The sequence below is a fragment of the Phyllobates terribilis genome, unplaced genomic scaffold, assembly GCF_046119375.1.
Source record: "Phyllobates terribilis strain yellow unplaced genomic scaffold, ASM4611937v1 Scaffold_306__1_contigs__length_2273795, whole genome shotgun sequence".
NCBI lineage: Eukaryota > Metazoa > Chordata > Amphibia > Anura > Dendrobatidae > Phyllobates > Phyllobates terribilis.
In genome coordinates, this window is record NW_027363066.1 from 6,089 (window position 1) to 150,267 (window position 144,179).

Below are 144,179 nucleotides of genomic sequence, written 5' to 3' on the forward strand. Positions count from 1 at the left end.
GAAGGGGAACCCTGTAGTGCAGGAGCAGGGAGGAAGCAGTTCCTGGGTGCATTGAGAAGGGAGTATAAAAGGTGGGCACCATCTTAGTTCAGTGCAGAGAAGTCTGAGCAGAAGTGGCAGGGAGCAGGGGCTCTGCATGAGCTCTGCTCCGGAGGCGGGCCTAGTAACAGAGGCCCAGGCCTGGAAGAGGGAGAAGGAAGGAAGAGGTGCGGAGAAGGCTCCAGGAACGAGGAACGAAGGGATCCCAGGGGTGCGGACGGGCGAGTCGCCACCGCACGCCCGAATCCACCTGCGTGGAAGGGTCAGGCCAAAGGGGGAGACCGGTCCCCGAAACTAGTGGAGGCAGGAAACGACCCTCAGCTAGAAACAGGAGGCTGTGACATTTTATGTGGCGCAGCCCCTCGCTACACCCGCTAGGAAGGCACCACATAGGGTCAGGGAAACTGGCGCCAAGTTTACCAAGAGGAGGCCCGAGGCAGCCGGACAGAAGGGTTGGTAAGAAAGGCCAGACAAAGGACACACAAAGGGGGTCCTGTGAAGCGCTCCAAAGTTATCTGGGAGTTGTCTGAGCCCCTCACCTGGTGAGCACAGTACGACGTGGGCAGCCGTTACCTGCAGACGTGGTCTGGATAATAAGAACTGTGAGTAAAGGCCCTGGACTGCATCACTGACTCCGTGTCGTTACTGCTGCTGCCCTGCACCATCACCCCCATCCTCCGCATACACTGCCCTGAGGCTATACTCCTCCCGTGGGGAGTTATGCTACGCTCTGCTGCACCCACAACACCAGCCTCAGCGGTCTGCCCTGGAGCGGCGGTTCACTCTGACCGCAATCCACGGGTGGCGTAGTCGGACATTTAAACATCAAAACCACATAAATAGTTCCGCCACTGGTTTGACCGCCCTGAGCCACGGAACCGGGTCGCCGCCACGGAGACTACAACCACCAGCATCCACCAAAAAGGGTCCGGCTCCGGGTGTCCCAAGGCCCAGGGGGCGCATCAGAACATTTTCATCACCTTTCACAATCACCAATGGGACAAGGCAGGGATGTTCTCTGTCCCCTCTCTTATACATCCTAGTGACAGAGCACCTGCTCTCATCAATTCGCCATAACCCCAATATTAGGTGGATTTAGGTGGGAGGCACCGAGTACAAGTGCTCTCTATTTGCTGATGATGTCCTAGTATATATCACTCAATCACATATATCCATCCATGCTGTTATGGCTGAAATAGATCACTTTGTTTGGTCAAATTTTAAAATCAATGCAGCGAAGTCTGAGGCCCTCGATGTCTCCCTCCCCAAATCCATATAGGATTCCATCCAGTCCAACTTTCACTTTGCCTGGCCCTCACAGGGTATCAAATACTTAGGAATTCCTATTCATAGAGACCTCTCCCATCTATGTTATCTTAATTTTGGGCCCTTTATTGAACAACTCCATACAGACCACGGTTGGCAAGTTAGATCTGTAAGATTCACTACGTGAACCACTGGTGTTTTGTGGAAAAGCACACGTACACTGTGTTCCAAATTGTAGCGCCGGCGTCCCTGCCCTCTGCCAGGCAGGGACGCTGTTCCCCTCACCTCCCTGCTCCGTGCCCGGCGTCCTCCTCCCGCTCTGCTGGCAGCGCGCGCTCCTTCCCGGCCACTGTGCTTAGGGCGCGCGCGCTCTCCCTCCCTCTTAAAGGGGCCGCGCGCGCCGTCCTAAGGAGTCCCCGGCCAATGGCCGGAGGACTTCACCATATATAAGGCACCTCCTCCAAAATGGAGGTGCCCGAGCAATGTTGTTGCACTGTTCTACTCTGCTTCAGCCCTCAGGTCCCGTTGCCAGTTACCTGCCAGTTACCTGCCAGATTCCTGCCTGATTATCTGCTACCTGCCTGCTAGTCTGAGGTCCGACGGTCTGCCTTACTACTCCTGTCAGTCTGTCTAAGGACCAGCCCGCCCGCTCACCTGGGAGCGCACATCAGCCACCTGCCTGCTTGCCTGAGGTCCGACGGTCTGCCTTCCAACTCCTGTCAGTCTGTCTATGGACCAGCTTGCCCGCTCACCTGGGAGCACACACCAGCTACCTGCCTGCTAGTCTACCTGGAGGCTCCGCCGTCACGTGCTGTGACCACCTGCCTGTCCAGTGACTCTTGCTCGCTCACCTGGGAGCGCTCATCTGCTGCCTGTCTGCTAGCCTACCTGGAGGCTCTGCCGTCACGTGCTGTGACCACCCGCCTGTCCAGAGACTTCTGCCCGCTCACCTGGGAGCGCTCATCTGCCGCCTGTCTGTTGGTCTTCCTGGAGGCTCCGCCGTCACATGCTGTGACCACCCGTTCATCCAGAGACTCTCGCCTGCTCACCTGGGAGCTCACGTCTATCATCAGCCGCCACAGGTCGTACCAACCCTTTACCTAGAGACTGCCCCGGTCACTTGCCGTGACCATCTGCCCGTTCATCCAGAGACTGCCCCGGTCACTTGCCGTGACCATCTGCCCGTTCATCCAGAGACTGCCCCGGTCACTTGCCGTGACCATCTGCCCGTTTATCCAGAGACTGCCCCGGTCACTTGCCGTGACCATCTGCCCGTTCATTCAGAGACTGCCCCGGTCACTTGCCGTGACCATCAGCCCGTTCATCCAGAGACTGCCCCGGTCACTTGCCTTGACCTCCAGCCCGTTCACTCAGAGACTGTCCCGGTCACCTGCTGTGACCTCCTGCCCGTCTTCCCTGGTCGCCACCCGCTCCCTTACAAGGACTGCCCCCTTGTATAGTAGCTCAGAGGTTCCGCCTCCCAGACCCGTTACACAAATTATTATGCAAAAAGTGTTTAGGAATGATAAGGGAAGAATTTGTTTGTTTGTCAGTTAAACTCATTGATGGTGATGTGTGTCAGGGCTCTTTATATCACTGTAAGCAATTGCAGACACCTGTGCTAATTAGTTTGGCAGGTGTGTCCAATGAAAGGCAAGACTACTTAAGAAGGCTGTCTCACATTATTAAGCAGCCTACATTTTCTGCCAAAATGGGAAAGAAAAAGGATGTGTCGGCTGCTGAGAAGCAACAAATTGTGGAGTGTTTAGGTCAAGGCATGACTACAATCAACATTGTGCGATGATCAGGATGAAGTGTCTTGGCAATCAAGAAGTATGTAGCTGATTCACAGTACACACGTGTGCGTGCTGATAAGGGCAAATTGAGCACTCTTTCCTACAGGCAATTACGTCAGGTTGAAAGATCAGCGGCAAAAAAGCCTTGTCATAGCAGCAGACAAGTTTTTGAAGCTGCTGGTGCCTCCAACGTCCCCCGAACAACAAGATGCAGGGTCCTTCAGAGGTTTGCAGCTGTGCATACGCCATCCTGTCGACCTCCTCTATCCACTTCACACAAGCAGAAACGGCTCCAGTGGGCCAAACATTACATGAAGACTGATTTCAAAACTGTTTTGTTCACGGATGAGTGCCGTGCAGCGCTCGATGGTCCAGATGGATGGAGTGGAGGATGGCTGGTTGATGGACACCCCACGCAAACACGGCTACAGCGCCAACAAGGAGGAGGTGGAGTAATGTTTTGGGCTGGAATCATGGGGAGAGAGATTGTCGGCCCCTTTAGGATCCCTGAAGGCGCTAAAGATGAACTCCATAATGTATGTGGATTTTCTCAAACAGCACTTCCTGCCATGGTTCAAGAAGAAGAACCGTGTATTTCACAGCAAGATCATTTTTTTGCATGATAATGCACCATCTCATGCTGCACATAAAACATCTGCATCTCTGGCTGATATGGGCATAAAAGGGAACAAACTTATGGTGTGACCCCCATGCTCCCCTGACCTCTACCCCATTCAGAACCTTTGGAGCATCATTAAAAGGAGTGTCTATGATGGCGGGAGGCAGTTCACATCTAAGCAACAGCTCTGGGAGGGTATTTTGTCCTCATGCAAAACAATTGAAGCAGAAACCATCCAAAATCTGACAAATTCAATGGACGAGAGAGTTCAGAAGCTCCTTTCGAACAAGGGGTCCTATGTGAAAATGTAACATCACCTAGAATAAAGTTTTGAGTTGAAAACTGTTTGATTTCAGTTTCTAATAACCTGCTAATGCTTATAATTTCAAAAATGACCATTTTTTTGGTCTTTATTAAAATGAAAAGGTTGATCGAAAAGTTTGGGGGATCTAAGAGTGTGGCAACCCAGTAGTCATGATTACTTCGAATTCTGACAATATGAGGATCATGCTGCAGGTAGTGCAGCAAGAAGGCACTTATGTGTCTTGCGCATCTCGGAGCCCCAAAATTATTTTCCGGGCTAGATGCAGCTAAAAATTATTATTAATTTTAAATCTGGTTAAGCTTTAGTATAGATGGCCTAATAGGATCAGTGCTGCACACTGCTACAAAGCCCAAATTATTTTCCAGTCAAGATACAGATAAACATGATTAGTAATTTTAAATCTGGTGGAGCTTATTATAGATGGCCTAATAGAATCAGTGCTGCACACTGCTACAAAGCCCAAATTATTTTCCAGCCAAGATACAGATAAACATGATTAGTAATTTGAAAGCTTAAAACGGTTGGTAGGGTGATTTTAACCAATCATCAAGCTTTTACTCTCCCCAGGATGACACAGGGGTAGAAAAGTCGTTTCGGATCCATGATTTGTTCATCTTTATGAACGTGAGTCTGTCTACATTATCAGTGGAGAGCCGCGTGCGCTTATCTGTCAGCACACCACCAGCAGCGCTGAACACACGTTCAGACAGAACGCTGGCTGCCGGGCATGACAAGATCTCCAAGGCGTAAGTGGCTAGCTCCGGCCATTTATCCAGATTGGAAGCCCAAAAAGAGCAAGGGTCCAGTGACACAGTCATGGCTTCAATGTTTACTTGGAGATACTCCTGTACCATCGTCTCTAGGCGTTGACTATGTGTCAGACTTCTTGTCTCCTGTGGCCTTGCAAAGGATGGGCTAAAAAAGTGGTGAAATGATTCCGCAAAATTGATGTTACCAGCAGATACTGTGGTTCTGTTACGGTTTGAGTGCTGAACACTTGACGGTCCCACGGTTGGCAAGTTGGAACTGTGAGATTCACTACGTGCACCACTGGTATTTTGTGGAAAAGCACATGTAAGATTCTGCAACAGTCTCTGCTGATACTCCTGCATGCGTGCATCCCTTTCTATGGCAGGAATAATTTCTGCAAATTTACTTTTGTACCGGGGATCTAACAGTGTGGCAACCCAGTAGTCAGGATTATTTCTAATTCTCACAATTCGAGGGTCATGTTGCAGGTAGTGCAGCAAGAAGGCACTCATGTGTGTTGCGCATCCAGGAGCACCAAGTCCCTGTTGTGTTGGTGGCGAGGTAACAATCATGCTTCCTTCCTCTGTCCTCTCCCCCCAACCTCGCACAACAGAAATGTGATCAAGGTCTCCCTCATCTGATGAGTCTTCCATCAGTTCGTCCTCCACTTCTTCCTGGGCTCCTGCACCTTCCTCACTAGTTTGGCTGCTACCATGCGCCCTGGTAAAACCATCTCCCCCACCCTCACATGCCTGCCGCCTTGGTGCTGCCGACCGTCTGGACCTTGCAGATGTTAGGCCTTCCGCATACAACTCCTCCTCCTCTACTTCCTCCACCTCCTCTTGTGCCACCACCTGACTCCGAATTCTGTTTAACATGTGCTCCAGCATGTAAATCACCGGAATAGTCATGCTGATAATGGCATCGTCAGCACTAAACATCTTCGTCGCCATTTCAAAACTGTGCAGAAGGGTGCATAGGTCCCTGATCTGAGACCACTCCTCCAGCGTGATTTGCCCCACCTCTGGATCTCGTTGGCCCAGGCTATACGTCAGAACGTATTGCACCAGGGCTTGTCAGTGCTGCCACAGTCGCTGCAACATGTGCAGAGTTGAATTCCACCGGGTAGGCACATCGCATTTTAGCCGGTGAAGTGGCAGGCCCAACGACTTCTGTAGAGATGTAAGTCGCTGCGCTGCAGGATGCGAACGGCGGAAGTGAGCACACAGCGACCGTGCCCTCTGCAGAAGGCCATCTAGTCTGGGATAGTGGGCTAAAAATTGCTGGACAACCAGGTTCAACACGTGAGCCATACAAGGCACGTGTGTGACATTGCCCCGGCGAAGGGCCGCACCCAGGTTTGCAGCATTGTCGCACACGGCCTTCCCTGGTTTCAGGTCCAGTGGAGACAACCATTCATGAAATTGGTTCTCCAGAGCTGACCACAACTCCTCAGCTGTGTGACTCACATTTCCCAGACATTTCAATGTAAAAACCGCCTGATGACATTGAGCCCTACTGCCAGCATAGTAAGGAGGTGTGCAGGATCCCTTCTGCACAGTTAGAAAGCTTGTGGCATGACCAGACAGGCTTTGAGTGCAGGTGGAAGACCGAGAGGAGGTTGAGGAGGCAGAAGCAGTGGAGGAACTTTGACATAAAGAGGATTGACGCACAACTCGTGGGGACGGCAAGACTTGGACAGCAGCCCCTTGTCCTGCTGTCACCATAGTTACCCAGTGCCCAGTCAGCGACATGTAACGCCCCTGTCCATGCCTACTCGTCCAAGTGTCTGTGGTGAAATGCACCCTGTCACACACAGAGTTTCTCAAAGAAGCGGTGATGTTGTGTGCGACATGCTGGTGGAGCGCAGGCACACCTTTCTTTGAGAAGTAGTGCCGACTGGGCATCTGGTACTGGGGCACTGCGACGGACATAAGGTCTCGAAAATCCTCTGTGTCCACCAGGCGGAAAGGCAGCATTTCTGTAGCCAAGAGCTTGCAGATGGTGAAATTCAACCTCTTAGCTTTCTCATGGCTAGGAGGAAATGGTCTTTTACTTGTCCACATCTGAGGGACCGAGGGCTGGCTATTGTGCTTAGACGGGGTTGATAAGGGTGTCCCCGGCAAACTGCCGGTCTGTGAGGAAGATGCAGGCGGACATGTTAGGTTGCCTTGATCCAAAGGTGGTGCTATCGATGTCGGACAGCGCTCAACACCAGCTGGTGTTACCACCTCCAAAGAAAATGATGACCTGCCAATCACGCTGGCTGTTGCGGGTAAAGAGGTGGCAGGTCTGCGCCCCAAAACAGGTGTGACTGCTGTCCCCCCAGTCACAGAGGATGAAGAGGCCGCGGATGCACAAGATATGGCAGACGGTGGTTGGCCCGGCCGGCTAGGCCGCATTGTAGCACACTGAGCTTCCCACTGCAACTTATGCTTCATGTCCATGTGCTGGTTCATGCATGAAGTACTCAAACTATGTATTTTTTGGCCTCTACTTAGCTTTTGCTGACAAATGTTACAGATAACACGAGTTGGGTCATCTTTATCGATCTGAAAAATGCCCAGGCTATGCAAGGCTTAGCACCCATGCGACCTGAAGAGCCACCACGACTTGTGGTGAGAGGCAGAGTTGTGTTTGAGGATGCAGTTGTTGACGTGCTTCCAGTACTACGTCTCTGTCCAGGAAGGCGCAACCTGACCTCGTCGTCACTAGCATCTTCCTCCACCTCCTCTGCTGACCTCATCTCTTGGCTGACTGTGGGTTGACAGTAAGTGGGATCTCCAACCCCATCATCATCACCCTGTGCGTTATCACACCCGTCGTCCTCAGAGCCAACCTGTTCCTGCCCTGACAAAAAACTAAAGTTGTCGCTCCAATCAGGTATTTGAGTCTTATCATCGTCTTCCTCATTGTCTCCACCAACAGGAGTTACAGTTTGGAAATGAGGGTCTACATTATGGTCAGAACCTTCTGCGTCTGGTCCTGGATCCGACTCATAAAGATTCTGGGCATCAGTGCAGATCATTTCCTCGTCTGGATTCACAGAAGCGCTGGAGTCGACCTCTGATTCCCAGGCTATAGTATGAGTAAACAGCTCTGCAGACTCAACCATCTGTTCTACCTCATACTCAGACGGGCAGCTGGAGATTTGGGAGCTGTGAGGAAGCAAGTGCGATTGGGGTGACACCTTTGAGGACTGGAGTATTTGTGATGTTGAAGTTGATGTGGAGGAGAGCCCACTTAAAGGAGCACTTGATATCCATTGAAGCACCTGCTGTTTTTGTGCCTCATCTGGAATTTGTAGCGATTGGCGTGGCCGTAAGAAAAGGATCTTATCACATTGTCCGCTAAAAGAAGTAGACATTTTAGTTTGGCTGGAGGATGGTCTTAATTCTGCAAATGTTACTGTTGCTTTAACACCTACCCCACGGACACAACCTTTTTTCCCCTTCCCAACACGCCTATTCCCCTTTCCACCAGCAGCAGGCCTTTTTCCACTCATTTTGGTGGTTAACTAATTCACAACTCTGGAGTTGTTTGCACAAAAAAACAATGGATGGGAACCGAGCAGAGCTGAGTGGCCAAACTGTGGTATTAGGCCAAAACTATTGGCTGGGTTAGATGCAGAAAAAAATTATATTCAATTTGCAACCTGATGGAGGTCAGTATAGATGGACTAATAGAACAAGTCCCACACACAGCTAGAAGCCCAAATATTTTTTCAGAGGTAGATGCAGAAAAAATTTTTATTCAGTTTGCAACCTGATGGAGGTCTGTATAGATGGATTAATAGAACAAGTCCCACACACAGCTACAAGCCCAATATTTTTTCAGAGGTAGATGCAGAAAAAAAATATATTCAGTTTGCAAGCTGATGGTGGTCAGTATAGATGGACTAATAGAGAAAGTCCCACACACTGCTAGAAGGCCAAATATTTTTTCAGAGCTAGATGCAGACAAAAAATTATTTTGAATTTGCAACCTGATGGAGGTCAGTATAGGTGGACTAATAGAACAAGTCCCACACACTGCTAGAAGGCCAAATATTTTGTCAGAGCTAGATGCAGAAAAAAATTATATTCAGTTTGCAACCTGATGGAGGTCTGTATAGATGGATTAATAGAACAAGTCCCACACACAGCTAGAAGCCCAAATATTTTTTCAGAGGTAGATGCAGATAAAAATTATTTTTAATTTGCAACCTGATGGAGGTCAGTATAGATGGACTAATAGAGAAAGTCCCACACACTGCTAGAAGGCCAAATATTTTTTCAGAGCTAGATGCAGATAAAAATTATTTTTAATTTGCAACCTGATGGAGGTCAGTATAGATGGACTAATAGAGAAAGTCCCACACACTGCTAGAAGGCCAAATATTTTTTCAGAGCTAGATGCAGATAAAAATTATATTCAATTTGCAACCTGATGGAGGTCATTATAGATGGACTAAAAGAACAAGTCCCACACACAGCTAGAAGCCCAAATATTTTTTCAGAGGTACTGTAGATGCAGATAAAAATTATTTTTAATTTGCAACCTGATGGAGGTCAGTATAGATGGACTAATACAACAAGTCCCACACACAGCTAGAAGCCCAATATTTTTTCAGAGGTAGATGCAGAAAAAAATATATTCAGTTTGCAACCTGATGGAGGTCAGTATAGATGGAGTAATAGAACAAGTCCCACACACAGCTAGAAGCCAAAATATTTTTTCAGAGGTAGATGCAGATAAAAATTATTTTTAATTTGCAACCTGATGGAGGTCAGTATAGATGGACTAATAGAGAATGTCCCACACACTGCTAGAAGGCCAAATATTTTTTCAGAGCTAGATGCAGATAAAAATTATATTCAATTTGCAACCTGATGGAGGTCAGTATAGATGGACTAATAGAGAAAGTCCCACACACTGCTAGAAGGCCAAATATTTTTTCAGAGCTAGATGCAGATAAAAATTATATTCAATTTGCAACCTGATGGAGGTCAGTATAGATGGACTAATAGAACAAGTCCCACACACAGCTAGAAGCCCAAATATTTTTTCAGAGGTAATGTAGATGCAGATAAAAATTATTTTTAATTTGCAACCTGATGGAGGTCACTAAGATGGACTAATAGAGAAAGTCCCACACACTGCTAGAAGGCCAAATATTTTTTCAGAGCTAGATGCAGAAAAAAATTATATTCAGTTTGCAACCTGATGGAGGTCAGTATAGATGGACTAATAGAGAAAGTCCCACACACTGCTAGAAGGCCACATATTTTTTCAGAGGTAGATGCAGAAAAAAATATATTTAGTTTGCAACCTGATGGAGGTCTGTATAGATGGATTAATAGAACAAGTCCCACACACAGCTAGAAGCCCAATATTTTTTCAGAGGTAGATGCAGAAAAAAATATATTCAGTTTGCAACCTGATGGAGGTCAGTATAGATGGACTAATACAACAAGTCCCACACACAGCTAGAAGCCCAATATTTTTTCAGAGGTAGATGCAGAAAAAAATATATTCACTTTGCAACCTGATGGAGGTCTGTATAGATGGATTAATAGAACAAGTCCCACACACAGCTAGAAGCCCAATATTTTTTCAGAGGTAGATGCAGAAAAAAATATATTCAGTTTGCAACCTGATGGAGGTCAGTATAGATGGACTAATACAACAAGTCCCACACACAGCTAGAAGCCCAATATTTTTTCAGAGGTAGATGCAGAAAAAAATATATTCAGTTTGCAACCTGATGGAGGTCTGTATAGATGGATTAATAGAACAAGTCCCACACACAGCTAGAAGTGCAATATTTTTTCAGAGGTAGATGCAGAAAAAAATATATTCAGTTTGTAACCTGATGGAGGTCAGTATAGATGGACTAATACAACAAGTCCCACACACAGCTAGAAACCCAATATTTTTTCAAAGGTAGATGCAGAAAAAAATATATTCAGTTTGCAACCTGATGGAGGTCTGTATAGATGGATTAATAGAACAAGTCCCACACACAGCTAGAAGCGCAATATTTTTTCAGAGGTAGATGCAGAAAAAAATATATTCAGTTTGCAACCTGATGGAGGTCAGTATAGATGGACTAATACAACAAGTCCCACACACAGCTAGAAGCCCAATATTTTTTCAGAGCTAGATGCAGAAAAAAATTATATTCAATTTGCAACCTGATGGAGGTCAGTATAGATGGACTAATAGAATGATGCTATGCCCAAAAGATTTTACTTCACTAGGTGCAGTAAAAAAATTGGTATTCTATACACAGGTGGTATATCTTGCAACACAGATAGGCTACTCCACTGACTAACACACTCTGCAATAGGCCAAAAAGGATTAGCTTTGCTAGATTCAGCCAAATGCTGTGAAAAAAACTTTCACAGCACTGGCACAGACCTGCCTGGCAAAAACTGATAGGAACTGATGTAACCTAGTCCTGAAAAGGACTCCAATTACAATTAGTCTTTACTCCCACAATCTATCTATTTAAGAGCACAGACCTGCCTGATAAAAGTCGTAGGAAATGCTGTAACCTAGTCCTTAAAAGGACTGCAATCACAACTATTCCCTACTCCCAAGCTATCTGTAGATTTGTGCGAAAATTGGCTTGAAATTAACAAGGTATAGCGCACACAGCAACAGCGGTGCCGTCTAACATGCAGCTGCAGCAGTGAGAAAATGGTGGCGATGGGGAAAATGGCTTGGTCTTATAGGGCAAGGACATGTGACATACACTGCCAATGACACATGCCCTTGCTTGTGTGAAAAAAAGCACTTCGCTCCGTGTGTGCTCTGCTGATAGGCTGACAGATTGCACCTCCCCACTGCAAATGCGGGAAAGAGAAAAAAAAATGGAGATCTTCATTGTTCCTGCAGAGATCCATCCCCTGCCCCTCCCCCCACCCCGCTGTACACTCAAACTGCGTATTAACATTAATTTTCATCATTACTGAGAAAAAATCCAGTTATGATTTTGGTGCACGAACAGTTATCAAACATAACCTCGAACAGCCGAATTTTTTTCAAATTGTTCGTGTTCGCCGAATGGCTCGAACACCGCCCAAAACAGCTCGAATTTGAGATTGGTGAACAGTTCGAGTAGAACAACGCTCATCTCTAGTCGTCATCTTGGTGAGGACACGGAAGTCTTGCCCGTCTGGCACGCATGGCTGACTTTATGTTACGCTGCCTTAACCGTGATCCTCGTGTTGTCAAAATGTTGGGTGACAGTCATTACTGGTTGGTGACACTTTTAGACCCCCGCTACAAGGAGAACTTTCACCCTCTTATTCCTGAGGTGGAGAGGTCTACAAAAATGGGGCAGTACCAGAAGGCCCTTGCTGCAGAACTGTTAAAAAAATTCTCATCTGAACACGCTAGCGGCAGAGGTCACAGTTCGTACAAGGGAGAGAGAGGCAACTCCAATCCAGCAGAGGCAGGGGAACACTGTCAACATTCTGGGACAGTTTTCTGAGACCCGCCCAGCTTACAGGCCCTGAGGTGCGGGGTACTCTCACAAGGAGTGGAAAGTTTCAAAAGATGGTGAGGGAGTACCTTGCCGACCGTACCAGCATCCTCAGTGATTCCTCTGTGCCTTTTAATTATTGGGTATCGAAGCTGGACACTTGGAATGAACTCGCTCTGAACGCCTTGGAGATCCTGGCCTGCCCTGCCGCTAGCGTGTTATCGGAGCATGTTTTTAGTGCCGCTGGAGGAATTATAACTGATAAGCGCACTCGCCTGTCAACTGACAATGCTGACAAGCTGACTCTTATCTAAATGAACAAGGGTTGGATTGGGCCAGACTTCTCATCACCACCAAATGACAGCAAAGTAACATAAAGTCAAATCCACTGTGTTTTTTCGGGAGGTGTATTCACATGCACCACTTCACACCCACACATGGGTATACTCTTCCTCATTTCGGCTGTTTTATGGTCTTCTCCTTATCCTCAGCCTCCACCACCACTGAACCACCAGGGTGACCGTGGTCTGTGTTGCCATTATTGAAAGTTCCTCCATCCTAATTTTTGGCAGCTTTTGCTTGGAAGGCATCAGCAAATACTATGGGAGACCCACTCCCCAATAATGGGAATAATGTTTTTAAGATGCTGTACTGCATGGCTCTTGTAAGGGGCATTGCAAGTTCCTCCATCCTAATTTTTGGCAGCTTCTGCTTGGAAAGCATGAGGAAAGACTATGGGAGACACACTCCCCAATAATGGGAATAATGTTTTTAAGATGCTGTACTGTATGGCTCTTGTAAGGGGCATTAAAACCGTCTTGTTAAGCTACTGTGACCTCCACCACTTTTCCAAGGGGCATTAAAACCGTCTTGTTAAGCTACTGCGACCTGCACGTCTCTTCTGAGGGGCATTAAAACCGTCTTGTTAAGCTACTGCAACCTCCACGACTTTTTCAAGGGGCATTAAAACCGTCTTCTTAAGCTACTGCAACCTCCACCTCTCTTCCGAGGGGCATTAAAAGCGTCTTGTTAAACCACTCTGAACTCCACAGCTCTTCCAAGGGGCATTGAAATGTTGTTTTTAATTAACTTTAACCTCCACGACTCTTCGAATGGGCATTGCATTTCCTCCTAATTTTTGGCAGCTTTTGCTTGGAAGGCACAAGCAAATACTATGGGAGACCCACTCCCCAATAATGGGAATAATGATTATATTATGCTGTACTGCATGGCTCTTGTAAGGGGCATTGAAAGTTCCTCCATCCTAATTTTTGGCAGATTTTGCCTGGAAGGCATAAGCAAAGACTGTGGGAGACCCACTCCCCAATAATGGGAATAATGTTTGTAATATGCTGTACTGCATGGCTCTTGTAAGGGTCATTGCAAGTTCCTCCGTCCTAATTTTTGGCAGATTTTGCTTGGAAGGCATAAGCACAGACTATGGGAGACCCACTCCCCAATAATGGGAATAAAGTTTGTAATATGCTGTACTGCATGGCTCTTGTAAGGGGCATTACAAGTTCCTCCGTCCTAATTTTTGGCAGATTTTGCTTGGAAGGCATAAGCAAATACTATGGGAGACCCACTCTCCAATAATGGGAATAATGTTTGCAATATGCTGTACTGCATGGCTCTTGTAAGGGGCATTGCAAGTTCCTCCGTCCTAATTTTTGGCAGCTATTGCTTGGAAGGCATAAGCAAAGACTATGGGAGACCCACTCCCCAATAATGGAAATAATGTTTGTAATATGCTGTACTGCGTGGCTCTTGTAAGGGGCATTGCATGTTCCTCCGTCCTAATTTTTGGCAGGTTTTGCTTGGGAGGCATAAGCAAAGACTATGGGAGACCCACTCCCCAATAATGGGAATAAAGTTTGTAATCTGCTGTACTGCATGGCTCTTGTAAGGGGCATTGCAAGTTCCTCCATCCTAATTTTTGGCAGATTTTGCTTGGAAGGCATAAGCAAAGACTATGGGAGACCCACTCCCCAATAATGGGAATAATTTTTGTAATATGCTGTACTGCATGACTCTTGTAAGGGGCATTGCATGTTCCTCCGTCCTAATTTTTGGCAGATTTTGCTTGGAAGGCATAAGCAAAGACTATGGGAGACCCACTCCCCAATAATGGGAATAATGTTTTTAAGATGCTGTACTGTATGGCTCTTGTAAGTTGCATTAAAACCATCTTGTTTAGCTACTGCGACCTCCACCACTTTTCCAAGGGGCATTCAAACCATCTTGTTAAGCTACTGTGACCTCCACGTCTCTTCAAAGCGGCATTAAAAGAGTCTTTTTAAACCACTCTGAACTCCACAGCTCTTTCAAGGGGCATTGAAATGTTGTTTTTAATTACCTCTAACCTCCATGACTCTTCCAACGGGCATTGCATTTCCTCCTAATTTAGTCAGCTTTTGCTTTCCAATGCAAAGGCGAAAACTAAGGGAGACCCACTCCCCAATAATGGGTAGAAGGTTTTTGGTACACTGTAATCCATGTCTGTTTCAAGGGGCATTGCAGTTCCTCATAATTTTTGGAAAGCCTTCCATTCACTGCTTAGGCCAACAGTGTACAGGAGACCCAGTTGCTATAAATGGAAAAAACAGTTTAGTTAAGGCCCTCTGACCTCCATGTCACTTCCAAGGGGCATTGGAGAGCCTAGAAATTTTTTGCTAGGCATTGCACTCACTGTATGCCCTATAACTGCCCTTGAGAAAGCAGCCTGGGATGGCGCGAAACGCGCATTGGGCCTTCACCTTTTTCACCCCCCCACTTAGGCTGTGCTTCCTTGCCAGGTAATTATCCCATTGGATTAATACTTTTTCAGCATTTAGTTTTGGGCACAGAGTTTCCCATGATACAACACTGGTTCTTCCCCCACCCCTGTCTATTTAACAGTTAGTGGGATTATACAGTATAGGTTGATCCTGTGTTCCTGACTCCAGTTCTCCTATTTAAATCTAATATTTACAATTTTTATTATTATTATGGGCAAATGTGCAATTATGCTAATCCATGGGTTTATTATGATCATACTATTACAAGTGTATCTGACCTGGAAGCACTTTACCATCTGGTTACCTCATTGTCTAAGTCTTTATCTATCTTTTTATATTAATAAATAAATATTTTCTTGCAATATATACTGAGCCGTTCTCCTCTTTGCCCATGCCCTATAACTGTGTAGCCGAACTGCTCCTTTTTTTACAGAATCATATCCTACAAGACGTGTGGTTGACTGGCCTGATATTGATGTGAATGGTCCCTGTTCCTCCTGCTCTTTCTCCTTTGCCACCACCTCTTCCATCATTTATCACCTGAAGCTTTGTTTTAACGGGAGTCATAGAACTGGGATAGTAGCAGGAAAACATCCAGCAATCCTAGGAGAAGGTAGGATATGCGCCAAAACGCTGACCACCTAAGGCTTAGCCGCTACTACATACATGTGCTTGCATTCCAAGAAAACAAAGCAGATGCTAACTTCTATTATCATCATCATGCTCCTCACCTTGGCACTCTCAACTCCCCTGATGGAGAAGCCAGGGCCCACTGGAGGAGTCTGGTTCTCTGGTGGGCTCGTCCAATGCTGCCCTAAAGCAGGCCAGGCAAAGAAAAGTGTGTGGGAAGGTGACAGGAGAAATAGGGGCGGCTGGGGACCGTTTATAGACACCCGGCCGGCCCCTGGTGGCTGGGGACCGAGCATGGACACCCGGCCGCCGGGCGGCTGGGGACTGAGTATGGATACCAGGCCACCAAAGCAGCCATGAGGTAGTGGCCAGCTTCGGCCTCCTCCAAACTGAAAGGCCCCATTTCAAGTGCAAGCAAGCAGTATGGCATTGCAGCCTGGGGGTGGGTGGGTGGCAGGCTGCACATTTACGCTTACATTAAAAGAAAACAAAGCAGATGCTAACTTCTATCATCATCATCATGCTCCTCACCTTGGCACTCCCAACTCCCCTGATGGAGAAGACAGGGCCCACCGGAGGAGTCTGGTTCTCTGGTGGGCTCGTCAAATGCTGCCCTAAAGCAGGCCAGGTTAAGAAAAGTGTGGAGGAAGGTGACAGGAGAAATAGGGGCGGCTGGGGACCAAGTATGGACACCCGGCCACCCCCTGGCGGCAGGGGACGGAGCGTGGACACCTGGACGCCCCCTGGCGGCTGGGGACCGAGCGTGGACACCCGGCCGCCGGGAACTGAGTATGGATACCTTGCTGCCGAAGCAGCCATGAGGTAGTGGCCAGCTTCAGCCTCCACCAAATTAAAAGGCCCCATTTCAAGTTACAGCTGACAGTATGGTATTGCAGCCTGCGGGTGGGTGGGTGGTTGGCTGCATATTTGCGCTTGCATTGCAAGGAATGGGGGAGGTACAATTGAACACTGCCCTGGGTCAAGGACTTGCACAGGGATAGTTGCAAGTCTGCATCTTCTGGGAGTCAGAGATGCTTCCAGGGGTCTTCCCCATGCTGTTCCCATGTCTCCAACATTTTTTCTGATCCACACATAAAAAAAGCACTTGGTTGCAGCAAAAAGGGCAGTTTAAATGTGGTTCAGTGAAATGTCGCATGTGTTCATACACACTGTGCAGTTCTGTTTGTCATGATTCTGATCATTCAAATGAATATAAAATCAAACAGTATATTAATTGTGATTCACAGAACGTGGTATACAAAATGAATTGTACTATATGCGATACATTTTATATAGGTTGTACTACACGTAAATTAAAAACTAGGTTTAATGAACATTATAATGACATACTTAATTCAAATAACACCAGTAGAAATGTCTCTGCTATCGCAAAGCATTTTATTATTGAGCACAATCGTGACATGTCTTCTTTGCAAGTTTTAGGTATTGAAAAACTTTTTCCGCATGCAAGAGGTGGAGATATAAAGCGAAAACTATTGACAAAAGAAGCGTATTGGATATTTAATCTGGATTCAAGAAGCCCAAAGGGTTTAATCTGAAGAGAGAAACCATGTATCGCATTGACTGTTTTCATGCACCTGCTGCTTAATGTGGTAATTATGTCATGTGATTTGTTCCAACTGTTTTCATTGGCACATTTTTAGTATTTTAGAAAATCCTTTTCATTGTGTAGCTATGCAGTGATAAAGGACACAAGTGAGCGTTCGAAACGCGTCTTGCTCCCCTACCCTGTCTATGCAACCTTTGTAATTATTTGCAAGTTTTTAATGTACAAAAATTAAAGAAAGAATTATTTTACCAGACGCTGGAACAACTATTGCATTTTTTTTTTACTTGACAGATGTCCAGAAGACAGTCATTGGCACACTCCACAAGGTCCCAGAGTTCCCATTTTCATCTGGAAATCAAGGTCCCAGAGTCTGGAGGAAGAGTGGAGGCCACAATCCAAGCTGCTTGACGTCTAGTGTGAAGCTTCCACAATCAGTGATGGTTTGGGGAGCCATGTCATCTGCTGGTGTAGGTCCACTGTGTTTTATCAAGACCAAAGTCAGCGCAGCCGTCTACCAGGAAATTTTAGAGCACTTCATGCTTCCCTCTGCCGACAAGCTTTTTGGAGATGGAAATTTCATTCTCCAGCAGGACTTGGCACCTGTCCACACTGACAAAAGTACCAGTACCTGGTTTAAAAACAACAGTATCACTGAGCTTGATTGGCCAGCAAACTCGCCTGACCTTACCCTCATAGAAAATCTATGGGGTATTGTCAAGAGGAAGATGAGAGACACCAGACCGACAGTGCAGACGAGCTGAAGGCTGCTATCAAAGCAACCTGGGCTTCCATAACACCTCAGCAGTGCCACAGGCCGATCGCCTCCATGCCACACCACATTGATGCAGTAATTGATTCCAAAGGAGCCCCGACCAAGTATTGAGTGCATTTACTGAACATACATTTCAGTAGGCCAACATTTCAGATTTTAACCCCTTTCTGACGTATGTGGTAATAGTTTTTCCTTGTGCCATGGGCCTATTGGGCCAAGGACGTACTTGTAGCGCCCCGAGGGTTCGGACGCTACAGGGGTATTGCACCTCAACCAGAGGTGTGATATTCCACTCCCAGGTAAGAATGGAGTGTGGACCAGGGCTTAGTTAGCTGCATACACCACACACACCCCATTTCCGGGGGACAGCTCTACAGTGCTCCCATTTATATATATATGCAGGCACATCTGACTATGTCCCTGGCTGGAGTGGGGAGGGGGGAGGAAAACCCAGTGGTGTAGGAGCAGATAGGGGTTGGGTTCTGAGCATAGGTAGGAGCTCATTGGGTGCTGGTCACCTGAGCTCACACACAGAAGAGGAGGTATAAAAGGTGGGCACCATCTTAGTTCTGAGAGTAGTACAGTGGAGAGGTGACAGGGAGCAGAGGCTCTGTAGGAGCTCTGCTCAGAAGGCAGGCCTAGAGAAGAGGCCAGTGCCAGAGTGGAGGAGCGATGAAGGAACAGGAAAGAAGGAGAAGAGACAGAGAAGTAGAAAGGCTCCGAAACAAGAAAGCAGAAGGGACCCTAAGAACCCACGAGATAACGGGTGAAGGGTCAGGCAGAATAAGGGTACCGGATTCCCAAGTTGGTGGAGGTAAATTATCCCTCAGCCAAAGACCGGAGGTCGTGATCATTTATTGGTGCGACCCCCCGCCAAACCTGCTAGGAAGGCACCATATAGGATAGCGGGAAAAGGGGCCCACGTTTGCCCGCATAGATCCGCGGCAGCTGGACAGAAGTTTGGTCACTGGTGGGGCATGAGCCAGAGAAAGGACAGAAGGGAGTCCTAAGCCATACTCCTGAAATGCCTGAGGGTTGACCGACCCCCTCACCTGGTGGACGCAGCACGGCTTGGGCAGTCATTACCGGCGGAAGTGACTTGGATATCAACTGTGAGTAAAAGACCCTGGACTGCAACACGTTGTCTCTGTGTTTCTTACCGCGCCAGCACTAATGGCACTGGGACGCCCTGCACCACAACTCCCACCATCTACGCTCACTGCCCTGAGGCTACACTCCTCCCGTGGGGAGTTATACTATTCTCTGCTGCACCCACAACACCAGCCTCAGCGGTCTGCCCTGCAGCGGCGGTTCACTCTGACCGCAATCCACGGGTGGCGTAGTCGGGCATTCATAACTATACTAATAGACTGCCACAGCATTTGGTCTGACCACCCTGAGCCACGGGACCGGGTTGCCACTACTACCCCCATCAGCACCATAGACTAGAAGGCCTGGTTCTGAGTACCCCACGGCCCAGGGGGCGAGTCATACTATTACTTCATACTGTGATCGCGCCCACACACAAGCGGTGCCGGGGCGATTGGCACCGGGTGTCAGCTGATTGTCACAGCTGACACCCAGTGCTATGTGCAAGGAGTGGTTCCACACCGCTACCTAAACATTAAGCCCCGAAATGCTGAGATCGAAATCAATCACAGCATTCCGGTGGCAAGGGGAGGTAAGCCAATACTGAGCCAGGTGCTGGTGGTTGTCATGGTGACTTGGATGTCGTCATGACAACATCCGAGTCACCAGACACGTCACTGACAGTGTGGGAGAATTCTCTCACGCTCACCGCATGCGCAGGAGAATTCTCCCACGCTGTCACTGACGTGCATGAGGTGAGCTGAGTTCATTGGACATGAACTCGGCTCATCTGGATGCCGTCACAGCGAGACACTGAGGAGCGCAAGTGGAAAAAAATAACAAACTGTAAAACTATTTTTAAAAAAATGAAAAAAATAATCCACAAAAATAAAAATATACTGTACCCATAAATAAACATTCTTATGAAAAAAATAAATAAATAAAAGTACACATATGTGGTATCACTGCGTCCGTAACGACCTGACCTATAAAACTATCCCGCTAGTTAACCCCTTTAGCGAACACAGTAAAAAAAATACACAAAGCAAAAAATGTTGCTTTATCATCATACCGCCAAACAAAAAATGTAATAAAACGCGATCAAAAAGATGAAAGCAAATAAAAATGGTACCGCTGAAAATAACATCTTGTCCCGCAAAAAACAAGCCGCCATACAGCTCCATCAGCCGAAAAATAAAAAAGTTATAGAGACAGAATTGTTTTTTTCTATAAAATTGCTTTTATTGTGTAAAAGCGCCAAAACATAAAAAAAATATAAATGTAGGATCGCTGTAAACATACTGACCCAAAGAATAAAGCTACCTTATCAATTTTACCACACGCGGAACGGCATAAAAAAAAACACAAAAAAAAACAATTCCGGAATTGTTGTTTTTTATTTATTCTGCCTTCCAAAAATTGGAATAGAAAGCGATAAGAAAATGTCACGTGCCCGAAACTGGTATCACTAAAAACGTCAACTGGTCCCTCAAAAAACAAGCCATCACATGACTCTGTCGGCCAAAATATGGAAAAATTATATCTCTCAAAATATGGCGTCTTTTAGTATGTGACAGCTGTCAATCATAAAAAAACTATATGAATATGGTATCGCTGTAATCGCACTGAAGAATAAAGTTGTCTAATCAATTATACCGCACGAGGAACGGTGTAAAATAAAAACTTTAGGGTTGTGATAGGGTTAGGGTTAGGGTTGAGCTAGGGTTAGGGTTGGGCTGGGATTAGGGTGGGGCTAGGGTTAGGGTTGCGCTATGGTTAGATTTGGGCTAGGGATAAGGTTATGGTTGGGTTATGGTTAGGGTTTGGCTAGGGTTAGGGTTAGGCTAGGGTTAGGGTTGGGCTACGGTTATGGTGGGCTACTGTTAGGGTTGGTCTAGGGTTATGGTTGGAGTAGGGTTAGGTTGGGTTTGTGCTAGGGTTGGAGTTGTATTAGAGTTAAAGTTAGGGTTGTGTTGGGGTTGGGATTTTTTTCAAAAGTAAAAAAAAAACAACAACGATATGGCGACTAGTGTTGAGTGTAAGTGCTCGCTACTTGAGTTTGCATCGGGTATAAACTAATTATCGCGTGTGCTCGAGTCTCCGCCCCATATGTTTTGCAGCTGTTAGACAGCCAAAAAAGCCTTGCGGGTATTGCCTGCCATGCACGACGTTGTTCAAGACTCCGCGGCCGCATGTTTCACGGCTGTTAGGCAGCTGCGACACATGCAGGGATTGCCTATTTGTTATGCAATCCCTGCATGTGTCGCAACTGTCTAGTGGCCGTGACTCATGCAGCGGCGGCTCGAACACAGTTGTTCAGCATGCAGAATATACTCGGGCAGCACTCGAGCGTGCTCAGTGAAAGGGTTAACTGAGCACGCTCACTCAACACTACTCTGCTCTCTTTCCCAGGTCACACAAAATTCTCTGCCAATACCTACTGTGATTACAAGTGCCTGGAGGAGGACAAGAGCTGTAAGTCATTACATACACCACTTTGCAGTATTCGCTGATGCAGAATGGTGAATGTAATGTCATACTGCTATGCTTTACTCCCCTTGCACTCGTAATCACAGGTTGTGATGACGGTGAGATCCATGTGACCTGGTTAGACTCATCAATTTTACCAGATCTAATACAGAAAGCTTGGTCTAACCTTCTCTGTGACATCTTATCTTTTCCCTGTACAACGCTGCTTGCTTATGACTGGGCAGCATGATACAGGGGAAAAAGAGAAACGCCCTCAGAGAAGAATCTATGATACTCCCGTTTCTTAGTTGTAACGTTAATTAGTATATAAACTTTACAAGCTAACAGCTGTGCAAAGGAGATGAGGAATAAAGAAATATGTTTTATTCCGATTTTCAGCCACTTTATCATGATATAGCCAGTTCATCATCTAAAAAATGGTGAAACATCTTCTGTAAATCAAAACTTGGGCTTTCATTTGTTGGAAAAAAAGAAAGTTACACTTGGCAACAAGATTGGTATTGTTAGCTTTCATAAATAAGTTGTAAAAATGAAATTTTTATAACAATTGTTTCACAAGTCTAATTAAAAATCACCGTTTAGTTTTTCTTGCCAAATCAATATTTTTTAACTTTCTGCTTTTTATATGTTTTTGACAACAATAAAAAGAGTGCATGGAATAACATGCTTTTCAAGTGCAGCCTCAACAGTAATGCCCACAAGAAGCAAAGAAACTGGAATGCAATCAATCAGTAATGTTTTGTTTTTTAATTAGATAATTTTGTATCAAAAACAAAAGGGCAGTTAAGTATTCTTAACATACTTGTATGTAGTTGGAATTACAGAATATTCATTAGTGAAATTACTTTAAAGAATTACAATGAATATCTTATAAGTTACAACATTTTTTACTTATTCTTTTTTTTATTATAACCTCACATCCAGCCTCACAACACACCAGAGAGAGAAATAACCATGATGAACCCTTTTACACATAAAATAAATAATATTTATTTTTAGATACATATAATCCTGCTAAAGTGAATGGGTCACAGAGAATCAGGCTATAAACATCCATAGCTCAGGATAAGGGATGAGCGGACCTGTTGAAATTTGGATCTTGGTACCCGACCCAAACTGTATTCCAAACTTCGGTTCGGGTACCAGAACTGTACCCAAACTTGAACCAGGACCCGAACCCCAATGAAAAACAATGGAGACCCGAACTTTGGGTCTGAGTAAGAAAAAAAACTCTCTCTACAGCGGACTTCCCCCGTGACTCCGAACATTGCAACAGACTTCTAGAGAAAGTCCATGTTCGGCGTTTAGCATTGGACTAACTGTCCGGTATAAATGCCGAACTTTTAAGTTCAGGTACACTCATCTCTACTCAAGATTACTTGATTTAATTTTAGTACACAGAATCTAGAGCAATCAAATAAAGCTAAAAAGGACAAGTAACTGAAGCATTCTGTCTCTCAACAAGACTCCGGTGGGTAATCCTAGAACATCCAACAATGGTTGCCGAATGCTTTCAAATTTCTTAATTGCATTTCTCTTTCTATAGACTCCTATTTACAACCACATATTGTCCATTTTATTCCCCAATTGTTGGTGGTTGGACATCTAACCAATGTTTTTGTGCCTGATATAAAATATGTGATATACCTATAGCAATCGGAGATTCCAAGTCAACCCAATCCCTTAGATACCCCCCGATACACATATCCTGAGATGCGCCTAAAATCGGATTCCAAATATGCTTTTGTTTTAGGGACAGAGCATCTTTCCAAAATGGGCCTGAGTGTATTCCCAGAACATATTCATCAATTGTGCATTCTCCACTCCACACCTCATTCTTCACTCATTCTCATTCTGCACTTGAGTGAACCCCAATTTTATGGAGGAAGCTGGGTGTTCTATAAACCCTATGAATAAAAAAGATCTGTGAAAGCCTCTGTAATTTACATGGGGACAACCTGGGAATGAGCTCCAACAACTCCATCTACGGTTCTTCAGAAATTGGACCAATATCTGCTTCCCACTTAGATTTAAATCGGTATTCCTATCTCCAAGATCCTCTCCCAATATATAGTAGGTATAATAATAATATTAGCAAATACCTCCAATTAGAAATGTAGTATAGTTCTTCTGATTTGCTATGTCACCTACCCCATGGCAGGGAATTGCAGCAGCTTAGATATCCATGGTTATGGCTTATCATAAAGTGACAATTAGTAAGTTTTTTAGTTTTTGTAACCATGGTGTCACGGGTGTGTCAGAAGTGACAGACAGTCACCCTGCAGTTGGTTGCAGGATATCTCTACGTTTGCCTTTACAGACATTTTCTTAGACGCTGTCTCTAGGACCCAGCGGCTACCTTCCTCTGGCTATTTAACACCCTGCCTGGGTGTATAAATACCGGCTATGTATTCATTACTACTTGTGAAGGCTTAGCATGAGCAGTACTTCATGCTCTCTGGAGCTTGAGAACGGGTGCGCATTTGTCTGGAGTTCGTCTAAACCTAAGCAATTTCCCCCAGTTTGTCTACCTATGTTGTCTATAGTGTTTAATTGAGATCAACTAGTGCTCATTTCCTCCCTTCCCTAGCCTTAGCCATATGCCAGGGAAAGACAGGACAATGCACATGTGCAGCGACTGGTGAAGAGCCAATACAAGGGAAGACAGGGTGATGCTAGATCAACCTAAGAGGTCTCCACTTCCCCCCTTTCGCTAGAGTTTGGGCTTCCTTTCCCTCTTCCCTTTGTGATGCACTATTGTAGCACCCTGGGGGTTCAGTTGCTATATAGGTATTGCATCTCTCCCAGACGTGCGATGTCTCACTTTCAGGTAAGGATGGAGTGTGGACCAGGACCCCGACACCTGCATGCATTACACCACATGTCCGGGGGGCAGGGCGACCGATATGCTCCAAGTAGAGCACGACAGTCCCTGTCCCTGGCTGGAGTGGGGGGAGGGAATACCTAGTAAAAGGGGAACCCGGTAGTGCAGGAGTAGGGAGGAAGCAGTTCCTGGGTGCACCTAGAGGGAGGTATAAAAGGTGGGCACCATCTTAGTTCAAAGAGAAGTCGGTTCAGTCAGAGGGAAGATGTGACAGAGCAGGTCTCTGTTGAGCTCTGCTCCAGACGCGGGTCTAGCCTGTGAGGCCCAGTCAGCACTGAAGAGAGAGAGAGAGAGTTGGGGAGAAGAATGAAGAAGAGCGGAGGAGGTTCCAGGAACACAAAGGAGAGAAGGGACCCCAGGGGTGTGGACCGGCTGATAGCCACCATACGCCCGCATCTACCTGAGCAGTGGGGTCAGGCCAAGGGGGAGACGGGTCACCGAAACTAGCGGAGGCGGGGAACTACCCTCAACTTGAAACCGGAGGCTGTGACATTTTATATGGTGCAACCCCTCTCTACACCCGCTAGGAAGGCACCACATAGGGTCAGGGAAACTGGCGCCGAAGTTTACCCAGAGAAGGCCTGAGGCAGCCGGACAGAAGCGTGGTCACTGGTGGGGTATGACAGGCCAGAGGAAGGACACGAGAAGGGGGTACTGCGAAGCGCTCCAAAATTATCTGAGAGTTGGCCGAGCCCCCTCACCTGGTGAACATGGTGCGACGCGGGAAGTTACAGCTGGCCGGAGTAACGTGGAGTAACGAACTGTGAGTAAAGATCCTGGACTGCATTACAGAGACTCTGAGTTATTATTCCCGCGCACCATCACCCCCATCATTCACCTACACTGCCCTGGGGCTACACTCTTCCCGTGGGGAGTTATACCATCCCTGTTATGTTCTGCTACCAGAGCAAAGGAAAGAGAGGAGATCTGTCCCTACGATAGAACTTAGCTGAATCCCTACGATGTAACAGGGAACCTGATCATAGAATCATAGAATCATAGAATGGTAGAGTTGGAAGGGACCTCCTGGGTCATCTGGTCCAACCCCCTGCTCAAAGCAGGATTCACTAGATCATCTCAGACAGATGTCTGTCCAGCCTCTGTTTGAAGACGTCCATTGAAGGGGAACTCACCACCTCTCGTGGCAGCCTGTTCCACTCATTAATCACCCTAACTGTCAAAGAGTTTTTTCTAATATCTAATCTGTGTCTCCTCCCATTTAGTTTCATCCCATTGCTTCTAGTCTTTCCTTGTGCAAATGAGAATAAATATGATCCTTCTACAATGTGACAGCCCTTGACATATTTGTAGACAGCTATTAAGTCTCCTCTCAGTCTTCTTTTTTGCAAGCTAAACATTCCCAAATCCTGCAACCGTTCCTCATAGGACATGGTTTGCAGACCAGTCACCATTCTGGTCGCTCTTCTCTGAACTTGCTCCAGTTTGTCTATGTCTTTTTTAAAATGTGGTGCCCAAAACTGTACACAGTATTCCAGATGAGGTCTGACCAAAGAGGAGTAAAGACCGATAATGACTTCACGTGATCTAGACTGTATGCTTCTGTTAATACATCCCAGAATTGTATTTGCCTTTTTTGCTGCTGCATCACACTGTTGACTCATGTTCAGTCTATGATCTATTAGTATACCTAAGTCTTTTTCACATGTACTGTTGCTTAGCTCTATTCCTCCCATTCTGTATATGCTTTTTTCATTTTTATTGCCCAGATGTAGTACTTTGCATTTTTCCCTGTTAAAAACCATTCTGTTGGTTGCTGCCCACTGCTCCAGTTTATTTAGGTCTTTTTGAATCCTCTCTCTCTCTTCTCTAGTATTAGCTATCCCTCCTAGCTTTGTGTCATCAGCAAATTTAATCAGTTTACCCTCAATTCCTTCATCTAAATCATTGATAAAGATGTTGAACAATACAGGTCCCAGGACGGAGCCCTGTGGTACCCCACTTGAGACATTCATCCAGCTGGATGTGAAGCCATTTACAACCACCCTTTGAGTCCGATCACTAAGCCAGTTATGAATCCACCTAACAGTTGCCTGGTCCATTGCATACTTGGTCATTTTTTCAATAAGGATGGTGTGAGATACTTTGTCAAATGCTTTGCTGAAGTCAAGATATACTATATCTACAGCATTTCCCTGATCCACCCAGTCAGTGATTCTGTCATAGAAGGAAATTAAGTTAGTCTGACATGACTTGTTAGTTACAAACCCATGCTGACTCTGGTTAATCACTTCATTCTTATCCATGTACTTACATACATGTTGTTTAATAATTTGTTCAAAGATCTTTCCTAGTATAGAAGTCAGACTCACCGGCCTATAGTTCCCTGGGTCCACCTTCTTCCCCTTTTTGAAGATAGGAACAACATTTGCTCTTCTCCAGTCTTCTGGGACTTCTCCTGTTCTCCAAGAATTTTCAAAGATTATGGAGAGTGGTTCTAAAATTTCTTCTACGATCTCCTTCAGTACTCTGGGGTGTAATTCATCTGGACCTGGAGACTTGAACTCATTTATGTTAGCTAAATATTCCCTCACAATCTTTCTGTTTACAGATAACTTGGATTCCTCTATTCCTTTAAAAGGACAGTGAAGATCAGTTGATGTTACATTTTCTTTCTGAGAGAAAACAGATGCAAAATAGGAATTAAAAAGTTCGGCCTTCTCAACATCCTCTCTTACCATTTCTCCATTTTCATCCTGTAAAAATCCTATAGCATCTTTGACTTTTCTTTTACTTTTGACATACCCCCAAAATCCTTTTCTATTGCTTTTGACATCTCTTGCAAGCCTTAATTCATTGTCAGCTTTAGCTAACCTGATACGTGCCCTGCAGGATCTGCAGACTGCATTATAATCTTTTTTAGATATGCCTCCCTCTTTCCATTTAATAAACATTTCTTTCTTTCTTTTTAGCATGTGTTTAAGTTCTGTGTTCATCCATCCTGGTTTCCTTAAATGCTTCCCATTCTTTCTACTTTTCGGGATTGTTAACGATTGTGCTTTGAGAATCTCATTTTTAAAAATTTCCCATCCTTCCTGGACATTTTTGTCCTTAAGGACATCCAGCCATTGGATCCCTCCTATTCTCTTTCTGAGTCTCTTAAAATCTGCCTTTCTAAAATCTAACCTTGAAGTTTGAGTCTTCACATGTCTTCCTCCTCTAGTTATCCAAAATTCTATAATAGCATGGTCACTGCCTCCTAGGGTCCCAGCCACTTTTACCTCCTCAACCATTTCCTCCCTGTTTATAAGGATTAGATCCAAAGTAGCAGATCCCCTTGTTTTCTCCCCTACCTTTTGGAAGATAAAGTTGTCAGCAAGAGAGGATAAGAATTTGCTTGACCTGTTAGTTTTACTTGAGAGAGATTCCCAACAAATGTCTGGATAGTTGAAATCTCCCATGACCACTACGTCATATTTTTTGGAGAACTTGGTCATTTGATACATAAAGAGTTCATCCATATCTTCAGCTTGCCCAGGTGGCCTGTAGTAAATGCCTACAATGGTGTCCTTTCCGTTGTTCTCTCCTTGTATTCTTACCCAAACAGTTTCCACAGAACTCCCAGTCTCTGAAGCTTCAATCTCTGTGCAGATATACGCTTTTCTAACATACAATGCAACACCTCCTCCTCGTTTATCAAGTCTGTTTCTTGCAAATAAGTTGTATCCTTTTAGCCTTTTATTCCAATCATGTGTATCGTCCCACCAAGTTTCAGTGATTCCAATGACATCATATTCCTTTTCCTGCATTAGTAGTTCCAATTCTCCTTGTTTGTTGCCCATGCTTTGTGCATTTGTATAAAAACATTTTAGTTTGTGATTGGTTTCTCTTCCTCCCATATTTTTATTATTTAAATTGTTTTGTCTTTGTTCTTCCTTTCCACTTCCAGTAGCAGAGATCTCAATAGTATTTGTCAGCTGTATGGCTTTTTCAGGCCTTTTGCTTCCCTTCCCACATTGTTCTAGTTTAAAGCTCTTCTGATGAGTGTAGCAAGGCGACTTCCAAATACATGTTTTCCAGTCTTCGTAAGGTGCACCCCATCTCTAGCAAGTAGTCCATCGTATAGGTAATTCATTCCGTGATCCAGAAATCCAAATCCTTGTTGACGGCACCATCGACGTAGCCAGTTGTTCACCTGTAGAATCTTATTCCACCTCATTGTTCCATGGCCATCCACTGGGAGGATGGATGAGAAGACCACCTGCGCTCCCAATTCTTTCACTTTCTTGCCTAAGTCTTCAAAGTCACTGCAGATGGTTTCCAGGTCCTTTCTTGCGGTGTCATTTGTTCCCACATGTATTAGCAGGAATGGGTAGTGATCTATAGGTCTGAAGAGTCTTGATATCCTGTCAGACACATCTTTAATTTTTGCTCCTGGAAGACAGCACATTTCTCTTGAGGTTATGTCTGGTCTGCAGATAGCGGCCTCTGTTCCTCTTAACAGGGAATCCCCCATGACCACCACTCTCCGTTTTTTCTTCACAACATTCTTCTTTCTCCATCCAGGAGGATTCTGAGGGCTTACAAGGTTATTCATTGCTGGCAAAGTCTTATTTTGCTGTATTTCTTCCTGGTTCTCCTGCGTGAGAGCCTGGTACTGGTTCCTGAGCAGTATGGGTGCTGACTGCCTCTCGATCCTCCTGCTTCTGTGGGTCACAGGCTTCCATTCCTCTGTTTCGTCAGGTGCAGTTCGAATTTCTTCTCTTTCTGAATCATGAAGAGATAATTCTGCTCTGTCTAAGAACTCTTCACCTTCCTTAATGATTTTCAAGGTAGTTAACCTCTCTTCTAGATTTCGCAACTTTTCCTCCAACAGGGACACAAGCTTGCATTTCTGGCATGTGAAGTTTGGCTTTTCCACTGACAAGTCTGTGAACATGTAGCAGGATATGCAGCTCACCAAATGGCTCCTGGACTCTTCCATGTTCTTATTGTTAATGTTCTGAAAACAGTGAAAAAAGCTTAAAAAAAAGCTTCAAAATGCGCGCGCCGGAAGGCGCGCGGTTTACCGATGTCCTCTTTTCAGCTCCAACAGCCAAAATCCAGTGTTCTTTGAGCTCGCGGAGACTCTTCACTTACCCCAAAATGCAGTGGGAATATGCAAATGATGTCCTCAGGACTCCTCCCCTGGTTTACCGATGTCCTCTTTTCAGCTCCAACAGCCAAAATCCAGTGTTCTTTCAGCTCGCGGAGACTCTTCACTTACCCCAAAATGCAGTGGGAATATGCAAATGATGTCCTCAGGACTCCTCCCCTGGTTTACCGATGTCCTCTTTTCAGCTCCAACAGCCAAAATCCAGTGTTCTTTGAGCTCGCGGAAACTCTTCACTTACCCCAAAATGCAGTGGGAATATGCAAATGATCTCCTCAGGACTCCTCCCCTGGTTTACCGATGTCCTTTTTTCAGCTCCAACAGCCAAAATCCAGTGTTCTTTCAGCTCGCGGAGACTCTTCACTTACCCCAAAATGCAGTGGGAATATGCAAATGATCTCCTCAGGACTCCTCCCCTGGTTTACCGATGTCCTCTTTTCAGCTCCAACAGCCAAAATCCAGTGTTCTTTGAGCTCGCGGAGACTCTTCACTTACCCCAAAATGCAGTGGGAATATGCAAATGATCTCCTCAGGACTCCTCCCCTGGTTTACCGATGTCCTCTTTTCAGCTCCAACAGCCAAAATCCAGTGTTCTTTGAGCTCGCGGAGACTCTTCACTTACCCCAAAATGCAGTGGGAATATGCAAATGATCTCCTCAGGACTCCTCCCCTGGTTTATCGATGTCCTCTTTTCAGCTCCAACAGCCAAAATCCAGTGTTCTTTCAGCTCGCGGAGACTCTTCACTTACCCCAAAATGCAGTGGGAATATGCAAATGATCTCCTCAGGACTCCTCCCCTGGTTTACCGATGTCCTCTTTTCAGCTCCAACAGCCAAAATCCAGTGTTCTTTCAGCTCGCGGAGACTCTTCACTTACCCCAAAATGCAGTGGGAATATGCAAATGATCTCCTCAGGACTCCTCCCCTGGTTTACCGATGTCCTCTTTTCAGCTCCAACAGCCAAAATCCAGTGTTCTTTGAGCTCGCGGAGACTCTTCACTTACCCCAAAATGCAGTGGGAATATGCAAATGATCTCCTCAGGACTCCTCCCCTGGTTTGATCCTGCGATCAGACCTGCTAAAGTCCTAAGCTAGTCTGTACGGAGACCTATAGATGTGGGGAAGGAATCCCTAAAAGTACTAAGGACTGGGAGGAAAATGGGACCCCTCCTAACAGAAATAGTAGCAGACAGACGAACAAACAAAATATATAGAACATAGAGGTCCGAAGACCAAGCAAACTAACAGAGTTAGATACAGAGCACAGGCTAGCTAGAAAGTAGTTATACAATGAAGTCCAGCAAAGCCAGAAGGGCGGAGCAGGATTAAATAGGCCAACAAGGTTATGTGACCAGCAAAGGAAAAAACCTAAGAGCAAGGTTCTAACAATCCCTGTGCTGCTCACAAACATCAGGCCCAGCGGTCTGCCCTGCAGCGGCGGTTCATCCTGACCGCAAACCACGGGTGGTGTAGTCGGACATTTGAAAATAATGAAAACCATATCAATAGACTGCCACTGGTTTGACCACCCTGAGCCACGGGACCGGGTCATCGCCACGGTGACTACAACCCCCAGCATCCCACCAAAGGCCCGGTTCCGGGTTCCCCACGCGGCCCAGGGGGTGAATCACTATGTCTTTCCCACATCTTGCGTGACACATGGATACCTAAGATGTTCCCATGATCTGTACATGGGGTAAGCAACATAGTGAATCAGAAGAACTATACTACATTTAGAATTGGAGGAATTCGCTAATATTATTATTACAACTAATACATATTGAGGTAGGATCTTGGAGATGAGAATAAACCTTTAACTGTCAGAGGGTTCTCATCTATGCAAGGTCACCGAAGTTATTAATATTTAGTAGAAATTAAACCATGTGTGTGGTTCACAGGTAGGATCATATCTGGGATAAAGTGATTGTGTATTAGCATCCTTGTCATAGTTGACTGGGTCCATTATGTGTGCCTAAGTTGTAGGTATTTGTAAAAAGATGATAAGGCAAGTTAATCTCCTTCTGGAGTTTCTACACCCCATCTTCAAGCAGATAATCTATTATCTGGATTACTAAGGTTACTGTATTAATGGTTAGTGGCCACATTAGAAAAGTAAGTACATGCCAACAATGATTTTGCTACTGAGAGAAAAACATTTGATTTATTGTGATTTACACTAAATTGAATGCGCTGATTCCAAACATGAACTCCGAATTTTCCTGACACATTTAGATTTTAAGTTATACATGCAAAGGATATTCACTTATAATGTTAATGCATTATATATTGGAAATATTCCAACGTACATGCCCAGACCTCTCCGAACACGCTCATACAGGTCTATCGGCTGATGTCAGCAGGGAGTATATAAGGCAAACTGGACAGAGCTCAATAAAGTGATCGGTTACAGGGCTATCAGTTTGGAAACTTAAGGCTGGAGTCATACTAGCGTATAAAAAATTGGTCCGATGCTGAAAAATTAGGACGAGTGTATGGTGGTATGTTATACATACTGCTGAATAAAAAGGGTTCAATAAAATATTATGCACCCCAAAAAAATGTTTTGTGTGTAAAAGCAGGAAAACATTAAAAATCTTATATTAATCTGGTATCGCTGTAATCGTACTGACCTACAGAATAAAGCCATCGTATCACTTATACCCAGGGCCGGCGCCAGCACCCGGAGCACGCGGGCAAGTGCCGGGGCCCTGAGCAGGCTCACTCACCCGCTGCGCTATGGGACCCGTGAGCGGAGGAGGGTGGTGTCAGCTCCCGCTCCCCCCGCTTGCTCAGGGCCCCGTCAGCCGGCGGCACAATACTTACCTCTCCCTGTGCTTCCGCAGCAGGTCCGATGTCTTCCGCAGCTGCAGCACTGTGACGTCTCAGGTCAGAGGGTGCGGTGACGTCTTTCCACCGCGCTCTCTCCTGAGCCGTCACAGCGCAGAGTGGGAAGACGCCGGCGATGCTGGAGTCCAGAGCATCGGCAGCAGGTGAGTAGTTAGGTGAGTATTTTATTTTATTTTTTTTAATGTATGGAGGCATGGGGAATTATAAGGGAGGGGGGAGAGAGGTGACATCCTGCATGGAGCGTTATATGGGGGGAAAGTGACATCCTGCATGGGGCATTATAAGGGGTGGTGACATTATGCATGGGGCATTATAAGCGTGCGTGACATCCTGCATGGGACATTATAAGGGGGTGACATAATGCATGGGGCATTATAAGGGGGGTGACATTCTGCATGGGGCATTATAAGGGGGAGTGACATAATGCATGGGGCATTATAAGGGGGGGTGACATCGTGCATGGGGCATTATATGGGGGGATCAGCCTGCATAAGGCATTATGTGGGGGAAACAGCCTGCATGGAGCATTATGTTGGGGCACAGCCTGCATGGAGCGTTATATGGGGGCCAGTATTCTGTATGGAGCGTTATATGGGGCCAGTATCCTATATGGAGCGTTATAATGGGGCCAGTATCCTTTATGGAGCGTTATATGGGGGCCAGTATCCTGTATGGAGCATTTTTTGGGGGCCAGTATTCTGTATGGATCAATTCGCCGGTTTCTGAGCTATTTTAGAAATTACAATAGATATCGGTCATGTAATGCAAGAAGTGAAATCTTCTGCATTGTATTATATATATATTTTTTTCTGTGGCATCTGTGTGTCATGAATCGTGGTATGTGTAAAAGGGGCCCACTGAGACTCTTTCGCCCAGTGCCCACGAAAACCTGGAGCCAGCCCTGCTTATACCGCACGGCGAATGCCATGAAAGAAATAAAAAGAAATTCTTGAACTTTTGTTCATATTTATCCTGTGAATGCTGGGAGTTGTTGTTTCACAAAAACTGGAATGTCCATAGTTCCTGCACCTACAAAATGTGTGAAAATATGTAACAATGGGAATGGTTTCTCTCATAGACAGTGATTCCTGCTCTTACCTGTCATTTGTCCATTGCTAGATGTATCACCAGCAAACAAAACACTCAATGTTCTTGATTTCAGGCCTTAAATACACTAAAGCTGGAATTGGACTGGTTGCTATGGGCTATAGGTCTTTGTTCCTATGGTAACAGTGTAGTGTTGTCATAGAGCCTAGAATTTAATTACATTTGAAGCAATATAAAGTCATTTACTTTTTTCAGTCGCAGTAAATGCATTTTACTTTTTGGGAACTTTTCCTTATTCATCCTGCTCCTACAGCCTTGATGCTAACCAATGTGATCTGCCATATTATTACTACTTGTTATTAATATTAATTAATACCTGTGGAGATATCACTCATGGTCATATGTGACATCATCAAATCCAGGAGGCCATTGTTACCTCACAGCATGATGTCACAATGACTGTGGGTCTATATAAACGGGTGTTCAGGGGGCAAATGATCATTTCAAGAGATGAAGACAAGGAGAGCAGAGGATCCAGGATCGAGGACACAGATTCTCATTTCAGGAGATGAGACGAGGAGATTGGAAGTTCCTGGATTGAGGATACAGGTAAATGAGAAACTTTACAGGGATTTAAGTTAGTGAACTTAGCGCCAACATGGACATCGATCCTCCAAGTCTACGGATTGTGGCTGTAAGGTTCTAGCTTTCTCCAGTCCTTGCTGGCAGAATCTCTAGACTTGGGTGATGAAGGTTCTTTGTGAGGTCACACAGCGGAATGTTGGACACTGAGAGTTCTATGCAGCAAACATGGGGACATCCCTGGGGCTATCACAGAGGTCAGCAACAAGATGGGACCTTGGATGGAGACCCTGCATGTGCTACTTCGGTCATTGACAGTTCCAGTGGTATAGGTGGCTGCCACAGATTGCTGGTGGTGGTTCTGTCATTTTAATTTCGGATTTTTGAGGCAAAATAAAATCTACCCTTAGTCCCCCACACGGGAGAGAGGTTGGTGTAGATACATTGGGGGACACATATTAATTTATTTTACTGTATTTTACATATATATATATATATATATATATATATATATATATATACACTGTATATATGTGTATATATATATATATATATATATATATATATATATATATATATATATATAGTTTCCACGATTTTTTATAAATTACATTTCTTGCACCATTTTTAAGTATCTACATCAAAATTTAAAAATGCAAAGAAAAGGCGGCATAAAGTACAATATATATATATGACTGATTTTCTATGGGTCTTTGCCTGATCCGTCTTGTATTATTTTTTTCTTACCAGGAAGAATATCTGGATCCTGGAAGGAAGACTGAAGAATCTAACAAGAGCCACGGGATTATTTAGTGTTAATCATTTAATATGTCTGTAGATAATATTTGTTGTCTTATGAGGTCATTATATACTGATTATATAGATCTAATTCTGGAATCAGTGCATCATGACATCATATTACATAGGTGTCTGCTGTCTAACCTAATTGTATAAGGGACCTGATATGATATAACTGCCCTATGTCTGTATCTGAAGGGCTAGTGTTTGTGGGGTCTAGTATTTGTGGGGTGTAGTGTTTGTGGTGGGTAGTGTTTGTGGGGGGTAGTGTTTGTGGGGGTTAGTGTTTGTGGGGGGTAGTGTTTGTGGGGGGTAGTGTTTGTGGGGTGTAGTGTTTGTGGAGGGTAGTGTTCTGTATTTTTACAGGGGAGATCAACGTAGACAAGCTATAAGCTCAGAGTCCGATCTGATAAGGAGAGGTGAGGCGTGTTACCAGGACAAAGAAGATCTGCTCTCCGGAAACGAGTCATTGCTCTATATATCAGTTAGTTAGTTGTAGTATGGCCTTGGTCCAGGGTTCTTGAACTGATCGCCTTTTCTCGGGGTCAAGAAGGAATTTTTTCCCTGTGACACACATTGGCTGAACGTGTCCAGGTTTTTTGCCTTCTTCTGGATCATTGGCTTTAGGTAGGGGTAAACATTTTATTTAATAAAATGTTTAAAATTAATGCTCTGTCTCCTTGTGTCTTTATTTTCTAGCACTCAGGTAGTTGTATATGTCAGTTCTCATTTTTATGATCCACGGCTGCCACAATATGAAGGCAAACTGAAATACAAGGGCGGTAATTATGTGTCTACTAATGTAATGACTGTATCTATGATGCATAAAATATAGTCAAAAAAGCAAGGGGTAGATGCCCAAACAGATTTAAGTCAAGAAAAGCTGCAATTGGACTAATTAAAAATATATTTTTATTAGAATTGATTAAAAAACCTCAATAAAAATCACCTAAAAACGCCAATAACAAATATCAACAGAGATGAGGTAGGTCACCTCAGTGACCAGTAGGTGCTTAGAATAGTGCCAGTATTCCAAAACCAATTGTCACTGGACATGCAGCCAAACACACAACAGGTACAAATAACAATTTAGTGACCAGCTAGGGGTGGCCACAAACTGTACAATAAATGCTCATATCCTTATATACAAACGTGGTCAAAATTGTTGGTTCCCCTCGTTTAATGAAAGAAAAACCCACAATGGTCACAGAAATAACTTGAATCTGACAAAAGTAATAATAAATTAAAAATCTATGAAAATGAACAAATGAAAGTCAGTCATTGCTTTTCAACCCTGCTTCCACAGAATTAAAAAAAAAATAAACTCATGAAATAGGCCTGGACAGAAATGATAGTACCCCTGAAAATAATGTGACAAAAGGGACATGTTAAATGAAGTTGTGTCCACTAATTAGCATCACAGGTGTCTACAATCTTATGATCAGCCAGTGGGCCTGTATATAGGGTTACATATACTCACTGTGCTGTTTGGTGACATGGTGTGTAGCACACTCAACATGGACCAGAGGAAGCAAAGGAAAGAGTTGTCTCAGGAGATTAGAAAGAAATTTATAGACAAGCATGTTAAAGGTAAAGGTTATAAGACCATCTCCAAGCAGCTTGATATGCCTGTGACTACAGTTGCAAATATTATTCAGAAATTTAAGATCCATGGGATTGTAGCCAACCTCCCTGGACGTGGCGGCAGGAGGAAAATTGATGATAAATCAAAGAGACGGATAATACTAATGGTAACAAAAGAGCCTAGGATAACTTCTAAAGAGATTAAAGGTGAACTTCAAGCTTAAGGAACATCAGTGTCAGATCGCACCATTCGTCGTTGTTTGATCCAAAGTGGACATCATGGGAGACGACCAAGGAGAACATCATTGTTGAAAAAAAAGTCATAAAAAAGCCAGACTGGAATTTGCCAAACTACATGTTGACAAGCCACAAAGCTACTGGGAGAATGTCCCATGGACAGATGTCTATGTTCACGGACAGAAAAATTAAAGGGATTGTCCACTACTATTGAAAATAGTCCAATGTATTTTTATGATGACTGGAAGCTTCTTTGTAAATACCTTACTCTGCTGTTTCTGCCTGTGAGCAGCGCTATCACTGGCTGCTCACAGGCATCACGTGACCCCCAGCTGCAGTCGGTGCTGACAAGTTCAGGCTGCAGCCGAGGGTCCCTCTTCTGCTTTCCATGGTGGCTGCTGGGTTGTGGGCAGGGTTACCCCGCGCATCACACCCGGCATCCACCGCGTGCTCTTCCTCTCCCCATTCATTGGGAAAGCAAGTGGTGGATGCAGAGTGTGACGCGGGGGTAACCCTGCCCACAACCCAGCAGCCACCGCGGGGATCTCAGCGTTGAGTCACGCCTCACTTGACATGACCTCAGCGGGGTCACGTGCTGCCTGTGAGTGGCCAGTGATAGCGTTGCTCACAGGCAGAAACAGCAGAGGAAGGTAATTACAAAGAAGCTTCTGTTCATCATAAAAATACATTGGGCTATTTTCCATAGTAGTGGACAACCCCTTGAATCATATCAATAAAAGAACACTGTCCCTACTGTTAAACATGGAGGAAGCTCTGTTATGTTTGGGGCTGCTTTGCTGCATCTGGCACAGGATGTCTTGAATCTGTGCAGGGTACAATGAAATCTCAAGTCGATCAAGGGATTCTAGAGAGAAATGTGCTGCCCAGTGTCAGAAAGCTTGGTCTCAGTTGCAGGTCATGATTCTTGCAACAGGATAATGACCCAAAACACACAGCTAAAAACACCCAAGAATGGCTAAGAGGAAAACATTGGACTATTCTGAAGTGGCCTTCTATGAGCTCTGACCTAAACCCTATTGAGCATCTTTAGAAAGAGCTGAAACATGCCGTCTGGAAAAGGCAACCTTCAAACACGAGACTACTGGAGCAGTTTGCTCATGAGGAGTGGGCCAAAACACCTGTCGAGAGGTGCAGAAGTCTCATTGACAGTTACAGGAATCGTTTGATATCAGTGATTGCCTTAAAAGTTTGTTCAACAAAATATTAAGTTAAGAGTACCATCATTTCTGTACAGGCCTACTTCATGAGCTTAATATTTTTTTAAATTCTGTGGAAGCAGGGTTGAAAAGCAATGACTGACTTTCATTTGTTCATTTTAATCATTTTTAATTTATTATTACTTTTGTCAGATTCAAGTTATTTCTGTGACCATTGTGGGTTTTTCTTTCATTAAACGAGGGGAACCAATAATTTTGACCACGTGTGTACTATTGAACAGTTTTTCTATGTACCTTAGTGCAGAAATGGCAATGCTCATTCAAACTAGCTGAGCATTCAAGTGGTTACTAGTGGAACCCCGGTCCCTTTCTTCAACTGTGGAGCATATTATGCCTTTTCTCAGGTATTTATGTAGGATGACAATAATTAGCATATATCAGTCAGACATCCTCTATAAACCTGTCCACTTTGGTCAAAGGGGATAACACTCTTATAGGTGCAGCTACATACATTCAGCGACATAGGGCTATGATCTCAACATACCACTGTCACCCTGTATGCACAATAATGCGGTATTGGTGTAACTGTGTGCACACATGTGATTATTCACCAACGTAGGAAAAAAAAGGGAATAATCTCACCCAAGTTGAGGATATACCATGCCGGTTCCCTAGTTCATTCATTTCCTCCATTCTCCTGACACGTTTCTTCAAACACATTGATTCATCAGGGGAGGTACTTATTCCTGCCGTGTAGACGGTAATATCATTACAGACACGTTTGTGGGATAACGTGCTCAATGTTGCAGTAGAGGCACTCACCTCACTGTCTCCATTTTAAACCAACACTGCGCTGTTGTGGCTCCGTCTACAGTGCGTGACGCATTTCCAGTCCGAAGATCTCACTTCCGGTCTGTGAAACGCAGGACATGGCCGCTGGAACTCACTGGTTCCAGAAGCGATGCCTAAGGCGCCGCCCCATGGTAACAGTGTCCAGGGCTCACAATACTTGTCCTTGCCCCCCAGACTCGAGATACAAGGTAGAAGGGTTGTAACCTCTTACAGTGAGTACAGAAAGTATTCAGGCCCCTTTAAATTTTTCACTCTTTGTTTCATTGCAGCCATTTGGTGAATTCTAAAAAGTTATTTTTTTTCTCATTATAGTACACTCTGCACCTCATCTTGACTGAAAAAAAACAGAAATGTAGAAATTCTTACAAATTTATTAAAAAAGAAAAACTGAAATATCACATGGTCATAAGTATTCAGACCCTTTGCTCAGTATTAAGTAGAAGCACCCTTTTGAGCTAGTACAGCCATGAGTCTTCTTGGGAATGATGCAACAAGTTTTTCACACCTGGATTGGGGGATCCTCTGCCATTCTTCCTTGCAGATCCTCTCCAGTTCCATCAGGTTGGATGGTGAACGTTGGTGGACAGCCATTTTCAGGTCTCTCCAGAGATGCTCAATTGGGTTTAGGTCAGGGCTCTGGCTGGGCCAGTTAATAATGGTCACAGAGTTGTTCTGAAGCCACTTATTTGTTATTTTAGCTGTATGCTTAGGGTCATTGTCTTGTTGGATGGTGAACCTTCGGCTAAGTCTGAGGTCCAGAGCACTCTGGAAGAGGTTTTCATCCAGGATATCTCTGTACTTGGCCACATTCATTTTTCCTTCAATTGCAACCAGTCGTTCTGTCCCTGCAGCTGAAAAACACCCCCATAGCATGATGCTGCCACCACCATGTTTCTCTGTTGGGATTGTATTGGGCAGGTGATGAGCAGTGCCTGGTGTTCTCCATACATACCATTTAGAATTATCACCAAAAAGTTCTATATTTGTCTCATCAGACCAGAGAATCTTATTTCTCATAGTCTGGGAGTCCTTCATGTGTTTCTGAGCAAACTCTATGCGGGCTTTCATATGTCTTGCACCGAGCAGAGGCTTCCGTCGGGCCACTCTGTCATAAAGGCCCGACTGGTTGAGGGCTGCAGTGATAATTGACTTTGAACTTTCTCCCACCTCACTACTACATCTCTGGAGCTCAGCCACAGTGATCTTGGAGTTCTTCTTTACCTCTCTCACCAAGGCTCTTCTCCCATGATTGCTCAATTTGGCTGGACGGCCAGGTCTAGGAAGACTTCTGGTGGTCCCAAACTTCTTCCATTTAAGGATTATGGAGGCCACTGTTCTCTTAGGAACCTTGAGTAATGCAGAAATTCTTTTGTAACTTTGACCAGATCTGTGCCTTGTCATAATTCTGTCTCTGAGCTCCTTGGGCAGTTCCTTTGAGCTCATGATTCTCATTTGGTCTGACATGCTGTTACGCTCACGCCCGGACAGTTTGGCGTGAGCGTGGTTAGTGGTTCCACTGGGCCACGAACCGAGGAGTGCCTGGAGGGGCGTGACTATGTGCCTTGCAAGATCCGACCATGGACACACGGCGGCTTAATCGACTCCGTAGTCTGAGGAGGGATGAGGGAGGTGGCCCAGGTGCTACTCCAGGTCAGACCTCGGTCACACAGCTGTTGACCCACACCAGGGAATGCAGGAAAGGACAGGTTTGGCTGGTATGCAAACGGGCGGGTACTGGCAGGCACGGCTGGTATACAGACAGGCAGGTACTGACAGGTAGGTAAACAGGCTGGTTAGGGACCAGTACAGACTTGAATACAGGAGCAGAGCCGCAGGAGTGGAGGACAAGCGGAGCAGAGCAGTGCCGCAGGTGCGGAGGACAAGCGGAGCAGAGTCGCAGATGCAGATGACAAGCGGAGCAGAGCAGAGCCGCAGGTGCGGGGACAAGCAGAGCAGAGCGGAGCAGAGCCGCAGGTGCGGACAGACAAAACAGCGCTCTGTTCACATGGAACAGACTGGGAAACACAGGAAGATAGCTGGAACACAGGCGGTAGATACAAAGGCAGGGAAACGGGACAAGCAGAACCAGATACACACAAGGTACTTGCAATGAAGTAGTGAGTGGACACAAAACTCACAAACAGAAGTACAGAGACAATGAGTAGGAGTTAAGTACTGGTTCACACTCTGCAGGAAAAGGGAAGGATCGGACATAGAGACAAACAGGTAACGTGCTAGGACACAGTTCAGACCGGAACTGACACTGGAAAGAGATACAGGAACAAGCCTGTGCATACAGCCCCCAGAGTGGCGGAAAAAAATAGAAGTCACAGATGCAGGTAACGGGCCTGGGTTCTCAGCCCCCGGGGTGGCAGAAACAGACTAGAAGTCACAGATACAGGACAGGACCTGGCTACTCAGTTGCACAGAACACACCGAAAGAAAGTGTTGCTCAGGCACCCCCCACTGGGTGGAGGAGGTTTAAGTATCCAGTGACTCACAGCAATAGGCTGGGGACACATTAGGACTGTGCACACTGTAACTTTAACCCTCAACTGGTGAGGTGGGGTTTGCCACAACCCAGGGAATTTTTGTTCGGCTGCCATTCATTGAAAAATGCTGGTATGAGGATCCGTGTCTCATTAGCTTCCATCCATTCGTGGATGTCAACAATTTGTTATACTCATGTGTAATCAATCGGCAATAAGAAAACGATTAAAACAAACGTGATCTTTGAATTTTCTGTAAAAATAAGAGATTTCTAAACACTGGGTTATAGGAAACCCCACATGACCAGTTGCGTGACAAAAACCCTACCTCACCAGTTGAGGGTTAAGAATCAGGAAGTGCCAGCGCCGCCGCTCTAAGCCAGCAGACAAGAGACATGCACACAGCAGGTAGAGGAGCATAGTGTGCAGCCTGGACTGGTAGGTAAGCTGGTGGTCTTGCATATTGGGTGATGGTAAGCCATGTCAGCACGCCGCCAGGGATGTTACACATGCGCTGTGAGCTGTGAGGTCTTATATAGAGAGGTGTGTGCCTTTCCAAATTAAGTCCTATCAGTTTAATTAAACACAGCTGGACTCCAATGAAGGATGTAATGCAGCGGCTTGCTGCATTGCCAAAATGTCTGAGGGGGTGTGTTCTGGCTCACCACGTACCTCCCCTTCAGGTGACTGATCACATGACTGTGACCTCATCACAGGTCCTGTGTGCACAGAGTGATATATAATCGGGGGGGTTTTGAAACGCAGTGAGTCAAGAGACCTGATCTCTGTGCCTGGGACCCCTTTAGACCTGGAAGGCACGAGGCCTGTAGGCCACATCTGGTGAGCCTTAAACCACAGCTTTGGCAGAACAGAGATGATGGAAGCAGCTAGACCTGGCAAAGGTAAAAGACCGTGCTTGATATGGACATTGATGTTGTTACTTGGCTTAGGACTGTTTCTGAAGCCAAGCTGGCATAGCTACGACTGAAAAAGGTCTAGGATATTTTGTATGTAACATTCCTGCGAGCCGCTGAGATGGACTATGTTATAAGCAGTTTATGATGTGTAATAAACTGCTGGACTTTAGATTACAGGAAAACATTGCATGTGTGCTTTAATTGACCTGGTGAAGTGAGTGCCCCTCAACATGATCAATAGCGCTACCTCACAATTGGTTAGAGAATGCGGTTAACTGCAGTCTGGTTGCAAGGGGTAACGGCACAGGACGACCAATATGGATGCAAGCATCTGACTGTGGCTCGACGGGGCCACGAAGATTAAAGCTTCTGGCTGTAACTCGGCGGGGTTATGAAAATTGTCGTCGCACTCAAATCTGGTTTGCTGTGGCTTGGTGGGGCCACGAAAATTTTTCCGGGGAGAGCGGTGTGAAGTGTCTGGTGTGAACAGCGTACTGTGATGGCTATGAATGGAGCAGTATCCCCAGACGGAATGGAGAAAGGGTTAGATGACCGGCTGCAAACGCTCTTCAGCAAAATAGAGTGTGCTAAAGAAATGCAGGAGCTGATAAAGATGGCTGTGAATGGAGCAGAAAATGAGACTGAAGCTATTGAGCGATTAAAGTGCCTGTTAAAATTGCAGCAGGTATTTGGGAAATGGCAACAGGACATGGTGCTGGAACGGCAGGAGCTGTTGGCACATTACAGAATGGCGGCAGCGGACCATTCCTTGAGTTCTCCTGTGTCGCCGGCACTATCCCAGAGTGCCCAGGGAGGTACTAAGATATGTTGTGAACTGGGTCCTAAGACTATGGCGTTTTTTTTTTTAAAGCACCCCCTACAGGTGTGGTTGTCCAAAAGGGGTGGAGTCTCAAAAGGGGGTGGGGCATACAAAACCAGAATCGGTTACCGGTCGTGTGTTGGTACCGCCTAAAAATGACAATTCAACCGTTGATAACTGGGTAGCTCCAGTAGAAGGGGTTGACACCATGGGGAGTGACACTATGAAAGTAGAAAGAGAGTTCAGTCAGGAGGAGTTAAATGAGGTGAGAAAGTCCCACTTTCGTCGTCGAAAGTACAAGGGCCACAAAATTTGCTCCTGTAGTCTTTGCTGAAAGGGTAAATAAAGAAAATGCAATGCTGTGTGCCTTTATTCCGAGTGTGGATTCTCGTTTAGAAGCAGAGGAGATCAGGATGGAAGAGGAGGTGATGCTGCCAGTAGCAACCTCTGGTACAGTATCAGATAATAAAGAAGACCAGGAGGAAGAGTTGGATGCAGTTCTGTAGATTCAGTACAAGCAGGATGATCTACTGAGACAGAAGGTTCAGGAACTGACAGCCCTGAAGGGAGCGCTGAAAGAGGAGGTGGCCAATCATGACCAAGAGCTGGAGCCTTTCAGGCAGCAGTATCAGAGTGATGTACAGCAACTAAGGAAAAACATGGAGAATGTGTCCCAGGACCAGCTGAGCCTGGAGTCTGAGCGGCAGAAAATAAACCAGATTTTGTGGAACTTGCAGTGAGAACTGGAGGAAAGCAGAGAGGAAATCAACCAATGGAAGGAAATGTTCCAGAAAAATAAAGAGGACCTCAGCAAAACCAAGGAGGAGGTTTTGCAGTTGAAGCTTGAGAAAGAGGAGTCTGAAGATGAGCTGAATGAAATGAAAAATCGTTTCTCCCTGGTGCAGTCAGAGCTGAACCAAGTGAAGAAAGGCTCTGTGGATGCGGAGGAAGCAGAGGTCACAAGAAAGGAAGTGCAGAGATTTCAAGAGCAGGTGAAGCAGCTGATGCAGGAGAAGCAAAGGCTGGACGAGGGTCTACACCAGCGGGATAGGGAGCTATCTGCCTTAAAAGGGGCGCTGAAGGACGAAGTTTCTGGACGCGATCAAGACCTAGAAAAACTGCGCGAACAGTTCAACTGGGAGCTGCGTGAATCCAAGGAGTATGATGAATACAATAGGGACCTGCAATAAACCAAGAGGGACTATGAGGATCTCCTCAAGGTTAAGAAAAAATTAGAGGATGATAAGGCTGATGTGACTCGCCCCCTGGTCCGTGGGGCACTCGAGACCGGACTTCAGGGCAATGCTGGGAGTCGTAGTGGCGACCCGGTCCCGTGGCTCAGGCTAGTCAGACCAGTGGCAGTCTTTTATATGTTTTAGGTAATGTCCGACTACGCCACCCGTGGATTGCGGTCAGGGAGGACCGCCGCTGCAAGGCAGACCGCTGAGACTGGTGTTGGGGATGCAGCGGGGAATAGTACAACTCCCCACGGGAGGAGTGTAGCCTCAGGGCAGGTAGTAGGATGCTGGGGGTGATGGTGCAGGCGCAGCAGTAACCACACAGAGTCCAATAATGCAGTCCAGAGTCTTTTACTGATCTTATCACAGACCCACCAGGAGTACAGGGTAGGAATGGACCTAGGTGTCTGAGGGCATTCGGGCGAGCTCCACTGGTCAGGGTGAGTGGGTAGGCCTACCGTTCTCTCTCTCTGCCCTTGCTGACTATCTCCCCCTTTAGTGGTATGATAGCCCATGTCCCTGAGCTTGCCGTGTACTACGCCTGTATGGCTTGCGACTCGGGCCTTAGGTACCTGTAGCTTCTCCGTGCTGTACCGGTCCCTCTGTGTGGCGGAGCCTCCAGGCTTCTTAGGCCAAGGGACCTAAAATCCCTTGCGGGTTGGTTATCTGCTGCAGGGCTTGCAACCCTGACAGCCACGGACCCCAGTGTCCGGTTGTGTAGTCTCTCTCTGCCAGTACCGGCTCTCGTCGCCTCTGTCCCTGGCTTTCTGTTCCTCCTTTGCCTCCTGGACTCCTCAGCTGCAGCTGACCTGTCCCTCTCTTCTGGGAACCGTTCTGGATACTTCAGAAGTGGGTCCTGGTCTCCCTAACCCTGCCCTTAGTACCAGTTTTTATAGGGGCAGCCTGCTCCCCCTACTGGCCTGGGACAGGAGGTGCTGCATGCAAATGGTCCATGACCAGAAAACCTCCCTCCTGCTCTCAGACACAGCCTTACAAGTTTGTGGCATCCAGGCCTGGGGTGACACAGATGCAGAGCACATGCTACAAATGATTGAGACCATTCAGCAGGACACCCATGATGAGAATGATGATCTCCGTAGAAAGATCCTAGGACTGGAAGCTCAGGTGAAGGAACTGAAGACGTTCTGTGATGATCTGCAAAGGGCAGAGACGTGCCTTCAGGATAGAATCAGCAGGATGGAAGCTGAGTGGAAAAAGATGGAGGAGTCTATCGGAGAAGCCACAGACCAGGATCAGGAGTTTGCCACTGAAGAAGGGAGGTATGAAGCAAATACCTCCTCGAATAATGCGAGCTTGGATGATTCGGTGGTTGTAAGAGCCGAGATCAAGGAGCTCAAGGAGACACTACAAGCCCATTTGAAGCAAGAGAAGCTTGAGAGACTGGCTGTCGAGTGCCGAGTGGGCACATTGGAGACAGAGAGGGCTGAGAGAATTCTGCTGATAAAGGAGCAGTTGAAGCAGGAAGAGCTTCAGAGATGGGCTGCTGAGAGGCGAGTAGCTGAGCTAGAGGAAGACGTTTTCGAGCTCAAAGGTCGCCTGGCAAAGTACCAATCAGTGAACGAGGCCGCCTTGGAGAAGGAAAAGGGCAAACAAGTAGCGCTTAATCCTTTATACTATGAGAAGGTGGAACTGAGGAGAGCTGAGGAAGTGTTAAAAGAAGATCAGTATGGGAAGGAAAATGTCAAGAGGAGAATTCTTGAGTTCATAGCTGTGAGTCAGCTAAGGGGAAGCATACAGGGTGAAGAATCTGGAAGTCAGTTGTCCCTGAAACCTGAGCCAGATGATCGTTTGGAGACCACTGGTTAGACAGAAACTTCTCGGTACAAGTGCCTCATAGATGTACCCGAAGATTTGAGAGAAGAATGCACCAGAGAGTCATTGCATGAAGAGTTTAGGAAGGCCGTGGGAGCCTGTAAGGTGTACTCGACCTCAGAAGCTAAACAGCTGGTGGTCCTGTCCACAACTGAAGTCACAGTGAAGAGGGTGGCTGTCCTAAGTGACATGCACTGGTGATGTGTTTGCACGAAGCGGATTGTCCGGTTGAAGACTGAACAAGCCAATAGACAACTGGAGCTTATGAGAAAAGCTCAAAGTCTGCAGGAAGAAGTTATCTGGGTGCCTCATGCTCTGGTAAGAAAGCTCATTGGGAGAAATGGCCAAGCCATGCAAATGATGGTAAAGAAGTCTGGTGTGATGAAAGTAAGCAGTCCACGTGATCATCAGGACTGGATACCGGATGAAGACAGCATGGTGTCATTCTCCGCTGTAGGAACGGAAGAAAATATTGCATATATAAGAATGCTGATGGAGTACCGTGTGACCTACCTGCAAGAGGTAGAACAGTTGAATCTCGCCAGACTGTTAATGGAAAGACAGCGTCGCCTAAGCAGCAGAAGATGGCAGCCGTCTATAAATTGTGAGACCAGACAGAGAAAGGGCCCTCCAAATAATAGAACGGCTACAGCAGAAGTTAGAGACCTTTCAAGATGTTCTGAGGATAGTGGGTGTGGGTTTAGAGGTCGTGAGTCCTCCAGTAACTCAGGTCTGAGAGGCCCATACAAACAACCCAATACGGTACGAGACAGTACGGAGTCGGACCTGACCTTAGATACAAGGGCAAGTGAGTCGCACTGCTATATTGAATGCTGGGAGCGAGGGGGGTCTGACAAGGTTACGACTCGGAAATGTGACTTGACGAAGTTAGTGACAATGACTGATCACACGACTGTGACATCATCACAGGTCCTGTGCGCACAGAGGGATATATATTCGGGGGATTTTTGAAACGCAGTGAGTCAAGAGACCTGATCTCTGTGCCTGAGACACCATTAGACCTGGAAGGCACAAGGCCTGTAGGCCACATCTGGTGAGCCTTAAACCACAGCTTTGGCAGAACAGAGTTAATGGAAGCAGCTATACCTGACAAAGGTAAAAGACGGTGCTTGATATGGACCTTGATGTTGTTACCTTGCTGAGGACTGTTTCTGAAGCCAAGCCGGCAGAGCTGCCACTGAAAAGGCTCTAGGATATTACATGTGTAACATTCCTGCGAGCCGCTGAGATGGACTATGTTATAAGCAGTTTATGATGTGTAATAAACTGCTGGACTTTAGATTACTGGAAAACGTTGCATGTGTGCTTTAATTAACCCGGTGAAGTGAGTGCCCCTCAACATGATCAATAGCGCTACCGCACAAGGAGTAGAACCCTCTCAAGGAGGATCACAAGGAAATGGACACCATGTGACTTAAATATGAGTGTCTGAGCAAAGGGTCTGAATACTTATGACCATGTGATATTTCAGTTTTTGTTTTTTTTAATAAATTTGTAAAAATTTCTACATTTCTGTTTTTTTTTCAGTCAAGATGGGGTACAGAGTGTACTTTAATGAGAAAAAAAATGAACTTTTTAAAACTTATAAAATGGCTGCAATGAAACAAAATTAAATATTTAAAGGGGTCTGAATACTTTCCGTACCGACTGTATATTCTGCTCCTCAGACATGTTGCGATGCGGCATAAACAGGTGTACTTCAGACGCATGCCCTGCTATATGGTTTGCAGCTGGAAAATGGAGATCCACGTGAAGGGACACATATTTTTTATTGCTCCTTCAAACCCCCAAGAAGACACATGGTCACGGATCACTGTAAACAAATGGGATTTACCCTGATATTTTTATAAACACACAGTGGTACTCTAAAGAGGCAGACGGTCTCAGAGGTACATCACAGTTATATATATTAATGGGGTATAGAACAAGAAAATGATTGGGCAAAGATATTTTACCATTATTTATTAGTTATGTTGGGGGGGGGGTCTATATCAAGAATGAGATTAGGCCCTTAGCTTCCCATTAGGGTCAAGAAATGATACAGATACACATGCATGGATACCCTACATGTGCTAGGCTAGTAGGGTGATACCACCAACCTGCACTATTTGGAAAAAACTGGGAAGGAAAGTGTATATTATTCCCTACTCTCTCCCTATTCTATATTGTCCCCTACCTCACATGGTGGTTGGCACCCTAAAAAGGAAGCTCTTAAGTAGCAAATAGAGGTAACTAAGAAATTCTCATCAGAACTGGACATCGCAAAAAAAGAAACATAGTTACAGAACAAGGTAGAATGGTACCAATACCACCTAAAAGAGTGTAAACACAAGTTCTTTATTACCTTGAAGAATTCAGGGAATACAAGGCATATTAGGTGCCGATTACCAGACAGAATTATATTCCTTAGATAGACATATCCTCCTCTGAAACAGAGGTCTCACATACTGATACAAAATTCAAAACCCAAAAGGGGAAATTAAAAGGAAGGGGTGGATTTCGGGGGAGAGGAAATAACAGGAGAACCCCGCAGAGAGGGAGTTTTTTAGATCTGAACTACCTGCTCAGGAGCCGATCCAATCAGCCGAATCCCGTTTAACCGGTTCAGGACCGCCCACTGTACATAAACGTCGGCGCTGCCCGGGCTCTGTGCAGCGCCGACGTTTAAAAACGGTGGGTGGTCCCGCAGCGCTCAGGACCCCCAGGCTCCTGCTAGCGCTGCGGTACCGGTTCAGAGCGATAGCTCTGACATGTGGCATCATGGGGACCTGAATGGATCAGGTCCCCATGATGTTAACCTGTTCCTATCTTCTAGATGCCGCGATCCATAGCGATCGCGGCATTTAAAAGATAGTAACAGCTGGTGGTCGGCGATCGGGACCCCCCACATACCTCAGGAGCGGCGGGGATCCCGGTGCTGTGACCTCTGACATCATTGAGACCTGATTGGCTCAGGTCTCGATGATGTCAGCGTCACACCAGCCAATCAGAGAGATCACCAGGGAAGTTTGTTTTAGCAACAAACTTTCCCGGGCGATCTGCCTGATAAATACACTGTTTCTCCTCTGATCTCAGTGAGAGAGCAGAGGAGAAACAGTGTGACAAGAGCTGTGTCAGCCTTGCCACTGTGAAAGTAAAAAAAAAATAAAATAAAAAAGAAAGTAAGAGTTAGGGTTAGTGAGTCTGTCAGATCAGTCAGTCCTGTCAGATCAGTCCTGTCAGATCTGTCAGTCAGTCAGTCCTGTCAGATCTATCAGTCAGTCAGTCCTGTCATCTCTATCAGTCAGTCAGTCCTGTCAGATCAGTCAGTCAGTCCTGTCAGATCAGTCAGTCAGTCCTGTCAGATCTATCAGTCAGTCCTGTCAGATCAGTCAGTCAGTCCTGTCAGATCAGTCAGTCCTGTCAGATCTGTCAGTCAGTCAGTCCTGTCAGATCTGTCAGTCAGTCAGTCCTGTCAGATCTGTCAGTCAGTCAGTCCTGTCAGATCTGTCAGTCAGTCAGTCCTGTCAGATCTGTCAGTCAGTCAGTCCTGTCAGTCAGTCCTGTCAGATCAGTCCAGTCAGTCAGTCCTGTCAGATCAGTCCAGTCAGTCAGTCCTGTCAGATCAGTCCAGTCAGTCAGTCCTGTCAGATCTGTCAGTCAGTCAGTCCTGTCAGATCTGTCAGTCAGTCAGTCCTGTCAGATCAGTCAGTCAGTCCTGTCAGATCAGTCAGTCAGTCCTGTCAGGTCAGTCAGTCCTGTCAGATCAGTCCCGTCCGTTCAGTCCGGTCCGTTCAGTCCAGTCAAAAAATCTAAAAATAAAATGGCCCGTCAGACTTATACCGCAGAGGAGGTGTATGCCCTGCTGTGTTCTGACACTGATGACAGCGCAATCTCAGATGGAGATATGGATTTTGAGGGCTTTAGTAGCGGCGACACTGAGAGCTCAGAAATGAGCAGTGATTCTGGTCCATCCTCAAGCCCAAGGACCAGTACAACAATAGGGGCAAATAGCGCTACTGGAGAAACGTCTCCAGATCAGGGAACACTGCCCAGTACAAGCGCTGTCCCTGCTACTAGTGAATTGGCGCACGCCAGTGTACAAGGGGCTTTGCCACATGATCTAGCATTTCCCAGATGGGAGGCTTCGGATTCGGCTGCTCCATTCAGCCCTGATTTCAACGCCACTCCTGGTATAAATGTGGAGGTGGAAGATTTTGGACCAATTCATTTTTTTAATTTGTTTTTTACAGACAGCTTGCTAGAGCATATTGTCGTGCAAACAAATGTATATGCATCCCAATTCATAAGCCAGAATCCCCGATCTTACTATGCTAGGGCAAATTTATGGACACCAACTAATGTCCCGGAAATAAAAAAATTTTTAGGACTTACATTTGCCATGGGGCTTGTTAAAAAACCGAGCATTCGATCCTACTGGTCCAACCACCCTGTTCAAGCCACCCCTATGTTTTCAGTCATTCTGCCTAGGACCCGTTATGAAATGCTCATGCGGTTTTGGCATTTTAACGACAATAGTCAATGCCTGCCCAGAAATGCCCCAGAACATGACAGGTTATATAAAATTAGACCCATCATTGAAAATTTGACAGAAAAATTCTTAAGCCTCTACACCCCAACACAAAATATTTCTATAGATGAGTCCCTTGTAAAATTCAAAGGAAGACTGCACCTCAAGCAATTTATTCCATCTAAAAGGGCAAGGTTTGGAATAAAGATCTATAAAATGTGCGAAAGTTCAACCGGATACACATCCGCTTTCCGCATATATGAGGTTAAAGACAGCCAACTAAACCCACCAGGATGCCCTACTTATCTGGGGACATCTGCAAAAATTGTTTGGGAGCTGATAAGTCCATTTTTTCAAAAAGGCTACAATCTATATGTGGACAATTATTACACCAGCATACCCCTATTTAAAAGCCTGGTTGAACACAACATCGGGGCTTGTGGGACCATCCGTAAAAACCGTCAGGGGTTTCCACAACCATTGGTCAACCAAAAGTTCCAAAAGGGGCAGTCAGGGGCTGTACGCAACGGAGAGCTGCTTGCCCTGAAATATAGGGATAAGAGGGATATTTTTGTCCTCAGCTCGATCCACACAGATGCCACAAGGGCCACTGTAGAACTAGGATCCACCACTCCGAAGCAAAAACCTGTGTCAGTCATTGACTACAACAAACACATGGGGGGTGTGGACCTTGCAGACCAGGTTCTACAGCCATACCAGGTATCAAGAAAGTCCTATACCTGGTATAAAAAGTTGGTTATCTATTTGTTTCAGGTGGCCACATACAATTCTTTTGTGTTGTACAAAAAAGCAGGAAATTCAGATCCTTTTCTTGATTATCAAGAAAAGGTCATTGAAAATCTTGTCTTCCAAAGTGTTAGCCCCGCTCATCCATTAGAATCTGAGGATGTGAAAAGACTCACTGAGCGACATTTTATTGCACTTATTCCAGCAACGGAAACAAGAAGGAACCCCCAGAAAAGATGTCGTGTATGTACTAAGAGAGGAATGAGGCGTGATACCCGCTACTATTGCCCACAATGCCCATCATTGCCAGCCTTATGCGTCACTGACTGCTTTAAAATCTACCACACAGAACCACGTTTTTAAACTGTAAAAATGTATCCCAATTTGTCATTCAAACATTTGGTTCATTTAGTGAATGACATATTCGAGTAGAGCTCACTTAATTTCCAGGGGGGGTTCTCCAGAATCTAAACCTTCCATTGCGTGCTTGTTTCTGGAAATCATCCATCGAGTTAAAATGGTCACTAAACCCATAGATGAATTCCCAGAGGGGTGTCATTTCCAAAATGGGGTCACTTCAGGGGGGATTCTTTAGCTCTGGTACTCTGAAAAGTGCCAGAACAGCATAATCCCCCCTGAAGTGACCCCATTATGGAAATGACACCTCTGTGGGAATTCATCTATGGGTTTAGTGACCATTTACCTACTTATTTTCCCACCACTAGATTAATTTATATAGAGGAGTAGATTGTAAAATTCGGTCACTTGTTGTGGGTTTCCTCTGTTTAGGCACCTCAGGGGCTCTCCAAATGCAACATGGCGTCCGCTATCCATTCCAGTCAAATTTCCATTCCAAAAGTCAAATGGCGCTCCTTACCTTCCGAGCCATGCCGTGCGCCCAAACAGTGGCTTTGCACCACATATGGGGTATCAGCGTGCTCAGGAGAAATTGCACAACACATTTTGGGGTCCATTTTTTCTGGCTGCCCTTGTGAAAATTAAAAATTTGAGGCTAAAGTAGCAGTTTTGTGATAAAAATGTGTTTTTTTATTTTCACCCTTCAACATTATAAAATTGTGTGAAGCCCCTGGGAGTTCAAGGTGCTCACCACACATCTAGATAAGTTCCTTGAGGGGTCTAGTTTCCAAAATGGGGTGACTTGTTGGTGGTTTCCTCTGTTTAGGCACCACAGGGGCTCTCCAAATGCAACATGGCGTCCGCTATCGATTCCAGTCAAATTTCCATTCCAAAAGTCAAATGGCGCTCCTTACCTTCCGAGCTATGCCGTGCGCCCAAACAGTGGCTTTGCACCACATATGGGGTATCAGCGTGCTCAGGAGAAATTGCACAACACATTTTGGGGTCCATTTTTTCTGGCTGCCCTTGTGAAAATTAAAAATTTGAGGCTAAAGTAGCAGTTTTGTCATAAAAATGTGTTTTTTTATTTTCACCCTTCAACATTATAAAATTGTGTGAAGCCCCTGGGGGTTCAAGGTGCTCACCACACATCTAGATAAGTTCCTTGAGGGGTCTAGTTTCCAAAATGGGGTGACTTGTTGGGGGTTTCCTCTGTTTAGGCACCTCAGGGGCTCTCCAAATGCAACATGGCGTCCGCTATCCATTCCAGTCAAATTTCCATTCCAAAAGTCAAATGGCGCTCCTTACCTTCCGAGCCATGCCGTGCACCCAAAAAGTGGCTTTGCACCACATATGGGGTATCAGCGTGCTCAGGAGAAATTGCGCAACACATTTTGGGGTCCATTTTTTCTGGCTGCCCTTGTGAAAATTAAAAATTTGAGGCTAAAGTAGCAGTTTTGTGATAAAAATGTGTTTTTTTATTTTCACCCTTCAACATTATAAAATTGTGTGAAGCCCCTGGGGGTTCAAGGTGCTCACCACACATCTAGATAAGTTCCTTGAGGGGTCTAGTTTCCAAAATGTGGTGACTTGTTGGGGATTTCCTCTGTTTAGGCACCTCAGGGGCTCTCCAAATGCAACATGGCGTCCGCTATCGATTCCAGTCAAATTTCCATTCCAAAAGTCAAATGGCGCTCCTTACCTTCCGAGCCATGCCGTGCGCCCAAACAGTGGCTTTGCACCACATATGGGGTATCAGCGTGCTCAGGAGAAATTGCACAACACATTTTGGGGTCCATTTTTTCTGGCTGCCCTTGTGAAAATTAAAAATTTGAGGCTAAAGTAGCAGTTTTGTGATAAAAATGTGTTTTTTTATTTTCACCCTTCAACATTATAAAATTGTGTGAAGCCCCTGGGGGTTCAAGGTGCTCACCACACATCTAGATAAGTTCCTTGAGGGGTCTAGTTTCCAAAATGGGGTGACTTGTTGGGGGTTTCCTCTGTTTAGGCACCTCAGGGGCTCTCCAAATGCAACATGGCGTCCGCTATTGATTCCAGTCAAATTTCCATTCCAAAAGTCAAATGGCGCTCCTTACCTTCCGAGCCATGCCGTGCGCCCAAACAGTGGCTTTGCACCACATATGGGGTATCATCGTGCTCAGGAGAAATTGCACAACACATTTTGGGGTCCATTTTTTCTGGCTGCCCTTGTGAAAATTAAAAATTTGAGGCTAAAGTAGCAGTTTTGGGAAAAAAAGTTAAATGTTCATTGTTTTCTTCCACATTCCAAAAATTCCTGTGAAGCACCTGAAGGGTTAATAAACTTCTTGAATGTGGTTTTGAGCACCTTGAGGGGTGCAGTTTTTAGAATGGTATCACTTTTGGGTATTTTCTGTCATAAAGGCTCCTCAAAGTCACTTCAAATAAGATGTGGTCCCTAAAAAAATGTTTTTCTAAATTTTGTTGTAAAAATGAGAAATCGCTGGTCAACTTTTAACCCTTATAGCTTCCTAACAGAAAAAAATTTTGGTTCCAAAATTGTGCTGATGTGAAGTAGACATGTGGGAAATGTTATTCATTAACTATTTTGTGTGACATATCTCTCTGATTAAAGGGTATGAAAATTCAAAGTTTGAAAATTGCAAAATTTTCAAAATTTTCGCCAAATTTCCGATTTTTTCACAAATAAACGCAAGTGATATCGAAGAAATTTTACCACTATCATGAAGTACAATATGTCACAAAAAAACAATCTCAGAATCAGGTGGATCCGTTGAAGCGTTCCAGAGTAATTACCTCATAAAGTGACAGTGGTCAGAATTGAAAAAATTGGCCCGGTCACGAAGGCAAAAACAGGCTCTGGCGCGAAGTGGTTAACAACACAGGTCATCAATCTATCATCAATGCCCCTCACTACTGATGAAATATGCGTACTGAGTAAACGCTTAAGTTTGATCCACACCACTGATTTTGATGAATCTGAAATAATAATAGACCTGCATCTATTCATCAGACGTTTGAAATTAAAATAGCACTTCCTTAGGGAGGATAGAAAGGAGTGTGACAACTTGGGAATACCCAATAACCTTCTACAAGGCGTGAGGTTGCTATACCATCTTGATGAGGTGAACCTTAATACATTGATCCCTTCACGGACATTAAAAATAAAATTTCTAGAATGCCACCTCCTACCGGAGACTTAAGTTCCATAGATTTCTTCCTTAATTTGGTTACGGAGGACATCATACAACTGACAAAAACTAAGCATTGGGAATAACATAACCTTTCAAGAGGTGAAATGGATTCACTATACAGACTTGAAAAGGATCAAACCATAACCATAAAGCCGTCTGACAAAGGCGGCAATGTGGTTGTGATGGATACCACTACAGACTCTCTCATCTCTCGGCATCACAGACTTGGCCCTATCTTGTATCTTCTCATAGACAGACAGGACATCAGTCTCTCCCACTCACACACCACCTCCTCATCTCACCCGACTTTGCTGCCCGACTAATCCACTTGTCTCCCATCTATTCCTCTGCGTCTCCTCTCTGTCAATCCCTTCAGTGGCTCCCCATTGCCCAGAGACTCCAGTTCAAAACCCTAACCATGGCACATAAAGCCATCCACAACCTGTCTCCTCCATGTATCTGTGACTTAATCTCCCGGTACATACCTGCACGCAACCTCCAATCCTCACAAGATCTCCTGCTCTACTCACTTCTTATCTTCTCTTCCAACAATCGCACACAAACTTTATCCCATGCATCCCTCCTACTCTGGAACTCTCTATCCAATCATAAAAGACTCTTGCCTACCATGGAAACCTTCAAAAGGAACCTGAAGTCCCACCTCTTCCGAAAAGCCTACAACCTGCAGTAAACTTCTTTCCACCATACTGCTGCATGACCAGCTCTACCCTCATCTACTGTATCCTCACCTATCCTTTGTAGATTGTGAGCCCTCGCGGGAAGGGTCCGCTCTCCTCCTGTTTGGCTTTACAGACATTTTCTTAGACTCTGTCTCTAGGACCCAGCGGCTACCTTCCTCTCGCTAATTAACACCCTGCCTGGTTGTATAAATATCTGCTGTGTATTCATTACAACTTGTGAAGGCTTTAGCAAGAGCAGTACTCCTTGCTGTTTGGAGCTTGAGAACGTGTGCGCATTTGTCTGGAGTTCGTCTAAAGCTAAGTAATTTCACCCTGTTTGTCTACTTCTGTTGTCTATAGTGTTTAATTGAGATCAACTCGTGCTCATCTCCTCCCTTCCCTAGCCTTATCCATATGCCAGGGAAAGACAGGGCAAGGCACATGTGCGGCGTTTGGTGAAGAGCCAATTCAAGGATGTTAGGGAAGACAGGGTGATGCTAGATAAGCCTAGGAGGTCTCCACTTCCCCCCTTTCCCTAGAATCTAGACTTCCTTTCCTTCTTCCCTTTGTGTTGCAGTAGGTTTTTCCCACATCTTGCGTGACACATGGATACCTAAGATGTTGCAATGATCTGTGCATGGGGTATGCAACATAGTGAATCAGAAGAACTATACTACATTTATAATTGGAGGAATTTGCTAATATTATTATTACACCTAATACACATTGAGTTATGATCTTGGAGATGAGAATAAACCTTTAACTGTCAGAGGGTTCTCATCTATGCAAGGTCACAGAAGTTGTTAATATTTAGTAGAAATTAAACCATGTGTATGGTTCACAGACATGATCATATCTGTGATAAATTGATTGTGTATTAACATCCTTTGTTGTGGTTGACTGGGTCCATTATGTGTGCCTAAGTTGTAGGTGTTCGTAAAAAGATAATGAGGCAAGTTGATCTCCTTCTGGAGTTTCTTTAAACTTTTAGGCACCCCATCTTCAAGCAGATAATCTATTATCTGGATTGCTAAGGTTATTGTATTAATGGTTAGAGACCACATTAGAAAAGTAAGTGCATGTCAACAATGATTTTGCTACTAAGAGAAAAATATTTTGATTTATTGTGATTTACACTAAATTGAATGCGCTGATTCCAAACATGAACTCCGAATTTACCTGACACGTTTATATTTTAAGTTATACATGCAAAGCCTATTCACTTATAATGTTAATGCATTATATATTGGAAATATTCCAACGTACATGCCCAGACCTGTCCGAACATTCTCATACAGGTCTATCAGTTGAAGTCAGCAGGAAGCACCGTATTTTTCGGACTATAAGACGCACCGGACCATAAGACGCACCAAGGTTTTAGAGGTGGAAAATAGTGAAAAAAAAACATTTTTGGATTGCGATAGCTGATGCATGCTGCCCGTGGATCAGGCAGAATGTATCAGACACCGGATGTACGACGTAAGGCTGAAAAGGTATGTTTCAGTCTTCCGTCTGAAATGCTGCGGCAGAGGAAAACATACCGTCCTTTGGCTTCTCCTCTCCTGCTGTCAATGACTGAGTGGTCTAACTGTACACACACGCAGGAAGAAACGCCAAAAAACAAATGTGGCTGAAGTCATACAGCCAGTATGCTGCTCGATCCACTGGTTGCTTGTATCATGTATTGGCTGTATTCAGCCATGTATGTTATGTCCTCTTTAAGATCCCACAGGTATTGTGGTTGCTCTGAGGAGAACTATAACTTCCAGCAAGTCCTTCACCTCTTATGGCATGCTGGGGGTTATAGTTCACCACAGGAGTAGTACAATGTTTTATGTCATGTGCTTTTTCACTTTACTTTATATTTTACTTCTACGTTATAATGCTTGACTCTCATTCTGGACCCACGATAGGCAAGGAGCGGGGTCACACTGTCTGGGGGCTGGGGAAGCAGAGGTGGCTGGGGCTGCGGAGGGAGCTGTGGCAGCTGAGGTGGCTGGGGCTGTGGCAGCGGGCGCAGGCAGTTGGGGCTGCAGAGGGGGCTGGGTCTGTGGCAGCGGAGGTGGCTGGGGCTGCGGCAGCGGAGGCGGCTGGGGCTGCGGAGGCGGCTGGGGCTGCGGAGGCGGCTGGGGCTGTAGCAGTGGAGCCGGAGGGAGCCAGGGCTGCAGAGGGGGCTGTGGCAGTGTAGGCAGCTTTGGCAACGTAGGCGGCTGGGGCTGTGGCAGCGGAGGTGGCTGGGGCTGTGGCAGTGGAGCGCAGGGGCTGTGGCAGTGCAGGTGGCTGGGCTGTGGCAGCGGAGGTGGAGGGAGCTGGGGCTGCAGCTGCGGAGGGGGCTGTGGCTTGGGCAGTGAAGGCAGCTGGGGCTGGGGCAGCGAAGGCAGCTGGGGCTGGGGCAGCGGAGGCGGCTGGGGCTGTGGCAGCGGAGGTGGCTGTGGCAGCGGAGGGGGCTGTGGCTGTGGCGGCGGAGGGGGCTGTGGCAGCGGAGGCGTCTGGGGCTGAAAGGGGCTGTGGCAGGAGGGGGCTGTGGCTGTGGCAGCGAAGGGGGCTGTGGCGGCAGGGGGCTGTGGCAGCGAAGGGGGCTGTGGCAACAGAGGGGGCTGTGGCAGCGATGGAGCGATTTTACCCAATAATGAGCGGCGGCAGCAGAATGTTTGTGGGCACAGCCATGAATTCACTATGGCCGTGCTCGAAATCAGGAGGTGGGCGGTCTCTCATCCTGATCAAGCGCTGCAGTGACATTACAAAGAGGCAGGGTCGGTAATGATTGCGCGCTGTGCTGTTCTGTGTTGCCCCGACCCTGCCTCTTTGTAACGTCATTGCAGCGCGCAATCTGGACCTGAGACCGCCCACCTCCTGATGTCTAGTGTGGACATAGTGAATTCATGGCTGCGTCCACAAACATGCTGCTGCCGCCGCTCGTTACTGGGTATCACCATTCCTTTGCCGCCCCAGCTGCTGCAGCCCCCGTCGTTGCCGCAACCCCAGCCGCCTCCACATCACAAAACAGTATATTCGGACCATAAGACGCACCCCCATAAATTGGGGGAAAAAAGTGCGTCTTATGGTCCAAAAAATACGGTATATAAGGCAAACTGGACAGAGCTCAATAAAGTGATCTCTTATAGGGCTATCAGTTTGGAAGCTTAAGGCTGGAGTCATACTAGCGTATAAAAAATTGGTCCAATGTTGATCCAGAATAGTAGGACGAGTGTATGGCGCTATGTTATGCATACTGCTGAATAAAAAGGGTTCAATAAAATATTATGTACCCAAAAATAAATGTTTTAATTGTGCAAAAGCAGGAAAACATTAAAAATCTTATATTAATCTGGTATCGCTGTAATCGAACTGACCTACAGAATAAAGTCATCATATCACTTATACCCTGGGCTGGCGACAGCACCTGAGCAGGCGGGGGGGGGCCCACTCGCCGTCTAGCACCATGCCGCGCTATGGGACCTGTGAGAGGAGGACAGCGGTGCCAGCGCCCGCTCCCCCCCGCTTGCTCATGGCCTCAGGGCCCCTACAGCCTGCGGCTCATCACTTACCTCTCCTCGTTCCTCCGCAGCCGCTCCATTCTCTTCGCGGCTGCTGCACTGTGATGTCTCAGGTCAGAGGGTGCGGTGACATCTTTTCACCGCGCTCTTTCCTGAGCCGTCACAGCGCAGAGTGGAAAGATGCCGGCGACGCTGGAGTCCAGAGCAGCGGCAGCAGGTGAGAAGAAGTGAGGTGAGTATTTGATTATTTTTTTTTAATGTATGGAGGCATGGGGCATTATAAGGGAGGGGGGTGTGAAATCCTGCATGGGGCATTATAAGGAAGGGGAGGGGTGACATCCTGCATGGGGCGTTATAAGGAAGGGGGGGTAACATCCTGCATGGGGCATTAAAAGGGGGGGGAGTGACATCCTGCATGGGGCATTATAAGGAAGGGGGGGTGACATCCTGCATAGGGCAGTATAAGGGGTGTGTGACATCCTGCATGGGGAATTATAAGAGGGGGGAGAGGTGACATCCTGCATGGGGCATTCAAAGGGGGGGAAGTGAGATCCTGGATGGGGCATTATATGGGGGGGAGTGACATACTGCATGGGGCATTATATGGGGGGAAGTGACATCCTGCATAGGGCATTATATGGGGGTGGTGACATAATGTATGGGGCATTATAAGCGAGGGTGACATCCTGCATGGGGCATTATAAGGGGGGGTGACATAATGAATGGGGCATTATAAGCGGGATGACATCCTGCATGGGACATTATAAGAGGGGTGACATCCTGCATGGGGTATTATAAGGGGGGAACAGCCTGCGTGGGGCAATATGTGGTGGGAACAGCTTGCATGAGGTATTATGTGGTTGGAACAGCCTGCATTGAGCATTATGTGGGGGCACAGCCTGCATGGAGCATTATATGGGGGCACATCCTGCATGGAGCATTATATGGGGGCCAGTATTCTGTATGGAACACTATATAGGGACCAGTATCCTGTATGGAGCGTTATATGGGAGCCAGTATCCTGTAGGATCGTTATAAGGGGGACAGTATGCTGTATGGAGCATTATATGGGGTAAATATCCTGTCTGGAGCATTTTATGGGGGCCAGTATTCTGCATGCAGCGATTCGCTGGTTTCTGAGCTATTGTGGAATTTACAATATATATCGGTCATGTAATGTAAGAAGTGAAATCTTCGGCATTGTATTATATATTTTTTTTTTTTCTGCGGCATCTGTGCTTCATGAATCGTGGTATGTGATAAAGGGGCCCAGTGAGACTCTTTCGTCCAGGGCCCACGAAAACCTGGAGCCAGCCCTGCTTATACCGCACGGCGAATGTCATGAAAAAAATAAAAAGCAATTCTTGAACTTTTGTTCATATTTATCCTGTGAATGCTGGGAGTTGTTGTTTCATAAAAACTGGAATGTCCATAGTTCCTGCACCTACAAAATGTGTGAAAATGTGTAACAATGGGAATGGTTTCTCTCATAGACAATGATTCCTGCTCTTACCTGTCATTTGTCCATTGCTAGATGTATCACCAGCAAACAAAACACTCAATGTTCTTGATTTAAGGCCTTAAATACACTAAAGCTGGAATTGGACTGGTTGCTATGGGCTATAGGTCTTTCTTCCTATGGTAACAGTGTAGTGTTGTCATAGAGCCAAGAATTTAATTAAATTTGAAGTAATATAAAGTTATTTATTTTTTTCAGTCGCAGTAAATGCATTTTACTTTTTCGAACTTTTCCTTATTCGTCCTGCTCCTCCAGCCTTGATGCTAACCAATGTGATCTGCCATATTATTACTACTTGTTATTAATATTAATTAGTACCTGTGGAGATATCACTCATGGTCATATGTGACATCATCAAATCCAGGAGGCCATTGTTACCTCACAGCATGATGTCACAATGACTGTGGGTCTATATAAACGGGTGTTCAGGGGGCAAATTCTCATTTCAAGAGATGAAGACAAGGAGAGCAGAGGATCCAGGATCGAGGACACAGATTCTCATTTCAGGAGATGAGACGAGGAGATTGGAAGTTCCTGGATTGAGGATACAGGTAAATGAGAAACTTTACAGGGATTTAAGTTAGTGAACTTAGCGCCAACATGGCCATCGATCCTCCAAGTCTACAGATTGTGGCTGTAAGGTTCTAGCTTTCTCCAGGCTTTGCTGGCAGAATCTCTAGACTTGGGTGATGAAGGTTCTTTGTGAGGTCACACAGCGGAATGTTGGACACTGAGAGTTCTATGCAGCAAACATGGGGACATCCCTGGGGCTATCACAGAGGTCAACAACAAGATGGCACCTCGAATGGAGACACTACAGTAGCTACTTTGGTCAGTGACAGTTCCAGTGGTATCTGTGGCTGGCACAGATTGCTGGTGGTGGTTCTGTCACTTTAATTTCAGATTTTTGGAGCAAAAAAAATCTACCCTTGTTCCCCCACATGGGAGAGAGGTTGGTGTACATACATTGGGGGACATACTGTATACGTATTTATTTTACTCTTTATTTTACATATATATATATATGTGCATTTTACACAATTTTTTTTAATTAAATTTATTACACCATTTTTAAGTATCTACATCAAAATTTAAAAATGCAAAGAAAAGAGGGTATAAAGTACAATATATTTATGACTGGTTTTCTATGGATCTTTGCTTGATCTGTCTCATATTATTTTTTTCTTACCAGGAAAAATATCTGGATCCTTTAAGGAAGACTGAAGAATTTAACAAGAGCCACGGGATTATTTAGTGTTAATCATTTAATATGTCTGTAGATAATATTTGTTGTCTTATGAGGTCATTATATACTGATTATATAGATCTAATTCTGGAATCAGTGCATCATGACATCATATTACATAGGTGTCTGCTGTCTAACCTAATTGTACAAGGGACCTGATATGATATAACTGCCCTATGTCTGTATCCGAAGGGCTAGCGTTTGTGGGGTGTAGTGTTTGTGGGGGTTAGTGTTCTGTATTTTTACAGGGGAGATCAACGTAGACAAGCTATAAGCTCAGAGTCCGATCTGATAAGGAGAGGTGAGGCGTGTTACCAGGACAAAGAAGATCTGCTCTCCGGAAACGAGTCATTGCTCTATATATCAGTTAGTTAGTTGTAGTATGGCCTTGGTCCAGGGTTCTTGAACTGATCGCCTTTTCTCGGGGTCAAGAAGGAATTTTTTCCCTGTGACACACATTGGCTGAACGTGTCCAGGTTTTTTGCCTTCTTCTGGATCATTGGCTTTAGGTAGGGGTAAACATTTTATTTAATAAAATGTTTAAAATTAATGCTCTGTCTCCTTATGTCTTTATTTTATAGCACTCAGGTAGTTGTATATGTCAGTTCTCATTTTTATGATCCACGGCTGCCACAATATGAAGGCAAACTGAAATACAAGGGCGGTAATTATGTGTCTACTAATGTAATGACTGTATCTATGATGCATAAAATATAGTCAAAAAAGCAAGGGGTAGATGCCCAAACAGATTTAAGTCAAGAAAAGCTGCAATTGGACTAATTAAAAATATATTTTTATTAGAATTGATTAAAAAAACTCAATAAAAATCACCCAAAAACGCCAATAACAAATATCAACAGAGATGAGGTAGGTCACCTCAGTGACCAGTAGGTGCTTAGAATAGTGCCAGTATTCCAAAACCAATTGTCTGGACATGCAGCCAAACACACAGCAGGTACAAATAACAATTTAGTGACCAGCTAGGGGTGGCCACAAACTGTACAATAAATGCTCATATCCTCATATACTATTGAACAGTTTTTATATGTACCTTAGTGCAGAAATGGCAATGCTCATTCAAACTAGGTGAGCATTCAAGTGGTTACTAGTGGAACCCCCAGTCCTTTTCTTCAACTGTGGAGCATATTATGCCTTTTCTCAGGTATTTAGGTAGGATGACAATAATTAGCATATATCAGTCAGACATCATCTATAAACCTGTCCACTTTGGGAAAGGGGGGATAACACTCTTATAGATGCAGGTACATACTGTACATGCAGTGACATAGGGCTATGATCTCAACGTACCACTGTCACCCTGTATGCACAATAATGCGATATTGCTGTAACTGTGTGCACACCTGTGATTATTCACCAACTGTAGGATAAAAAGGGAATAATCTAACCCAAGTTGAGGATATACTATGCCGGTTCCCTAGTTCATTCATAGGTGTTGATCCCTTTTTCTTCTATTCTCCCTACGCGTTTCCTCAAACACATTGATACATCAGGGGAGGTACTTATTCCGATCGTGTACCACAGTAATATCGTTACAGACACGTTTGTGGGATAACTTGCTCAATGCTGCAGTATAGGCACTCACCTCACTGTTTCCATTTTAAAGCAACACTTCGCTGCGGTGGCTTCGTCCACAGTGCGTGACGCATTTCCGGTCCGAAGACCTCACTTCCGGTCTGTGGAGCGCAGGACATGGCTGCTGGAACTCAATGGTTCCGGAAGCGACGTCTAAGGCGCCGCCCCATGGTAACAGTTACCAGGTGTCACACTCCTCGTCCTTGCCTCCCAGTCTCGAAGATACCATATAAGAGGGTTGTAACCTCCTGTATGCTGCTCATCAGGCATGTTGCCATGTGGCATAAACAGGTGTACTTCAGACGCATGCCCTGCTATATGGGTTGCAGCTGGAAAATGGAGATCCACATTAAGGGACACATTTTTTATTGCTCCTTCAATCCCCCAAGAAGACACATGGTCACGGATCACTGTAAACAAATGGGATATACTCTGATATTTTTATAAACACACCGTGGTACTCTAAAGAGGCAGATGATCTCAGAGGTTGCGGTATAAAACAAGAAAATGATTGGGCAAAGATATTTTACCGTTATGTACAGTGTGTATTACTTACGTAAGGAGGGTGTAGATAAAGAACGAGATTGGACCCTCAGCTTACCATTAGGGTCAAAAAATGATACAGATACACATGCATGGATACCCTACATGTGCTAGCATAGTAGGGTGATACCACCAACCTTCACTATTTGGGAAAAACGAGGAAGGAAGTGTCAATTATTCCCTACTGTCACCCTAAAAAGGAAGCTCTTAAGGAGCAAATAGAGGTAACTAAAAAATTCTCGTCAGAACTGGACTTCGTGACGCGCCCCCTGGGCCATGTTAGGCAGCGTTGCGCATGCGGGGAATACCCGGAGCCGGATCTGATAGGGGTAGTAGTCCTCGTGGCGGTGACCCGGTCCGTGCCCAGGGTGTCAAACCAAGTGGCAGAACTTAGAACAAGATGTTATAGAGTTCGACTACGCCACCCGTTGAATGCGGTTATGAAACCGCCGCTGCAGAGCAGACCGCTGAGGCCGGTGGTACGGTTGTGCAGCGTGGATGGTATAACCCCCAACGGGAGGGGTATGGCCTCAGGGCAGCGGACGTGGATGATGGGGATAGCAGAATTGCACGCGGGCACCAGGAACCACTCAGAGACGGTGCGGTGTAGTTCAGGGTCTTTACTGGTGGCAAAGGTAGACCCTCCCGGAAGTACTGGCTAGCGATCGGGGCCTGGTCAGTCTGTGAGCAGATAGGATCTCCCATGGCCAGGCGGAGTTGTAGGCCTCCCCAACTATTGTACTCTTCCTGGCTACCTTGCTAGAAGCGGATAGAAGTAGCCCACGTCCCTGAGTGTACCGTGTGGTGCTCACTCGTATGGCCGGTGACTCGGGGCCTTCTGGTAGCCTCCGCTCCACGCCGGCGGTGCTGGTCCCTTGCGTGTGACCGTGCCTTCGGGTTTCTTGGCCAGAGGACCTGAAATCCCCTGCCGGTCGGTTTCTGCTGCTGGGTATGGATCAGTCCCCACAGCCTCGGACTCCGTGTCCGGTGAGATCTCTTCAGTCAGGACGAGCTCTACAGCTTCCAGTCTCTGACCCCTTTTATCACTGCTCCCACAGAGCTCCTGATCTTGCTCTCCCTGTATCTGCTCCACTCCAGACCAGACTGTGTCTCTGTCTGGGACTCCTCTTCTTTCCCCTCTAACCCTGCCTCAGCCCCCAGTTTTTATAGGGGAAGTTCTTCACCTCCCAGGACTGGGCAGGAGGTGTGGCATGCTTAGGGCACCTGACCAGGAGACCTCCCACCTGCTCTCAGACGTAATATTGCTATTACTGTGGTAACCAGACCCCTGGGGTTCCACACTTCGCAAAAGAAGAAACACAGTTACAGAACAAGGTAGAAAGGTACCAATACCACCTAAAAGAGTGTAAACACAAGTTCTTTATTACCTTGAAGAATTCAGGGAAAACAAGGAATATTCAGTGGCGCTTACCAAACAGAATTATATTCCTGAGATAGACTTATCCTCCTCTGAAACAGAGGTCTCACATACTGATACAAAATCGAAAACCCAAAAGGGAAAATTAAAAGGAAGGTGTAGATATCAGGGGAGAGGAAATAACAGGAGAACCACGCAGAGAGGGAGTTTTTTAGAGCTGAACTACCTGCTCAGGAGCCGATCCAACCAGCCGAATCCCGTTTAACAACACAGGTCATCAATTTATCATCGATGCCCCTCACTACTGATGAAATATGCGTACTGAGTAAAGGTTTAAGTTTTATCCACACCACTGATTTTGACAAATTTGAAATAATAAAAGTCCTGCATCTATTCATCAGACGTTTGAAATGAAAAGAGCACTTCCTTAGGGAAGATAGAAAGGAGTGTGACAACTTGGGAATACCCAATAACCTTTTACAAGGCGTGAGGTTGCTATATCATCTTGATGAGGTGAACCCGAATACATTGGTCCCTTCACGGACCTTAAAAATAAAATTTCTAGACTGCCACCTCCTACCGGAGACTTAAGTTCCCTAGATGTCTTCCTTCATTTGGTTACGGAGGACATCATACAACTGACACAAACTAAGCATTGGGAATAACATAACCTTGCAAGAGGTGAAATGGATGCACTATGCAGACTTGAAAATGATCAAACCATAACCATGAAGCCGTCCGACAAGTTGGCAATGTGGTTGTGATGGATACCACTACAGACTCTCTCATCTCTCGGCATCACAGACTTGGCCCTATTTTGGATCTGTTCATAGACAGACAGGACATTAGTGTCTCCCACTCACACACCACCTCCTCATCCCGCCTCCTATCTGTCGGTGTCCCCTAAGGAACATTTCTGGGACCCTTGCTCTTCTCCATCTACACCTTCGGCATTGGACAGCTCATAGAGTCTCATAGCTTTCAGTATGACCTCTATGCCGATGTCACATAGATCTACCTCACCGAACCTGATATCTAGTGATAAGCGAGCACTAAAATGCTCGGGTGCTCATTGCTCTGGACGAGCAAATTGGAATACTCGGGTGCTCGACCCGAGAAACGAGCTCAATGAAAGTCTTTGGGAAACTTGAGCATTTTTCAGGTGGTTCCCCCAGGCGGTCTGCAGAGGGCCTAAAAATTGCCCAAATCGATGGGAACAGTGCTCAAATGACATGGAAACAGCATGGGGAAGGCCTCTGGAAGCATTTTTGACTCCCAGGTCACTGATGTCAACAATGTTGTCAGAGTATTACGCCACTTTTAAGGACTCACAATAAAACATACAAAAACAAAACCAAAATGGATTTTCCTGGGAAAAATGTTAAGGAACATCCTTTCCAGGTTAATGACTTGTATACAGTGGTGGCCAAAAGTATTGGCACCCCTGCAATTCTGTCAGATAATGCTCAGTTTCTTCCTGAAAATGATTGCAATCACAAATTCTTTGGTATTATTATCTTCATTTAATTTGTCTTCATTGAAAAAAAGGATTGTACTAAAGCCAAATTGGATATAATTCCACACCAAACCTAAAAAGGGGGTGGACAAAAGTATTGGCACTGTTTGAAAAATCATGTGATGCTTCTCTAATTCGTGTAATTAACAGCACCTGTAACTTACCTGTGGCACCTAACAGGTGTTGTCAATAACTAAATCACACTTGCAGCCAGTTAACATGGATTAAAGTTGACTCAACCTCTGTCCTGTGTCCTTGTGTGTACCACATTGAGCATGGAGAAAAGAAAGAAGACCAAAGAACTGTCTGAGGACTTGAGAAACCAAATTGTGAGGAAGCATGAGCAATCTCAAGGCTACAAGTCCATCTCCAAAGACCTGAATGTTCCTGTGTCTTCCGTGCGCAGTGTCATCAAGAAGTTTAAAGCCCATGGCACTGTGGCTAACCTCCCTAGATGTGGACGGAAAAGAAAAATTGACGAGAGATTTCAACGCAAGATTGTGCGGATGGTGGATAAAGAACCTCGACTAACACCCAAACAAGTTCAAGCTGCCCTGCAGTCCGAGTGTACAACAGTGTCAACCCGTACTATCCGTCGGCGTCTGAATGAAAAGGGACTGTATGGTAGGATACCCAGGAAGACCCCACTTCTTACCCCGAGACATAAAAAAGCCAGGCTGGAGTTTGCCAAAACTTACCTGAGAAAGCCTAAAACGTTTTGGAAGAATGTTCTCTGGTCAGATGAGACAAAAGTAGAGCTTTTTGGGAAAAAGCATCAACATAGAGTGTACAGGAAAAAAAAGAGGCATTCAAAGAAAAGAACACTGTCCCTACAGTCAAACATGGTGGAGGTTCCCTGATGTTTTGGGGTTGCTTTGCTGCCTCTGACACTGGACTGCTTGACCGTGCGCATGGCATTATGAAGTCTGAAGACTACCAACAAATTTTGCAGCATAATGTAGGGTCCAGTGTGAGAAAGATGGGTCTCCCTCAGAGGTCATGGGTCTTCCAGCAGGAGAATAAGCCAAAACACACTTCCAAAAGCACTATAAAATGGTTTGAGAGAAAGCACTGGAGACTTCTAAGGTGGCCAGCAATGAGTCCAGACCTGAATCCCATAGAACACCTGTGGAGAGATCTCAAAATGGCGGTTTGGAGAAGGCACCCTTCAAATATCAGGGACCTGGAGCAGTTTGCCAAAGAAGAATGGTCTACAATTCCAGCAGAGCATTGTAAGAATCTCATTGATGGTTACCGGAAGCGTTTTTTTTGCAGTTATTTTGGCTAAAGGTTGTGCAACCAAGTATTAGGCTGAGGGTGCCAATACTTTTGTCTGGCCCATTTTTGGAGTTTTGTGTGAAATGATCAATGATTTGATTTTTGCTTCATTCTCTTGTGTTTTTTCCTTGCAAGCAAATGAAATGATGATAATAATACCAAAGAATTTGTGATTGCAATCATTTTCAGGAAGAAACGGAGTATTATCTGACAGAATTGCAGGGGTGCCAATACTTTTGGCCACCACTGTATAAGTCAAAATAAATAACCAAAAACAAAAATACTCCTCCACACCTTGGGCTATATTCATATGTAGCTTTTTTTATGCGTTTTTGCACTTTTGCTTTGCTTTCAACAAAGACAAATGCATTCACTGGGAAATGTAATTTTAACATTTTACAACCTTATCTGGCCATGTGGTGTGTGACATATCATCAGACACATGCATATGTGTCACCCCAGGCCTGGATGCCACAAACTTGTAAGGCTGTGTCTGAGAGCAGGAGGGAGGTTCTCTGGTCATGGAACATTTACATGCAGCACCTCCTGTCCCAGGCCAGTAGGGGGAGCAGGCTGCCCCTATAAAAACTGGTACTGAGGGCAGGGTTAGAGAGACCAGGACCCACTTCTGAAGCATCCAGAAGGGTTTCCAGAAGAGAGGGACAGGTCAGTCGCAGCTGAGGAGTCCAGGAGGCAAAGGAGGAACAGAAAGCCAGGGACAGAGGCGACGAGAGCCGGTCCTGGCAGAGAGAGACTACACAACCGGACACTGGGTCCGAGGCTGTCAGGGTTGCAAGCCCTGCAGCAGATAACCAACCCGCAAGGGATTTCAGGTCCCTTGGCCAAGAAGCCTGGAGGCTCCACCACACAGAGGGACCGGTACAGCACGGAGAAGCTACAGTTACCTAAGGCCCGAGTCGCAAGCCATACAGGCGTAGTACACGGCAAGCTCAGGGACGTGGGCTATAATACCACTAAAGGGGGAGATAGTCAGCAAGGGCAGAGAGAGAGAACGGTAGGCCTACCCACTCACCCTGACCAGCGGAGCTCGTCCGAATGCCCTCAGACACCCAGGTTCATTCCTACCCTGTACTCCTGGTGGGTCTGTGATAAGATCAGTAAAAGACCCTGGAATGCATTATTGGACTCTGTGTTGTTACTGCTGCGCCTGCACCATCACCCCCAGCATCCTATTACCTGCCCTGAGGCTACACTCCTCCCGTGGGGAGTTGTATTATTCCCCGCTGCATCCCCAACACCAGTCTCAGCGGTCTGCCTTGCAGCGGCGGTCCTCCCTGACCACAATCCATGGGTGGCGTAGTCAGACATTACCTAAAACATATAAAAGACTGCCACTGGTCTGACCACCCTGAGCCACGGGACCGGGTCGCCACTACTACTCCCAGCATTGCCCTGAAGCCAGTCCCGAGTGCCCCACGGCCCAGGGGCTGAGTCAGCTTTGGCGTAGTCGGCAGGATTGTGACCAACCCGCCACAAACGGGTATTGCGTGCCTGAAAAAGACTGTAAACGTACCTTAAAAAGAAGTTTCCTGCCATCCGGAGCCAATTCCTGCCGTTTTCAGCCATCTCCCGCCATCTTCAGCAGTTTCCGCCATCTTCAGCTGTTTTCCCGCCATCTTCAGCCGTTTTCCCGCCATCGTACGCCATCTTCAGGACGCCGCGCGGGAAGAAGAGGGGCGTGGATGTCCAAAACGCGCGGGACTTGAAGCCCCGCCCTACGCACTGACGCTGCGCAAGGTCCTGGAAGGGAGAGAGAGCGACGATGATGTCACCAGGACGCGACGCAAGGTCCTCACACGGAGCAGCACCAGCCGAGCTGCGGCCTACAGAAGAGGATCATCGGAAGCTAGGCCACGCTTAACTAGGGGGGAGGAAGATGACGGACGCGGAGGTGCCCTCTACAACCGGCGGGGCTGCAACAGCGGTGATGCCGTTCTCTATGCCCTACATCCCCGGAGCAGCCTAGCTACCCCAATACTCAGGGGACCCTCATACCCCATACCATGACTTTAGGGAAAGACTGCACAGTTTATTCAAAGTTTATCCCCTGACAGAAGAACAGAAAGTGAGCATTCTGACGGGGCAGCTCACCGGTGCAGCCCAGCGGGAAGTGAAATCATGGTCAGATGAGAAGAAAAGGACAGTAAAGGACATTCTGACCCGGCAGCGGAGTACTTTTGATACCCGTACCTCAGCAGAAATCAAAATGCGGTTCTATGGCTGTAAGCAGCGGGCCCAGGATAGTATCAGAGACTATGCCTTGAACCTGCAAGAAGCCCTGAGAGCTATCAAACAAGCTGACCCTGGTAGCGTGCAGGGCTCTGATAAACTGTTGACTGACCAGTTCATAGAAGGTCTGCTGTCCAACGCCCACAGAATCCAGCTGCGCCTCATGGCCCTACAGAACCCCGATTTGACTTTTGCGCAGTTCAAGGATAGGGCCATCTGGCTGCTCAGAGAACCCCCACCAGGTGGCGCTGTAGCTTCCCGGCGCCCTGCCATCACTTACCACCAGGGGGCAGCGCCCTACCCCGCAGACCTTGTGGGGGCTGATGCACAGGCCCTAAATCCATCCCAGCCTGCAGACCTGCACCATCAGGTCCAGGAGCTAACAAAGAGTGTGGCTGCATTAACCAGGACCGTACAGTCGTTGCAGGTGGAACCATCAAGACCAATCAAGCTTGCTTCCAGTCCGGAGGATGTCCCGTGGCGTAGACAGAGGAGGATCCCGCCATTCTGAGGGAGGCCCGCCAACCGCTACACTGAGAATGGACAGCCGATTTGCCACCCTTGCAGTCAGCCAGGAAACATAGCAAGGTACTGTACTTTAAATGGGTCCGACCCGGGGCAGAGGGCCAACCCCCAGGCATAAGGTCATCAGGCCCGTCTAATTGGCGTGATAAGTACGTGGGGGGACGCCCGGTCTTACCCGTAGTGCTGGACGGTATCCCCATGAGTGCACTGCTGGACACCGGGTCTCAAGTGACTACCACCCCCTACGTATTTTTCAAGCGGTACTGGAGTAACGCTGACATATCCCGCTACCCAGACGATGACTTAAGCATCATTGCCAGCAATGGCCAACCCGTGCCGCAGGTGGGGTTCAGAGAGATGACCATCAAGATTGGTAAGGTGGAACTGCCGGCACAGGGAGTGATCATTGTGGACATTGACCGTCGTGAAAGTCACCCTAAAATAACTGTGGGTACTAATGTAATTGAAAACTGTCTTTCAGAAGTAATTGGGATTTTACAGCAGGTGGCGATGAATGCGAGCTCCAGCCAACAGAGGGTCCTCCAGAAAGAAATAAGAGCCCTGATGAGACGGCAGCAGGTAGAACTGTCTGGTAGTGAGATCGGTAGCATAAGAATGAGTGACCCATTCCCCATTTCCATGCCTCCCAAAAGTGAAATGTTGATCTGGTGTCGGACTGCAATCGGGTTGAGAGGCAGAGACTACCAAGCCATGGTAGAACCAGTGTAATCAGACAGCAGGCCCACCATTTTGATAGCCCGGGGGGTGGTTAATGTCCGTCATGGGAGGGTGCCCGTTCGCATTCTCAACATTGGGGAGAGGGAGGTACACCCACCCACGTACGCTACACTTGCCAAACTGTTTGCTGTTGAGCACAAAGCTATCAGGGCCGTGGAACCGTTGCCCCCATCTCCACAGGCGGAGGGTAATGGCTCCCAGAAACAAAAGGAGGACTGGTGCCAGAAACTCCATGTGGGTGCTGACTCCACTCCCCTGCACCAAAAACAAGGAGTCTACCGGGTGGTTCAGGAGTACGAGAGAATTTTTAGTAAGCACCTGCTAGACTTCGGCAGAGTAAAAGGGATAGAACACCATATCCCCACGGGGAGCCACCCACCAATAAAAGAGAGACACAGGCCTGTACCCCCTGCACATTATCAGAACGCCAAGGGTATGCTGAGAGAAATGAAAGAAGCTGGGGTCATTAGAGATAGCTGTAGCCCCTGGGCAGTTCCCTTAGTTTTGGTAAAAAAGAAAGACGGTACCATGAGAATGTGCGTGGACTATAGACAAATCAATCGTATCACCCATAAAGATGCGTACCCATTACCTAGGATAGAGGAGTCTTTAGCAGCTCTAAAATCAGCTAATTTCTTCTCTACTTTGGACCTTACTAGCGGGTACTGGCAGATTCCTGTGGCAGAGGCTGACAAGGAGAAGACCACCTTCACCACCCCGATGGGACTGAGTGAGTTCAACTGTATGCCCTTCGGGCTCTGCAACGCATCCGGGACCTTCCAGAGGCTGATGGAATGCTGTCTAGGGCACCGAAACTTCGAGACGGTCCTCCTTTACCTGGACGAAGTGATCGTCTATTCGAAGACTTACGAGGACCATCTAAAGCCCCTGGCCGAGGTGTTCGAAGCCCTGGCAGGCTACGGCCTGAAAGTGAAGCCTACAAAATGCCACCTGTTAAAACTGAAGGTCCAGTACCTAGGACACATGGTGAGTGCAGAGGGAGTAGCCCCCGACCCCGACAAAGTTACAGCCATCAAGAGCTGGCCAAGCTCCTCTAACATCAAGGAAGTGAGGCAATTCCTCGGGTTGGTAGGCTACTACCGAAGGTTCATCTCCGGGTTCACTAAGATGGCAGCCCCTATGCAGGACCTCCTGATAGGGCAATCTAAATCCAGAAGTCACAAGCCACCCTTCAAGTGGGACAAGCCGGAAGAGGAGTCCTTCCGCCAGTTGAAGATGGCCCTCACGGGGGATGAGATACTAGCCTACCCCGATTATGGCCAGCCTTTTATCCTCCACACAGATGCCAGTAATGTGGGACTGGGAGCCGTACTGTCACAGAACCAACAAGGCAGAGAAAGAGTGATCGCGTATGCCAGCCGGAAGCTGAGGCCCACTGAAAGAAACCCAGAGAACTACAGCTCCTTCAAGCTAGAATTCTTGGCAGTGGTGTGGGCCGTCACAAAATGGTTTAAGCATTACCTGGCCTCCGCAAAGTTCACCGTGTACACGGACAACAACCTGTTGACACATCTGGACAATGCAAGACTAGGTGCCCTAGAACAGCAGTGGATGGCCCGACTATCCAATTATGACTTCACAATCAAATACCAGACAGGCAGAACCAACGCCAACGCAGACGCCCTATCAAGAATGCCCCACCTACCTGAAGGAGAAGAAGACTCGGAAGAGCTGGAGGAAATAGAGCTCCCTGCATTCCACCGGTATGGGGCCACTCAGCATTCTCACCGGGTAAGAGACAAAGACTTAACCACCGTCATGTTCAACCCCTTACCCCACCATGGCTGGGCTGAAACGCAAGATAGCGACCCTGCAATATGCCTGGTAAAAGACATGTTAACCCAGGAAGACGATAGCCCTGGCCCGGACGCTCCAGAGGAAGCCAAGCAGATATGGAAGGAGAAAAGCAGGCTATTCCTCTACGAGGGTAAGCTGTGCAGAAGGCTTGTCAACCACCGGACGCACGAGCTGACCTGGCAGATAGTGGTCCCAAGGCGAGATGCAGCAATGGTCCTGGAGGCCTACCATGACAGAGCGGGACACTTCGGGTGGAAGAAACTGGAGTTCCTACTGAGAGAGCGGTTCTACTGGGTCGGCATGAGAAGGGCCATCGAGAAGTAGAGCAGGGACTGCGGCCCATGTCACCTCAGAAGGAAGGACCGTACCAGCCAGCAGACACCCTTGAGGCCCATCGTCACCAGGCAGCCTCTTGAGCTGGTAGCTCTGGACCATGTGAAATTGGCTCCAAGCCGGTCGGGCTACGTCTATGCCCTGACAATTGTGGACCATTACTCACGGTTCCTGGTATTGGTTCCTGTTAAAGACTTGACAGCCCAAACAGCGGCCAGAGCCTTCCAGCAACACTTCTGCCGTCCACATGGGTATCCGGAACAGGTCTTGACAGATCAAGGTCCAGCGTTTGAGGCTGAAGTATTCCAGGAGTTCTGCAACCTCTACGGCTGTAGGAAGATTCGGACAACGCCTTACCACCCGCAAACAAACGGGCCGTGTGAGAAGATGAACAATATCGTCATTGATCTCCTCAAGACGTTACCCCTGGAAGAACGCAGCCTGTGGCCGGAGAAGCTGCCAGAACTGATTGACTTGTACAACCATATCCCGGTGAATGCTACAAATTGCACCCCGGCTTACCTGATGCGAGCAAGACCAGGTAGGCTGCCGATCAACCTGGAAATGGGAGTCCTGACACCTGAGGACACCTCCCCAGACGCGGACTGGGATACAAAACGGCGGCTACAGTACAAGAAGGTACAGGAGAGTGTGGAGAGGAATCTGGCTCAAGCGAGAGAAAAGCAAGAGAGGCTCTTCAACCAACACGCCCCTGCTGGTCCCCTGGAACCTGGTGAGCAGGTCCTGAAGCGGAAGAGAAGGCTTCACAAGCTGGACGACCAGTGGGAGAGAGACGCGTACACAGTACTGCAGTCCAACCACGACAATCCGAAGGTATGTGTGATTACCAAGGATGGAGGAGAAACCACTAGCACCGTCTCCAGAGACCACCTAAAACGGTGCCCCGAGCAACTACAGAGTCCAAGTGAAGATCAAGATGACCTTGAACCCGCAGAGGACAAGGAAGAGATGATCAGCACAGTTCTCGGAGAGTTCCCCCGGACCTGGACTCAGATAAATGGCGCAATAGTGGTACCAGTCCTACACTTCCTTCAGCCTACCCAGCAGGAGCCTACAGGAGGACAGGAAGAACAAGAAGAGCAAGCGGCCCCAGAGGTGGAAGAACCCACGCCAGCAGCCCAGGAGAGTCAACCCTCTGCTGACAGTGAGCCTGCCATGCCTGCGGTAAGCCAAAGGACCCGCAGACAGCTGCCTGCCCTGCCTGTACACCCAGCTAGTAGCTGTACCCTCAATGATAGTGGGGAAAGCCAGGTTGGTCCACCACCAGACAGTGGGTTAAGGAGGTCAACCAGGAGCACTTACTGGGAAGGACCGCCTACCCACAAACATGTGGACAGGTGAATGTGGCCAGGGATGGTACGGAGCAAGTCCACAGCTTTTTTTGCTGAGAGTTGTATTTAGCTCGGTGAAAGGACCGGCATAGAGGGAAACCGTATCTACTCTGGGTTTCATTTCTCCGTCTCCAGGTTTCGCCCATTATCACACACGACTATGCCTGGCTGTATGTTCAGCGGTGAGAGTCACAGATCAGGCTGCTGGCTGTGTTACAGCTTTCAACAACTCTGCAGTGCTGGGCGGTTTGTCAATTAAGCATGTTATCTTCAGCACAGCCTGTTGCCGCTTGGCCAAGGCAGTGCTGCAGTGCTGTCAGCTTGTGACTGATGTGGTCATTTCGGAGATGGAGGAGGAGGTGCAAGAGCTGAACAATGTGATTACATTGAGGTTAAATTGGTGACACTGTTTTTTATACTAAAGAAAGATCCTACTGTTTTGTCTTTTTTTACGTTATTTTTTAAGACAAATGCATTCACCGGGAAATGTCATTTTAACATTTTACAACCTTATCTGGCAATGTGGTGTGTGACACATAATCAGACACATCCTGTTTTATTTATGATGGAGGGACGCTGAAAGTCATAAAGCCTATGTTTATAGGGCCATCAGACAGGCCTTACTATTCTTAAAAGGCCAGCAGTCGGCCCTCGCTATTGTTAGAGAGCAATTAGCCAGCTATGCTTTGTTGTTCCCATTATTAACAAGTGGGTCTCCTATACTGTTATTGCAAATCCAGTAACTGCAAGGGCTGCCAAAAATTTGGACGCAACCCAATACCCCTTTGAAGAGACATAGAGGAGGGTCTCAGTAACAAAAATGTTCCCATTATAAAGGATCGGGTCTCCAATAGTGGTAATGCCCATGCTGTGACTGCAAGGGCTGCCAAAATTTGGGAAAAACCCCACTAAGAATTTAAAGACACATAGAGCAGGGCCACAGTAACGACAAATTCCCATTAGAAAGGAGAGAGTCTGCTATACAGTTATATGGTATGTAGTGAGTCCAACGGCTGACCAATTTTAGGAAAAACCCACTAAGAATTTAAAGACACATAGAACCGGACCACAGTAACAAGTATGACATGTTCCCATTAGAAAGGAGAGGGTCTGCTATACAGTTATAGGGTATGCAGTGAGTCCAACGGCTGACCAATTTTAGGAAAATCCCCACTAAGAATTTAAAGACACATAGATCAGGGCCACAGTAACGACAAATTCCCATAAGGAAAGAGAGAGTCTGCTATACAGTTATAGGGTATGCAGTGAGTCCAAAGTCTGACCAATTTTAGGGAAAACCCCACTAAGAATTTAAAGACACATAGAGCAGGGCCACAGTAACAAGGTACGACATGTTCCCATTAGAAAGGAGGGAGTCTGCTATACAGTTTTAGGGTATGCAGTGAGTCCAACGGCTGACCAAATTTAGGAAAAACCCCACTAACAATTTAAAGAGACATAGAGCAAGGCTACAGTAACGACAAATTCCCATTAGAAAGGAGAGAGTCTCCCATAGTGTTGGCCTATGCAGTGAATGCAAGGGCTGCCAAAAATTTGGAGGCACTTCAATGCCCCTTGGAAGAGACGTGGAGAAGGGCCTTATAAAAAAATGTTCCCATTAGAGAGGGGCAGGCCTCCTATACTTGTAATGCCCATGCACAAGCATATGGGCTGACAAACATTTATCCCTGGGGGGTATGCATGAACATACGGTATACAATTTTTTTTTACGGGCATCATAAACACCCTTTAAAAAAATTATGTGGGTGTTGCATCACGGACCACGGTCACCCTGGTGATGTGGTGGTGGAGAATCAGGAGAAGGACAAGAGCAAATAGTCAAAATCAGGAAGCGTATACCCATGTGTGGGTGTGAAAAGGTGCATGTGAATATGCCTCCCAAGAAAAGACACTGGATTTGAGTTTATGTTACGCTGCTATAATTCGGTGGTGTTGAGAAGTCTGGCCCAATCCAGTCCTTGTTCATTTTTATAAGTGTCAGCCTGTCAGCATTTTCAGTTGACAGGCGGATGCGCTTATCAGTTATAATTCCACCACCGGCAATAAAAACCCACTCTGATAAAACACTGGCGGCAGGGCAGGCCAGGACCTCCAAGGCATAGATAGCCAGTTCATTCCACGTATCCAGCTTGGATACCCAATAATTATAAGGCACAGAGGAATCACGGAGGAGGTTGGTGCGGTCGGCAAGGTACTCCCTCAGCATCTTCCCAAACTTTTCACTTCTTGTGAGAGTACCCCGCGCCTCAGGGCCTGTGCGATGGTAGGGGCTGAGAAAACTCTCCCAGAACTTTGACAGTGTTCCCCTACCTTTGCTGGATTGAAGTTGTGTCTCTCTCGCCTGTACTCCTTGGTTGTCCAACGAAGTGTGCCCTCTGCCGCCAGCATTTTCAGATGGAAATTTATTTTACTAGTTCCGCAACAAGGTCCTTCTGGTGCAGCCCCATTTTTGTAGACCTGTCCGCCTCAGGAATAAGAGATATAAAGTTCTCCTTGTAGCATGGGTATAGAAGTGTCACCAACCAGTAATGACTGTCACCCAAAATTTTGAGAACGCGAGGGTCATGGGAAAGGCAGCGTAACATAAACTCAGCAATGCGTGCCAGACTACTAACAGACAAGACTTCTGTGTCCTCACCAAGAGGATGACTGACCATGCTCTCCTCCTCCTCCTCCTACCCCTCTCTGTCCTCCGGCCATCCACACTGAACAGACGGTATGACAGCTGTGCAGGTAGTACCGTCTATAGTGTATGAAACTAGCTCCTGTCCTTCCCCCTCCTACTCTTCCTCATTGTCACCCAATATACTTTGGGATGAGATGAGGCTTGGCTGTGTGTAATCACTCTGTATGGTTCCTTGCTCCATCTCATCGTGCTCCGCCTGCAATGCATTCTCTTTCATTGTGAGCAGAGAGCGTTTCAGAAGACAGAGAAGCGGGATGTTGATGCTAAATATGGCGTCATCACCGCTCACCATCTTGGTGGAGTCCTCAAAGTTTTGGAGGATGATACATATGTTTGACATCCATGTCCACTCCTGAGGTCTTATGTGTGGAGTCTGAACTGAATACCGACGGCCTTGTTGATGCTGGTAGTCAAAAAATGCCCTCTTCTGCTCACAAATCCCTCCCAACATCTGCAGTGTAGAGTTCCAACGTGTGGGGACATCACACACCAGTCTGTGAGCCGGAAGCTGCAAACGCTGCTGAAACACGGCGGAAGCTGTAGCTAACTTTCTAAAATGGGCACACAGGCGGCGCACTTTAACAAGCAGATCTGGCAGCTCCGGGTAGGATTTGAGAAACCACTGAACCATGAGGTTAAGCACATGGGCCAGGCATGGTACGTGTGTGAGCTCGCCTCGCCTTAGAGCCACCACCAGGTTCCGGCCATTATCACACACGACCATGCCTGGCTGTAGGTTCAGCAGTGTGAGCCACAGATAGGCCTGCTCTTTCAGAGCTGTCCACAACTCTTCAGCATTGTGCGGTTTGTCACTTAAGCATATTAGCTTCAGCACAGCCTGTTGCCGTTTGGCCGAGGCAGTGCTGCAGTACTTCCAGCTTCTGACTGATGTGGTCGTTTCGGAGATGGAGGCTGAAGAGGAGGAGGAGGCTGAGGAGGCTGAGGTGCAGGAGCTGTAGACCGTGGGGGCAACCCTGATTGACCTAGGGCCCGCAATCCTTGGCATCGAGAAGACGTGTTCCATCCCAAGGTCAGACTGGGTCCCGGCTTCCACTATGTTAACCCAGTGTGTTGTCAGCAAGATGTACTGTCCCTGCCCACAAGCACTTGTCCACGTGTCCGTGGTTAGGTGGACTTTCCCGGTAACTGAGTTGTTGAGGGCACAGCTAATGTTTTGGGAGACGTGCTTGTGTAATGCGGGGACGGCACACCAGGAGAAATAGTGGCGGCTGGGGACCAAGTACCGAGGGACGGCCGGCGCCATCAGGTTGCGGAATGCTTCCGTCTCCACGAGCCTAAAAGGCAACATTTCGAGCGCAAGCAGTAGTGAAATGTGAGAATTTAGTAGTGTGGCCTATGGGGGGTTGGCTGCATATTTGCGCTTGCGTTCCAAGGACTGGGGCATGGACAATTGAATGCTGCGCTGTGACAAGGACCTGGATGTGCTTCCTGATGCTGCTACTTGAGAGTGCGCAACGACAGGTTCAGGGCAGGAGGCATCTTCGCATGCACCATGGACAGGGGATTGGCTTGCATGCACAACAGCGGAAGAAGCAATGGTGCCACCTGTAGTTACTGTTCCTGGTCATTTTGCACCCCCCCTGCTGATGCCAGCCTGGCAGGTGGTGCAAATGGCCTTTTTGGGGTTATCGGCAGAGTCTTTAAAAAACAACCAGACTCGGGAAGATGTAACAGTTGTACTGGCAACTTCCTTCATGCTGGTGTTACGGGGAACGATTGCCTGCCTTCTGTCTGCGGCCACAACACTGCTTCTTCCCGCCTGTTGGGGTGCTCTGCCTCCCTCCCCCTGTGTGCTGCTCTCCTCGCTCTGCGTGTCCTCCTGCCAGGTTGGGTCAGTTACTATATCATCCACCACCTCGTCTTCCACTTCCACACCCTGGTCCTCCTCCTGACTTTCTGGCAATTGTGTCTCATCATCGTCAACCTCTTGTGACACTATTCCACCGTCGCCTTCGTGTGACCGTGGCTGCTCAAGTATTTGGGCATTACTACACGTGATCTCCTCTTGCCCCGCTTCAAGTGGACCTGAATCAATAAATGGAAAAGTGAACAGCTCTTCAGAGTGTCCAAGTGTGGGATCAGTTGTCTCCGTGCACTCGGCATGGTGGGAGGAAGGAGGATCAGGGTGAGGAATATGCGGTCCAGACTCACGGCTACTGAGACTTGACCATGTGGAAGACAGGGTGGTGGTGGTGGCTAAGTGACTGGAAGCATTATCCGCTATCCAAGCAACAACCTTTTGACACTGCTCTGGATTCAATAGTGGTGTGCTGTGGTCCCCTAGGAATTGGGACAGGAAGGTCAGGCGAGAAGATGCGGGTGTTTGTTGTGGCACAATTTCAGCTTGCCCACGGCCTTGTCCTCGGCCTCTGCATGAACCATTACCATCACATCCAGTTCCCCATCCCTTGCCACTTGCCTTGCCCATTTTAAATGGAGGACAGTATCTTCCACGCTCACTACAAATGACTGAGTTTGGAGCGAACTTATATGTAGTGTTGAGCGAGCATGCTCAACACTGCTCGGTACTCGCCCGAGCATCACGCTACTCGGGATGTTCGGCGAGCACCGAGCATTTCCAGGTTAATCGGGCGGGAGCTCGGGTCTCCGCCCTGCATGTTTGGCGGTCTTTACAGAGCCAATGAACATGCAGCGATTGCCAGTCAGTCACTGTAATGCCGCAGCCATGTTGTTTGTGGGCATTACAGTGATTGGCTGGCCGCACAGCGTCACTTCGAGTATTTAAAACCGGGCGCCGCCATTTTGGACACAGTCACTCCGGATTAGACAGTGTAGGGACAGCGCTGCTGATTTAGGGAGAGATATATCCTGCGAAATAGTTAGTGTAGGGTCTGTAAAGGCTGCCAGATCAAACAAACAGTCCTTCTCAGGACTAATATCCATCCCAGATATCAGGCAGGCAGGCTGTATAGGAGACGCAGTGGTTATACCAGCAAACGCTGCATTACAGTCCTGTGTGCTCCTGTTGCTGAAATTGCCGGACTTAGCTCCAGGTCTCGGGGGCCAGGAAAAATCCTTTTTTTTCATCTAAATCCTCTTTTTTTTTTCCTCCTCCACACTGTACAAATACCTGTCTTATTAACCTTTTGGTGTCCCTTACCCCCACCCCAAAAAAAAAGTGTGTCTCTGATTTTTCAGACACAAATATATCTGTTGAAAATAGTCGGGTATAGGCCAGAGAAATAGAAGTGTGGTTTTGCAGTTCCATGGGCCATTTGTATCTAAAAAAAACAGTTTGAGTGTGTCGCTCACTGTTCAGCCGCAAATATATATATTTAGAAAAGTCTGGTATACACCAGTAAATTAAAACTGTGGTTTTGCTGTTCCACGGTAAAAAATCTCTATTATCCTGTTTTTGGCATTTTTTGCCGTAAAAAAAAATAATAGTGTCTCCCGGATTTTTCAGACACAAATATATCTGTTGAAAATAGTCTGGTGTAGGCCAGAGACACATAGTGTTATTTTGCTGTTCCACGGTAAAAAATCTCTATTATCCTGCTCTTGGTATTTTTTGACGTAAAAAAATAAATAATAGTGTCTCCTTGATTTTTCAGACACAAATATATCTGTTGAAAATAGTCTGGTGTAGACCCGAGAAATACAAGTGTGGTTTTGCAGTTCCACGGGTCAAATCTCTGTATTATCTTGTTTTTTTGCATTTTTTGCCGTAAAGAAAAGCAGTAGTGTCTCCTGATTGTTCAGACACAAATAAATCTGTTGAAAATAGTCTGGTGTAGGCCCGAGAAATACAAGTGTGGTTTTGCAGTCCACGGTTCAAACCTCTGTATTATCCACTTTTGGGCCATTTGTATCTAAAAAAAACAGTTTGAGTGTGTCGCTCACTGTTCAGTCGCAAATATATATATATATTTAAAAAAGTCTGGTATACAACAGTAAATTATAACTATGGTTTTGCTGTTCCACGGTAAAAAATCTCTATTATCCTGCTTTTGGCATTTTTGCCGTAAAAAATAAATAGTGTCTCCTGATTGTTCAGACACAAATATATCTGTTGAAAATAATCTGGTGTAGGCCAGAGAAATACAAGTGTGGTTTTGCAGTTCCACGGGTCAAATCTCTGTATTATTCTGCTTTTCGCAATTTTTGGCCGTAAAAAATAAATAATAGTGTCTCCTGATTGTTCAGACACAAATATATCTGTTGAAAATAGTCTGGTGTAGGCCCGAGAAATACAAGTGTGGTTTTGCAGTTCCACAGTTCAAACCTCTGTATTATCCACTTTTGGGCCATTTGTATCTAATAAAAAACAGTTTGAGTGTGTCGCTCACTGTTCAGCTGCAAATATGTATTTTGTATGCATACACCAGTAAATTATAACTGTGGTTTTGCTGTTCCACGGAGAGAAATCTCTATTATTCAGCTTTTGGTATTTTTTCCGTAAAGAAAAACAGTAATATTTTCTCCCTGATTGTTCAGATTGTTTAAAAGAGTCGGGTGTAGGCCAGAGAAATAGAACTGTGGTTTTCCTCTTCCACGATTCTAATCTACTTTTTATTACCCTTTTTCCATTGATAGTGCGAGTGTAAGCTATTTAACTTACTTTACAATGGGCAAGGCGCGTGGCAAGGGACGTGGAAGTGGACGTTCTGGTGATGGTGCGTGCAGAGGACGGGGCCATGGCCAAGGTGAAAATGTGCCACAACCAACAGCCACATCTTCTCGCTCCCACTTCTTGACCGAATTACTAGGGAAGCACAGAACAACACCAGTATTGCGAACTGATCAGTGTGAACAGGTTATTAATTGGATAGCAGATAATACTTCCAGTTACCTGGGCACCACCACCTCCGGCCTGTCTTCCACACGGTTGACTCTTAGTAGCCATGAGTCTCGACGGCATACTCCTCCTCACCCTGATGCTCCTTCCTCCCACCATGCCGAGTGTCGTCAGACAGCAACTGATCCCACACTTGGACACTCTGAAGAGCTGTTCACTGGTCCAATTCCAGATTTGTGCCCCTCGCCTGCTCCGCTTGAAGTGGTGGAAGAGGAGATCCCATGTAGCGATGCCCAAATATTTGAACAGCCACGGCCACAGGAAGTCGACGCTGGCAATTTGTCACAAGAGGTGGACGATGACGAGACATAATAGCCAGGAAGTGAGGAGGAGGATCGTGGTGCGCAAGTGGAAGAGGAGGAGGTGGTGGATGATCTAGTAACTGACCCAGCGTGGCAGGAGGACATGCAGAGTGAGGCCAGCAGCACACAGGGGGAGGGAGGCAGAGTACCCCAACAGGCAGGAAGAAGCAGTGTGGTGGCCGCAGACAGAAGGCTTTCCCCGTAACACCAACACGAGGGACGTTGGCAGTACAACCGGCAGGTCTTCCAGAGTCTGGAATTTTTTTAAAGGCTCTGCTGATAACCCCAAAAAGGACATTTGTACCACCTGCCATGCCAGCATCAGCAGGGGTGACAAAACTACCAGCCTGACCACCACCAGCATGATCAGGCACATGGCAGCAAAGCACCCGACTTTGTAGGCCGAAACCCAGGGTCCACGACCAGTGTCAGCGGGTGTCACCACTGCTTCTTTCACTGCTGTGCATGCAATAGAACCCCCTGTTGTGTGTGCAAGGAAATCCCCTGTCCATACTGCATTCAAAGATGCCCCCTCCTCTCAGCCTTCACTTGCTATGGCATTTTCTCAAGAAACAGCATCAACGTCCACATCCCACCGCAGCGTTCAATTGTCCATATCCCAGACCTTTGAATGAAAGCGGAAATTCGTAGCTAACGCCCCACAGGCCACAGTCCTAAATTCACACATTTCACGACTGCTTGCATTGGAAATGCTGCCTTTTAGGCTGGTGGAGACGGAATCCTTCCGCAACCTTATGGCAATGGCCGTCCCTCGGTACTCGGTTCCCAGCCGACACTATTTTGCCCGGTGTGCCATCCCCGCACTACACAAGCACGTGTCCCAAAACATCTGCCGTGCCCTCAACAATGCAGTTACTGGGAGAGTCCACCTGACAACGGACACGTGGACAAGTGCTTGTAGCCAGGGACGGTACATCTCCCTAACGGCACACTGGGTAAACATAGTGGAAGCCAGGACCCAGTCGGACCTTGGGACGGAACACATTCTCCCCACACCGAGGATTGCGGGCCCTATGTCAGTCAGAGTTTCCCCCACAGTGTACAGCTCCTGCGCATCATCCTCCTCCTCCTCCTCATGTTCAGCCTCCATCTCAGATATCACCACATCAGTTATAAGCTGGAAGCACTGCAGTACTGCCTCCGCCAAGCGGCAACAGGCTGTGCTGAAACTCCTAAGCTTAGGTGAGAAACCTCACACTGCTTGTGAGTTGTGGACAGCTGTGAAAGAGCAGGCAGATCTGTGGCTGAGACCGCTGAACCTACATCCAGGCATGGTGGTGTGTGACAATGGCCGTAACCTGGTGGCGGCTCTGAGGCGAGGCGAGATCACACACGTACCATGCCTGGCTCATGTGCTTAACCTTGTGGTTCAGTGGTTTCTTAAATCGTACCCCAAGTTGCCAGATCTGCTCATCAAAGTACGCCGCCTGTCAGCTCATTTTCGCAAGTCGGCTACAGCTTCCGCCGCCCTTGCTGTGTTGCAGCAGCGTTTGCAGCTTCCGTCACACCGACTGGTGACTCGCCCCCTGGGCCGCGTGGGGCACCCGGAACCGGGCCTCTTGTGGGATGCTGGGGGTTGTAGTCTCCGTGGCGGCGACCCGGTCCGTGGCTCAGGGTGGTCAAACCAGTGGCAGTCTTAGTGTAATAACAAATGTCCGACTACACCACCCGTGGATTGCGGTCAGTGGGGACCGCTGCTGCGCGCAGACCGCTGAGGCTGATGTTGTATGCGCAGCCAAGAATGGGATAACTCCCCACGGGAGAAGTATTGCCTCAGGGCAGCTAGTGTGGATGATGGGAGTGATGGTGTGAGCGTCCCAGTACTAATGGTGCTGGTGCGGCGATGAAACACAGAGACGTGTGGTTGCAGTTTCCAATGCTTAACTCACAGTTGTTTACTGGTCCTAGTCACCTCGGTACCGGCGGTGTCTGCCCAAGCCGTGCTGCGTCCACCAGGCAAGGGACTCGACCAACTCCCAGGCAATTCCAGAGTGTGGCACAGGGCTCCCTTCTCTTCCCTTCTCTGGCCGTCCCCACCAGTGACCCACCTTTGTCCAGCTTCCTCGGGCCTTCTCTTGGCGAAACCTATCTCCGGTTTCCCTGACCCTATGTGGTATGCTTTCCTGGTGGATGTAGTGAGGGGTCGCACCAAGATGTGGTCACAACCTCCAGTCTTTGGCTGAGGAATTTGTTGCCTCCACCAATTTGGGTTCCGGTACCCTGCTCTGCCAACCCGTCACCCGCAATCTCCTGGGCCTACGGGGTTCCTTCTTCTCTCGTGTCTCTGGGCCTCTCTTAATGTGCTGTTCCTTGTTTCCTTTCTGTTCCAGTTCCTTGCTGTTTCTGTTCCTCTCCTCTGGCTCTGGCCTCCTCTCCAGGCCTGCCTCGTGGAGCTGGGCCCAGACTGAGCCACAACTCCCTGTCAACCCTCTCTGGCTGAACTCCTTCTCTCAACTCACTCCCCGGACTGAACTGAACACTGTTCTAAGATGGTGCCCACCTTATATACCTCCCTCTATGTGTGAGCCCAGGTGACTAACAACCAATGGGCTCCTACCTATGCCCAGAGACCCATCCCTATCTGCTCCTACACCACTGGGTTTTCCTCCCCCTCCCCACTCCAGCCAGGGACAGATGCTGTCGTGCCTGCACTTCTGTGGGAGCACCGTTGAGCTGTCCCTCGGAAATGGGGTGTGTGTGGTGCATGCAGATAAACGAGCCCTAGTCCACACTCCATCCTTACCCGGAAGTGGAATATCACACCTCTGGTTTGAGGTGCAGTACCCCTGTAGCAGCCGATCCCTCGGGTTGCTACACTGGTGTGTGAAGTCCCCACACGTTAGAACTCTACCCTCCACATGTTGCAAAGGATTTGTGAGCAGAAGAAAGCAGTTGTGGAGTACCAGCTGCAACAAAGCCGTCGATATTCAGGTCAGACTCCACACATAAGACCTCAGGAGTGGACCTGGATGTCTGACATCTGTACCATCTTGACAAACTTTGAGGTGTCCACCCAGATGGTGAATGGTGATGACGCCATCATTAGTGTCAGCATTCCACTTATCTGTCTTTTGCAACGCTCTCTGCAGAGAATTAAAGAGGAGGCATTGCAGCCAGAGTATGATGAGATGGATCAAGAAGCCGTAGCGGTCGATTACACACAGCCCAGCCTCATCTCATCCCAACGTGCATTGGGGGACAATGAGGGAGAGGAGGAGGAGGAGGAGGAAGAACAGGAGCTTGTATCATGCGCTGTAGACGGTAGTACCTGTACAACTGTCATACCGTCGGTTCAGCGTGGGTGGCCTGAGGACAGGGGGGAGGAGGAGGAGAGCATGGTCAGTCGTCATTAGTGTTGAGCCACCCCCGTAGTGTTCGAGTTCGGTTCGGTTCGTCGAACACCCGTGTGTTCGCCGAACTGTTCGTCGAACACCTTCGAACACCGTTAAAACCAATGGCAGGCAAGCAAAAACACATAGAAACACATAGAAAACACCTTCAAAGGTGTCCAAAAGCTGACAAACTGCTCAGAAGACACAACTAACACATGGAAAAGTGACAAGTACATATAGTCATGCAAAAAGAAAAGAGGTGGAGGAGTAAAAGGAGGGGGAGACACAGATATAGGCATGTCATGCCCTTCTAAAATCCAAACAGTGAGAAGCCGACACGTTCAGTCCGCTCCTGCCCGTGCCACCTCCGCGTCGCCGGGTTTGTGCCAGAGCCGCGGTGAACCCTGACGGCCAGCCCCCCTCTCCCAATACTGGTGCCTGTCCGCTGGTGGGTCGAGCGAGCCCCCCTGTGGTGGAGGCAGCTCTAAGCTTTTTAATTTAAATTGTCTCTCTAATTTGAATGAATACACTTTAAATCCATTTACAAGGATCTATTGGAGGGCAAGTCTCATGCCAGCAGCCGCGTAATTCCAGCTCCAGTAGCGTTCACTAAAGCTGCTGCAGTTAAAAAGCTTTTATAAGGATCGAGCTCGGCTGTCCACCGCAAGGCATCCTACTGCCAGTCCCAGCCCCTATGCCTTGGGGTGCCTCCTGATGCTCTTCACTGAGTATCCCGTGGTCCCGAAGCATTTCCTTTGAAAAAATTAAGTGTCCAAACTACAGGTGGTGTAGCTTGCTTAACAGCCGGGATAATCCGCTGACTAGCAGACACTGCTACTAGGCACAAAGTATTTCCTGGGCTAGATGCAGTTAAAAATTTGTAATTAGATACTCTCGTTGGATGCTGAGAAAGCATTCCATAGAGTCTCCTGGCACGCCATATATGATTCTCTTAAAAAGCTTGGGGTAGGGGTCTAGGGGACCCTTTTATAGCCAAAATCACGGCCCTGTATCGCAATACGTCACCTAGGCTGAAGATAAATGGTACTGTAGCACCCTGAGGGCTCGGTTGCTACAGAGGTATTGCACCTCACCCAGAGGTGTGATATCTCACTCTCAGGTAAGGATGTAGTGTGGATCAGGACCCGACACCTGCATGCATTACACCACATTGCCGTGGGGCAGGGCGACCAATATGCCCCTGAGATGGGCACGACAGTCCCTGTCCCTGGCTGGAGTGGGGGGAGGGAACACTGAGGAAGGGGAACCCTGTAGTGCAGTAGCAGGGAGGAAGCAGTTCCTGGGTGCATTGAGAAGGGAGTATAAAAGGTGGGCACCATCTTAGTTCAGTGCAGAGAAGTCTGAGCAGAAGTGGCAGGGAGCAGGGGCTCTGCATGAGCTCTGCTCCGGAGGCGGGCCTAGTAACAGAGGCCCAGGCCTGGAAGAGGGAGAAGGAAGGAAGAGGAGCGGAGAAGGCTCCAGGAATGAGGAACGAAGGGATCCCAGGGGTGGGGACGGGCGAGTCGCCACCGCACGCCCGAATCCACCTGCGTGGAGGGGTCAGGCCAAAGGGGGAGACCGGTCCCCGAAACTAGTGGAGGCAGGAAAAGACCCTCAGCTAGAAACAGGAGGCTGTGACATTTTATGTGGCGCAGCCCCTCGCTACACCCGCTAGGAAGGCACCACATAGGGTCAGGGAAACTGGCGCCAAGTTTACCAAGAGGAGGCCCGAGGCAGCCGGACAGAAGGGTTGGTAAGAAAGGCCAGACAAAGGACACACAAAGGGGGTCCTGTGAAGCGCTCCAAAGTTATCTGGGAGTTGTCTGAGCCCCTCACCTGGTGAGCACAGTACGACGTGGGCAGCCGTTTCCTGCAGACGTGGTCTGGATAATAAGAACTGTGAGTAAAGGCCCTGGACTGCATCACTGACTCCGTGTCGTTACTGCTGCTGCCCTGCACCATCACCCCCATCCTCCGCATACACTGCCCTGAGGCTATACTCCTTCCGTGGGGAGTTATGCTACGCTCTGCTGCACCCACAACACCAGCCTTAGCGGTCTGCCCTGTAGCGGCGGTTCACTCTGACCGCAATCCAAGGGTGGCGTAGTCGGACATTTAAACATGAAAACCACATAAATAGTTCCGCCACTGGTTTGACCGCCCTGAGCCACGGAACCGGGTCGCCGCCACGGAGACTACAACCACCAGCATCCACCAAAAAGGGTCCGGCTCCGGGTGTCCCAAGGCCCAGGGGGCGCGTCACAACATTTTCATCACCTTTCACAATCACCAATGGGACAAGGCAGGGATGTTCTCTGTCCCCTCTCTTATACATCCTAGTGACGGAGCACCTGCTCTCATCAATTCGCCATAACCCCAATATTAGGTGGATTGAGGTGGGAGGCACCGAGTACAAGTGCTCTCTATTTGCTGATGATGTCCTAGTATATATCACTCAATCACATATATCCATCCATGCTGTTATGGCTGAAATAGATCACTTTGTTACATGGTCAAATTTTAAAATCAATGCAGCGAAGTCTGAGGCCCTCGATGTCTCCCTCCCTAAATCCATATAGGATTCCATCCAGTCCAACTTTCCCTTTGCCTGGCCCTCACAGGGTATCAAATACTTAGGAATTCCTATTCATAGAGACCTCTCCCATCTATGTTATCTTAATTTTGGGCCCTTTATTGAACAACTCCATACAGACCACGGTTGGCAAGTTAGAACTGTAAGATTCACTACGTGAGCCACTGGTGTTTTGTGGAAAAGCACATGTACACTGTGTTCCAAATTATTATGCAAAAAGTGTTTAGGAGTGATAAGGGAAGAATTTGTTTGTTTGTCAGTTAAACTCATTGATGGTGATGTGTGTCAGGGCTCTTTATATCACTGTAAGCAATTGCAGACACCTGTGCTAATTAGTTTGGCAGGTGTGTCCAATGAAAGGCAAGACTACTTAAGAAGGCTGTCTCACATTATTAAGCAGCCTACATTTTCTGCCAAAATGGGAAAGAAAAAGGATGTGTCAGCTGCTGAGAAGCAACAAATTGTGGAGTGTTTAGGTCAAGGCATGACTACAATCAACATTGTGCGATGATCAGGATGAAGTGTCTTGGCAATCAAGAAGTATGTAGCTGATTCACAGTACACACGTGTGTGTGCTGATAAGGGCAAATTGAGGACTCTTTCCTACAGGCAATTACGTCAGGTTGAAAGAGCAGCGGCAAAAAAGCCTTGTCATAGCAGCAGACAAGTTTTTGAAGCTGCTGGTGCCTCCAACGTCCCCCGAACAACAAGATGCAGGGTCCTTCAGAGGTTTGCAGCTGTGCATACGCCATCCTGTCGACCTCCTCTATCCACTTCACACAAGCAGAAACGGCTCCAGTGGGCCAAACATTACATGAAGACTGATTTCAAAACTGTTTTGTTCACGGATGAGTGCCGTGCAGCGCTCGATGGTCCAGATGGATGGAGTGGAGGATGGCTGGTTGATGGACACCCCATGCAAACACGGCTACAGCGCCAACAAGGATGAGGTGGAGTAATGTTTTGGGCTGGAATCATGGGGAGAGAGATTGTCGGCCCCTTTAGGATCCCTGAAGGCGCTAAAGATGAACTCCATAATGTATGCTGATTTTCTCAAACAGAACTTCCTGCCATGGTTCAAGAAGAAGAACCGTGTATTTCACAGCAAGATCATTTTTTTGCATGATAATGCACCATCTCATGCTGCACATAAAATATCTGCATCTCTGGCTGATATGGGCATAAAAGGGGACAAACTTATGGTGTGACCCCCATGCTCCCCTGACCTCTACCCCATTCAGAACCTTTGGAGCATCATTAAAAGGAGTGTCTATGATGGCGGGAGGCAGTTCACATCTAAGCAACAGCTCTGGGAGGGTATTCTGTCCTCATGCAAAACAATTGAAGCAGAAACCATCCAAAACCTGACAAATTCAATGGACGAGAGAGTTCAGAAGCTCCTTTCGAACAAGGGGTCCTATGTGAAAATGTAACATCACCTAGAATAAAGTTTTGAGTTGAAAACTGTTTGATTTCAGTTTCTAGCAACCTGCTAATGCTTATAATTTCAAAAATGACCATTTTTTTGGTCTTTATTAAAATGAAAAGGTTGATCGAAAAGTTTGAGGGATCTAAGAGTGTGGCAACCCAGTAGTCATGATTACTTCGAATTCTGACAATATGAGGGTCATGCTGCAGGTAGTGCAGCAAGAAGGCACTTATGTGTCTTGCGCATCTCGGAGCCCCAAAATTATTTTCCGGGCTAGATGCAGCTAAAAATTATTATTAATTTTAAATCTGGTGAAGCTTTAGTATAGATGGCCTAATAGGATCAGTGCTGCACACTGCTACAAAGCCCAAATTCTTTTCCAGTCAAGATACAGATAAACATGATTAGTAATTTTAAATCTGGTGGAGCTTATTATAGATGGCCTAATAGAATCAGTGCTGCACACTGCTACAAAGCCCAAATTATTTTCCAGCCAAGATACAGATAAACATGATTAGTAATTTGAAAGCTTAAAACGGTTGGTAGGGTGATTTTAACCAATCATCAAGCTTTTACTCTCCCCAGGATGACACAGGGGTAGAAAAGTCGTTTCGGATCCATGATTTGTTCATCTTTATGAACGTGAGTCTGTCTACATTATCAGTGGAGAGCCGCGTGCGCTTATCTGTCAGCACACCACCAGCAGCGCTGAACACACGTTCAGACAGAACGCTGGCTGCGGGGCATGAGAAGATCTCCAAGGCGTAAGTGGCTAGCTCCGGCCATTTATCCAGATTGGAAGCCCAAAAAGAGCAAGGGTCCAGTGACACAGTCATGGCTTCAATGTTTACTTGGAGATACTCCTGTACCATCGTCTCTAGGCGTTGACTATGTGTCAGACTTCTTGTCTCCTGTGGCCTTGCAAAGGATGGGCTAAAAAAGTGGTGAAATGATTCCGCAAAATTGATGTTACCAGCAGATACTGTGGTTCTGTTACGGTTTGAGTGCTGAACACTTGACGGTCCCACGGTTGGCAAGTTGGAACTGTGAGATTCACTACATGCACCACTGGTATTTTGTGGAAAAGCACATGTAAGATTCTGCAACAGTCTCTGCTGATACTCCTGCATGCGTGCATCCCTTTCTATGGCAGGAATAATTTCTGCAAATTTACTTTTGTACCGGGGATCTAACAGTGTGGCAACCCAGTAGTCAGGATTATTTCTAATTCTCACAATTCGAGGGTTATGTTGCAGGTAGTGCAGCAAGAAGGCACTCATGTGTGTTGCACATCCAGGAGCACCAAGTCCCTGTTGTGTTGGTGGCGAGGTAACAATCATGCTTCCTTCCTCTGTCCTCTCCCCCCAACCTCGCACAACAGAAATGTGATCAAGGTCTCCCTCATCTGATGAGTCTTCCATCAGTTCGTCCTCCACTTCTTCCTGGGCTCCTGCACCTTCCTCACTAGTTTGGCTGCTACCATGCACCCTGGTAAAACCATCTCCCCCACCCTCACATGCCTGCCGCCTTGGTGCTGTCGACCGTCTGGACCTTGCAGATGTTAGCCCTTCCGCATACAACTCCTCCTCCTCTACTTCCTCCACCTCCTCTTGTGCCACCACCTGACTCCGAATTCTGTTTAACATGTGCTCCAGCATGTAAATCACCGGAATAGTCATGCTGATAATGGCATCGTCAGCACTAAACATCTTCGTCGCCATTTCAAAACTGTGCAGAAGGGTGCATAGGTCCCTGATCTTAGACCACTCCTCCAGCATGATTTGCCCCACCTCTGGATCTCGTTGGCCCAGACTATACGTCAGAACGTATTGCACCAGGGCTTGTCGGTGCTGCCACAGTCGCTGCAACATGTGCAGAGTTGAATTCCACCGGGTAGGCACATCGCATTTTAGCCGGTGAAGTGGCAGGCCCAACGACTTCTGTAGAGATGTAAGTCGCTGAGCTGCGGGATGCGAACGGCGGAAGTGAGCACACAGCGACTGTGCCCTCTGCAGAAGGCCATCTAGTCTGGGATAGTGGGCTAAAAATTGCTGGACAACCAGGTTCAACACGTGAGCCATACAAGGCACGTGTGTGACATTGCCCCGGCGAAGGGCCGCACCAAGATTTGCAGCATTGTCGCACACGGCCTTCCCTGGTTTCAGGTCCAGTGGAGACAACCATTCATGAAATTGGTTCTCCAGAGCTGACCACAACTCCTCAGCTGTGTGACTCACATTTCCCAGACATTTCAATGTAAAAACCGCCTGATGACGTTGAGCCCTACTGCCAGCATAGTAAGGAGGTGTGCAGGATCCCTTCTGCGCAGTTAGAAAGCTTGTGGCATGACCAGACAGGCTTTGGGTGCAGGTGGAAGACCGAGAGGAGGTTGAGGAGGCAGAAGCAGTGGAGGAACTTTGACATAAAGAGGATTGACGCACAACTCGTGGGGACGGCAAGACTTGGACAGCAGCCCCTTGTCCTGCTGTCACCATAGTTACCCAGTGCCCAGTCAGCGACATGTAACGCCCCTGTCCATGCCTACTCGTCCAAGTGTCTGTGGTGAAATGCACCCTGTCACACACAGAGTTTCTCAAAGAAGCGGTGATGTTGTGTGCGACATGCTGGTGGAGCGCAGGCACACCTTTCTTTGAGAAGTAGTGCCGACTGGGCATCTGGTACTGGGGCACTGCGACGGACATAAGGTCTCGAAAATCCTCTGTGTCCACCAGGCGGAAAGGCAGCATTTCTGTAGCCAAGAGCTTGCAGATGGTGAAATTCAACCTCTTAGCTTTCTCATGGCTAGGAGGAAATGGTCTTTTACTTGTCCACATCTGAGGGACCGAGGGCTGGCTATTGTGCTTAGACGGGGTTGATAAGGGTGTCCCCGGCAAACTGCCGGTCTGTGAGGAAGATGCAGGCGGACATGTTAGGTTGCCTTGATCCAAAGGTGGTGCTATCGATGTCGGACAGCGCTCAACACCAGCTGGTGTTACCACCTCCAAAGAAAATGATGACCTGCCAATCACGCTGGCTGTTGCGGGTAAAGAGGTGGCAGGTCTGCGCCCCAAAACAGGTGTGACTGCTGTCCCCCCAGTCACAGAGGATGAAGAGGCCGCGGATGCACAAGATATGGCAGACGGTGGTTGGCCCGGCCGGCTAGGCCGCATTGTAGCACACTGAGCTTCCCACTGCAACTTATGCTTCATGTCCATGTGCCGGTTCATGCATGAAGTACTCAAACTATGTATTTTTTGGCCTCTACTTAGCTTTAGCTGACAAATGTTACAGATAACACGAGTTGGGTCATCTTTATCGATCTGAAAAAATGCCCAGGCTATGCAAGGCTTAGCACCCATGCGACCTGAAGAGCCACCATGACTTGTGGTGAGAGGCAGAGTTGTGTTTGAGGATGCAGTTGTTGACGTGCTTCCAGTACTACGTCTCTGTCCAGGAAGGCGCAACCTGACCTCGTCGTCACTAGCATCTTCCTCCACCTCCTCTGCTGACCTCATCTCTTGGCTGACTGTGGGTTGACAGTAAGTGGGATCTCCAACCTCATCATCATCACCCTGTGCGTTATCACACCCGTCGTCCCCAGAGCCAACCTGTTCCTGCCCTGACAAAAAACTAAAGTTGTCGCTCCAATCAGGTATTTGAGTCTTATCATCGTCTTCCTCATTGTCTCCACCAACAGGAGTTACAGTTTGGGAATGAGGGTCTACATTATGGTCAGAACCTTCTGCGTCTGGTCCTGGATCCGACTCATAAAGATTCTGGGCATCAGTGCAGATCATTTCCTCGTCTGGATTCACAGAAGTGCTGGAGTCGACCTCTGATTCCCAGGCTATAGTATGAGTAAACAGCTCTGCAGACTCAACCATCTGTTCTACCTCATACTCAGACGGGCAGCTGGAGATTTGGGAGCTGTGAGGAAGCAAGTGCGATTGGGGTGACACCTTTGAGGACTGGAGTATTTGTGATGTTGAAGTTGATGTGGAGGAGAGCCCACTTAAAGGAGCACTTGATATCCGTTGAAGCACCTGCTGTTTTTGTGCCTCATCTGGAATTTGTAGCGATTGGCGTGGCCGTAAGAAAGGGATCTTATCACATTGTCCGCTAAAAGAAGTAGACATTTTAGTTTGGCTGGAAGATAGTCTTTCTTCTGCAGATGTTACTGTTGCTTTAACACCTACCCCACGGACACAACCTTTTTTCCCCTTCCCAACACGCCTATTCCCCTTTCCACCAGCAGCAGGCCTTTTTCCACTCATTTTGGTGGTTAACTAATTCACAACTCTGGAGTTGTTTGCACAAAAAAACAATGGATGGGAACCGAGCAGAGCTGAGTGGCCAAACTGTGGTATTAGGCCAAAACTATTGGCTGGGTTAGATGCAGAAAAAAATTATATTCAATTTGCAACCTGATGGAGGTCAGTATAGATGGACTAATAGAACAAGTCCCACACACAGCTAGAAGCCCAAATATTTTTTCAGAGGTAGATGCAGAAAAATTTTTTATTCAGTTTGCAACCTGATGGAGGTCTGTATAGATGGATTAATAGAACAAGTCCCACACACAGCTACAAGCCCAATATTTTTTCAGAGGTAGATGCAGAAAAAATATATATTCAGTTTGCAACCTGATGGAGGTCAGTATAAATGGACTAATAGAGAAAGTCCCACACACTGCTAGAAGGCCAAATATTTTTTCAGAGCTAGATGCAGATAAAAATTATTTTTAATTTGCAACCTGATGGAGGTCAGTATAGATGGACTAATAGAGAAAGTCCCACATACTGCTAGAAGGCCAAATATTTTTTCAGAGCTAGATGCAGATAAAAATTATTTTTAATTTGCAACCTGATGGAGGTCAGTATAGATGGACTAATAGAACAAGTCCCACACACAGCTAGAAGCCCAAATATTTTTTCAAAGGTACTGTAGATGCAGATAAAAATTATTTTTAATTTGCAAACTGATGGAGGTCAGTATAGATGGACTAATACAACAAGTCCCACACACAGCTAGAAGCCCAATATTTTTTCAGAGGTAGATGCAGAAAAAAATATATTCAGTTTGCAACCTGATGGAGGTCAGTATAGATGGAGTAATAGAACAAGTCCCACACACAGCTAGAAGCCCAAATATTTTTTCAGAGGTAGATGCAGATAAAAATTATTTTTAATTTGCAACCTGATGGAGGTCAGTATAGATGGACTAATAGAGAAAGTCCCACACACTGCTAGAAGGCCAAATATTTTTTCAGAGCTAGATGCAGATAAAAATTATATTCAATTTGCAACCTGATGGAGGTCAGTATAGATGGACTAATAGAACAAGTCCCACACACAGCTAGAAGCCCAAATATTTTTTCAGAGGTACTGAAGATGCAGATAAAAATTATTTTTAATTTGCAACCTGATGGAGGTCAGTATAGATGGACTAATAGAGAAAGTCCCACACACTGCTAGAAGGCCACATATTTTTTCAGAGGTAGATGCAGAAAAAAATATATTCAGTTTGCAACCTGATTGAGGTCTGTATAGATGGATTAATAGAACAAGTCCCACACACAGCTAGAAGCCCAATATTTTTTCAGAGGTAGATGCAGAAAAAAATATATTCAGTTTGCAACCTGATGGAGGTCAGTATAGATGGAGTAATAGAACAAGTCCCACACACAGCTAGAAGCCCAAATATTTTTACAGAGGTAGATGCAGATAAAAATTATTTTTAATTTGCAACCTGATGGAGGTCAGTATAGATGGACTAATAGAGAAAATCCCACACACTGCTAGAAGGCCAAATATTTTTTCAGAGCTAGATGCAGATAAAAATTATATTCAATTTGCAACCTGATGGAGGTCAGTATAGATGGACTAATAGAGAAAGTCCCACACACTGCTAGAAGGCGAAATATTTTTTCAGAGCTAGATGCAGATAAAAATTATATTCAATTTGCAACCTGATGGAGGTCAGTATAGATGGACTAATAGAACAAGTCCCACACACAGCTAGAAGCCCAAATATTTTTTCAGAGGTAGATGCAGATAAAAATTATTTTTAATTTGCAACCTGATAGAGGTCAGTATAGATGGTCTAATAGAGAAAGTCCCACACACTGCTAGAAGGCCAAATATTTTTTCAGAGCTAGATGCAGAAAAAAATTATATTCAGTTTGCAACCTGATGGAGGTCAGTATAGATGGACTAATAGAGAAAGTCCCACACACTGCTAGAAGGCCACATATTTTTTCAGAGGTAGATGCAGATAAAAATTATATTCAATTTGCAACCTGATGGAGGTCAGTATAGATGGACTAATAGAACAAGTCCCACACACAGCTAGAAGCCCAATATTTTTTCAGAGGTAGATGCAGAAAAAAATATATTCAGTTTGCAACCTGATGGAGGTCTGTATAGATGGATTAATAGAACAAGTCCCACACACAGCTAGAAGCCCAATATTTTTTCAGAGGTAGATGCAGAAAAAAATATATTCAGTTTGCAACCTGATGGAGGTCAGTATAGATGGACTAATACAACAAGTCCCACACACAGCTAGAAGCCCAACATTTTTTCAGAGCTAGATGCAGAAAAAAATTATATTCAATTTGCAACCTGATGGAGGTCAGTATAGATGGACTAATAGAATGATGCTATGCCCAAAAGATTTTACTTCACTAGGTACACTAAAAAAATTGGTATTCTATACACAGGTGGTATATCTTGCAACACAGATAGGCTACTCCACTGACTAACACACTCTGCAATAGGCCAAAAAGGATTAGCTTTGCTAGATTCAGCCAAATGCTGTGAAAAAAACTTGCACAGCACTGGCACAGACCTGCCTGGCAAAAACTGATAGGAACTGATGTAACCTAGTCCTGAAAAGGACTCCAATTACAATTAGTCTTTACTCCCAACCTATCGATTTAAGAGCACAGACCTGCCTGATAAAAGTCGTAGGAAATGCTGTAACCTAGTCCTTAAAAGGATTGCAATCACAACTATTCCCTACTCCCAAGCTATCTGTAGATTTGTGCGAAAATTGGCTTGAAATTAACAAGGTATAGCGCACACAGCAACAGCGGTGCCGTCTAACACGCAGCTGCAGCAGTGAGAAAATGGTGGCGACGGGGAAAATGGCTTGGTCTTATAGGGCAAGGACATGTGACATACACTGCCAATGACACATGCCCTTGCTTTTGTGAAAAAAAGCACTTCGCTCCGTGTGTGCGCTGCTGATAGGCTGACAGATTGCACCTCCCCACTGTAAATGCGGGAAAGAGAAAAAAAAAATGGAGATCTTCATTGTTCCTGCAGAGATCCATCACCTGCCCCTCCCCCCACCCACTGTACACTCAAACTGCGTATTAACATTAATTTTCATCATTACTGAGAAAAAATCCAGTTATGATTTTGGTGCACGAACAGTTATCGAACATAACCTCGAACAGCCGAATTTTTCTCAAATTGTTCGTGTTCGCCGAACGGCTCGAACACCGCCCAAAACAGCTCGAATTTGAGATTGGCAAACAGTTCGAGTAGAACAACGCTCATCTCTAGTCGTCATCTTGGTGAGGACACGGAAGTCTTGCCCGTCTGGCACGCATGGCTGACTTTATGTTACGCTACCTTAACCGTGATCCTCGCGTTGTCAAAATGTTGGGTGACAGTCATTACTGGTTGGTGACACTTTTAGACCCCCGCTACAAGGAGAACTTTCACCCTCTTATTCCTGAGGTGGAGAGGTCTACAAAAATGGGGCAGTACCAGAAGGCCCTTGCTGCAGAACTGTTAAAAAAATTCTCATCTGAACACGCTAGCGGCAGAGGTCACAGTTCGTTGACCAACCAAGGCGTACAAGCGAGAGAGAGGCAACTCCAATCCAGCAGAGGTAGGGGAACACTGTCAACATTCTGGGACAGTTTTCTGAGACCCGCCCAGCTTACAGGCCCTGAGGTGCGGGGTACTCTCACAAGGAGTGGAAAGTTTCAAAAGATGGTGAGGGAGTACCTTGCCGACCGTACCAGCATCCTCCGTGATTCCTCTGTGCCTTTTAATTATTGGGTATCGAAGCTGGACACTTGGAATGAACTCGCTCTGAACGCCTTGGAGGTCCTGGCCTGCCCTGCCGCTAGCGTGTTATCGGAGCATGTTTTTAGTGCCGCTGGGGGAATTATAACTGATAAGCGCACTCGCCTGTCAACTGACAATGCTGACAAGCTGACCCTTATCAAAATGAACAAGGGTTGGATTGGGCCAGACTTCTCATCACCACCAAATGACAGCAAAGTAACATAAAGTCAAATCCACTGTGTTTTTTCGGGAGGTGTATTCACATGCACCACTTCACACCCACACATGGGTATACTCTTCCTCATTTCGGCTGTTTTATGGTCTTCTCCTTATCCTCAGCCTCCACCACCACTGAACCACCAGGGTGACCGTGGTTTGTGTTGCCATTATTGAAAGTTCCTCCATCCTAATTTTTGGCAGCTTTTGCTTGGAAGGCATCAGCAAATACTATGGGAGACCCACTCCCCAATAATGGGAATAATGTTTTTAAGATGCTGTACTGCATGGCTCTTGTAAAGGGCATTGCAAGTTCCTCCATCCTAATTTTTGGCAGCTTCTGCTTGGAATGCATGAGGAAAGACTATGGGAGACACACTCCCCAATAATGGGAATAATGTTTTTAAGATGCTGTACTGTATGGCTCTTGTAAGGGGCATTAAAACCGTCTTATTAAGCTACTGTGACCTCCATCACTTTTCCAAGGGGCATTAAAACCGTCTTGTTAAGCTACTGCGACCTGCACGTCTCTTCTGAGGGGCATTAAAACCGTGTTGTTAAGCTACTGCCACCTCCACGACTTTTTCAAGGGGCATTAAAACCGTCTTCTTAAGCTACTGCAACCTCCACCTCTCTTCCGAGGGGCATTAAAAGCGTCTTGTTAAACCACTCTGAACTCCACAGCTCTTCCAAGGGGCATTGAAATGTTGTTTTTAATTAACTTTAACCTCCACGACTCTTCGAATGGGCATTGCATTTCCTCCTAATTTTTGGCAGCTTTTGCTTGGAAGGCACAAGCAAATACTATGGGAGACCCACTCCCCACTAATGGGAATAATGATTATATTATGCTGTACTGCATGGCTCTTGTAAGGGGCATTGAAAGTTCCTCCATCCTAATTTTTGGCAGATTTTGCCTGGAAGGCATAAGCAAAGACTGTGGGAGACCCACTCCCCAATAATGGGAATAATGTTTGTAATATGCTGTACTGCATGGCTCTTGTAAGGTGCATTGCATGTTCCTCCGTCCTAATTTTTGGCAGGTTTTGCTTGGAAGGCATAAGCAAAGACTATGGGAGACCCACTCCCCAATAATGGGAATAAAGTTTGTAATATGCTGTACTGCATGGCTCTTGTAAGGGGCATTGCAAGTTCCTCCATCCTAATTTTTGGCAGCTTTTGCTTGGAAGGCATAAGCAAAGACTATGGGAGACCCACTCCCCAATAATGGGAATAATTTTTGTAATATGCTGTACTGCATGGCTCTTGTAAGGGGCATTACAAGTTCCTCCGTCCTAATTTTTGGCAGATTTTGCTTGGAAGGCATAAGCAAATACTATGGGAGACCCACTCTCCAATAATTGGAATAATGTTTGCAATATGCTGTACTGCATGGCTCTTGTAAGGGGCATTGCAAGTTCCTCCGTCCTAATTTTTGGCAGCTATTGCTTGGAAGGCATAAGCAAAGACTATGGGAGACCCACTCCCCAATAATGGAAATAATGTTTGCAATATGCTGTACTGCATGGCTCTTGTAAGGGGCATTGCATGTTCCTCCGTCCTAATTTTTGGCAGGTTTTGCTTGGGAGGCATAAGCAAAGACTATGGGAGACCCACTCCCCAATAATGGGAATAATTTTTGTAATATGCTGTACTGCATGACTCTTGTAAGGGGCATTGCATGTTCCTCCGTCCTAATTTTTGGCAGATTTTGCTTGGAAGGCATAAGCAAAGACTATGGGAGACCCACTCCCCAATAATGGGAACAATGTTTGTAATATGCTGTACTGCATGGATCTTGTAAGGGGCATTGCAAGTTCCTCCGTCCTAATTTTTGGCAGATTTTGCTTGGAAGGAATAAGCTAAGACTATGGGAGACCCACTCCCCAATAATGGAAATAATGTTTTTAAGATGCTGTACTGTATGGCTCTTGTAAGGGGCATTGCAAGTTCCTCCATCCTAATTTTTGGCAGTTTTTGCTTGGAAGGCATAAGCTAAGACTATGGGAGACCCACTCCCCAATAATGGGAATAATGTTTTTAAGATGCTGTACTGTATGGCTCTTGTAAGTTGCATTAAAACCATCTTGTTTAGCTACTGCGACCTCCACCATTTTTCCAAGGGGCATTCAAACCGTCTTGTTAAGCTACTGTGACCTCCACGTCTCTTCAAAGCGGCATTAAAAGAGTCTTTTTAAACCACTCTGAACTCCACAGCTCTTCCAAGGGGCATTGAAATGTTGTTTTTAATTACCTCTAACCTCCATGACTCTTCCAACGGGCATTGCATTTCCTCCTAATTTTAGTCAGCTTTTGCTTTCCAATGCAAAGGCGAAAACTAAGGGAGACCCACTCCCCAATAATGGGTAGAAGGTTTTTGGTACACTGTAATCCATGTCTGTTTCAAGGGGCATTGCAGTTCCTCATAATTTTTGGAAAGCCTTCCATTCACTGCTTAGGCCAACAGTGTACAGGAGACCCAGTTGCTATAAATGGAAAAAACAGTTTAGTTAAGGCCCTCTGACCTCCATGTCACTTCCAAGGGGCATTGGAGAGCCTAGAAATTTTTTGCTAGGCATTGCACTCACTGTATGCTCTATAACTGCCCTTGAGAAAGCAGCCTGGGATGGCGCGAAAAGCGCATTGGGCCTTCACCTTTTTCACCCCCCCACTTAGGCTGTGCTTCCTTGCCAGGTAATTATCCCATTGGATTAATACTTTTTCAGCATTTAGTTTTGGGCACAGAGTTTCCCATGATACAACACTGGTTCTTCCCCCACCCCTGTCTATTTAACAGTTAGTGGGATTATACAGTATAGGTTGATCCTGTGTTCCTGACTCCAGTTCTCCTATTTAAATCTAATATTTACAATTTTTATTATTATTATGGGCAAATGTGCAATTATGCTAATCCATGGGTTTATTATGATCATACTATTACAAGTGTATCTGACCTGGAAGCACTTTACCATCTGGTTACCTCATTGTCTAAGTCTTTATCTATCTTTTTATATTAATAAATAAATATTTTCTTGCAATATATACTGAGCCGTTCTCCTCTTTGCCCATGCCCTATAACTGTGTAGCCGAACTGCTCCTTTTTTTACAGAATCATATCCTACAAGACGTGTGGTTGACTGGCCTGATATTGATGTGAATGGTCCCTGTTCCTCCTGCTCTTTCTCCTTTGCCACCACCTCTTCCATCATTTATCACCTGAAGCTTTGTTTTAACGGGAGTCATAGAACTGGGATAGTAGCAGGAAAACATCCAGCAATCCTCGGAGAAGGTAGGATATGCGCCAAAACACTGACCACCTAAGGCTTAGCCGCTACTACATACATGCGCTTGCATTCCAAGAAAACAAAGCAGATGCTAACTTCTATTATCATCATCATGCTCCTCACCTTGGCACTCTCAACTCCCCTGATGGAGAAGCCAGGGCCCACTGGAGGAGTCTGGTTCTCTGGTGGGCTCGTCCAATGCTGCCCTAAAGCAGGCCAGGCAAAGAAAAGTGTGTGGGAAGGTGACAGGAGAAATAGGGGCGGCTGGGGACCGTTTATAGACACCCGGCCGCCCCCTGGTGGCTGGGGACCGAGCATGGACACCCGGCCGCCGGGCGGCTGGGGACTGAGTATGGATACCAGGCCGCCAAAGCAGCCATGAGGTAGTGGCCAGCTTCGGCCTCCTCCAAACTGAAAGGCCCCATTTCAAGTGCAAGCAAGCAGTATGGCATTGCAGCCTGGGGGTGGGTGGGTGGCAGGCTGCACACTTACGCTTACATTAAAAGAAAACAAAGCAGATGCTAACTTCTATCATCATCATCATGCTCCTCACCTTGGCACTCCCAACTCCCCTGATGGAGAAGCCAGGGCCCACCGGAGGAGTCTGGTTCTCTGGTGGGCTCGTCAAATGCTGCCCTAAAGCAGGCCAGGTTAAGAAAAGTGTGGAGGAAGGTGACAGGAGAAATAGGGGCGGCTGGGGACCGAGTATGGACACCCGGCCACCCCCTGGCGGCAGGGGACCGAGCGTGGACACCCAGCCGCCGGGAACTGAGTATGGATACCTTGCTGCCGAAGCAGCCATGAGGTAGTGGCCAGCTTCAGGCTCCACCAAATTAAAAGGCCCCATTTCAAGTTACAGCTGACAGTATGGTATTGCAGCCTGCGGGTGGGTGGGTGGTTGGCTGCATATTTGCGCTTGCATTGCAAGGAATGGGGGAGGTACAATTGAACACTGCCCTGGGACACGGACTTGCACAGGGATAGTTGCAAGTCTGCATCTTCTGGGAGTCAGAGATGCTTCCAGGGGTCTTCCCCATGCTGTTCCCATGTCTTTTCAGCACTGTATGCATGTGTCACACAGCACATGGCCAGATAAGGTTGTAAAATGTTAAAATTACATTTCCCGGTGAATGCATTTGTCACGGTTGAAAGCAATACAAAAGTGCAAAAACGCATCAAAAATGCTACTTGTGAACATAGCCCAAGGTGTGGAGGAGTATTTTTGGTTATTTATTTTACCTTATACACAAGTCTTTACCCTGGAAAGAATGTTCCTTAACATATTTCACAGGAAAACCGTTTCAGTTTCGTTTTTGAACGTTTTATTGTGAGCCCGTAAAAGTGGCTTAATACCTCTGACCACGTTGTTTACTGCAGTGACTTGGGGGTCAGAAATGCTTCCTGGGGCGATCCCCATGCTGCCCCCATGTCTTTTAAGCACTGTCACTATCGTTTTGGGCACTTTTTAGGCTTTCTACAGACTGCCGGGGGTGACGCCGCAAAAATGCTCGGGTCTCCCATAGACTAACATTGGGCTTGTTGCTCGAGTCAAGCACCCGAGTATCACGGTGAGCTCGGCCCGAGCTTCGAGTACCCGAGCATATTAGTGCTCGCTCAACACTAGTCACATCTAATATATATTCTTGCATTACATCAGGATACGGACTGTACTTTTCCAAATGGAATCTCAATGCTTCCATAGCTATATAACATGGTATAGAAGTATATAAAGAATTAACATCACAGCCTATCCAGGTGTAATCTGATGACCATCTTTTGTTTGACAACTGATCTAAAATATCCTTGGTGTGTTTGATATATCCAGGCACGCGCTGTACCAAAGGTTGTAAGATCGAATCTAATCACTCACTGAGACGTTCACTACATGATCCAATTCCATTGATTATTGGTCGCATTGGGGGTGGAAGGATGTCTTTACGTATCTTTGGCAGAGCATGCATTGTAGGTGTTACAGGATTCAATGATATTAAATATTCACTGATTTTTTTTGTTAATATGCCCAATTTTACACCCTCCGCTATTAAGATGTTCATTAAGATTAATTAAGATTAAGATTTGCTCACTACATTTTTTGTTGAATTAAATTTTAAGCGGGAATATGTCTTTTCATCAGATAAAAGCTTCAAAATCTGCGTCCTATAAGTTTCAGTGTCTAAAACAACTATAAATAAAGATATGATACCGAGGGGTCAGAGACTTAAAAAGATACGAACTAAAGCTTACAATGTGGATTTCATGAATGACTGGAACAGTATTTTGAATATTTGCTCCTTGAATCTCATGAAATTAATTATAAAATTTGAGAGCATACAACTCCAGGTACAGCGCGTGCCTGGATATATCAAAGACACCTAATTATTTTGTTTTTGACAGAATTTTTTATTTACAGATCCAAGGTGTCTCAATGGGTGCTCGTTTCTCACCTTCTTTGGCAAATCTGACTATGTCATATTGGGAACATTGTTTTTTGTATTCAGACAGTAATCCTTATATACCTAATTTGTCCTGGTATGGTAGATTTATTGATGATATGACATTCATCTGGCAAGGAGATGAATCTGCCATTCCAGGATTTCTTACATTTTTGAATGACAATTCATTTAATTTGCGGTTTACTGTTTCTTATAGTTCAAAAGTTTTGGTGTTCTTAGATTTGATTCTTACGGGCATTCCAGGTGAAATTGTATCCACTGCTATTCATCGCAAACCATCTGCAGGTAATTCCATCATGCATTTTTCTAGTAGTCAACCGCAGCATGTAGCTAAAGCCATACCAGTAGGTGAGTTCACAAGAATTGTCAGAAATCGCTCTCATCCCATAGTTGCTGAAAATGAAGTAATAATAACCTCAAAAAGATTAAAACAACAGGGTTATCCCCAATGGGTATTGGACAGGGGTAAAAAAATAATTTCTGACAAAAAACGGACTGATCTATTGCATCCTAAAACAAAAGTAAAAAATGAGTTTTTGAAAAGTAAACCTGTCATCTCGCTGCAATATAGTGCACAATTTTCAGAAATAAAAAAATAGTTTACTAAACATTTATCAATACTTTTTGAAGATGAAATATTAGCATGCATTTTGATAAAAGGCTGTAATGTTGTGGCAGAAAAGGCATCTTCATTAGGTGACTCACTATCTCCAACATTTTTTCTGATCCACACATAAAAAAGCACTTGGTTACAGCTAAAAGGGCAGTTTAAATGTGGATCAGTGAAATGTCGCATGAGTTCATACACACTGTGCAGTTCTGTTTGTCATGATTCTGATCATTCAAATGAATATAAAATCAAACAGTATATTAATTGTGATTCAGAGAACGTGGTATACAAAATAAATTGTACTATATGCGATACATTTTATATAGGTTGTACTACATGTAAATTAAAAACTAGGTTTAATGAACATTATAATGACATACTTAATTCAAATAACACCAGTAGAAATGTCTCTGCTATCGCAAAGCATTTTATTATTGAGCACAATCGTGACATGTCTTCTTTGCAAGTTTTAGGTATTGAAAAACTTTTTCCGCATGCAAGAGGTGGAGATATAAAGCGAAAACTATTGACAAAAGAAGCGTATTGGATATTTAATCTGGATTCAAGAAGCCCAAAGGGTTTAATCTGAAGAGAGAAACCATGTATCGCTATTGACTGTTTTCATGCACCTGCTGCTTAATGTGGTAATTATGTCATGTGATTTGTTCCAACTGTTTTCATTGGCACATTTTTAGTATTTTAGAAAATCCTTTTCATTGTGTAGCTATGCAGTGATAAAGGACACAAGTGAGCGTTCGAAACGCGTCTTGCTCCCCTACCCTGTCTATACAACCTTTGTAATTATTTGCAAGTTTTTAATGTACAAAAATTAAAGAAAGAATTATTTTACCAGACGCTGGAACAACTATTGCATTTTTTTTTTACTTAACAGATGTCCAGAAGACAGTCATTGGCACACTCCACAAGGTCCCAGAGTTCCCATTTTCATCTGGAAATCAAGGTCCCAGAGTCTGGAGGAAGAGTGGAGGCCACAATCCAAGCTGCTTGAGGTCTAGTGTGAAGCTTCCACAATCAGTGATGGTTTGGGGAGCCATGTCATCTGCTGGTGTAGGTCCACTGTGTTTTATCAAGACCAAAGTCAGCGCAGCCGTCTACCAGGAAATTTTAGAGCACTTCATGCTTCCCTCTGCCGACAAGCTTTTTGGAGATGGAAATTTCATTCTCCAGCAGGACTTGGCACCTGTCCACACTGACAAAAGTACCAGTACCTGGTTTAAAAACAACAGTATCACTGTGCTTGATTGGCCAGCAAACTCGCCTGACCTTAACCTCATAGAAAATCTATGGGGTATTGTCAAGAGGAAGATGAGAGACACCAGACCGACAATGCAGACGAGCTGAAGGCTGCTATCAAAGCAACCTGGGCTTCCATAACACCTCAGCAGTGCCACAGGCTGATCGCCTCCATGCCACACCACATTGATGCAGTAATTGATTCCAAAGGAGCCCCGACCAAGTATTGAGTGCATTTACTAAACATACATTTCAGTAGGCCAACATTTCAGATTTTAACCCCTTTCTGACATATGTGGTAATAGTTCTTCCTTGTGCCATGGGCCTATTGGGCCAAGGACGACTTGTAGCGTCCCGAGGGTTCGGCCGCTACAGGGGTATTGCTCCTCAACCAGAGGTGTGATATTCCACTCCCAGGTAAGAATGGAGTGTGGACCAGGGCTCAGTTAGCTGCATACACCACACACACCCCATTTCCGGGGGACAGCTCTACAGTGCTCCCATTTATATATATATGCAGGCACATCTGACTATGTCCCTGGCTGGAGTGGGGAGGGGGGAGGAAAACCCAGTGGTGTAGGAGCAGATAGGGGTTGGGTTCTGAGCATAGGTAGGAGCTCATTGGGTGCTGGTCACCTGAGCTCACACACAGAAGAGGAGGTATAAAAGGTGGGCACCATCTTAGTTCTGAGAGTAGTACAGTGGAGAGGTGACAGGGAGCAGAGGCTCTGTAGGAGTTCTGCTCAGAAGGCAGGCCTAGAGAAGAGGCCAGGGCCAGAGTGGAGAATCGAAGAAGGAACAAGAAAGAAGGAGAAGAGACAGAGAAGTAGAAAGGCTCCGAAACAAGAAGGCAGAAGAGACCCTAAGAACCCACGAGATAACGGGTGAAGGGTCAGGCAGAATAAGGGTACCGGATTCCCAAGTTGGTGGCGGTAAATTATCCCTCAGCCAAAGACCGGAGGTCGTGATCATTTATTGGTGCGACCCCCCGCCAAACCTGCTAGGAAGGCACCATATAGGATAGCGGGAAACGGGGCCCACGTTTGCCCGCATAGATCCGCGGCAGCTGGACAGAAGTTTGGTCACTGGTGGGGCACGAGCCAGAGGAAGGACAGAAGGGAGTCCTGTGCCATACTCCTGAATTGCCTGAGGGTTGACCGAGCCCCTCACCTGGTGGACGCAGCACGGCTTGGGCAGTCATTACCGGCGGAAGTGACTTGGATATCAACTGTGAGTAAAACACCCTGGACTGCAACACGTTGTCTCTGTGTTTCTTACCGCACCAGCACTAATGGTACTGGGACGCCCTGCACCACAACCCCCACCATCTACGCTCACTGCCCTGAGGCTACACTCCTCCCGTGGGGAGTTATACTATTCTCTGCTGCACCCACACCAGCCTCAGCGGTCTGCCCTGCAGCGGAGGTTCACTCTGACCGCAATCCACGGGTGGCGTAGTCGGACATTCATAACTATACTAATAGACTGCCACAGCATTTGGTCTGACCACCCTGCGCCACGGGACCAGGTTGCCACTACTACCCCCATCAGCACCGTACACTAGAAGGCCCGGTTCCGAGTACTCCACGGCCCAGGGGGCGAGTCATACTATTACTTCATACTGTGATCGCGCCCACACACAAGCGGTGCCGGGGCGATTGGCACCGGGTGTCAGCTGATTGTCACAGCTGACACCCAGTGCTATGTGCAAGGAGTGGTTCCACACCGCTACCTAAACATTAAGCCCCGAAATGCTGTGATCGAAATCAATCCCAGCATTCCAGTGGCAAGGGGAGGTAAGCCAATACTGAGCCAGGTGCCGGTGGTTGTCATGGTGACTTGGATGTCGTCATGACAACATCCGAGTCACCAGACACGTCACTGACAGTGTGGGAGAATTCTCTCACGCTCACCGCATGCGCAGGAGCATTCTCCCAAGCTGTCACTGACGTGCATGAGGTGAGCTGAGTTCATTGGACATGAACGCGGCTCATCTGGATGCCGTCACAGCGAGACACTGAGGAGCGCAAGCATGCCTGCGCTTCTCAGTGTCTGCGGCATGGCAAGCTGGATGGCAGCTTTCCGCTGCGATCCAGCCTGTCATGTCAATGTAGCAGAGCTGAAGCCGTCCTGGGAACCATGGAAAAGTAAGGATGAGGTTGGTTTATTATTTTACTTTTATTGCAGAAGACATTGGCTTCAGCTGGAATGGGAATGACCGTAAGTATGGTTTAATTTAGAACATTAAAGGAATGTGTCATTATTTCAATTAAAGGACTTTATTCTGGGTGTTTGTGTTCTTTTTAACTTTGACTCTGGGGTTAGTAATGGGGTGTCTTATAGACGCCTCTCCATTACTAACCTGGGCTTGATGTCAGCTGGCATTATAAGCTGACATCAACCCTAGCCCTATTACCCCACTGCCACCGCTACAGGGCAGTGGGAAGAGCGAGGCTAAGTGCCAGAATTGGCGCATCCTATGGATGCGCCATTTCTGGGGCGCCTGACGGCTGGTGTTTCTAGCCTGGGAGGGGGCCAATATTCATGGCACCCTTCCTGGGCTACTAATATCAGCCCCCTGGCTGTCTGCCTAGCCTTTGCTAGCTATTAAAATAGGGGGAACCCCACGTCATTTTTTTGGGGGTCCCCCATTTTAATAGCTAGTAAAGGCTAGGTATTCAGCTGGGGGCTGATATTAGTAGCCTGGGAAGCTCTGTGGGTATTACCCCCTTCCCAGGCTTCAAACATATGTCCCAGCCGTCTGCTTAACCTTCGCCAGAGACTAAAATTACGGGAAACCCCACGCCAATTTTTTTTAATAAATCCTTTATTTTAACACTAAATGACAAGTACAGTAATCAACACTATCACTGTACTTCTTATATATGTGACTGACATGTTTCTATCTATCTAATCTATGTGTGATGCTCTATTCTTTCTGTTCTAAATTGTCGGGTACCGATGCTGAATTGCCGGACGGCTTTTTTAAAGAGAGTGTCTTCTGAGCAGTTTGTCAGCTTTTGGACACCTTTTAAGGAGTTTTCTATGTGTTTTTGTTTGCCTGCCATTGGTTTTAACGGTGTTCGACGAACAGTTCCATGAACATCCCATTGTTCGATGAACCGACCCGAACCTGAACACTACAGGGGTGGCTCAACAAAAAGTAAAAAAAGTAAAAATTCCAAAAGTGTCAGAAAGTGGAAAAAAATAGCAAACTGTAAAAATATTTAGAAAAAAATAATCCACAAAAATAAAAATATACTGTACCCATAAATAAACATTCTTATGAAAAAAATAAATAAATAAAAGTACACATATGTGGTATCACTGCCTCCGTAACGACCTGACCTATAAAACTGTCCCACTAGTTAACCCCTTTAGTGAACACGGTAAAAAAAAAATACACAAAGCAAAAAATGTTGCTTTATCATCATACCGGCAAACAAAAAATGTAATAAAACGTGATCAAAAAGATGAAAGCAAATAAAAATGGTACCGCTGAAAATAACATCTTGTCCCGCAAAAAACAAGCCGCCATACAGCTCCATCAGCCGAAAAATAAAAAAGTTATAGAGACAGAATTTTTTTTTTTCTATAAAATTGTTTTTATTGTGTTAAAGCGCCAAAATATAAAAAAAATATAAATGTAGGATCGCTGTAAACATACTGACCCAAAGAATAAAGCTACCTTATCAATTTTACCACACGCGGAACGGCATAAAAAAAAAACACAAAAAAAAACAATTCCGGAATTGTTGTTTTTTATTTATTCTGCCTTCCAAAAATTGGAATAGAAAGCGATAAGAAAATGTCACGTGCCCGAAACTGGTATCACTAAAAACGTCAACTGGTCCCTCAAAAAACAAGCCATCACATGACTCTGTCGGCCAAAATCTGGAAAAATTATATCTCTCAAAATATGGCGTCTTTTAGTATGTGACAGCTGTCAATCATAAAAAAAACTATATGAATATGGTATTGCTGTAATCGCACCGAAGAATAAAGTTGTCTAATCAATTATACCGCACGAGGAACGGTGTAAAATAAAAACTTTAGGGTTGTGATAGGGTTAGGTTTAGGGTTGAGCTAGGGTTAGGGTTGGGCTGGGATTAGGGTGGGGCTAGGGTTAGGGTTGCGCTACGGTTAGGGTTGGGCTAGGGTTAAGGTTATGGTTGGGCTATGGTTAGGGTTGGGCTAGGGTTAGGGTTAGGCTAGGGTTAGGGTTGGGCTACGGTTATGGTGGGCTACTGTTAGGGTTGGTCTAGGGTTATGGTTGGAGTAGGGTTAGGTTGGGATTGTGCTAGGGTTATAGTTGTATTAGGGTTAAAGTTAGGGTTGTGTTGGGGTTTGTTTTGTTTTTTTTACTTTTGAAAAAAATCCCAACGATATGGCGACTAGTGTTGAGTGTAAGTGCTCGCTATTTGAGTTTGCATCGGGTGCTCGGGTATAAACTGAGTATCGCGCGTGCTCGAGTCTCCGCCCCATATGTTTTGCAGCTGTTATACAGCCAAAAAAACCTTGCGGGTATTGCCTGCCATGCACAACGTTGTTCGAGACTCCGCGGCCGCATGTTTCACGGCTGTTAGGCAGCTGCGACACATGCAGGGATTGCCTATTTGCTATGCAATCCCTGCATGTGTCACAACAGTCTAGTGGCCGTGACTCATGCGGCGGCGGCTCGAACACAGTTGTTCAGCATGCAGAATATACTCGGGCAGCACTCGAGCTTGCTCAGTGAAAGGTTAACTGAGCACGCTCACTCAACACTACTCTGCTCTCTTTCCCAGGTCACACAAAATTCTCTGCCAATACCTACTGTGATTACAAGTGCCTGGAGGAGGACAAGAGCTGTAAGTCATTACATACACCACTTTGCAGTATTCGCTGATGCAGAATGGTGAATGTAATGACGTACTGCTATGCTTTACTCCCCTTGCACTCGTAGTCACAGGCGGTGATGACGGTGAGATCCATGTGACCTGGTTAGACTCGTCAATTTTACCAGATCTAATACAGAAAGCTTGGTCTAACCTTCTCTGGGACATCTTATTTTTTCCCTGTGCAACGCTGCTTGCTTATGACTGGGCAGCATGATACAGGGGAAAAAGAGAAACGCCCTCAGAGAAGAATCTATGATACTACCTTTTCTTAGTTGTAGCGTTAATTAGTATATAAACTTTACAAGCTAACAGCTGTGCAAAGGAGATGAGGAATAAAAAAATATGTTTTATTCCGATTTTCAGCCACTTTATCATGATATAGCCAGTTCATCATCTAAAAAATGGTGAAACATCTTCTTTAAATCAAAACTTGGGCTTTCATTTGTTGGAAAAAAAGAAAGTTACACTTGGCAACAAGATTGGTATTGTTAGCTTTCATAAATAAGTTGTAAAAATGAAATTTTTATAACAATTGTTTCACAAGTCTAATTAAAAATCACCGTTTAGTTTTTCTTGCCAAATCAATATTTTTTAACTTTCTGCTTATTATATGTTTTTGACAACAATAAAAAGAGTGCATGGAATAACATGCTTTTCAAGTGCAGCCTCAACAGTAATGCCCACAAGAAGCAAAGAAACTGGAATGCAATCGGTAATGTTTTGTTTTTTAATTAGATAATTTTGCATCAAAAACAAAAGGGCAGTTAAGTATTCTTAACATACTTGAATGTAGTTGGAATTACAGAATATTCATTAGTGAAATTACTATAAAGAATTACAATGAATATCTTATAAGTTACAACATTTTAATTTTTACTTATTCTTTTTTTTATTATAACCTTACATCCAGCCTCACAACACACCAGAGAGAGAAATAACCATGATGAACCCTTTTACACATAAAATAAATAATATTTATTTTTAGATACATATAATCCTGCTAAAGTGAATGGGTCACAGAGAATCAGGCAATAAACATCCATAGCTCAGGATAAGGGATGAGCGGACCTGTTGAAATTTGGATCTTGGTACCCGACCCAAACTGTATTCCAAACTTCGGTTCGGGTACCAGAACTGTACCCAAACTTGAACCAGGACCCGAACCCCAATGAAAAACAATGGAGACCCGAACTTTGGGTCTGAGTAAGAAAAAAAACTCTCTCTACAGCGGACTTCCCCCGTGACTCCGAACATTGCAACAGACTTCTAGAGAAAGTCCATGTTCGGCGTTTAGCATTGGACTAACTGTCCGGTATAAATGCCGAACTTTTAAGTTCAGGTACACTCATCTCTACTCAAGATTACTTGATTTAATTTTAGTACACAGAATCTAGAGCAATCAAATAAAACTAAAAAGGACAAGTAACTGAAGCATTCTGTCTCTCAACAAGACTCGGGTGGGTAATATTAGAACATCCAACAATGGTTGCCGAATGCTTTCAAATTTCTTAATTGCATTTCTCTTTCTATAGACTCCTATTTACAACCACATATTGTCCATTTTATTCCCCAATTGTTGGTGGTTGGACATCTAACCAATGTTTTTGTGCCTGATATAAAATATGTGATATACCTATAGCAATCGGAGATTCCAAGTCAACCCAATCCCTTAGATACCCCCCGATACACATATCCTGAGATGCGCCTAAAATCGGATTCCAAATATGCTTTTGTTTTAGGGACAGAGCATCTTTCCAAAATGGGCCTGAGTGTATTCCCAGAACATATGCATCAATTTTGCATTCTCCACTCCACACCTCATTCTGCACTCATTCTCATTCTGCACTTGAGTGAACCCCAATTTTATGGAGGAAGCTGGGTGTTCTATAAACCCTATGAATAAAAAAGATCTGTGAAAGCCTCTGTAATTTACATGGGGACAACCTGGGAATGAGCTCCAACAACTCCCTCTACGGTTCTTCAGAAATTGGACCAATATCTGCTTCCCACTTAGATTTAAATCGGTATTCCTATCTCCAAGATCCTCTCCCAAAATATAGTAGGTATAATAATAATATTAGCAAATACCTCCAATTAGAAATGTGGTATAGTTCTTCTGATTTGCTATGTCACCTACCCCATGGCAGGGCATTGCAGCAGCTTAGATATCCATGGTTATGGCTTATCATAAAGTGACAATTAGTAAGTAGTTTTTGTAACCATGGTGTCACGGGTGTGTCAGAAGTGACAGACAGTCACCCTGCAGTTGGTTGCAGGAGATCTCTACGTTTGCCTTTACAGACATTTTCTTAGACGCTGTCTCTAGGACCCAGCGGCTACCTTCCTCTGGCTATTTAACACCCTGCCTGGGTGTATAAATACCGGCTATGTATTCATTACTACTTGTGAAGGCTTAGCATGAGCAGTACTTCATGCTCTCTAGAGCTTGAGAATGGGTGCGCATTTGTCTGGAGTTCGTCTAAAGCTAAGCAATTTCCCCCTGTTTGTCTACCTCTGTTGTCTATAGTGTTTAATTGAGATCAACTAGTGCTCATTTCCTCCCTTCCCTAGCCTTAGCCATATGCCAGGGAAAGACAGGACAATGCACATGTGCAGCGACTGGTGAAGAGCCAATATAAGGGAAGACAGAGTGATGCTAGATCAACATAAGAGGTCTCCACTTCCCCCCTTTCGCTAGAGTTTGGGCTTCCTTTCCCTCTTCCCTTTGTGATGCACTATTGTAGCACCCTGGGGGTTTGGTTGCTACATAGGTATTGCATCTTTCCCAGACGTGCGATATGTCACTCTCAGGTAAGGAAGGAGGAGTGTGGACCAGGACCCCGATACCTGCATGCATTACACCACATGTCCGGGGGGCAGGGCGACCGATATGCTCCAAGTAGAGCACGACAGTCCCTGTCCCTGGCTGGAGTGGGGGGGGGGGACACCTAGTAAAGGGGGAACCCGGTAGTGCAGGAGCAGGGAGGAAGCAGTTCCTGGGTGCACCTAGAAGAAGGTATAAAAGGTGGGCACCATCTTAGTTCAAAGAGAAGTCGGTTCAGTCAGAGGGAAGATGTGACAGAGCAGGTCTCTGTGGAGCTCTGCTCTGGATGCGGGTCTAGCCTGTGAGGCCCAGTCAGCTATGAAGAGAGAGAGAGAGTTGGGGAGAAGAATGAAGAAGAGCGGAGTAGGTTCCAGGAACACAGAGGAGAGAAGGGACCCCAGGGGTGTGGACCGGCTGATAGCCACCATACGCCCGCATCTACCTGAGCAGTGGGGTCAGGCCAAGGGGGAGACGGGTCCCCGAAACTAGCGGAGGCGGGAAACTACCCTCAACTTGAAACCAGAGGCTGTGACATTTTATATGGTGCAGCCCCTCGCTACACCCGCTAGGAAGGCACCACATAGGGTCAGGGTAACTGGCGCCGAAGTTTACCCAGAGAAGGCCTGAGGCAGCCAGACAGAAGCGTGGTCACTGGTGGGGTATGACAGGCCAGAGGAAGGACACGAGAAGGGGGTCCTGCGAAGCGCTCCAAAATTATCTGAGAGTTGGCCGAGCCCCCTCACCTGGTGAACATGGTGCGACGCGGGAAGTTACAGCCGGCCGGAGTAACGTGGAGTAACGAACTGTGAGTAAAGATCCTGGACTGCATTACAGAGACTCTGAGTTATTATTCCCGCGCACCATCACCCCCATAATTCACCTACACTGCCCTGGGGCTACACTCTTCCCGTGGGGAGTTATACCATCCCTGTGCTGCTCACAAACATCAGGCCCAGCGGTCTGCCCTGCAGCGGCGGTTCATCCTGACCGCAAACCACGGGTGGCGTAGTCGGACATTTGAAAATAATGAAAACTATATCAATAGACTGCCACTGGTTTGACCACCCTAAGCCACGGGACAGGGTCATCGCCACGATGACTACAACCCCCAGCATCCCACCAAAGGCCCGGTTCCGGGTTCCCCACGCGGCCCAGGGGGTGAATCACTGTCTTTTCCACATCTTGCGTGACACATGGATACCTAAGATGTTGCCATGATCTGTACATGGGGTAAGCAACATAGTGAATCAGAAGAACTATACTACATTTAGAATTGGAGGAATTCGCTAATATTATTATTACAACTAATACATATTGAGGTAGGATCTTGGAGATGAGAATAAACCTTTAACTGTCAGAGGGTTTTCATCTATGCAAGGTCACAGAAGTTGTTAATATTTAGTAGAAATTAAACCATGTTTGTGGTTCACAGATATGATCATATCTTGGATAAAGTGATTGTGTATTAGCATCCTTGTCATAGTTGACTGGGTCTAATATGTGTGCCTAAGTTGTAGGTATTTGTAAAAAGATGATAAGGCAAACCAGGGGAGGAGTCCTGAGGAGATAATTTGCATATTCCCACTGCATTTTGGGGTAAGTGAAGAGTCTCCGTGAGCTCAAACAACACTGGATTTTGGCTGTTGGAGCTGAAAAGAGGACATCGGTAAAACGCGCGCCTACCGCCGCGCGCATTTTGAAGCTTTTTTTTGAAGCTTTTTTCACTGTTTTCAGAACATTAACAGTAAGAACATGGAAGAGTCCAGGAGCCATTTGGTGAGCTGCATATCCTGCTACATGTTCACAGACTTGCCAGTGGAAAAGCCAAACTTCACATGCCAGAAATGCAAGCTTGTGTCCCTGTTGGAGGAAAAGTTGCGAAATCTAGAAGAGAGGTTAACTACCTTGAAAATCATTAAGGAAGGTGAAGAGTTCTTAGACAGAGCAGAATTATCTCTTCATGATTCAGAAAGAGAAGAAATTCGAACTACACCTGACGAAACAGAGGAATGGAAGCATGTGACCCAGAGAAGCAGGAGGATCGAGAGGCAGTCAGCACCCATACTGCTCAGGAACCAGTACCAGGCTCTCACGCAGGAGAACCATGAAGAAATACAGCAAAATAAGACTTTGCCAGCAATGAATAACCTTGTAAGCCCTCAGAATCCTCCTGGATGGAGAAAGAAGAATGTTGTGAAGAAAAAACGGAGAGTGGTGGTCATGGGGGATTCCCTGTTAAGAGGAACAGAGGCCGCTATCTGCAGACCAGACATAACCTCAAGAGAAATGTGCTGTCTTCCTGGAGCAAAAATTAAAGATGTGTCTGACAGGATATCAAGACTCTTCAGACCTACCGATCACTACCCATTCCTGCTAATACATGTGGGGACAAATGACACCGCAAGAAAGGACCTGGAAACCATCTGCAGTGACTTTGAAGACTTAGGCAAGAAAGTGAAAGAATTGGGAGCGCAGGTGGTCTTCTCATCCATCCTCCCAGTGGATGGCCATGGAACAATGAGGTGGAATAAGATTCTACAGGTGAACAACTGGCTACGTCGATGGTGCCGTCAACAAGGATTTGGATTTCTGGATCACGGAATGAATTACCTATATGATGGACTACTTGCTAGAGATGGGGTGCACCTTACGAAGACTGGAAAACATGTATTTGGAAGTCGCCTTGCTACACTCATCAGAAGAGCTTTAAACTAGAACAATGTGGGAAGGGAAGCAAAAGGCCAGAAAAAGCCATACAGCTGACAAATACTATTGAGATCTCTGCTACTGGAAGTGGAAAGGAAGAACAAAGACAAAACAATTTAAATAATAAAAATATGGGAGGAAGAGAAACCAATCACAAACTAAAATGTTTTTATACAAATGCACAAAGCATGGGCAACAAACAAGGAGAATTAGAACTACTAACGCAGAAAAAGGAATATGATGTCATTGGAATCACTGAAACTTGGTGGGACGATACACATGATTGGAATAAAAGGCTAAAAGGATACAACTTATTTGCAAGAAACAGACTTGATAAACGAGGAGGAGGTGTCGCATTGTATGTTAGAAAAGTGTATATCTGCACAGAGATTGAAGCTTCAGAGACTGGGAGTTCTGTGGAAACTGTATGGGTAAGAATACAAGGAGAGAACAACGGAAAGGACACCATTGTAGGCATTTACTACAGGCCACCTGGGCAAGCTGAAGATATGGATGAACTCTTTATGTATCAAATGACCAAGTTCTCCAAAAAATATGACGTAGTGGTCATGGGAGATTTCAACTATCCAGACATTTGTTGGGAATCTCTCTCAAGTAAAACTAACAGGTCAAGAAAATTCTTATCCTCTCTTGCTGACAACTTTATCTTCCAAACGGTAGGGGAGAAAACAAGGGGATCTGCTACTTTGGATCTAATCCTTATAAACAGGGAGGAAATGGTTGAGGTGGTAAAGGTGGCTGGGACCCTAGGAGGCAGCGATCATGCTATTATAGAATTTTGGATAACTAGAGGAGGAAGACATGTGAAGACTCAAACTTCAAGGTTAGATTTTAGAAAGGCAGATTTTAGGAGACTCAGAAAGAGAATAGGAGGGATCCAATGGCTGGATGTCCTAAAGGACAAAAATGTCCAGGAAGGATGGGAAATTTTTAAAAATGAGATTCTCAAAGCACAATCGTTAACAATCCCGAAAAGTAGGAAGAATGGGAAGCATTTAAGGAAACCAGGATGGATGAACACAGAACTTAAACACATGCTAAAAAGAAAGAAAGAAATGTTTATTAAATGGAAAGAGGGAGGCATATCTAAAGAAGATTATACTGCAATCTGCAGATCCTGCAGGGCATGTATCAGGTTAGCTAAAGCTGTCAATGAATTAAGGCTTGCAAGAGATGTCAAAAGCAATAAAAAAGGATTTTGGGGGTATGTCAAAAGTAAAAGAAAAGTCAAAAGATGTTATAGGATTTTTACAGGATGAAAATGGAGAAATGGTAGAAGAGGATGTTGAGAAGGCCAAACTTTTTAATTCCTATTTTGCATCTGTTTTCTCTCAGAAAGAAAATGTAACATCAACTGATCTTCACTGTCCTTTTAAAGGAATAGAAGAATCCAAGTTATCTGTAAACAGAAAGATTGTGAGGGAATATTTAGCTAACATAAATGAGTTCAAGTCTCCAGGTAAAGATGAATTACACCCCAGAGTACTGAAGGAGATCGTAGAAGAAATTTTAGAACCACTCTCCATAATCTTTGAAAATTCTTGGAGAACAGGAGAAGTCCCAGAAGACTGGAGAAGAGCAAATGTTGTTCCTATCTTCAAAAAGGGGAAGAAGGTGGACCCAGGGAACTATAGGCCGGTGAGTCTGACTTCTATACCAGGAAAGATCTTTGAACAAATTATTAAACAACATGTATGTAAGTACCTGGATAAGAATGAAGTGATTAACCAGAGTCAGCATGGGTTTGAAACTAACAAGTCATGTCAGACTAACTTAATTTCCTTCTATGACAGAATCACTGACTGGGTGGATCAGGGAAATGCTGTAGATATAGTATATCTTGACTTCAGCAAAGCATTTGACAAAGTATCTCACACCATCCTTATTGAAAAAATGACCAATTATGTAATGGACCAGGCAACTGTTAGGTGGATTCATAACTGGCTTAGTGATCGGACTCAAAGGGTGGTTGTAAATGGCTTCACATCCAGTTGGATGAATGTCTCAAGTGGGGTACCACAGGGCTCCGTCCTGGGACCTGTATTGTTCAACATCTTTATCAATGATTTAGATGAAGGAATTGAGGGTAAACTTATTAAATTTGCTGATGACACATAGCTAGGAGGGATAGCTAATACTAGAGAAGAGAGAGAGAGGCTTCAAAAAGACCTAAATAAACTGGAGCAGTGGGCAGCAACCAACAGAATGGTTTTTAACAGGGAAAAATGCAAAGTACTACATCTGGGCAATAAAAATGAAAAAAGCATATACAGAATGGGAGGAATAGAGCTAAGCAACAGTACATGTGAAAAAGACTTAGGTATACTAATAGATCATAGACTGAACATGAGTCAACAGTGTGATGCAGCAGCAAAAAAGGCAAATATAATTCTGGGATGTATTAACAGAAGCATACAGTCTAGATCACGTGAAGTCATTATCGGTCTTTACTCCTCTTTGGTCAGACCTCATCTGGAATACTGTGTACAGTTTTGGGCACCACATTTTAAAAAAGACATAGACAAACTGGAGCAAGTTCAGAGAAGAGCGACCAGAATGGTGACTGGTCTGCAAACCATGTCCTATGAGGAACGGTTGCAGGATTTGGGAATGTTTAGCTTGCAAAAAAGAAGACTGAGAGGAGACTTAATAGCTGTCTACAAATATGTCAAGGGCTGTCACATTGTAGAAGGATCATCTTTATTCTCATTTGCACAAGGAAAGACTAGAAGCAATGGGATGAAACTAAATGGGAGGAGACACAGATTAGATATTAGAAAAAACTTTTTGACAGTTAGGGTGATTAATGAGTGGAACAGGCGGCCACGAGAGGTGGCGAGTTCCCCTTCAATGGACGTCTTCAAACAGAGGCTGGACAGACATCTGTCTGAGATGATCTAGTGAATCCTGCTTTGAGCAGGGGGTTGGACCAGATGACCCAGGAGGTCCCTTCCAACTCTACCATTCTATGATTCTATGATTCTATAAGGCAAGTTAATCTCCTTCTGGAGTTTCTACACCCCATCTTCAAGCAGATAATCTATTATCTGGATTACTAAGGTTACTGTATTAATGGTTAGTGGCCACATTAGAAAAGTAAGTACATGCCAACAATGATTTTGCTACTGAGAGAAAAACATTTGATTTATTGTGATTTACACTAAATTGAATGCGCTGATTCCAAACATGAACTCTGAATTTTCCTGACACATTTAGATTTTAAGTTATACATGCAAAGCCTATTCACTTATAATATTAATGCATTATATATTGGAAATATTCCAACGTACATGCCCAGACCTCTCCGAACACGCTCATACAGGTCTATCGGCTGATGTCAGCAGGGAGTATATAAGGCAAACTGGACAGAGCTCAATAAAGTGATCTGTTATAGAGCTATCAGTTTGGAAACTTAAGGCTGGAGTCATACTAGCGTATAAAAAATTGGTCCGATGTTGATCCAGAAAATTAGGACGAGTGTATGGCGCTATGTTATGCATACTGCTGAATAAAAAGGGTTCATTAAATATTATGCACCCAAAAAAAATGTTTTGTGTGCAAAAGCAGTAAAACATTAAAAATCTTATATTAATCTGGTATCGCTGTAATCGTACTGACCTACAGAATAAAGCCATTGTATCGCTTATACCCAGGGCCGACGTCAGCACCCGGAGCACGCGGGCAAGTGCCGGGGCCCTGAGCAGGCGGGGTGGGCTCACTCACCCGCTGCGCTATGGGACCTGTGAGAGGAGGAGGGCGGTGTCAGCTCCCGCTCCCCCCGCTTGCTCAGGGCCCCGTCAGCCGTCGGCACAATACTTACCTCTCCCTGGGCTTCCGCAGCAGGTCCGATGTCTTCCGCAGCTGCAGCACTGTGACGTCTCAGGTCAGAGGGTGCGGTGACGTCTTTCCACCGCGCTCTCTCCTGAGCTGTCACAGCGCAGAGTGGGAAGACGCCGGCGATGCTGGAGTCCAGAGAATCGGCAGCAGGTGAGTAGTTAGGTGAGTATTTTATTTTATTTTTTTTTAATGTATGGAGGCATGGGGAATTATAAGGGAGGGGGGAGAGAGGTGACATCCTGCATGGGGCGTTATATGGGGGGAAAGTGACATCCTGCATGGGGCATTATAAGGGGTGGTGACATTATGCATGGGGCATTATAAGCGTGCGTGACATCCTGCATGGGACATTATAAGGGGGTGACATAATGCATGGGGCATTATAAGGGGGGTGACATAATGCATGGGGCATTATAAGGGGGGTGACATAATGCATGGGGCATTATAAGGGGGAGTGACATAATGCATGGGGCATTATAAGGGGGAGTGACATAATGCATGGGGCATTATAAGGGGGGCTGACATCCTGCATGGGGCATTATATGGGGGGGATCAGCCTGCATAAGGCATTATGTGGGGGGAACAGCCTGCATAAGGCATTATGTGGGGGGAACAGCCTGCATGGAACATTATGTGGGGGCATAGCCTAAATGGAGCGTTACATGGGGCATTATAAGGGGGGGCGACATCCTGCATGGGGCATTATAAGGGGTGGTGTGACATCCTGCATGGGGCATTATAAGGAGGGGGAAGTGACATCCTGCATGGGGCATTAAAAGGGAGGAGGGGTGTGACATCCTGCATGGGGCATTATTAGGGAAGGGGGAGAGAGGTGACATCCGGCATGGGGCATTAAACAAGGGGGAAGTGGCATCCTGTATGGGGCATTATATGGGGGAAGTGGCATCCTGCATGGGGCATTATATAGGGGGGGAGTGACATCCTGCATGGGGCATTATATGGGGGGGAAGACATCCTGCATGGGGCATTATAAGTGGGGGTTGACATAATGCATGGGGCATTATAAGCGGGGGTGATTTCCTGCATGGGGCATTATAAGGGAGGTGACATAATGCATGGGACATTATAAGGGGGGACATTCTGAATGGGGCATTATATGGGGGGGTGACATAATGCATGGGGCATTATAAGGGGGGGTGACATCCTGCATGGGGCATTATAAGAGGGGGTGACATCCTGCATGGGGCATTATATGGGGGGAACAGCCTGCATGAGGCATTATGTGGGGGAAACAGCCTGCATGGAGCATTATGTTGGGGCACAGCCTGCATGGAGCGTTATATGGGGGCCAGTATTCTGTATGGAGCGTTATATGGGGCCAGTATCCTATATGGAGCGTTATAATGGGGCCAGTATCCTTTATGGAGCGTTATATGGGGGCCAGTATCCTGTATGGAGCATTTTTTGGGGGCCAGTATTCTGTATGGATCAATTCGCCGGTTTCTGAGCTATTGTAGAATTTACAATAGATATCGGTCATGTAATGTAAGAAGTGAAATCTTCTTCATTGTATTATATATATATTTCTGCGGCATCTGTGCGTCATGAATCGTGGTATGTGTAAAAGGGGCCCACTGAGACTCTTTCGCCCAGTGCCCACGAAAACCTGGAGCCGGCCCTGCTTATACCGCACGGCGAATGTCATGAGAAAAATAAAAAGCAATTCTTGAACTTTTGTTCATATTTATCCTGTGAATGCTGGGAGTTGTTGTTTCACAAAAACTGGAATGTCCATAGTTCCTGCACCTACAAAATGTGCGAAAATGTGTAACAATGGGAATGGTTTCTCTCATAGACAATGATTCCTGCTCTTACCTGTCATTTGTCCATTGCTAGATGTATCACCAGCAAACAAAACACTCAATGTTCTTGATTTCAGGCCTTAAATACACTAAAGCTGGAATTGGACTGGTTGCTATGGGCTATAGGTCTTTGTTCCTATGGTAACTGTGTAGTGTTGTCATAGAGCCTAGCATTTAATTACATTTGAAGTAATATAAAGTCATTTACTTTTTTCAGTCACAGTAAATGCAGTTTACTTTTGGGAACTTTTCCTTATTCGTCCTGCTCCTCCAGCCTTGATGCTAACCAATGCGATCTGCCATATTATTACTACTTGTTATAAATATTAATTAATACCTGTGGAGATATCACTCATGGTCATATGTGACATCATCAAATCCAGGAGGCCATTGTTACCTCACAGCATGATGTCACAATGACTGTGGGTCTATATAAACGGGTGTTCAGGGGGCAAATGCTCATTTCATGAGATGAAGACGAGGAGAGCAGAGGATCCAGGATCGAGGACACAGATTCTCATTTCAGGAGATGAGACGAGGAGATTGGAAGTTCCTGGATTGAGGATACAGGTAAATGAGAAACTTTACAGGGATTTGTTAGTGAACTTAGCGCCAACATGGACATCGATCCTCCAAGTCTACAGATTGTGGCTGTAAGGTTCTAGCTTTCTCCAGTCCTTGCTGGCAGAATCTCTAGACTTGGGTGATGAAGGTTCTTTGTGAGGTCACACAGCGGAATGTTGGACACTGAGAGTTCTATGCAGCAAACATGGGGACATCCCTGGGGCTATCACAGAGGTCAGCAGCAAGATGGGACCTCGGATGGAGACACTGTATAGGCTACTTCGGTCAGTGACAGTTCCAGTGGTATCTGTGGCTGGCACAGATTGCTGGTGGTGGTTCGGTCATTTTAATTTCAGATTTTTGAGGCAAAAAAAAATCTACCCTTAGTCCCCCACATGGGAGAGAGGTTGGTGTAGATACATTGGGGGACACATATTAATTTATTTTACTGTATTTTACATAGATATATATCTATACACTGTATATATATATATATATATATATATATATATATATATATATATATTTATTTTTTTTTTTTTAAATTTTGATGTAGATACTTAAAAATGGTGCAAGAAATGTAATGTATAAAAAATCGTGGAAACTATATATATATATATATATAGTTTCCACGATTTTTTATACATTACATTTCTTGCACCATTTTTAAGTATCTACATCAAAATTTAAAAATGCAAAGAAAAGAGGGCATAAAGTACAATATATATATATGACTGATTTTCTATGGGTCTTTGCCTGATCCGTCTTGTATTATTTTTTTCTTACCAGGAAGAATATCTGGATCCTGGAAAGAAGACTGAAGAATCTAACAAGAACCACGGGATTATTTAGTGTTAATCATTTAATATGTCTGTAGATAATATTTGTTGTCTTATGAGGTCATTATATACTGATTATATAGATCTAATTCTGGAATCAGTGCATCATGACATCATATTACATAGGTGTCTGCTGTCTAACCTAATTGTACAAGGGACCTAATATGATATAACTGCCCTATGTCTGTATCCGAAGGGCTAGCGTTTGTGGGGTGTAGTGTTTGTGGGGTGTTGTGTTTGTGGGGGGTAGTGTTTGTGGGGTGTAGTGTTTGTGGGGTGTAGTGTTTGTGGGGTGTAGTGTTTGTGGGGTGTAGTGTTTGTGGGGTGTAGTGTTTGTCGGGGGGTAGTGTTTGTGGGGTGTAGTGTTCTGTATTGTTACAGGGGAGATCAACGTAGACAAGCTATAAGATCAGAGTCCGATCTGATAAGGAGAGGTGAGGCGTGTTACCAGGACAAAGAAGATCTGCTCTCCGGAAACGAGTCATTGCTCTATATATCAGTTAGTTAGTTGTAGTATGGCCTTGGTCCAGGGTTCTTGAACTGATCGCCTTTTCTCGGGGTCAAGAAGGAATTTTTTCCCTGTGACACACATTGGCTGAACGTGTCCAGGTTTTTTGCCTTCTTCTGGATCATTGGCTTTAGGTAGGGGTAAACATTTTATTTAATAAAATGTTTAAAATTAATGCTCTGTCTCCTTGTGTCTTTATTTTATAGCACTCAGGTAGTTGTATATGTCAGTTCTCATTTTTATGATCCACGGCTGCCACAATATGAAGGCAAACTGAAATACAAGGACGGTAATTATGTGTCTACTAATGTAATGACTGTATCTATGATGCATAAAATATAGTCAAAAAAGCAAGGGGTAGATGCCCAAACAGATTTAAGTCAAGAAAAGCTGCAATTGGACTAATTAAAAATATATTTTTATTAGAATTGATTAAAAAAACTCAATAAAAATCACCCAAAAACGCCAATAACAAATATCAACAGAGATGAGGTAGTCACCTCAGTGACCAGTAGGTGCTTAGAATAGTGCCAGTATTCCAAAACCAATTGTCACTGGACATGCAGCCAAACACACAGCAGGTACAAATAACAATTTAGTGACCAGCTAGGGGTGGCCACAAACTGTACAATAAATGCTCATATCCTTATATACAAACGTGGTCAAAATTGTTGGTACCCCTCGTTTAAAGAAAGAAAAACCCACAATGGTCACAGAAATAACTTTAATCTGACAAAAGTAATAATAAATTAAACATCTATGAAAATGAACAAATGAAAGTCAGTCATTGCTTTTCAACCCTGCTTCCACAGAATTAAAAAAAAAAATAAACTCATGAAATAGGCTTGGACAGAAATGATAGTACCCCTGAAAATAATGTGACAAAAGGGACATGTTAAATGAAGTTGTGTCCACTAATTAGCATCACAGGTGTCTACAATCTTATGATCAGCCAGTGGGCCTGTATATAGGGTTACAGATACTCACTGTGCTATTTGGTGACATGGTGTGTAGCACACTCAACATGGACCAAAGGAAGCAAAGGTAAGAGTTGTCTCAGGAGATTAGAAAGAAAATTATAGACAAGCATGTTAAAGGTAAAGGCTATGAGACCATCTCCAAGCAGCTTGATATGCCTGTGACTACAGTTGCAAATATTATTCAGAAATTTAAGATCCATGGGACTGTAGCCAACCTCCCTGGACGTGGCCGCAGGAGGAAAATTGATGATAAATGAAAGAGACGGATAATACGAATGGTAACAAAAGAGCCTAGGATAACTTCTAAAGAGATTAAAGGTGAACTTCAAGCTTAAGGAACATCAGTGTCAGATAGCACCATTCTTCGTTGTTTGATCCAAAGTGGACTTCATGGGTGAAGACCAAGGAGAACATCATTGTTGAAAAAAAAGTCATAAAAAAGCCAGACTGGAATTTGCCAAACTACATGTTGACAAGCCACAAAGCTACTGGGAGAATGTCCCATGGACAGATGTCTATGTTCACAGACAGAAAAATAAAAGGGGTTGTCCACTACTATTGAAAATAGTCCAATGTATTATTATGATGAATAGAAGCTTCTTTGTAAATACCTTCCTCTGCTGTTTCTGCCTGTGAGCGGCGCTATCACTGGCTGCTCAATGGCATCACGTCACCCCCAGCTGCAGTCGGTGCTGACAAGTTCAGGCTGCAGCCGAGGGTCCCTCTTCTGCGGTCCATGGTGGCTGCTGGGTTGTGGGCGGGGTTACCCCGCGCATCACACCCGGCATCCACCGCGTGCTCTCCCTCTCCCCATTCATTGGGAAAGCAAGTGGTGGATGCAGAGTGTGACGCGGGGGTAACCCTGCCCACAACCCAGCAGCCACCGCGGGGATCCCAGCGTTGAGTCACGCCTCACTTGACATGACCTCAGCGGGGGTCACGTGCTGCCTGTGAGTGGCCAGTGATAGCGTTGCTCACAGTCAGAAACAGCAGAGGAAGGTAATTACAAAGAAGCTTCTGTTCATCATAAAAATACATTGGGCTATTTTCCATAGTAGTGAACAACCCCTTGAATCATATCAATAGAAGAACACTGTCCCTACTGTTAAACATGGAGGAAGCTCTGTTATGTTTGGGGCTACTTTGCTGCATCTGGCACAGGTTGTCTTGAATCAGTGCAGGGTACAATGAAATCTCAAGTCGACCAAGGGATTCTAGAGAGAAATGTGTTGCCCACTGTCAGAAAGCTTGGTCTCAGTCGCAGGTCATGATTCGTGCAACAGGATAATGACCCAAAACACACAGCTAAATACACCCAAGAATGGCTAAGAGGAAAACATTGGACTATTCTGAAGTGGCCTTCTATGAGCTCTGACCTAAATCCTATTGAGCATCTTTAGAAAGAGCTGAAACATGCCGTCTGGAAAAGGCAACCTTCAAACACGAGACTACTGGAGCAGTTTGCTCATGAGGAGTGGGCCAAAACACCTGTCGAGAGGTGCAGAAGTCTCATTGACAGTTACAGGAATCGTTTGATATCAGTGATTGCCTTAAAAGTTTGTTCAACAAAATATTAAGTTAAGAGTACCATCATTTCTGTACAGGCCTACTTCATGAGCTTAATTTTTTTAAAAATTCTGTGGAAGCAGGGTTGAAAAGCAATGTCTGACTTTCATTTGTTCATTTTAATCATTTTTAATTTATTATTACTTTTGTCAGATTCAAGTTATTTCTGTGACCATTGTGGGTTTTTCTTTCATTAAACGAGGGGTACCAACAATTTTGACCAGTTTTCTATGTACCTTAGTTCAGAAATGGCAATGCTCATTCAAACTAGCTGAGCATTCAAGTGGTTACTAGTGGAACCCCGGTCCCTTTCTTCAACTGTGGAGCATATTATGCCTTTTCTCAGGTATTTATGTAGGATGATAATAATTAGCATATATCAGTCAGACATCATCTATAAACCTGTCCACTTTGGGCAAAGGGGATAACACTCTTACAGGTGCAGCTACATACATGCAGCGACATAGGGCTATGATCTCAACATACCACTGTCACCCTGTATGCACAATAATGCGGTATTGGTGTAACTGTGTGCACACATGTGATTATTCACCAACCGTAGGAAAAAAAAGGGAATAATCTCACCCAAGTTGAGGATATACCATGCCGGTTCCCTAGTTCATTCATTTCCTCCATTCTCCCGACGCGTTTCTTCAAACACATTGATTCATCAGGGGAGGAACTTATTCCTACCGTGTAGACGGTAATATCATTACAGACACGTTTGTGGGATAACGTGCTCAATGTTGCAGTAGAGGCACTCACCTCACTGTCTCCATTTTAAACCAACACTGCGCTGATGTGGCTCCGTCTACAGTGCGTGACGCATTTCCAGTCCGAAGATCTCACTTCCGGTCTGTGAAACGCAGGACATGGCCGCTGGAACTCACTGGTTCCGGAAGCGACGCCTAAGGCACCGCCCCATGGTAACAGTGTCCAGGGCTCACATCCTTGTCCTTGCCCCCCAGACTCGAGATACAAGGTAGAAGGGTTGTAACCTCCTACAGTGAGTACAGAAAGTATTCAGGCCCCTTTAAATTTTTCACTCTTTGTTTCATTGCAGCCATTTGGTAAATTCTAAAAAGTTAATTTTTTTTCTCATTATAGTACATTCTGCACCTCATCTTGACTGAAAAAAACAGAAATGTAGAAATTTTTGCAAATGTATTAAAAAAGAAAAACTGAAATATCACATGGTCATAAGTATTCAGACCCTTTGCTCAGTATTGAGTAGAAGCACCCTTTTGAGCTAGTACAGCCATGAGTCTTCTTGGGAATGATGCAACAAGTTTTTCACACCCGGATTGGGGGATCCTCTGCCATTCTTCCTTGCAGATCCTCTCCAGTTCCGTCAGGTTTGATGGTGAACGTTGGTGGACAGCCATTTTCAGGTCTCTCCAGAGATGCCCAATTGGGTTTAGGTCAGGGCTCTGGCTGGGCCAGTCAATAATGGTCACAGAGTTGTTCTGATGCCACTTCTTTGTTATTTTAGCTGTGTGCTTAGGGTCATTGCCTTGTTGGATGGTGAACCTTCGGCCAAATCTGAGGTCCAGAGCACTCTGGAAAAGGTTTTCATCCAGGATATCTCTGTACTTGGCCGCATTCATGTTTCCTTCAATTGCAACCAGTCGTTCTGTCCCTGCAGCTGAAAAACACCCCCACAGCATGATGCTGCCACCACCATGTTTCTCTGTTGGGATTTTATTGGGCAGGTGATGAGCAGTGCCTGGTTTTCTCCATACGTATCGTTTAGAATTATCACCAAAAAGTTCTATCTTTGTCTCATCAGACCAGAGAATCTTATTTCTCATATTCTGGGAGTCCTTCATGTGTTTCTGAGCAAACTCTATGCGGGCTTTCATATGTCTTGCACCGATCAGAGGCTTCCATTGGGCCACTCTGTCACAAAGGCCCGACTGGTTGAGGGCTGCAGTGATAATTGACTTTGAACTTTCTCCCACCTCACTACTGCATCTCTGGAGCTCAGCCACAGTGATCTTGGAGTTCTTCTTTACCTTTCTCACCAAGGCTCTTCTCGCACGATTGCTCAATTTAGCTCGACGCCCAGGTCTAGGAAGACTTCTGGTGGTCCCAAACTTCTTCCATTTAAGGATTATGGAGGCCACTGTGCCCTTAGGAACCTTGAGTAATGCCGAAATTCTTTTGTAACTTTGACCAGATCTGTGCCTGTCACAATTCTGTCTCTGAGCTCCTTGGGCAGTTCCTTTGAGCTCATGATTCTCATTTGGTCTGACATGCTGTTACACTCACGCCTGGACTGTATGGTGTGAGCGTGGTTAGTGGTCCCACTGGGCCACGAACCGAGGAGTGCCTGGAGGGGCGTGACTATGTGCCTTGCCAGATCCAACCACGGACACATAGCGGCTTAATCGACTCCGTGGTTTGAGGAGGGATGAGGGAGGTGGCCCAGGTGCTACTCCAGGTCAGACCTCGGTCACACAGCTGTTGGCCCACACCAGCGAATGCAGGAGCGGGCAGGTTTGGCTGGTATGCAGACAGGCGGGTACTGGCAAGCACGGCTGGTATAAAGACAGGCGGGTACTGACAGATAGGTAATCAGGCTGGTTAGGGACCAGTACAGACTGGGATACAGGAGAAGAGCCGCGAGAGCGGAGGACAAGCGGAGCAGAGCAGAGCAGTGCCGCAGGTGCCAAGGACAAGCAGAGCAGAGCCGCAGGTGCGGAGGACAAGCGGAGCAGAGACGCAGGTGCAGAGGACAAACGGAGCAGAGCAGAGCACAGAAGCAGGTGCGGAGGACAAGCAGAGCAGAGAGGAGCAGAGCCGCAGGTGCTGGCAGACAGGACAGGGCTCTGTTCACATGGAACAGACTGGGAAACATGGGAAGATAGCTAGAACACAGGCGGAAGACACAAAGGCAGGGAAACTGGACAAGCAGAACCAGATACACACAAGGTACCTGCAATGAAGTAGCGAGTGGACACAAGACTCACAAACAGAAGTACAGAGACAATGAGTCGGAGTTAGGTACTGGTTCAGACACAGCGGGAAAAGGGAAGGATCGGACATAGAGACAAACAGGTAACGGGCTAGGACACAGTTCAGACAGGAACTGATACTGGAAAGAGATACAGGAACAAGCCTGGGAATACAGCCCCCAGAGTGGTGGAAAAAAATAGAAGTCACAGATGCAGGACAGGACCTAGCTACTCAGTTGCACAGAACACACTGAAAGAAAGTGTTGCTCAGGCACCTCCCACTGGGTGGAGGAGGTTTAAGTATCCAGTGACTCACAGCAATAGGCTGGGGACACATTAGGACTGTGCACACTGTAACTTTAACCCTCAACTGGTGAGGTGGGGTTTGCCACAACCCAGGGAATTTTTGTTCGGCTGCCATTCATTGAAAAATGCTGATATGAGGATACGTGTCTCATTAGCTTCCATCCATTTGTGGGTGTCAAAAATTTGTTATACTCATGTGTAATCAATCGCCAATAAGAAAACGATTAAAACAAACGTGATCTTTGAATTTTCTGTAAAAATAAGAGATTTCTAAACACTGGGTTATAGGAAACCCCACATCACCAGTTGAGGGTTAAGAATCAGGAAGTGCCAGCACCGCCGCACTAAGCCAGCAGACAAGAGACATGCACACAGCAGGTAGAGGAGCATAGTGTGCAGCCTGGACTGGTAGGTAAGTTGGCGGTCTTGCATGGTGGGAGATGGTAAGCCATGTCAGCACGCCGCCAGGGATGTTACACATGCGCTGTGAGCTGTGAGGTCTTATATAGAGAGGTGTGTGCCTTTCCAAATTAAGTTCTATCAGTTAAATTAAACACAGCTGGACTCCAATGAAGGATGTAAAGCAGCGGCTTACTGCATTGCCAAAATGTCTGAGGGGGTGTGTTCTGGCTCACCACGTACATCGCCTTCAGGTGACTGATCACATGACTGTGACATCATCACAGGTCCTGTGCGCACTGAGGGATATATATTCGGGGGGCTTTTGAAATGCAGTGAGTCAAGAGACCTGATCTCTGTGCCCGGGACACCATTAGACCTGAAAGGCACGAGGCCTGGAGGCCACATCTGGTGAGACTTAAACCACAGTTTTGGCAGAACAGAGCTGATGGAAGCAGCTAGACCTGACAAAGGTAAAAGACGGTGCTTCATATAGACATTGATGTTACTTTGCTTAGGACTGTTTCAGAAGCCAAGCAGGCATAGCTACTAGTGTTGAGCCACCCCCGTAGTGTTCGAGTTCGGTTCGGTTCGTCGAACACCTTCGAACACCGTTAAAACCAATGGCAGGCAAACAAAAACACATAGAAACACATAGAAAACACCTTCAAAAGGTGTCCAAAAGCTGACAAACTGCTCAGAAGACACAACTAACACATGGAAAAGTGACAAATACATATAGTCATGCGAAAAGAAAAGAGGTGGAGGAGTAAAAGGAGGGGGAGACACAGATATAGGCATGTCATGCCCTTCTAAAATCCAAAAAGTGAGAAGCCGACACGTTCAGTCTGCTCCTGCCCGTGCCACCTCCGTGTCGCCGGGTTTGTGCCAGAGCCGCGGTGAACCCTGACGGCCAGCCCCCCTCTCCCAATATTGGTGCCTGTCCGCTGGTGGGTCGAGCGAGCCCCCCTGAGGTGGAGGCAGCTCTAAGCTTTTTAATTTAAATTGTCTCTCTAATTTGAATGAATACACTTTAAATCCATTTACAAGGATCTATTGGAGGGCAAGTCTCATGCCAGCAGCCGCGTAATTCCAGCTCCAGTAAGCTGCTGCAGTTAAAAAGCTTTTATAAGGATCGAGCTCGGCTGTCCACCGCAAGGCATCCTACTGCCAGTCCCAGCCCCTATGCCTTGGGGTGCCTCCTGATGCTCTTCACTGAGTATCCCGTGGTCCCGAAGCATTTTCTTTGAAAAAATTAAGTGTCCAAACTACAGGTGGTTAAGCTTGCTTAACAGCCGGGATAATCCGCTGACTAGCAGACACTGCTACTAGGCACAAAGTATTTCCTGGGCTAGATGCAGTTAAAAATTTGTAATTAGAAACTCTCGTTGGATGCTGAGAAAGCATTCCATAGAGTCTCCTGGCACGCCATATATGATTCTCTTAAAAAGCTTGGGGTAGGGGTCTAGGGGACCCTTTTATAGCCAAAATCACGGCCCTGTATCACAATACGTCACCTAGGCTGAAGATAAATGGAACTGTAGCACCCTGAGGGCTCGGTTGCTACAGAGGTATTGCACCTCACCCAGAGGTGTGATATCTCACTCTCAGGTAAGGATGGAGTGTGGATCAGGACCCGACACCTGCATGCATTACACCACATTGCCGTGGGGCAGGGCGACCAATATGCCTCTGAGATGGGCACGACAGTCCCTGTCCCTGGCTGGAGTGGGGGGAGGGAACACTGAGGAAGGGGAACCCTGTAGTGCAGGAGCAGGGAGGAAGCAGTTCCTGGGTGCATTGAGAAGGGAGTATAAAAGGTGGGCACCATCTTAGTTCAGTGCAGAGAAGTCTGAGCAGAAGTGGCAGGGAGCAGGGGCTCTGCATGAGCTCTGCTCCGGAGGCGGGCCTAGTAACAGAGGCCCAGGCCTGGAAGAGGGAGAAGGAAGGAAGAGGAGCGGAGAAGGCTCCAGGAACGAGGAATGAAGGGATCCCAGGGGTGCGGACGGGCGAGTCGCTACCGCACGCCCGAATCCACCTGCGTGGAGGGGTCAGGCCAAAGGGGGAGACCGGTCCCCGAACTAGTGGAGGCAGGAAACGACCCTCAGCTAGAAACCGGAGGCTCTGACATTTTATGTGGCGCAGCCCCTCGCTACACCCGCTAGGAAGGCACCACATAGGGTCAGGGAAACTGGCGCCAAGTTTACCAAGAGGAGGCCCGAGGCAGCCGGACAGAAGTGTTGGTAAGAGAGGCCAGACAAAGGACACACAAAGGGGGTCCTGTGAAGTGCTCCAAAGTTATCTGGGAGTTGTCTGAGCCCCTCACCTGGTGAGCACAGTACGACGTGGGCAGCCGTTACCTGCAGACGTGGTCTGGATAATAAGAACTGTGAGTAAAGGCCCTGAACTGCATCACTGACTCCGTGTCGTTACTGCTGCTGCCCTGCACCATCACCCCCATCCTCCGCATACACTGCCCTGAGGCTATACTCCTCCCGTGGGGAGTTATGCTACGCTCTGCTGCACCCACAACACCAGCCTCAGCGGTCTGCCCTGTAGCGGCGGTTCACTCTGACCGCAATCCAAGGGTGGCGTAGTCGGACATTTAAACATCAAAACCACATAAATAGTTCCGCCACTGGTTTGACCGTCCCTGAGCCACGGAACCGGGTCGCCGCCACGAAGACTACAACCACCAGCATCCACCAAAAAGGGTCCGGCTCCGGGTGTCCCAAGGCCCAGGGGGTGCGTCAGAACATTTTCATCACCTTTCACAATCACCAATGGGACAAGGCAGTGATGTCCTCTGTCCCCTCTCTTATACATCCTAGTGACGGAGCACCTGCTCTCATCAATTCGCCATAACCCCAATATTAGGTGGATTGAGGTGGGAGGCACCGAGTACAAGTGCTCTCTATTTGCTGATGATGTCCTAGTATATATCACTCAATCACATATATCCATCCATGCTGTTATGGCTGAAATAGATCACTTTGTTACATGGTAAAATTTTAAAATCAATGCAGCGAAGTCTGAGGCCCTCGATGTCTCCCTCCCTAAATCCATATAGGATTCCATCCAGTCCAACTTTCCCTTTGCCTGGCCCTCACAGGGTATCAAATACTTAGGAATTCCTATTCATAGAGACCTCTCCCATCTATGTTATCTTAATTTTGGGCCCTTTATTGAACAACTCCATACAGACCACGGTTGGCAAGTTAGAACTGTAAGATTCACTACGTGAACCACTGGTGTTTTGTGGAAAAGCACATGTACACTGCGTTCCAAATTATTATACAAAAAGTGTTTAGGAGTGATAAGGGAAGAATTTGTTTGTTTGTCAGTTAAACTCATTGATGGTGATGTGTGTCAGGGCTCTTTATATCACTGTAAGCAATTGCAGACACCTGTGCTAATTAGTTTGGCAGGTGTGTCCAATGAAAGGCAAGACTACTTAAGAAGGCTCTCTCACATTATTAAGCAGCCTACATTTTCTGCCAAAATGGGAAAGAAAAAGGATGTGTCGGCTGCTGAGAAGCAACAAATTGTGGAGTGTTTAGGTCAAGGCATGACTACAATCAACATTGTGCGATGATCAGGATGAAGTGTCTTGGCAATCAAGAAGTATGTAGCTGATTCACAGTACACACGTGTGCGTGCTGATAAGGGCAAATTGAGGACTCTTTCCTACAGGCAATTACGTCAGGTTGAAAGAGCAGCGGCAAAAAAGCCTTGTCATAGCAGCAGACAAGTTTTTGAAGCTGCTTGTGCCTCCAACGTCCCCCGAACAACAAGATGCAGGGTCCTTCAGAGGTTTGCAGCTGTGCATACGCCATCCTGTCGACCTCCTCTATCCACTTCACACAAGCAGAAACGGCTCCAGTGGGCCAAACATTACATGAAGACTGATTTCAAAACAGTTTTGTTCACGGATGAGTGCCGTGCAGCGCTCGATGGTCCAGATGGATGGAGTGGAGGATGGCTGGTTGATGGACACCCCACGCAAACACGGCTACAGCGCCAACAAGGAGGAGGTGGAGTAATGTTTTGGGCTGGAATCATGGGGAGAGAGATTGTCGGCCCCTTTAGGATCCCTGAAGGCGCTAAAGATGAACTCCATAATGTATGTGGATTTTCTCAAACAGCACTTCCTGCCATGGTTCAAGAAAAAGAACCGCGTATTTCACAGCAAGATCATTTTTTGCATGATAATGCACCATCTCATGCTGCACATAAAACATCTGCATCTCTGGCTGATATGGGCATAAAAGGGGACAAACTTATGGTGTGACCCCCATGCTCCCCAGGCCTCTACCCCATTCAGAACCTTTGGAGCATCATTAAAAGGAGTGTCTATGATGGCGGGAGGCAGGTCACATCTAAGCAACAGCTCTGGGAGGGTATTCTGTCCTCATGCAAAACAATTGAAGCAGAAACCATCCAAAACCTGACAAATTCAATGGACGAGAGAGTTCAGAAGCTCCTTTCGAACAAGGGGTCCTATGTGAAAATGTAACATCACCTAGAATAAAGTTTTGAGTTGAAAACTGTTTGATTTCAGTTTCTAACAACCTGCTAATGCTTATAATTTCAAAAATGACCATTTTTTTGGTCTTTATTAAAATGAAAAGGTTGATCGAAAAGTTTGGGGGATCTAAGAGTGTGGCAACCCAGTAGTCATGATTACTTCGAATTCTGACAATATGAGGGTCATGCTGCAGGTAGTGCAGCAAGAAGGCACTTATGTGTCTTGCGCATCTCGGAGCCCCAAAATTATTTTCCGGGCTAGATGCAGCTAAAAATTATTTTTAATTTTAAATCTGGTGAAGCTTTAGTATAGATGGCCTAATAGGATCAGTGCTGCACACTGCTACAAAGCCCAAATTATTTTCCAGTCAAGATACAGATAAACATGATTAGTAATTTGAAAGCTTAAAACGGTTGGTAGGGTGATTTTAACCAATCATCAAGCTTTTACTCTCCCCAGGATGACACAGGGGTAGAAAAGTCGTTTCGGATCCATGATTTGTTCATCTTTATGAACGTGAGTCTGTCTACATTATCAGTGGAGAGCCGCGTGCGCTTATCTGTCAGCACACCACCAGCAGCGCTGAACACACGTTCAGACAGAACGCTGGCTGCGGGGCATGACAAGATCTCCAAGGCGTAAGTGGCTAGCTCCGGCCATTTATCCAGATTGGAAGCCCAAAAAGAGCAAGGGTCCAGTGACACAGTCGTGGCTTCAATGTTTACTTGGAGATACTCCTGTACCATCGTCTCTAGGCGTTGACTATGTGTCAGACTTCTTGTCTCCTGTGGCCTTGCAAAGGATGGGCTAAAAAAGTGGTGAAATGATTCCGCAAAATTGATGTTACCAGCAGATACTGTGGTTCTGTTACGGTTTGAGTGCTGAACACTTGACGGTCCCACGGTTGGCAAGTTGGAACTGTGAGATTCACTACGTGCACCACTGGTATTTTGTGGAAAAGCACATGTAAGATTCTGCAACAGTCTCTGCTGATACTCCTGCATGCGTGCATCCCTTTCTATGGCAGGAATAATTTCTGCAAATTTACTTTTGTACCGGGGATCTAACAGTGTGGCAACCCAGTAGTCAGGATTATTTCTAATTCTCACAATTCGAGGGTCATGTTGCAGGTAGTGCAGCAAGAAGACACTCATGTGTGTTGCGCATCCAGGAGCACCAAGTCCCTGTTGTGTTGGTGGCGAGGTAACAATCATGCTTCCTTCCCCTGTCCTCTCCCCCCAACCTCGCACAACAGAAATGTGATCAAGGTCTCCCTCATCTGATGAGTCTTCCATCAGTTCGTCCTCCACTTCTTCCTGGGCTCCTGCACCTTCCTCACTAGTTTGGCTGCTACCATGCGCCCTGGTAAAACCATCTCCCCCACCCTCACATGCCTGCCGCCTTGGTGCTGCCGACCGTCTGGACCTTGCAGATGTTAGCCCTTCCGCATACAACTCCTCCTCCTCTACTTCCTCCACCTCCTCTTGTGCCACCACCTGACTCCGAATTCTGTTTAACATGTGCTCCAGCATGTAAATCACCGGAATAGTCATGCTGATAATGGCATCGTCAGCACTAAACATCTTCGTCGCCATTTCAAAACTGTGCAGAAGGGTGCATAGGTCCCTGATCTGAGACCACTCCTCCAGCGTGATTTGCCCCACCTCTGAATCTCGTTGGCCCAGGCTATACGTCAGAACGTATTGCACCAGGGCTTGTCGGTGCTACCACAGTCGCTGCAACATGTGCAGAGTTGAATTCCACCGGGTAGGCACATCGCATTTTAGCCGGTGAAGTGGCAGGCCCAACGACTTCTGTAGAGATGTAAGTCGTTGAGCTGCGGGATGCGTACGGCGGAAGTGAGCACACAGCGACCGTGCCCTCTGCAGAAGGCCATCTAGTCTGGGATAGTGGGCTAAAAATTGCTGGACAACCAGGTTCAACACGTGAGCCATACAAGGCACGTGTGTGACATTGCCCCGGCGAAGGGCCGCACCCAGGTTTGCAGCATTGTCGCACACGGCCTTCCCTGGTTTCAGGTCCAGTGGAGACAACCATTCATGAAATTGGTTCTCCAGAGCTGACCACAACTCCTCAGCTGTGTGACTCACATTTCCCAGACATTTCAATGTAAAAACCGCCTGATGACGTTGAGCCCTACTGCCAGCATAGTAAGGAGGTGTGCAGGATCCCTTCTGCGCAGTTAGAAAGCTTGTGGCATGACCAGACAGGCTTTGGGTGCAGGTGGAAGACCGAGAGGAGGTTGAGGAGGCAGAAGCAGTGGAGGAACTTTGACATAAAGAGGATTGACGCACAACTCGTGGGGACGGCAAGACTTGGACAGCAGCCCCTTGTCCTGCTGTCACCATAGTTACCCAGTGCCCAGTCAGCGACATGTAACGCCCCTGTCCATGCCTACTCGTCCAAGTGTCTGTGGTGAAATGCACCCTGTCACACACAGAGTTTCTCAAAGAAGCGGTGATGTTGTGTGCGACATGCTGGTGGAGCGCAGGCACACCTTTCTTTGAGAAGTAGTGCCGACTGGGCATCTGGTACTGGGGCACTGCGACGGACATAAGGTCTCGAAAATCCTCTGTGTCCACCAGGCGGAAAGGCAGCATTTCTGTAGCCAAGAGCTTGCAGATGGTGAAATTCAACCTCTTAGCTTTCTCATGGCTAGGAGGAAATGGTCTTTTACTTGTCCACATCTGAGGGACCGAGGGCTGGCTATTGTGCTTAGACGGGGTTGATAAGGGTGTCCCTGGCAAACTGCCGGTCTGTGAGGAAGATGCAGGCGGACATGTTAGGTTGCCTTGATCCAAAGGTGGTGCTATCGATGTCGGACAGCGCTCAACACCAGCTGGTGTTACCACCTCCAAAGAAAATGATGACCTGCCAATCACGCTGGCTGTTGCGGGTAAAGAGGTGGCAGGTCTGCGCCCCAAAACAGGTGTGACTGCTGTCCCCCCAGTCACAGAGGATGAAGAGGCCGCGGATGCACAAGATATGGCAGACGGTGATTGGCCCGGCCGGCTAGGCCGCATTGTAGCACACTGAGCTTCCCACTGCAACTTATGCTTCATGTCCATGTGCCGGTTCATGCATGAAGTACTCAAACTATGTATTTTTTGGCCTCTACTTAGCTTTTGCTGACAAATGTTACAGATAACACGAGTTGGGTCATCTTTATCGATCTGAAAAAATGCCCAGGCTATGCAAGGCTTAGCACCCATGCGACCTGAAGAGCCACCACACTTGTGGTGAGAGGCAGAGTTGTGTTTGAGGATGCAGTTGTTGACGTGCTTCCAGTACTACGTCTCTGTCCAGGAAGGCGCAACCTGACCTCGTCGTCACTAGCATCTTCCTCCACCTCCTCTGCTGACCTCATCTCTTGGCTGACTGTGGGTTGACAGTAAGTGGGATCTCCGACCTCATCATCATCACCCTGTGCGTTATCACACCCGTCGTCCTCAGAGCCAACCTGTTCCTGCCCTGACAAAAAACTAAAGTTGTCGCTCCAATCAGGTATTTGAGTCTTATCATCGTCTTCCTCATTGTCTCCACCAACAGGAGTTACAGTTTGGGAATGAGGGTCTACATTATGGTCAGAACCTTCTGCGTCTGGTCCTGGATCCGACTCATAAAGATTCTGGGCATCAGTGCAGATCATTTCCTCGTCTGGATTCACAGAAGCGCTGGAGTCGACCTCTGATTCCCAGGCTATAGTATGAGTAAACAGCTCTGCAGACTCAACCATCTGTTCTACCTCATACTCAGACGGGCAGCTGGAGATTTGGGAGCTGTGAGGAAGCAAGTGCGATTTGGGTGACACCTTTGAGGACTGGAGTATTTGTGATGTTGAAGTTGATGTGGAGGAGAGCCCACTTAAAGGAGCACTTGATATCCGTTGAAGCACCTGCTGTTTTTGTGCCTCATCTGGAATTTGTAGCGATTGGCGTGGCCGTAAGAAAGGGATCTTATCACATTGTCCGCTAAAAGAAGTAGACATTTTAGTTTGGCTGGAAGATGGTCTTTCTTCTGCAGATGTTACTGTTGCTTTAACACCTACCCCACGGACACAACCTTTTTTCCCCTTCCCAACACGCCTATTCCCCTTTCCACCAGCAGCAGGCCTTTTTCCACTCATTTTGGTGGTTAACTAATTCACAACTCTGGAGTTGTTTGCACAAAAAAACAATGGATGGTAACCGAGCAGAGCTGAGTGGCCAAACTGTGGTATTAGGCCAAAACTATTGGCTGGGTTAGATGCAGAAAAAAATTATTTTGAATTTGCAACCTGATGGAGGTCAGTATAGATGGACTAATACAAATAGTCCCACACACTGCTAGAAGCCCAAATATTTTTTCAGAGGTACTGTAGATGCAGATAAAAATTAGTTTTAATTTGCAACCTGATGGAGGTCAGTATAGATGGACTAATAGAGAAAGTCCGACACACTACTAGAAGGCCAAATATTTTTTCAGAGGTAGATGCAGAAAAAAATATATTCAGTTTGCAACCTGATGGAGGTCAGTATAGATGGACTAATACAAATAGTCCCACACACAGCTAGAAGCCCAAATATTTTTTCAGAGGTACTGTAGATGCAGATAAAAATTATTTTTAATTTGCAACCTGATGGAGGTCAGTATAGATGGACTAATAGACCAAGTCCCACACACCGCTAGAAGCCCAAATATTTTTTCAGAGCTAGATGCAGAAAAAAATTATTTTTAATTTGCAACCTGATGGAGGTCAGTATAGATGGACTAATAGACCAAGTCCCACACACCGCTAGAAGCCCAACTATTTTTTCAGAGCTAGATGCAGAAAAAAATTATATTCAATTTGCAACCTGCTGGAGGTCAGTATAGAAGGACTAATAGAACAAGTCCCACACACTGCTAGAAGCCCAAATATTTTTTCAGAGCTAAATGAAGAAAAAAATTATTTTTAATTTGCAACCTGATGGAGGTCAGTATAGATGGACTAATAGACCAAGTCCCACACACCGCTAGAAGCCCAAATATTTTTTCAGAGCTAGATGCAGAAAAAAAATATTTTTAATTTGCAACCTGATGGAGGTCAGTATAGATGGACTAATAGACCAAGTCCCACACACCGCTAGAAGCCCAAATATTTTTTCAGAGCTAGATGCAGAAAAAAATTATTTTTAATTTGCAACCTGATGGAGGTCAGTATAGATGGACTAATAGACCAAGTCCCACACACCGCTAGAAGCCCAAATATTTTTTCAGAGCTAGATGCAGAAAAAAATTATTTTTAATTTGCAACCTGATGGAGGTCAGTATAGATGGACTAATAGACCAAGTCCCACACACTGCTAGAAGCCCAAATATTTTTTCAGAGCTAGATGCAGAAAAAAAATATTTTTAATTTGCAACCTGATGGAGGTCAGTATAGATGGACTAATAGACCAAGTCCCACACACCGCTAGAAGCCCAACTATTTTTTCAGAGCTAGATGCAGAAAAAAATTATATTCAGTTTGCAACCTGATGGAGGTCAGTATAGATGGACTAATAGAATGATGCTATGCCCAAAAGATTTTACTTCACTAGGTGCAGTAAAAAAATTGGTATTCTATACACAGGTGGTATATCTTGCAACACAGATAGGCTACTCCACTGACTAACACACTCTGCAATAGGCCAAAAAGGATTAGCTTTGCTAGATTCAGCCAAATGCTGTGAAAAAAACTTGCACAGCACTGGCACAGACCTGGCTGGCAAAAACTGATAGGAACTGATGTAACCTAGTCCTGAAAAGGACTCCAATTACAATTAGTCTTTACTCCCACAACCTATCTATTTAAGAGCACAGACCTGCCTGATAAAAGTCGTAGGAAATGCTGTAACCTAGTCCTTAAAAGGACTGCAATCACAACTATTCCCTACTCCCAAGCTATCTGTATATTTGTGCGAAAATTGGCTTGAAATTAACAAGGTATAGCGCACACAGCAACAGCGGTGCCGTCTAACACGCAGCTGCAGCAGTGAGAAAATGGTGGCGACGGGGAAAATGGCTTGGTCTTATAGGGCAAGGACATGTGACATACACTGCCAATCACACATGCCCTTGCTTGTGTGAAAAAAAGCACTTCGCTCCGTGTGTGCGCTGCTGATAGGCTGACAGATTGCACCTCCCCACTGCAAATGCGGAAAAGAGAAAAAAAAATGGAGATCTTCATTGTTCCTGCAGAGATCCATCCCCTGCCCCTCCCCCCGCCCCGCTGTACACTCAAACTGCGTATTAACATTAATTTTCATCATTACTGAGAAAAAATCCAGTTATGATTTTGGTGCACGAACAGTTATCGAACATAACCTCGAACAGCCGAATTTTTCTCAAATTGTTCGTGTTCGCCGACCGGCTCGAACACCGCCCAAAACAGCTCGAATTTGAGATTGGCGAACAGTTCGAGTAGAACAACGCTCATCTCTAATAGTGACTTGTGCCAGGCAGTGTTATCATAGTATCCTGATCAGTAATTACTGGTATTAGGTGTAATAATGACTTGTGCCAGGCAGTGTTAACATAGTACACCGATCAGTAATTACTGGTATTAGGTGTGATAATGACTTGTGCCAGGCAGTGTTATCATAGTACACCGATCAGTAATTACTTGTATTAGGTGTGATAATGACTTGTGCCAGGCAGTGTTATCATAGTACACCGATCAGTAATTACTGGTATTAGGTGTGATAATGACTTGTGCCAGGCAGTGTTATCATAGTACACCGATCAGTAATTACTGGTAATAGGTGTGATAATGACTTGTGCCAGGCAGTGTTAACATAGTACACCGATCAGTAATTACTGGTATTAGGTGTGATAATGACTTGTGCCAGGCAGTGTTATCATAGTACACCGATCAGTAATTACTTGTATTAGGTGTGATAGTGACTTGTGCCAGGCAGTGTTACCATAGTATCCTGATCAGTAATTACTGGTATTAGGTGTGATAATAACTTGTGCCAGGCAGTGTTACCATAGTACACCGATCAGTAATTACTGGTATTAGGAGTGATAATGACTTGTGCCAGGCAGTGTTATCATAGTACACAGATCAGTAATTACTGGTATTAGGAGTGATAATGACTTGTGCCAGGCAGTGTTATCATAGTACACCGATCAGTAATTACTGATATTAGGAGTGATAATGACTTGTGCCAGGCAGTGTTACCATAGTACACCGATCAGTAATTAATGGTATTAGGTGTGATAGTGACTTGTGCCAGGCAGTGTTACCATAGTACATCGATCAGTAATTACTGGTATTAGGAGTGATAATGACTTGTGCCAGGCAGTGTTATCATAGTACACCGATCAGTAATTACTGATATTAGGAGTGATAATGACTTGTGCCAGGCAGTGTTACCATAGTACACCGATCAGTAATTAATGGTATTAGGTGTGATAGTGACTTGTGCCAGGCAGTGTTACCATAGTATCCTGATCAGTAATTACTGGTATTAGGTGTGATAATGACTTGTGCCAGGCAGTGTTACCATAGTACACCGATCAGTAATTACTGGTATTAGGAGTGATAATGACTTGTGCCAGGCAGTGTTATCATAGTACACAGATCAGTAATTACTGGTATTAGGAGTGATAATGACTTGTGCCAGGCAGTGTTACCATAGTACACCGATCAGTAATTAATGGTATTAGGTGTGATAGTGACTTGTGCCAGGCAGTGTTACCATAGTACATCGATCAGTAATTACTGGTATTAGGAGTGATAATGACTTGTGCCAGGCAGTGTTATCATAGTACACCGATCAGTAATTACTGATATTAGGAGTGATAATGACTTGTGCCAGGCAGTGTTACCATAGTACACCGATCAGTAATTAATGGTATTAGGTGTGATAGTGACTTGTGCCAGGCAGTGTTACCATAGTACATCGATCAGTAATTACTGGTATTAGGTGTGATAGTGAATTGTGCCAGGCAGTGTTACCATAGTACACCGATCAGTAATTAATGGTATTAGGTGTGATAGTGACTTGTGCCAGGCAGTGTTACCATAGAACATCGATCAGTAATTACTGGTATTAGGAGTGATAATGACTTGTGCCAGGCAGTGTTATCATAGTACACCGATCAGTAATTACTGATATTAGGAGTGATAATGACTTGTGCCAGGCAGTGTTACCATAGTACACCGATCAGTAATTAATGGTATTAGGTGTGATAGTGACTTGTGCCAGGCAGTGTTACCATAGTACATCGATCAGTAATTACTGGTATTAGGTGTGATAGTGAATTGTGCCAGGCAGTGTTACCATAGAACATCGATCAGTAATTACTGGTATTAGGTGTGATAATGACTTGTGCCAGGCAGTGTTACCATAGTACACCGATCAGTAATTACTGGTATTAGGTGTGATAGTGACTTGTGCCAGGCAGTGTTACCATAGTACACCGATCAGTAATTACTGGTATTAGGTGTGAAAATGACTTGTGCCAGGCAGCGTTACCATAGTACACCGATCAGTAATTACTGGTATTAGGAGTGATAGTGACTTGTGCCAGGCAGTGTTATCATAGTACACCGATCAGTAATTACTGATATTAGGAGTGATAATGACTTGTGCCAGGCAGTGTTATCATAGTACACCGATCAGTAATTACTGATATTAGGAGTGATAATGACTTGTGCCAGGCAGTGTTACCATAGTACACCGATCAGTAATTACTGGTAATAGGTGTGATAGTGACTTGTGCCAGGCAGTGTTACCATAGTACACCGATAAGTAATTACTGGTATTAGGTGTGAAAATGACTTGTGCCAGGCAGCGTTACCATAGTACACCGATCAGTAATTACTGGTATTAGGAGTGATAGTGACTTGTGCCAGGCAGTGTTATCATAGTACACCGATCAGTAATTACTGGTATTAGGAGTGATAATGACTTGTGCCAGGCAGTGTTATCATAGTACACCGATCAGTAATTACTGGTATTAGGAGTGATAGTGACTTGTGCCAGGCAGTGTTATCATAGTACACCGATCAGTAATTACTGGTATTAGGAGTGATAATGACTTGTGCCAGGCAGTGTTATCATAGTACACCGATCAGTAATTACTGGTATTAGGTGTGATAGTGAATTGTGCCAGGCAGTGTTACCATAGAACATCGATCAGTAATTACTGGTATTAGGTGTGATAATGACTTGTGCCAG